General features: G+C 41.1%; 2 protein-coding genes across 2 annotated transcripts; one reads left to right on the top strand and one right to left on the bottom strand.

Annotated features, from left to right (window-relative positions):
• Window positions 1–3,763: 3,763 nt before the first annotated feature.
• Window positions 3,764–69,685, top strand: atrnl1b (attractin-like 1b). Its single transcript, XM_085762377.1, has 29 exons — window positions 3,764–5,182; window positions 8,498–8,581; window positions 9,890–10,003; window positions 10,119–10,247; window positions 10,550–10,758; window positions 12,027–12,201; window positions 13,047–13,134; window positions 14,073–14,334; window positions 15,054–15,237; window positions 15,330–15,484; window positions 15,782–15,866; window positions 16,828–17,042; window positions 17,156–17,274; window positions 17,538–17,670; window positions 18,608–18,795; window positions 20,133–20,346; window positions 21,300–21,491; window positions 28,307–28,537; window positions 29,970–30,107; window positions 32,095–32,188; window positions 38,628–38,680; window positions 40,374–40,468; window positions 40,801–40,879; window positions 42,955–43,112; window positions 46,135–46,196; window positions 50,912–50,990; window positions 60,747–60,854; window positions 67,281–67,395; window positions 67,727–69,685. The coding sequence occupies exons 1-29, from the start codon at window positions 4,929–4,931 to the stop codon at window positions 67,849–67,851; spliced, it is 4,137 nt and encodes a 1,378-aa protein (XP_085618503.1). The 5' UTR covers window positions 3,764–4,928; the 3' UTR covers window positions 67,852–69,685.
• Window positions 69,686–79,753: 10,068 nt separating this feature from the next.
• gfra1b (gdnf family receptor alpha 1b) lies at window positions 79,754–104,783 on the bottom strand. Its single transcript, XM_085761595.1, has 10 exons — window positions 104,548–104,783; window positions 103,939–104,247; window positions 102,928–103,011; window positions 88,108–88,286; window positions 87,484–87,656; window positions 87,062–87,171; window positions 85,443–85,577; window positions 84,242–84,441; window positions 81,678–81,725; window positions 79,754–81,271 (listed from the first exon to the last, which is right to left on the bottom strand). The coding sequence occupies exons 1-10, from the start codon at window positions 104,585–104,587 to the stop codon at window positions 81,128–81,130; spliced, it is 1,422 nt and encodes a 473-aa protein (XP_085617721.1). The 5' UTR covers window positions 104,588–104,783; the 3' UTR covers window positions 79,754–81,127.
• Window positions 104,784–106,225: the final 1,442 nt, after the last annotated feature.

Raw genomic sequence — 106,225 nt, 5'->3', positions numbered from 1 at the left:
TTATTCAGCTCTTGGCCTTGAGCATGTGTGTATTTGTCTGAATCTTTGCACAGACTTGGCCTCACCTCAAACAGGTCAGTGAAAATCAACAGATGATGTCTTTTTTTTCTTTCTCTCCACTCATCATCATATAGCCTTGAGTGAATGGAGAAAGTGTGAATGTGAGTCAGGCATGATGGCTCAGCATGAATTGAAAACAAGGGTGGTCTCGCCTCCAGTCTGTCCACGGTGAAAAAAGGGAACTGTCTTGTTAATCCAGCAGGGGAATTCCTATTGTGCAGCAGACCTTTTGGAAGTGCCTTGCAGTACGGGAGGTTTCAGGTCTTGCAATTTCAGATTTGGATAATTTAGGTTTATCATGCTTGTCCATGTGTGTGAGGAATTTGTATGTAGGTGTGGAACAAAGGTACTGAAACTTTCCAATGGGGTCAGGCAGACACTTGAACTTGAATAGACTGGATTTTTCAGTCAAAAGTAAGTAGAAAGTAGACCAGGCTTCTCTCCTCTTTCCTGCTGCTGATTGGAGCATAAAGACCATTCCTCAGCTGTGACTCAGAGGACAAAGGTCACTGACTCAACTCCAAATTAGCACTGGACCCTCTTTGATTCAGGGGCCTCTCCCATGTTTGCAAACGTACATACACAAGCACATAATGCAGTCCAAACCAGTCCCTTCCCCCTGAAAAGAGACCCCCCATTTATTTAGGTATTTCCATCTAATCTAGTCTAAACCATGTGCCCCCTCTTACTGTTGCGTCTGGGAATTTCCAAAGAAAGTTGAATCCTCTGACTCTGCTGTACCTCCCTGTTGTTTTAAGAACATTTAGAACCAAGAATGCAGAGGGCACTGGCTTAAGACACACTACACCTAGTAAAGATGGTGTCTATTTCCCCCGCACCACTGAGGTGAGTGCACCTGACTAAACGCCAACAGGCTCTCCCGTGGCTCGATAGAGGAGTGTTGTTAAGTCATAGCGCAATAATATTGTTTTTAGTTTGTGTGTGATCAGGTTCGAGGTAACCTCTGTGGAAAATAAACAGCAGCTCTTCAGATTTCAAAATGTGTGCAGATGACTCATGTGAAAACAGAGAAAATGTTGAGGTGATGCTTTTTTTCTTTTCTTTTTTGCAACAGCTTAAATCTTGCCTGCCAGGTAGGTTTTGTTTAGCGAACACTGAGAAAGATTTTTTTAGCAGTCAAACCTCCTCACAGTTAAGACCCAGCAGACAGCAGGCATTTTAATGAGCCACATAATGTATTATATTGTTGTTGTATGATTTTACAAGTGGGTACTAAACAAAAAATAAACACCAATCAGAACATACAAAAAACTCTTACCTGCCATCAAAGATTAGAGAAAGATTCTCCAGATGAAACTTTTTGAAGCTGACATGAATAAATAACAATAAAATAAATCTGACTTCCATTTAGCTACTTAGAACAGAAAGAACAGAGTCATTGTTGGTGTTATAAGTAACACATGTCCTGTAAAAAAAAAAAAAAAAAAGTCAGCTGTGGTTGTATAGCCTATGTGATGTGAAAATTGTTATCATTTCATAATCTGTTACAAAAATCAGCGATGGCCTTTCTGAGTTCATGGTTTCATATTAATACTAAGTGTGAAACCTCGAGAGTCAGAGCAGAAACTTCAGGTTAATTAGTCCTGCTCATCACTTCCACCCCTCTGTGTCCCATTGTCTTCTGTTGGTGCACCCCTTTTACAGTCTATGGTGCACCCATGTCTTAACGTTGCTGTGCAACATTGCCACCTACAGGTGTAGATGTAAAAGTGTGGACAGTTTGAGATGAACGAATCATAAGGCATAAACCAACAATTATTCATGTTATGATAAATAAAAACACAATCTAAAAAAGATCACAAATTAAAATACAGTGGAAAAATAAAAGCCAACACTGTGATTTTCTAAACACTGTCCTCCTGAGCTCCAGTACAATATAAAAGAGACTGCTAAAATGTAGATTATTACTGTGCTTGCCATCTCAGTTTGGCATCATGCACATTGCTGTTGCTCTTTGAAGGTGATTTCAGCAACATGCTTTACACAATGAGCAGGGAATTGTTTCAGATCCTCAGAACACAGCAGCCGAGCGGAGGATGCTGCGCTCCATCTGCCACTGAATCCCTTTATCTCGCGTTCAATGGCAGACACATCATCACCATCTGTATGATAGACACAAACAGAAACACGGCTCAGATTTCTCTTAGCCCTGCTTTATCATCCAGCTGCAAGCTTCACCAAAGCCCCGATCGATTCTCAAACAAAGGTTAGTGCCCTCTCAGAGAGATGTGCTGCATCTGATGTTAGAGCACAATTGAGCCTCCTCAAAAACATGAGAGATGAGAGACTTTATTAAAAAGGCGCCTGTAACCTCTCGGCCTTGACGCTGATGTTTTTCTCTCAACAATTAGTATCAGTTATTCAAATTTCCTGACATGTTGCAGAGCCTCAAGTACAATGAGGACATGCTTGACCCAGAAGCATACGCACTTCAAATGCAGATGCAAAAGTTCAGCCTCTCTGCATTGGTTTAGTTCAGCAGGCTGCGCTGAATGAAGCATCATTGACTGTTTTGTGACAGTGTTGTTGACAGCTTTTTACCACCCTCACTGTCTTAGAAATGTTCAATTATGTGCCATCAAGGGTAAAAGTACAAAATGTATGAATAGATCATAAATGTAAATTTTCAATTCAGTTGACCCATTATTTCACTGGATAAAACAGTTGAGGGGAAACTGAACTGATATGATGCTTGTTGTTGAGCCCTGACTTCACACAGAGACTCAGAGCTCAGTGTTTGAAACTGCAGAGCCCACGTTTAACAGAAATACTGCAGAACTGTAGTTTAGGGGAGCTAATATTTATTTAGAAGTATGAATGCTGCAAGGAGGCAAAACATATTGGCTGTATTGATTACCTCAGAGTGCAATACCCAAATCTCTGGAGCTGCAGTTGCAGCTGAGGTAGACTACTGAAGAACCATATTCTGTGTTTTGTACAGATCTGAGCAAATATGTCATTATCATCATTTGAGGTCATCATTTCCAGTGAAAATGACATTTTTAATGTGATGTTTTTTGTTTGTTTGTTTGTTTTTAATAATCCCATGAGCAAAATAAGCAGTGCCTGAGTGTTTCCACCTTGGCAGGGTTCCATTCATCATATACCTACAGAGCCAATCCTGTTTTCCTGTGGGGATGGGGGTGGGAAAAATAAACCTGCATGTTTGCGTTGCATGCAATGTTTCCTCCACTAGCTAATGGTGTTGATAATCTCACTGTGTTTCACCTGTCAACAGCATAGAGCAAGCAGCTGGGGTGGACAGGGCATGAAGCCTGATCCAGATTTTTAAATGAGAAGGCAAGAGTGATGTGTTTACACCCCCTATTTTTTTCTCTCATAAATATACGGTATATATTCTTGTTCACTTTTTATGTCAGACATTAAACAAAAAATATTAATAATAGCATAGGCTTGTGTTTTTTATACAGTTGATGAAACACGTCTTGAAAGGACCTTTAATTTAATTTGGAAATCTCCTATTATTTTTTATTATTTACTAATTGCAATGTAAATACATATGTATATTTATATGCTCTTCTTGTGAGTGTGTTGTTGTTGTGGATCCCTGAGGTGAAAGTTTTTAAATGCCGCATAGGACAACGCCGTCGCTTTTTCCCTTACTGCCCCTTTAAACAGAGCCAGCGAGCAGCGGCCCAGTGCGCATGCGCAGGTTGTGTTTAGTTTTCTCCAACCTGAGGAGCTGTCTAGTGTCGCTGCGCTAGGAAATCCATCGCTGCCAGTTCTTGTCATGTTTTGAGAGCAACAGCGCGGCTCGTGTGTGTGTGTGTGTTTGGTTTTATAATTTCCCCCCTCTCTCTCTTACACCACCACGCTGTTGTGTTGGCTACACGACAGTTTCGTCCGGAGGAGCTTTTTATTTGCTGTGTGTTGTTGTTTGGTGGTGGTAGTAGTCAGTAGTAGTGGGGGTAAAAGACCAGTGGATCCAACAAGAGTTCAAAGTGGTTGCTCAATGCCCCCCTATAGTCGGCAGGATCAGCCCTCCAGCTCCCACATCTCACCACATCCATGTTGACTGCGGCAGCCCCTCGCACTGACTGGGTCCAGGGCTCCAAACACCACCCGGCAGCAGCAGAAGCTCCAGCAGCTCAGCCCTTTTGTTCTTGTGAGTGGACGAGCTCCGGCTGCTGCGGTGTGACGGCGGCTCACGGACGGGACTGTCTATAAGTATGTTCCGGTGTCCATCCATCCCTGTTTGAGTCCGCCGAGGGATTGTTTACGCGTTTAAAATGGCTGCTGAAACGGCATTTGGACGAGAATGGTCTTGAATCAATGCAGTAACGTTACATTACATTGCATTGCATTACATTACATTACCCCAGCACCAGATGCCAAAAACTGCCCGTTAGCTAACGTTAACGCTAACGTTACAACACAGGGGCAAACAAATGACGGTTTTAGCTAAGCCCCGGTTAGCTGCGTTTATTAGCTTTAATAGATGATACGCCGCTTTTTTTCCTGCTCGGTTTCTTCCAACAAGAGGTTGAAGGGATTTCCTCCCACTCCAAGTCTATGCATGCGGTTGTAAACCGAGCAGCTTTTCAAGACAGTAACTAGCTAACACTGCAGTTTCTTTAGCCATTTTTTTCCTCCTGGAGCAGGCTCAGCTGGGACTTCAATTGAGTATGCACAGGACTCAACGAATATGCAGGACTTCTTTGTGAAAAGTACAATAATAACAGCCTGAGAAGCCAGGGCTTTCTCCCCCCAACACCCCCCCAAAAAGCAGACCCAAAGGCCCCGGTCTTCTTCTTTCACTCGGCTCGGTCGACCGACCTGGGGGTTGGGGGTGAAAGAAGGAAGGAGGGTGGTGGTGGAGGGCAAAAATGGATCCAGGGGGGAAATGTAAAACGAAACTCTTTCTTTTTGGACCCAAAGTAGCCGCCACCCACAGCGACCTGCGGGGTATCAACAGATACTTGGTGGTGTATGTTTTGTTTTACTTCGTGCTGTTCACTCACGCCTCACCGGCCAAACCGTGTGACAAGAACTGCCTCTCTGGAAAATGTGTAAACGGATCCTGCGTCTGTGACCGAGGATGGGTTGGAGACCAGTGCCAACACTGCCAGGGGAGGTTCAAGTAAGTGTGGCCCCGTGCACTTCAATCTTTAGCTCTTTACTAAAGCCAGCAGTCATTTGTTTGCACACTTCAAAATAGAAATAACAGTACAGCCACCAAAAGTAGGTTTGGATCCAATCCGATCCTGTTGCTGTAGAGATGATTGGTTGTCATAGACCTGCGTGCATCTCATTTCAGTGGGAGATGGGTGACAGTGAGGGGTCCCCACGATACAACACTGTCACTTTCTGATGTTATAGTAATTTTTAAACATTTACATATACTGCCTATGTGATTTAGTACCATTTTACCAACTGCTAGTTATGTCCTGAAAAGAAAACCGATCATGTTTGACTAATAAGCTAAAGTTTTCAGTCTGCTCATTCCACCTAAAATATTTTTTGTTTCTTGTAAAATGAGATAGTCAAACAGAAAGTACAGAAATAGTACTCCAGGGCCAAAAGCTTTGATTTGTATTTGCAATTTATGTGATATGAGATCAATAATAAGTGTCTGTGATTTGATGAGAAATGTCCACTCAAAATATCAGGACTCTATGCTGTATTGTTTTTGCCCACCCCTAGTTAAGACAAATCAAAACCCATTTACACCATTTGATTAGAGTGAATTTTAACCATATTGTTGAATCAACCTCAACAGTCCAGGTGTCAAGATGTCAGGCTGATCTCAGCTGAGAAAATGTGACAATTTCTACATGGGTTGAAAGCCAGTATTATGTGTATTATATTCAGTGTTTTCAGTTGCATATGATCATAAGCTTTCAAGTAAGGGTTGATCTCTTTATTGATGAATCTGCACAGTTATTGTATTAACTGGGTGGTCAGTAAAATGTCAAAAAAAAGTGCAACACAGTTTCTGACAACTTCAGGTAACTATTCAAAATGTTTGATTCATTTGGTCATTCAGTTATTCAACTAATTGTTTTTATTGGAAATGTCTCACTTTGCCTGTAGCCTTTCTCCCTCATCTAATTTCATCAGTTACAGTTTGCACAAGTGTTAACCACACACCTCATGCTTATTTTCACATTTATTTAGTTTCCATCATGTTATGTTTAGATTCATGTCAGGTTCAAACCCACATAAGAAAAGAAAGTGATTTTAAACAGTATGTCAACAAGATGAGAAGACTCCATTATGCACTGTGTATTGACTTAAGACTTGATTCACATTAATTCCAAGTAAAATCCTTTAATAAACACAGGCACAAAGGAAACATCTGATCTTGCATTTGATCTCAGGCCTGTGTGGTGAAAGAGTTAAAGGATGTTTTTCATATAAGTTGGTAGAATATGCCTGTTGATCAGCACAGATACTGTATACATGCCATGGACAGCGAAAGATGGAAGAAGCTAAAGGGAGAGTGAAAATCAGTGGTTGGTGGTGGGAAGAGAGAAAAAAAAAGTACCCAAAGAATGAATGTTCAAACATCTATGTAATAGTAATGATAATATTCACTTTGATTGTGAGTGTTGACAGGAGCGTCTGATGGCCTTTCAGGACACCTCAGGTGCACTTTGTGGTGCAGAAGCACCTTGATCACAGTAATTACCATTGCTCCTGATGTGTCTGAGGTTTTGTAGAGGTTGTCATCAGGCGTGTTGTCCAAGGGAATAACCTCCATCACAGAGAGACATACTGAAATGTGAGACTGTCACTGTCGGTGTCTCAGTGGAATAGAGACGTGCAGCCAGGTTAATACATGAACATCAGTGACATGGGTGACGGGAACACACGCACCGTCTTGACATGCCTTGCACAGGATAGTATTTCCCTGGGAAGTCCAAAGTGCAGCATGAAAAATTCATCATTCGTGGGTGTATAGGGAGCTCAAACTCACTCCTGGTTGTATTCATCTGGGTGTTTGAATCACAAGTGTGCACGAAAAGCAATATAAAACACGCCTTTGCAATGGTGTAGTCACATCATCGCATCTTCATGAGATATGTCAACCCATCTTTAAACCATTATCATGTCAAAACACGAGTTAAAAGTAATATTATGTCATGTAATTCATCCAGAATGACTTTTTAGGACATTAAAGGGAACTACCACTCAGTTCCTGTGTTGCTCAGACCACCCATTAGAGCTCAGAATGTGTTTGTGAACGCTTTCAAACTCAAAATGATGATAATAATAAAAAACTTCTGTCGTTCTGTGGTGTCATAAAAAAAAGTAATTTCCGAACGTCATCGTCTGTCGTGTGGATTCATAGATTATTTGCCTCAACTCTGACACTCAAATGAGTTTTTAATCAAAGCACAAGCTGTCGCAAAAACCAGAAAATGCATCGCTGTGTCGACAAAACGGGTTTGAGATAATCTGTCTCCTCGTCATTTTCAATTGATTCTGAGGCAGATCACAGCACAGTCCTGTGGGTGGGATGCGTACAACTCAGAAGTTTTCTTGTGATTATGAGGCGGTGATGAATCTCTATTTAAAAGTCATCTGTCTTTGTTACACATACCGCCGCGGCCTTTTGTGTGGAAGAATGCTCTGCTGGAAATTGTTTCCGGTGTGAGAGTGGGGGCACGGCGGCAGAGAGGAGGAGGCAGATGAGCCTTTTCAAGAGACAGCTGATTGAATCTTTTGGTTGGCTCGTGCTGACCCTGGGCTGGCTGCCAGCTTTTCTCCCCTCTTATCTTAGATTCTGGTAATTGAATGCAGCAAGTGACACTATAGTTGGACACCTGAGTCACTGGTGATTTTGCAGCAGGACAAGAGCTCAGTCTTTATTCTGCTATTAAAGTAAAAGTTTTCATCAGTTTTTTTTCTTTCTTCCAAAACCTATAGGCTCTCGTTTAAGAATCTGAAAAAGGTTTAAATCCAGGAATTAAATGGTACTTTTCAGTCTGGGAATCTGCAGTTTAGTTTGATCTACAGCTTTTACCACTTCACAGTCTGTTATGTAGGACGTCTGCTCCACCAGAAAGGATTCACTGTGTCTCTGCAACTAGAAAGCAATGCAACAAATAGGGTAATTACCGTGGTCATGGATGTTTTCCGGGTTTATGGTTTTATCTTGGAATGCTTCCTTCCTAACGGCAAACAAATTTCATCCACCAGCTGACCTTGTGTTGAAAGCAGTCTGCCCACACTTTACGGTGCGATAGATAAGCTGGTTAAACACTCAGAGGAGATAAAACTGAGTTATTTTTATGATGAATTATAAATCTTAGATAGTACACATACCAATGTACGAATGGACAGGCACAGGATTGTTTTTTTTGTTGTTGTTTTAATGCAGATCTCATTTATTTAACTTGAACTCATCTCAGGACATGTGTCAATGACTTTTTTTATTTCATTTTTTCAGGTTAATGGAGCCCTCAGGATACCTCACTGATGGTCCAATCAACTACAAGTACAAGACAAAGTGCACCTGGCTCATTGAGGGCTAGTAAGTACTTTTGGGTAATGTTTTACTGAAACTGAGCACGCAGGACCAATTTTAATTATACAGCGTGAAGACATTGATGCCATTAAATTAAGCTGATCAGCATTTCATTTTTTAAACTTTTACTTTTATCAACATTTCATGGAGGATAGAACATGAGCTCTTGCTGGGTATCAACAAACTTCAGAGAGAGACAGAGCGACTGGGTCAGTTCATTATGCAGGATTTCAGCATTAATGCCCAATTTAAGAGAGAAGGAGAAAGAGGGAGAGAAAAACTTTGTCAGTATCCGTTTCCTGTGAGTAACACTCCTTTTTCCTTCAGTATTTTCCTCCCTTGTCTTTCTGTAGACAAAGGCTTAGGTAATCTTTTCCATGGAGTGTATATAATTGACAATCCCTGTAAAATGGTCCACTGTAAGGGGATTTCTGCAGACAGCTTTTTTTTTTTTTTACATGAAACTAATAAAACCCCAAAAGAGCCAGAAATCATCTTTATATAAGCCTTCAGGGCTAACTCCCAGATAATGAGAGAGAAGTGACACATCATCGTTAAGGGTCCAGGAGCCCAGACATCCCATGTCATAACATAACAATATGTCATAAAGAGCTGAATCAAGTTCCATTGAGGTGGTGGAACATGGATGAAACCACACCACATCTTTCCACCCTCACACCTTTTCCCCAGTGCTATTTTAACATAGTCAAGTTAGTGTTTGTTTTTGGAGTTGAAGGCATTGTAAAGTTAACCTACAACCTCTTTGTTACTCCTCACTCTTATTAGCATTGGTGAAAATCTGAATTACTATCACTAGTAAGGGTATAATAAGTTCAAATAATCGGCATAGGTTCAGTTACTGTATGCCAATATAGATGTTGTACTTTTGTTACTCACACAATGTCATGTAAAAAAATCTCTCTGACATTTTGAGGTCGCAGAATGTTTTTTCTGATGAGTTGGGATTTTAATGAGCAATCTGAAAGATAGAGGAAGAATCCCAGGACCTATTGATGCATTTAATTGTCAATTCAATGGCAAATAAAAGTTGCCTGTGGCCACGCACAAAGCTATTAATGACACTTGGTGAATATAAATAAGGTAATTTGTTAGGTTTTTGTGCAGTTAGAGCAAGAGTGGAACACCAGGAGACAATGACAGTGAAACAAAATCACTCCATTAGTACCTCTCTCTATTAAAAACCACAGTTCAGGTTCAGCCTGCAGGGATCTAAAGACTGTGAGTAGCTTTATAGGTGTATGTCTTGGTCAAATGTTAAAACCTAAACCATTTCTTTTGTCCCTTCTCCTACAGTCCAAATGCAGTTCTTCGGTTAAGATTTAACCACTTTGCCACAGAATGTAGTTGGGATCATATGTACGTCTACGATGGAGACTCAATATATGCTCCACTGGTCGCTGTTTTCAGGTGAGTGGATGTTGTCCGAGCCCATCTGTTCAATGTGTTCATGTTTTATGATGCAGTTCATCAATATAAATCTAAGTTGTGATTCCTGATGGCAATGACACTTTTTTCCGTGCAGTGGCCTCATCGTGCCAGAGATACGAGGGAATGAGACGGTTCCTGAGGTGGAGACGACTTCAGGCTACGCACTACTACACTTTTTCAGTGATGCTGCCTACAACCTGACAGGATTTGAAATATTTTACTCGTGAGTATCAAGATGCTACTTTTGAACTTAAACTGGATGTAAAATATAACCTTACATTGTATTTGTGTCAGTAACAAAAAGACAAGCAGGAGAGGTTTTCTGCAGCACTCTTACCTACAGCAACAATCAGTGACCTCCTCAGTAGTTATTTTTCTGTGCCAAATCTTTTTTATCCCTTTTTATGCTTCTCAAATCTGCCAACCCCTAGAAGATACTCATTAAGCTCCCCCAGTTCCCAAATAAAGGCTCATGTGGCCTAAATAATGCAAACGGCAATTGAGTGAAAATGTCTCTTTGTCCAGGATCAACTCTTGTCCCAATAACTGCTCTGGCCATGGGAAGTGCACTCCCGGGAACTCTGTCGCCAGCAGAGTGTACTGTGAATGTGACAAGTACTGGAAAGGCGAGGCATGCGACATCCCTTACTGCAGGAACAACTGCGGCAGCCCCGACCACGGCTACTGCGACCTGACCGGGGAGAAGCTGTGTGTCTGCAACGACAGCTGGCAAGGTAAGAGTCGGCTTTTTGTCCTAATGCAACAGTTGGCTAGAAACGTCAGGATCATTTAGAATGACTGCACATGTACAGAAGAGCGTCGGAGATATAATTCTTAGTGATGAAATTATCCACCAAATAAAAATTCAGAGTGTAGCAGGCCAGCATGTAGCCATTAGCAAGATTTAAGCCCATAAATGGTATTACAGAGCACGACCAGATGTTATCTAACTCCGGAACCCAAAGGCAAATGTGGTCGAGGTTTGATAGCATCCAATTTCTTCTGAATCCAGCTTTATATCAGATAATTCAACTTGAAATAATTAATGGAATGAATCAGATAAGATAAAATTAGTCTTTTATTGCCTGGAAGTTGAGGAATTCGTAGTATTAGAGCAGAAAAGTGGGCTGGTGTCCACTCAGATACTATAAACAAAAGATAAATGGTAGATAAATAATATGATATACCTTATTAAATCTATTATGGCTCAGGTTTCAGCTGTTTGGAGTTATAACTGGTTAAAACTGGTTATTAAAGAATGGAAACTCCTAAGATTGAGAGTCAGAGAAACAGTAGAAAATACAGACAAAATGATTCAAGTTAATACTATGAATGAAGAGGAGTATCCCTCGGATAACAGTTCACCTTCTCTGCATTTCCCACAGTCAAATCACAGACTGATTGAATCATTCGTTGTGTTCAATCACAAATCGTTCCTCCCACGAGCAACGCAGCGATTGTGCAGCAGGACGCAGTGAAGAATGTTTCAGCAGACGAGCGCGAGCAGCTGTGTTGCTCTGCTGTGTCATAATGCCGCTCGGCAACGCGTCGATAAGACCCCGTGACAGTGCGTTATTATTGTGCGCCTCCAGCTGGAGGGGGAAGCAAATGCTTTAGCGTGATGAAACTTGACAGAATCATTAGCGGAGACATGCGCTTTTTCAGCGCGGCCTTCACTCGGTCAGTTTAACATATTCACAGCTCCCTGCCTGTCGTGTTTGCTTAAGGAGCGGCCATGCTTTTGTTTCGGTCCAAGAGTGGCATGTCTGCCCCTCATTGTTCCACTGATGAGGCATGAGAATATGCATCAGATGCTGCTGATACTTTACAATCCTGAAAGGGATTGAAAACACATATAACAACAATGTCTTTTATCCTAAAATAGTGCAGCTATGAGGAGAAACAGCATCTTTATTTTGGGAGAAGTGCACCTGTAATCATGAGGTGACATTGTTTATTTCCAACAGTGTCTTCAGCTGTCACTCCTCTCTTCTTCTCATAGGTCCCGACTGCTCTCTCACCGTTCCTTCAACCGAATCCTTCTGGGTCCTACCGAGCGTCAAGCCCTTCGGCACGTCACTCGCCAGGGCGTCCCATAAGGCCGTGGTGCAGGAAAAGGTCATGTGGGTGGTGGGCGGTTACACCTTCAACTACAGCTCCTTCCAGATGATTCTCAAGTAAGCAGCATGGCAACGGCATCGTCTTATTATTACGCTGTGTTTCAGTTTGTTCAGTCAGATCAACAAACACCGGCGCTCTCCCTTCAGACAAACACAGCTTTATTCCTGTTTGCATGTACATGGTCTTTATTGACCTTTCTTTACACTAACAAAAGCACCAGATGAAACGCTGACCCTGTCCTTATTTTCACTTCTCACATTCTGTATATGTCAAAGCAGTGATTGAATCAGGAGGAAGTGCTGTTGGCTTATCAATGTATCTGTTACGTAAGTCCCCTCAGAAAACCTCAACCCACTTTGTGCTAACTGTTTCCCTCTGTGTTGGGTGCAGTGCAAGCGCAGATACATGTTCGACATTCACTTAGTCGGACTGAGAACATAGCATGTAGTTGAGCTTGCTGCAGGTAGGACGCAGGCCTGACGTCTGTCCCCACTCGTGTCCTTCAAGCTCTCTCCATCTGCTCAGTGTTTGCTCATCACCAGGTGCTATTACCCCTGTGCTCGGAAAAAGCATCTTGTGTGAATCACCGGTGTGTGATGACCTGAGTAGGTGCCACTTTTTTTTTCCTTTTTATTTTTGTGAATGCCTGCAGACATGCACTTATCTGTGTTAATCAGTGTGCAAAACCTCAAGCTTATCAAAGGGACTTTTTGTGTGACCTCTAGACTAAATTGCTACCTTTGGCATGGAGGAAACCTCTATCTTGCGCACGACCTGATTTAATCAGCTGATCATACAGTACAAATACGTTTAAAGTCACAGAGGTGCAAACGTAACGTCCTCTGTGGTCTGTGCACATTTTCATATGCATTCGAGTGTGTAATGATCTGTTGCTCTGCAGCTACAACCTGGAGAGCGGCACCTGGAACACAGTCCCCACCAACAGCGGGCCCGTGCCAAGATACGGCCACTCACTGGCCACCCACCAGGTAAACACACATCCACGGATACCACTCCTCAAACTCTCAGGAAGACAGAGGGAATTTAGAGTCCTACAGCTGTTGGTATAAGGAAAGGAGAATTAGATGTGTCAAGTTAACACAATTTTATTTGTGTAGCACCAATTCATAACAGAAGTTATCTCAAGGCAGTGTTGAAATAGAGCTAGACCTTCTCTTTGTAATAGTGTTTACAGAGACCCACCAGTTCCCACCAGGAGCAAGTGAACAAGGCTATAGCGGTGTGGAACAACTTCCTTTTAAAGACAGAAACCTTGATCAGAACCAGCCACAGGCTACCAAAAAGCTATACAATTTGACTCTTGCAGAAGTTTTCAACTTGAAATAGCTTATTTTAAAGGGATAGTTCAACATTTTGGCAAATTGGCCATAATCCCTATAGTTTTAGGAGTGGCTTTGTTACCTTTAAGCAACTCCGTCTCATAACGTTCCATTATTATCTCATAGCATGGTGAATGTGCAGGTCACAACTTGTCCACCAGAGCGTTGTGGAGTTGTTGGATTGTGTGAGTTTGATGAGAGAAACCAAGAAATCCCATGAGCCTCCGTAGCGTAGCTCTGAACAGCTCACGGCTCTGCTCTGCCGTTTTAAAAATAGCTTGCACCAACAATTAAAGGTAACAAACCTACTGCTATGACTAAAGGGATTATGGCCATGGGACAATTTGCCAAAATGTTGAACTATCCCTTTAACTTGTTATCTAAATGACCAAAGGGACATTTTCAAACCCTCATGACTAAACTGCTTTTATTTTTAGAAAGAAGGCCAGTTCTAATATTAGAAGTCCGGTATACTTCCTCTTTAAGATGACTAAGCTGTACAGTGGTTGCAGCTCTGTCTATAAACAGAGCGCTGTGCTTGACATGGTTGCAAAGGCACTGACATCAGTCTGTCCTCCTCTTGTCAGGACGACATCTACATGTTCGGTGGGAAGCTGGAGGCCGGCTGGGGGAACGTGACAGACGAGCTGTGGGTGTTCAACATCCCCAGCCGGACGTGGCAGCGCAGGAACCCCGTGGTCGGCCCCCCGGCCCAGGCGCAGATCTACGCCGTGGAAGGCCACTCGGCCCACTGCGTCCTGCTGGAGAGCGGCGAGGCCATCATGCTGCTCATCTTTGGCTACTCCCCTATATACAGCTACATAAGCAACGTTCAGGAGTACAACCTGAGTGAGTCAAAGCAGTTGTAGCACATTTAAAATGCAAGACTCTTTATTTCACTCTGTCAGCTCAGATTTCTCTCCCATTTGACATTTGTTACATTGTTGGAATAAGTGTCCATTTGGAAATTAAACTCAACTTTCATCACAAAAAGAAGTAGGAGTGAGATAGATGAAAAAAATAATTAATTTCAGTTCTGAAGAGGATCCGACTTAAATTCTGAATGTTTCTACATAGAAATAATTTCACGCATAGCACATTTTTGAGGAGCAGTGCTGCCTCTTAGGGGTTTTAAAGTACCAAAAGACATTGCCAGTGTCTCCAGTTTGCAGTAATATTCAGTGCAAGTCTCCAAACAAGGGCTAACACAAGCATTTCTTTGTATTATATGTTGATGTAACACTGAGCTCAATTTCAAGTGCTTCCAGTTTTTTATTGAAAACCTGCCAGAACAACAGCAACAGCAGAAAGAAAGAACAACTCTCACAAGATATTAGAAGCTGAGAAGCACTGTGGCCTATTTTTCTGTGAGTCAATGAGATGTAACCAAGAAATCATTTAGTGCACACAATGAAACAGTGCTTCCCATTCCTGCCAATCTGTTACCATTAAGATTTTATGCATGGAGAGTCTAGCTGTCCCAGAGAGATGAAAATGCTTCCATCAAGTGATTCTTTTTAAAAAGACTATAATGTACTAAAAACTCCACATTCATGTGTTCTTGTCAGGATCCAACATATGGTTGGTGCCTGAGACCAAAGGTGCGATTCCCCAGGGCGGTTACGGCCACAGCAGCACGTACGACAGCTCCAGCGGCAGCGTGTACGTCCACGGGGGATACAAGGCTCTGCCAGCCAACAAATACGGCCTGGTCGACGACCTCTACCGCTACGACGTCAACACCCGCACATGGTAAACCAACACATACTCTGTCGCTTTATTCATTCATGTTGTTCTTGTTGGATGGTCCCTGACACACTTCATCATCACACACATGTTTTCAGGTTCATCCTGAGAGAGAGCAGCTTTCCACGCTACCTGCACTCAGCTGCGCTCCTCAGCGGCACCCTGCTCTTCTTCGGAGGCAACACACACAACGACACATCGCTCAGCAACGGGGCCAAGTGTTTCTCTGCTGACTTCCTCTCTTATGACATCGGTAGGACTCATATGATTCTTGACATCATGCCATCTGATTTGAGTGTGCTGATATCCAACTTAAAATGGACAAACTTGTATGTTATACATGAAGCCTTTTAATTAGTTCATTTTCAAGTGTCGTCTAGTAAGATTTAAGTATTGATGAAGTGATTTCGTACTAATGATATGCTAACTGCTTTTTAAAATAGTTTAAACAGCATTTGATTGAAGTTTGAAGGGTTGTAGTAATCAGAACAAGCCGGCACACACACAAACCAAACACTGTGTGACATGTTTGTTCTGCTGCTCTCCTCAGCCTGTGATGAGTGGAGGCTCCTGCCTAAACCAGACCTGCACAGGGACGTTAACCGCTTTGGTCACTCCGCTGTGGTCAGCAATGGGTGAGTCTCTTCTCAAAACACTCTGGACAGGTGTCGCATACAGAGAAATCCTCTGTTAAAGGGATAGTTCACTCAAAATTGAAATTTAATCTAACCCACTCATTATCTACTCCCCCTCATGTGGACTAAGGGCTGGGAGAAGTTTCAGAGTCCTCCGTGGCTTCTCTGAGTTACAGGGGGTCTCGGCGTAGCAGTGCATGTCAATATAACGGTTGCAAATGGATACCAACTGTCTTCGTAACAAAAAGACACACCAAAAAAACATCCAAATACCTCCATACTGCTCGTATGTAATGTCCGTCTTGTATTGAAGCCCCAAAATGCTTAAATTAAATGAGTCTATATTTCAAGCTTGTTTGTAACGGAAGCTTCTCGAAGCTCCTCTTCCTGGTCCGTCCAAATCTCGCGAGATATAGACTTATTTAATTTTTTTCGGGACAATTTTGCATTTCGGGGCTTCAATACAAGACGGACATTACATACGAGCAGCATGGAGGTATTTGGATGTTTTTTGGTGTGTCTTTTTGTTACGAAGACAGTTGGTATCCATTTGCAACCGTTATATGAACATGCACTGCTACGCCGAGACCCCCTGTAACTCAGAGAAGCCACGGAGGACTCTGAAACTTCTCCCAGCCCTTAGTCAACATGGGGGTGAGTAGATAATGAGTGCAATTTGATTTTTGGGTGAACTATTCTTTTAAATTCAGTTTTATGATTATCTTGTAATGACGATGTAAAAGGAAAACATTGCACAAAAAAAAGTAAGTGTGCATTCTTTGATTACATATCCATGTACTGGAATAAAATATTCATTGCACTGGAAATGTAATGCAGTACTTTATGAAGCGTTTTCATAAGCTAAACTCTACGATGTATCACAATACTGTACAGCTGTCAACATGATCTTTTTATTAAACCTCCTTATTCACCTTTTGCTCTGGTGTCTGCTCCTCACCAGGTCCATGTATGTGTTTGGGGGTTTCTCCGGCGTGCTGCTCAACGATGTTCTTGTTTACCGACCCCCGAGCTGCCAGGCCTTCTTGGCAGAGGAGGGCTGCATGGCGGCTGGGCCGGGGGTCCGCTGCGTCTGGAGTAGAGGCCGCTGTTTCCCCTGGGAGCCCAGCATGGCTAACGGCAGCCTCGCTCCTGCCCCATTCTGCCCCCCTAAACCCGGTGAGAATCACATCCAAGCCACCTTTTCTTGTTTTTGAGAAAAGACAAAAAAGTCTTTGGACCTAACACAAACTAAAACACTCAGTCTCGCTCTCTGTTGTGTCTCTTTTCAGTGACGGTGGACGAGCGCTGCTACCGGTTCTCAGACTGTGCCAGCTGTACAGCCAACACCAACGGGTGCCAGTGGTGTGATGACAAGAAGTGCATCTCCGCCTCCAGCAACTGCACATCTGTGAGTGAGCCAACAGGGGGCGGCAGAGCACTTCTGCTCTTTTGCTCAGCTCCTTGAAATGCTTTCGCTTAGAAAGACACACAAACAGCTACATTTTCACAATATTTTGGGAGCTGAGGAAATCAAAATCAAAATGTGATATTGTTATTAGCGATAGCAATGTCCCACACTCCTCCTGCAGCAGGACAAAGGTGACCCTTTTTCCTCACTATTTACATTGACAGAATAATGAACACTTCTTGTCCTCTCCTCTCCTGCCGTAGAACGTGAAGAACTTCACTGAGTGTCCAGTGCGGAACGAGCAGGTGTGCAGCAAGCTCGCCAACTGCAAGAGCTGCTCGCTGAATCCCAACTGTCAGTGGGACCAGAATCAGCCAGAGTGCCACGCTTTGCCTGGTGAGACAGAAAGACACCGGAGCCTGAAGCCCAGTTTTTCTAAACACACGAACGGCACACACCCTTTTATCAGAAGGCTTTGGATTCAGGTCTCGCGCGCACACACACACACAGAGGTTTTTAGTTTGAACGCTAGAAATTGATTGAGAGTGAGCACTTCTTAACACAAAACAGTCACCTAGGTTTAAATTATTTTTTCTGACGCCGCTGACGTTCGGACCTGAGGGGAATATTTAAACAAATATTCATTGATTTTTGCTTAACTCAACCAACTATGAGGCTTTTTATGAGGCTACAGTACATCTTATTTACACATAGCATCTTGTATTTGCAGGGATGTGCTTTCAAGATGTCATCCCGATGTTGTTTATCAAGTCTGGCAGTATATTTAGTTTACCTCTCATCCTCTCCACCACCCCCCGCCCCCTCCCTCTTCTCAAATGTTGACTCTGGCTCAATCCAAAGAAATGGTGCTGTCACTTTATCCATAATTTGCAGTTCATGAAGCCTTGTCGCCTAAGGGCTTGATGCAGCAGTGGGAGCTGCAAATCATATCTGTGTGTGTGTGTGTGTTTTCCTGATGCCTGAGAGGGAGTCGGTGCACGATTCTCACACATACAATGCATGCATCCAAATGAGCAAACAACATTTCATGACACATAGTAAGTCTGCCCCCGAAAATCTCGTCACTTCGTCTCTCTAAGGCAAGTAAGAGCAGATTACACTCCTGCTTAATCTCTGACATCCACACACACACACACACACACACACACACATAGAGTATCCACTAAATCTTTCATCCCCTGTGGTGTGCAATCTGATTTAATTTTTTCTCTCATGTTGTCTTTTTTTTTTGCGTGTGTGCGTGTTTTCAATAACGTCTAACTGATCTGGGCCCAGTGTCGTCATCTTGTCGTCACTCTGTCTTTCCCTCCAGCCCAACAGTGCAGTGAGGGTTGGAGCCAGGTGGGGGAGGCCTGCCTGAGGATCAACTCCAGCCGCGAGAGTTACGACAACGCCCAACACTACTGCAAGAACCTGAACGGAAACATCGCCTCGCTCACCACCTCCAAACAAGTGGACTTTGTGCTGGAGGAGCTGCAGAAGCTCCAGCAACAAGACAAGGTAAACATAAACAAATAAGTGAATGATTGAGACGGAGCTGCCGGGATCAGGTTCATCCTCACAACTTATGATTGTGTCTTGTTGTGTGGCTGGCAGCAGAAAACGGAGTGATTATCTACCGGTCGGTAAATCAGACTTATGAATTTCAAGGTGATTTTCCCCTGATCAGTTTTGTTCTCGTGTAGTGCTCTGTTTTGTCTGATTGCCTCCCTCATGTAATTTTTTTCCCCCTTTCAACTGTTTTTCATCAACTTGTTGTCGACCGGCGGTGCCACAAACGACGTGTTTTGTTTTTGACTGTGACGCAATTACAACTTAAATGCGTTCTTGTTTTTGAGATTCAGCACCTGATGAATCAGACTGTGATTACCGCACCGCACCTCGCCTTGCTTTTGTTTTGCTTGGAATTAGTTTTTACCCACAGTAACACTGCGTTTGTAGTCGTCTGCTTTATATAACAAACCACGGCCAAATGACTTAACGCGTCTACAAACAATCATAAGCACTTAAAAGTATCAAAAACACTTGCTGCTGATTGTGGTTTTGCCTTTAGAGTATAATGTCAAAATTGGCGTCTGCATCTGAAGTTTTCTAATCCACACTTAAAAAGTACACATTCAGCATATCGGCCCATTAATGGAAATCTGTGGTGCAAGTTTGAGATGTGTGTATCAGTTTGTGGCATCAGCTCAAGAGCTTCTAGTCTCCATTTTTTTTTTTTTAGACCCAGGCTTCATCAGCAGATGTCCAGACGTCCAGCACCATAATTGAGAACAGTTTATAAAATATAACCCACAAATTGTAATTTGCTCATAGAGAAAAACAACTAAAAACTCCCAACAGCATCATAATACAATCCTCTTCATCTTTAATGGAAATAATGAAATGCACTTTTTTTTGCCAAACATTCACTCTCTCATCTCGCCACAGCCTCATTGTCTCCATGTAGCGAAGGAAAATTATTGAGTCGACTGATGATTTTCGTTTGGTCATGCCTGCTGCTGTTCCTAAGGATTTCATTTGTTGTCAGTCTGCTGGGATGAAACCAGATTGTTTGCTCCAAACAGAACCTTGACACGCCTTTTCCCATCATTTTCCCATTACATTAAAAGTTGAAACCTGAAGGCAAATAAGTAATCATATCTGTGAAATTATTCTCAGTAGACTTTTAATGGCATCCTTGGTTCCGAGGTATAAATCCAGTAACTATTCATTACTTAAACAGCATGATGGAGCAGAGAGGGAGGCACAATTGAGTATTTTTCTCCCTTTTGAATACCTACTGTTTTTTGTTTTTTTTTGTACGGTATGTTTAGCCCTTTGCCGTGTCTCCACAGCGGCTGTCTCCCTGGGTTGGTCTGAGGAAGATCAACGTGTCATACTGGGGCTGGGAGGACATGAGCCCGTTCACCAACAGCAGCCTGCGCTGGCTGCCAGGCGAGCCCAACGACTCTGGTTTCTGCGCCTACCTGGAGGAGCCGCAGGTGTCAGGCCTGAGAGCCAACCCATGCACCGCCACCGCCCATGGCCTCATCTGCGAAAAAGCCACTGGTGAGAATACACCAGCATAAACTTAAAGGGATAGTTCAACATTTTGGCAAATAGGCCAATTGCCATAATCCCTATAGTCATAGCAGTAGGTTTGTTACCTTTAATTGTCGGTGCAAGCTATTTTTAGAACGGCCGCGGAGCAGAGCCTGGGCTGCTCAGAGCTACGCTACGGAGGCTAATGGGATTTCTTGGTTTCCCTCATCAAACTCATCAAATACACAATCCAACAACTCCAAAACGCTCTGGTGGACAAGTTGTGACCTGCACATTCACCACGCTATGAGATAATAACAGAACGTTACGAGACAAGGCAAGGCAAGGCAATTTTATTTGTATAGCCCGATCTTACAAACAGTTTGTCTCAAAGGGCTTTACATGGTATCGTAACAACATCCTCTGTCCTTAGACCCTCACATCGACTGAGGAAAAACTCCATAGAAAACCCTTTTAACAGGGAGAAATCGGAGAAACCTCAGGGTGAGCAACAGAGGAGGGATCCCTCACCCAGGACGGACAGACGTTCAATAGATGTTGTTACATACAAGACGGTTTACAGTTTATGTCACAGAATGTGCGAAATGTGGTCTCTGCATTTGCCTCGAAAACAACTCTGTTTCATAACGTTCCATTATTGTGCAGGTCACAACTTGTCCACCAGAGAGTTGTGGAGTTGTTGGATTGTGTATTTGATGAGTTTGATGAGGGAAACCAAGAAATCCCATGAGCCTCTGTGGTGTACTGTAGCTCTGAGCAGCTCGCGGCTCTGCACCACCTTTCTAAAAATAGCTTGCACCGACAATTAAAGGTAACGAACCTACTGCTATGACTATAGGGATTATGCCAATTTGCCAAAATGTTGAACTATCCCTTTAATACATGAATGTTACCTCATCTGTTTGGATTTTAATGCCATACAAAAATGATCCTTCTTTTCTATCTCTGCTCCTGTGCAGGAAACCCCAACCAGAGCAGCCGTCCGTCCTGTAAGAAGCCCTGCTCCCTGCACACTAACTGTGCTAACTGCACCAGCCAGGCTATGGAGTGTATGTGGTGCGGCAGTGCACAGCGCTGCGTGGACTCCACTGCCTATGTCATCTCTTTTCCCTATGGCCAGTGTTTGGAGTGGCAGACTGGAGATTGTGTGGGTAAGTGTCTTTTACCGAGCTTAATCTAGATGAGGCTTCTTTGAAGTCTATAGTCTGACATTAAGGTAGCCGGGCACTAAGCTTTCTCAAATTGGCTTCTGTAAGCAGTCAATATTCATCACGGAGAGAAGGAAGGTTAAGGGAGAAAAACAGCTTATAGTGGAAGGTGTTTGTGTCGGAGAGAAAATGGTATTAGTTTCCTGTGATTGGCTTTGGAAGCTGCTTTTGGTTTGTAATGGCCAATTACTCTCGCATATAGTTGACCCAACTGTTAGATTTCCCCACTGGCTGGGATGCAGCTGGACTCTTTACCATTAGCTGGCTTTAAGGCGTTTAAAAAACAGTCATGCATCAAGGCACGGTTTCAGAGGCGGCCACAAACGCTCCGACCGAGAGCAGAACATAATGGAAAAGCTGGAAGATACAGTGATGTAAATATAAATGTTTGAATAGACTCGACTGTTCACTTGAGCCCATTAGATGCTGTGGCAGAGCAACTCATTGACGGTGGCTTTTGTGCTGTATAATTAATTACCCACAGTGCAGTTCTGCAGTCAGTAGCAGTATGTAGGATGAATGTTTATCTCGCATCATGCCAATTTAGTCTATACATGATTAACTGAATAAACCAAAGCTTTCTTTAAATGAATACCAGAAATTAACCGAGTGCTTAAACACAATAAATCTAATGACCAACTTAAAGGAATAGTTCAACATTTTGGCAAATTGGCCCATTGCCATAATCGCTATAGTCATAGCAGTAGGTTCATTACCTTTAATTGTAGGTGTAAGCTATTTTCAGTACGGCGGAGCGCAGCAGCTGGCTGCTCAGAGCTACGCTATGGAGGCTAAGGGAATTTCTTGGTTTCCCTCATTAAACTCATCAAATTCAACATCCCAAAACTCCACAGCGCTTTTGTAGACAAATTGTGACCTGCACAACCACCACGCTATGAGATAATGACGGAACGATACGAAACGGAGCCGTTTTCGAGGTAAATACAGGGTAAATACGGAGACTGCTTGCTGAAAAACTGTCCCTGAACGCAACGCGCATCAGCGGTTTTGTATGAATTTACCTCGAAAACGGCTCCGTTTCGTATCGTTCCGTCATTATCTCATAGCGTGGTGGTTGTGCAGGTCACAACTTGTCTACAAAAGCGCTGTGGAGTTTTGGGATTTTGTATTTGATGAGTTTAATGAGGGAAACCAAGAAATTCCCTTAGCCTCCATAGCGTAGCTCTGAGCAGCCAGCTGCTGCGCTCCGCCGTACTGAAAATAGCTTACACCTACAATTAAAGGTAACAAACCTACTGCTATGACTATAGCAATTATGGCAATGGGCCAATTTGCCAAAATGTTAAACTATCCCTTTAAATGTGAAATATACTACACTATAAAGTTCATATTGGATTCAGAATGCTTTAAAATATTTGTGTACATTGGGTTCTCTGGTTCTCTAAAAAGTGGTTTTCAACCTGGTAGTAGGGCTGGGCGATATGGCCTAAAATCAATATCACGATATATTGTTCAGTTTGCCTCGATAACGATAAATGGACGATAACTACTCTATATATATATATATATATATTTTTTTTTTTGCTATAACTGCTGTATTTACAGAGGTGCCACTTTAAAACTATACACTGTCTGAAAATATGTTAAGAAAATACAAATAAAATACTTTTAGTTGTTTAGAGTTATTGAACAACTGATAAGCACACATTATTGCAGCACACATTAGGCTACAACATTTCTTTTTGGAACAAGCTGCTCTTCCTCCTCAACCAGATGACTACCTCAGCAGCCCCAGGCTTCAACTTTTGAACGTTTTCGCTACATTTAGTTGTGGCTGCCGCTGTTTCTTAATTATCACCGCCAATATTTCATAATGGGGTCGGAGCAGACGCACAGTAATAATCTACCGTCACTTTGTAAACTTCTTCAAGTGCCTCGACCCGCTGGACGGCGCTGATCTGTTTATCAATAAAGAACGTCAGCGTGGTTATTTCAGCACATACATTTAACGCCACATGTCCGTTTCTGTCTAATCTCTTGTCACTCCCTTCACGCTGGTCTGTTGACAAAATCACGTGACGGTGGTGACCGACGCTGCACGTTTTTAATCCGACATTTCAGCGAGGTGTTTTCTCATTGCTCTAGTGTGTGTGTGTCATTAACTCAGGTGAAAAAATAACAACAGTCTCAGTACAGATGAGCGCGCTCGCCGCGCTGCTGCCGGTGTCACCGGCTCTGTCCCTAGTGATGGTCCTTTGACACCGAGGCTCCGACACATGCGCCGTAGCTCATGAAGCAAATTGTATCGAACCACTGTGCCGAGGCGTGGTTTGGTCACGTGACTTGTGACGTATGAACCACTTGGATGACGTTTGAAGCAGTTGAGTGGTTCAGTCATTCATGAAGCACCGTCAATGTTTTGGTTGTCTCGGCTCTCTGTGAGAGCTGAGCTGAGCCTTCGGTTCGGAGCACATAGAAACTGAGGCGGCAGAGATTTGGTTGGAAAGTGTAGCATTCAGTACCAGGAATTCTATAACATGATATGTGGAGCAGAGGAAAAATAATTTATTTAAGCGTTGTAACACGCATATTTGTAACGATTGAAGCGTCAACGTCCGTATGGGCTTCAGAAATATTTAATACGTCCCGTAAGACACATCGTGAAACTGACGGTGGCGCACCGTGATTACATCGGGCTTTCCCCCCACAGGCGTGAGATCGAATCCTTTGCCGAATTTCCCATATTTCTTTTCTATTTTGAAATGAGATCACATTTGCCATCTACACCATTTCACATCGTATAAAGCCATAGACTGTTTAGACTTGTTTCAGAGGAGAATGTAATTCATAGCAGAGCCTAATAGCTATATCAGGCTAAGTCAATACCGAAGGCCTATCACAATCATATGCCAAATGAGAAACTTCATGTATATTTTATATTTTTATTTTTATTGTGTCAGCTTGAAACCATATAACCATGTAACGTTTGTTGAACAGGAGTGTGCATGGCAAATCAAATCTCAAACAATCAATGAACCGAATGACACGTCTCAATTGCACTTCATTTTATTGAACACTAGATGTCATACTCGAGCGACTGTGTCAGTGAAGCCTCGAGTAATGAACCATTACTCGAATAAGGTGTCGAAGCCTCAACAAAGCCTCGGTTGCCCATCACTATCTGTCCCCTCCTGTTACAGACTGGATGGGTGCAGTCACGTGACTACACACGCTGAACACGGAGTACGGCTCTTAAAGGGACATGCACACAGCCTACCTACACACACAGCCAAAAAAGACAAAAACGACTTTTATTTTGTTTCTTTTTTTCTTCTTCTTTTTTTAAAACCGAATTTACCGACCTGGGCAAAATGACGTCGGTTATCGTCGTAAATTTCGATATCGATACATTTTCGGTTTATCGCCCAGCCCTACCTGGTAGCCAGGACACTTCCAAGGCATCATAAAAAAAAAAATCTATTTCTCCTATGTGAAGCTGTTACATTCCTCCTGTCTTTGAGTTTTACCTCTGCAATTGAAGGTTGGTTGAACTTTTCTGGCTTCTAGAGAGTAAAGAAATAAAAAAAAAATGGAGAAGCTTTCTCTAGGAGTTGAGGCTTGGCAGTAAATTGAATTGCTTTTACGTGATGTGAAATATGGGTTAGTTTACACAAAAGGTTACTTGTGGTCAAAACACAACATAGCTGATCATATACATTAGCTCAGGTGCTCAGTCTCCATCTTGTAAACTGTGACCTGCCACAGTTTACGGCCGTGCTGTGACTTTAGATGTCCTCCTACTGCCGGTGTCTGGCTGCCTGTGGCTGTCTCATTAAAGTGGAGCACGCTGCTGTGTTTAGTTGAAGAAACCCACAGCTGTAATTTTCTCGACATGCATAATGATGACGGCTTCGTTAGCAGTTCATTGCAAAGCTGAAGTGAAGGTTAAAAAAAATCTGTTGAAATTGCAATTAAATATTCACACGTGTCATATAATGTAGAAGAATGCAGCCATAATGACTAGAGGGATAAAACACAGCGGCCCTGTTGTTTTTCCACTGATGATCATGTCTCATAGTGAACACGGGTTACCGTTAACAACGTTGTCTGTGTGCCGTGTTACGTTGATCAGAGAGCTCCTTTGTCTGAAGGTCAGTGTAGTTGTTGAGGTCGACGCCGCCGTTGCTGCGTGATGTGTGAATTATACCCGCAGTTGTGTCAGATCGTAAAAACATCTCTGATCAGTTTAGTGAGTAAAAAATTTAGGGAGCCCAAGGGTGCACACTTCAATTCTTTTTTGTGTGTGGCAACACAGAAGTGTTTCCGTACTCTGGATATTTGTCTCGCAGAATTTGTCCCTTCTTTTCCATGAAGGACGTTCTTCATAATCTCTCCGTACTTTCTTCTTTTACCTGTTTGTTCCGTGTGACTTTGCACCTTCGCGCTCACTTTTAAAGTCTCAATCACCACTTCTGTCTTGAATTATCTCACCTTCTTCAGTCCATCCCTCCTCATTTTCCGTGCATAGTGTCATGTGCTTTAGGCTGAGTGCACTGCATAAATGCACTTAAAACCACATTGGATAAAATACTCTGTAGCATCACCGCCTGCAGGGGCACCTTGAAAAGAACAGGCCGTCATATATTTGTTGCTCTTACTGGCCTAATTCTGCAGATCTGAGGTTGTTCCTTGTAAGATGTTATGGTAACTCCTTGGTAATAGTTTGTTGATTTACAGTAGGGAATACGATTCATCTAATAATTTATATCTGTCATGTAATTAATAATCCAAAAGACATCTTCAGCTTCTGTGCAGCCCTATGTGATCAGATCAAACAGCCAATGCAGCCCAGCCTGCATTTACTTCAGACAGAATTTTAAACGCACACGTTCAAGTCGAATTTCCCTTTTTCTCTGAGCATTTTCTTTGGTCCTTGGTTTAATCTTTTATGGCCTGTGTGCCCTCTGTGACAGTTTTCTATACAGAACGTAGGAGTAAAGTTATCTTTGGCTTTTGGACTGTTTACATAGCAAAAAAAAAGCTATTTGAATATGTCACCCTAGGCTTTAGAAATTTAGATTAGCAATTTTCACAATTTTCTGACATTGTATTGAAAAGAAAATTGATTAAGATGAATTGATACACTAAGGAAAAATAATTGTTAGATTAACCAAGTTTGAAATCTTGTCATAAGTTTACAGCCCTAGCCCAGAGACAGCTGTTAAACCAGGGCAGCCCATTGTTGATGATTGATTAGTTGCTCTCATGGTGTGTTTTTTTTTTATTGCAAATGAAGCCATTAGCACATACAGCAAGTAATCACACCAAGTCTCCTTCATCTAAATATTCAACAGTTGTGCTTTGGTCTTTCACAACTATGATTTCATCAGTATTTCAAAGGCCGGCCCTTCATGGCCAAAACACTAACACTGAAGAAACAAAAAGCAGTTCAGATAGAGTAAAAGCATTAAAGCTGCATTTGAAGATTAAATCCTTTGTGTATGAGCCTGCCAGTCAGGGATACTTGTTGATCTGACGGTTGGTGCATTAAGACAGGACACGGCACAGGAAGAAGTGATTTTGCATTAAACTCATTTAGATGTTAAAATGGCCTCAGAAGCTTCTTCAGACCTGTCATTGCTGCTGTCAGTGACCTGTGCCTGGAATAGGAAGTTACATTTCCTCGTTTGGTAAAAACTGCTAACGGTTGGATGTAAACAGACTTATTCAGCTGCAAAGACCCATTCATAATCACCAACCAATTCATGTTACAGCATCAGATTTAGTCGTTTGTGTTCACACTTGTGTCACCTGTCAAAATCCAATTCGGAAGATGTGGGTTTTTTGTTTTTGTGGCAGTTTTTTGTGTTTCAACATGTTTTTTTGTGTTGTGGCAAGACAAAAAGTCTTGATCCAGCGAAGGGCTTTCTTTTTTCCCCCCACAATAGGATGTTCCCAAGAAATGCACCACTTACATCCTGTCATCAAAACAAACTTAAATGGCCTTACTTTGTACTGATTGCTCTTGCGTTGTCATGGTTTCGCATCCATTAGCAGAATGGCTGGAGATTTTTTTTTCTTTTTTGACATAAACTGAGGTAAAAGCACTCACTGTTTGTCTCCTTAAAATAGTAGTGACATTTTCTCCCTTAAAGTGTCTGTCTGGCAGCCAAGTGGCAATACTGAAACTTGTCAAGCAATTTAGTGGCCGAAAAGTTTATCCCCATGCTGACACAACACCGTTGCTCCCTCGCTCCCGCTTGGGTTGGAGTTTAGAGCAAGGCGCCACCACGCACTTAACATTTAAGCCTTTTCATCGAACTTTGCCCAGACCACGCAGACTTTTCACTGGCTCCAGGTTTGCTGACAAATTCTCTGTCTCATTCTATGGCTCCCCCCCCCCATCACGTATTTAATGCTCAACACTTGTTTCTTATGCTCTTATCTGCTGTCAAATCTGTGGCCCTGGCAGCTCATAGGATAACCAGTTTGTGCTTCAGTACAAGGAGCGTTCATGCCTCTTAATATGAAGGGCCTGTAGAGGCAGAGACAGGAAATTATGTGTTTAAAAGGCTGAAATCCTACAAAATAAGGCCTTGGAAGGTTTTTTTTTCTTAACTGTTGCTGCTTCTTAATATTGTCTGCTGCTGTTGGTTTCAAGGTGACTTGTAAATAAACGCAGAAATGAAAAGAAAATGGCCAATGCAGATTTTGACTCCAAGGAGTTTGAATCATTTGAGGTTAAAACACAAATCGTGCTGGTTAGAAATCTAACACAAGTCTTCTCTCTCCTTCAGCCCAGAACTGTTCAGGCCTGCAGACCTGTTCCCAGTGCCTGGACCAACCAGAGTGCGGCTGGTGCGGAGATCCCAGCAGCACGGGGAAGGGTCTGTGCATAGAGGGCTCGTACCGGGGGCCCATGAAGAGAACAACCAAGCAGGGCCAGTCCCAACTCCAAGACATGAGCCTGGAGCCCGGCAGCTGCCCCAAAGACAAGGGCTACGAGTGGGCCTTCATCCACTGCCCCGGTAAGAGATCCACTTCCTGAAATGACCTCTCATGTGTCATCATAAGTGTACCCGTGCGATAAGTTGTTATTGCCCATTGACTGAACGTCTTAAGTTTAAAAAGACGTTGTTGTCATAGATTCCTGTTACAGTGTCCCAATGCAACTGATCCCTCCCTGCTGACTATGCAACCATATGCCAGTATGCCATTTAATACTTTCATCACGCCCTATGCAGCCACGGCATGTAAGATGATAATAGACCCACAGCTAGTGAAAATCTGAGAATGTGAGGAGTGCTCAGTGGCATCAATAATGTGTAAAAACCTTTCATTTCGTAAGATTTGTGTAATTCAGTAAGTCCCGACATCACATTAAAATGGATATCAGATATGTTTTTATTTTCAGTCTTTAGGCCTGAAGCTCAGTGTCTTTGATTTGATTTATTTTTCTCTTTGTTGTTTCTTTCTTTTCATTCTCAGAAACTACTAGTGGGCATTTTCCATCTCGAGATCTGTGAAGTTGATGCATAGCTCTTTTAGAAAATACAATTTTCACGGTGCAAAAAGCAGTAAACAAAGCAGGGGTGTGTTCTCGCAACACAAAGGTTTATATTTAATGCCCTGCCAGTGTGTAAATTTCAGTCGTATAGATGGAGCGTTGTATCCAACGTCAAAGATCATTAAGTCATTAAGTCCAGCAATGTCTGAAAGCAACATACTCAAAGCTAGCACATGATTCAGTCTTACATAAAATGAATGCTTCTATACTTTTTTCATTAGATGTCCAATTTGTAACTCCAAAAGAACAAATAGATGCATGGTCATTAAAAGTCGAAGCCATTAAAATATATATTTTAAAAAGGCCAGTCTGATTAGGTAATAATTAATTACAATATGATGTTGCAGACACAAGCTACTGACAGCTTTAATGGGTCTGTTGATTTCCTGGAAAGCAATAACAACAACCTGAGGTGGAAGTTGTGTCGGGCTGGTGTCAAATCGTTTCTGTTTATAAGCTACAGCGAGGATGATGAAAATGATTGTGCGACTTAGACACAAAATATAAAAAAAAAACACTCTGAGCTGATGTGACTGGCAGACAGATGAAGACTGTGACTGATGTTGGCAGAAATTCACTCCATCACCTTGTGTTATCCTGCTCTGTAATCCACATTAGAAATACAGCACCTATTGTGTTTAATTCATTTTCCTCAGTGGTTTTTTTTTTAGCAGAAAGTTAAAGGAATAGTTCACCAAAAAATGAAATTCAGTCATTATTGATTCATTCTCATGCTGATGAATATTCTGGAGTAGTTTTTTATTCTACTCCCGAGTATTCATCAGCATGAGGGTGAGTCAATAATGACTGAATTTCATTTTTTGGTGAACTATTCCTTTAAACGGTCCAACTAACCCTGACCCTGCAGTAAACCTCTCTCCTTCTCCCCACAGCGTGCCAGTGCAATGGCCACAGCACATGTGTGAACGGCAGCGTGTGCGAGCAGTGCCGTAACCTCACCACCGGCCCTCACTGCCAGACCTGCATGCCCGGTTACCACGGGGACCCGACCAATGGCGGCAAATGCCAGGGTGAGTGCGCCGCAGAAATTTCTTACCCTGCACGCAATGCGACCCAAACCTCTTTTCCCCCTTTTCCCTAATGGTCTGTATACATTTCACTTTAATTAACATCAGCATCAATACGTTTAAACAAATACCAACTCAAATTACCCTCTCCGTTTTCCTTTTATTTTGTACCAGACCTGCTGTGTGTAAGTGATAATTAAGCTTTTTAGAAGAAAAGCCTCCACTTATTGAATTCTAATTAGTCTGTAGTACAACATCATAACCAACAGAGGGCACTCTTGTGTATTGATAAAAATCACAAACAATTTGTCTGCCCTCTTTGATGAAAATCTTACTCATTACACTGGTTTTAACTATACAAGGTAAACTAGATGCCTAGTCTCTGCTGGTTCAGTTTTGCTTGTGCGACTGAAATGTCAAGGTTACCTGTGTTTTCTCGACGCCGAGTGGATGCAGAGCGGATGTGGTGCGCTGTGGGAACTGCAGGTGATGCTGAAGGTCGAAGACTCACCTCTCATGTTACTGTGGTCGTTCACCCATTAGGCGCAGCTTTTGTAGGAAAAAAAGAAACATGTACACGTCATGCATCTTGACTTTTGGAATATGGTGATATACACACAAAAAAGGCACGCACACACACAGCGCTGGAGGCTGGGTGAGGAAATGTCAACAAACTGACACAGATATCATTGAAATAACTTGATTTTCTTACTATTTTTCCAGCGTGCGGTATTCAGGGTATTACTTTTTGGATATTAAAATGTTTGGATTTGGGTTTTTGAATCACACATGAGGTAGATTTGTTTTTGATATGTCTCTCCTGCTTCTCTCGAGTGACTGCAACCTATAATTTATACATCATCCCCCTGTTTTCAAAGCAAAAAAAGAGCATAATGCTTTCTGAATATAATGTGGAGAGGGGGGGTGTAAATGCAGCAGAGGGACGGACATTAAGACAAATATAAAATGACTACTGCGTGTTTGATGACTGTCTTTCCCTGAAGTGAATCACAGATTGACTGGAGACTTTGGATGCAGCTTCCTTGTCAGCAGCAGATTTACCTACACTCCTTCCTTATGAGGCATGAATAGCATTCCTGAGAAATTACATGTAGCCTTTTGTCCAACACGGGAGACACACACACACACACACACACATACACGTCTGGGAGCTTTAAAGTCTCAGGTACCGTCTCTTTAAACATTAAGGCTATTGCTATGTAAAGTGAAACTACACAGGTGAGCTTCTATGAGGGGAATATTCTTTTCATTCTCTCGGAGCCTGGGGATGAAATGACTCAAAATCATTTTCTTGCATAAGTACATGCAAATGTATCCATACTGACATTGAATTCATATAATCTGTATTAGTTTGGGCATTTGGTGAAACCTATTTGGTGTAACTTACATGTAGTAAAAAATGAATCCCTGTAGCAGCGGCTGTCAATAAGAAGAAGTGTAGGAGAAAGTGCTAAGACGCACGGTTAAAAGCAGTCCTGTCACCTGAAATATTCATACGTACCGTCTTGGGAAATGCTCCAAGAAGAGGGAAGGAGGAGGAACTATAATACATCTTGTCAGTGCTTTAAGCTCAGAGGAGGATGCCATCGTTTTTTTTTTTTTTGGTCCCTCAAATCTAAACCTGAATGGATGCCACACATTTTTCTCCCATCATGTAACTAGAGATCTCTGAAGTTGAGCCAATCTTTTTAGGAAAATGCAGTTGTTTACCACGTCACCTGGCTCAGTATCAATGTCACCGCTGTGTTCAGTGCAGCAGAAGACATGGAGGTGGCTCAGCCAGAGAGAAACAACTGTTGTAGCCAAAGTTGTGGAAATTACAGGGTGATGCACAAACCTGACTGTTAACTTTGTGCACACATTTAAGCTATAGGTAAAGTTAATCTGTGACGACTCCTGTTCTCTCTTTCACGTGCTCCTCTTCTCTAACCCATCTTCTTCTCCATCTGTGCTTCTCTACCCCTTCCAGCCTGTAAGTGTAATGGTCACGCAAGTGTGTGCCAGGTGTTAACTGGCAAATGCTTCTGCACCACCAAGGGAATCAAAGGAGACCAGTGCCAGCTGTGAGTACTCGACCATATGCTCACACACAAACAGACACACACACAAACACACGTACCTTGAACCATGAGAACACAGTGTTACCTCGTAGGGTTTTTAAATGGTTTGTATATTCCATGAATTCTGCTTGAACTCTTACACATTTCATGCTGTAGCGTTGTTTCTGACAGTTCTGAGGTGCAACAGGCCAAATAAGAGATGTTGCCAATGTTATGAGTGAAATGCAAGTTACTACCAATCAAAAGTAAGTGGACTTCCTGTCACAGAGCATTAATGTCTTGGGGTGGAGCGCCGATAAAAGGCTGGAGACATTTTAAGGGAGATGCATTTTTGACCAGCAGAAAGGTGTTATGTGCTGTTAATATTCTGCATTAGTTGTGAACTGAAAGGACTTGAGTATTGGCTCTGTGATTTTAGCAGCTGCTCAGGTTTATGGATAGATGCAGATTAAAGAATGTTGAAACAAGTAAGCCTGCTTATAGTTTAATATAATTAAAAAAAAAAAAAAATACAATGCATCAATGTGTAAGATTTTAGAGATTTTAGAGTTAAAGGTGTACAGAAAAGAAAACTGAATTTGAGCCCACTCTGGATCATAAAATTAATGTGATAACTCATCTTTCAGACGATGTAGGCCAAACTTTGTGCAAAATTCTATTTTTGAGTAAATCCGGGATGAAAGTGTGTATTTTTTTTTTCGCATTGGATAACGCAGGCGCACGGATTATACGTCAGCCTGTACACGATTCACCAGCCACTGATATTGGATCTGTAATCCGTCATTCAAACGTCTGAGACACGCACACACACACGGAGCTCGGTCTCGCCCCAAGCTTTGAATATCCCGCCCGCTCGATAACGACCAATCAAATTCGTTTTCCTTACTCGGGTAAACTCGTGTTGCAGCTCGTGACAACTCGGCGCGACAAACAGGACAAACGGCCATTTCTGTACACCTTTAAGCTTTGTCCATCTTCTAGGAACAGCTCATGTCTTTGGTATTGGAGTGCTTTCATGGATAAAGCAGACAGATAAGACAATAAAACCAGTATATACACATAAAACAGACAGATTTAGAATCATGGCAAAGTCAATTTTCAAATCAAACAATTAAGATGACACTTCAGTGATTTATGATGAGGGAATAATTTCTGACCACTGACAGCCTCTTCCTTCTCCGGTGGAGACTTGGGTGTCATAATGATGGGAAAAAAAGAGATCAGTTGACTTTACTGGCCAGAAACTCCTCCTCCAGGATCATTTCTGCTGACTCTGTGGATTCCCCACGTGTGGGAGGACCAATCTGCACTTAGCTGTCTGCTTTCCCAGTTGTAAGCAGAATGGACACTGATTTTAATACCCTAATGCAGGAAGAGGTGTGTGGAGGGGTCACTGGCAACCATAAGCGCAAATGCAGCATACTCCCACTCACCACAACGCAGCTTTACCTCCCTCTCTGTCTATGTCTCTTAAATCACCGTTCCTCAATATATCTTTAACACTGTCATCAGGTTTTCTCATGTCAAACTTGTTCAAGTCACATATTTGCCACATTTTGACAAATTACCATTTTAAGTTTTATAGTCTTTTTTTCTGTATCTTAGGGATTCAGTTGAAACCATTTTAAGACTAAAGGTAACATGCAATGGTCATGTTAATTTTCTTGACTGGAGTTGTAGTTCCCTACTTCCTGTTTTAATCATCACTTTAAATAGTGTTTTTGTACAACCCAACTTCAGTGCTTGAAAGTGAATTTCAATAAAGGGCAGACCAAGTCATGAAAGGTAAAATGAAGAAGTGTGAAAATAACAATGATTTCCCAGCACTTCAAATTGGTACACTGGCAAGATAAATGGTCTTTATCGTCCCAGGGGAGGAGTATGTTTTCACAGTCTGCTCATGTACAGGTCTTACATGGAAAACACACAGATTCAATAAACACACAACCATGCAGAACCATGTGTTTACAGTAACTGATGTGCAGAAGTAAATTATTATTGTCTGCGATTAGAAAAACCCGATTGACATTAAATTACAACCTGACTATTCAGATACTAACGTGTGTAATTATAGTTTAAAAAATAACAACAACAACAACAAAAAAGACAGAATAAATACCGGTGACACATTTTGTGTGTGCAGCAAATGATTGATTGGAGCCAGGGGAACAAAAACCTGGTACTGATGCTGAGCAGTGACAATCAGCATGTTGGCAAAGACGGGGCCTCACCTGCTGGGACTTAGCATTCCTAATATACAACGAGACTCATTGAGTGAAAGTGCTCAGAATAAGACCTCTTCAAAAAAAAAAACCCACTGTGCTCCACGTTGACTTTGACAATAAGTGAATGACACTTGAGACAAATGACAAAAAATGTCACATTAATTTCTGCTAGCAGATGGAGAGCAGCGCAGTGAGCGACACCCAGATAGCAGGTGGCTAACCGTGGATTCAAACGACTCATGTTCCACCCTACAAAAACCAGAGGCCAGGCACCAGCCGGGGCCAATCATCATCAGCCATTTATAGGGAGGCAGAGGGAGGAGGGAGGGGGGAGGGGGGCAGTGGTGTTCCCATAAAGCTGTGGAGCCAGCTTTGGGAAGGTTCCGGCAACGCATTACTGATTATCATCTTCAATATTAAAGCCAGGAAACATAAACCACCAGAATATGTTGTAAATGTACAAACTCTAATGAGGTTACTGTTGTTATTATCACAACCACCATTATTCTAGTGGTGTTTTTAAACCTAAAACCAAGATCCATTTTCACATTAAAACACATCAGTGATTAAGTAATCACTTTTTTCCAGGTGTAATCTAATTAGTGTGTATGTACTGACTAACAGTCGGGGTGGGGTATTTACTGGTGTCTTTTTTGTAATGTAATTTCTGGTATCTCATTACATGTAATCAGTGTCTCCCTCAGCCACACACTTGCTCCGTCCCCGGCAATAACCTTTTGAAAACAAAGACCTCTGCACAAGGGCGCCGTGTCTGCTTCATGCACCGTACGCAAAAGCAAGCAGCACACACATGTCGGCTTTCACACACGCATGCACCGCAGCCACCGATGCCATTAGGACCTCCGAATAATAGCCGCGGTAATGAAGTGAAGGGTGCATCGGTGCAGAATAGAATTGTTTTTGAAAACAATTGATGAGGTCCACGCTGCGTTACAGTGATGAGTCAAACAAGAGCGAGTGAGGGAAAATATTTCTTATTATAGCGCTCATTTGTATACATACATTATTCAGGGTTTTTCTTCATGTGCTGGAGGTAACAGGGGTTAGCTCCGGGAGCGTGTACAAGTGCGCCTCCTCCAGCCTTCGTATGCGTGAAGGGCGTTGTGTAGGTTCACATTTCTTCCTCTGTGTGTGTGTGTGTATGTGTGGTTTTGTGTGTGTGTGTTTTGCCTGTTAAATCACAGCGTGCGCACAAGCGGAGACATAAGGTTCAAGTTGAGTGTTGATCAAATTAAGATACAGTGCCGGGGTTTTGCCTCGAGTTCAGATGAGTGCACACATGCATGTAGGTGTAGATTAAATTAAGATACAGGAGTAGAGGAGTTGCATTATACACTTCATGATGAGCATGTGTGTGTGTGTGTGTGTGTGTGTGTGTGTATTCTGCCTTCTGTAAATGCCAGGCGGCTGAAAGGCCCCAGGCGTGATGTTCTGTAAGGTTCAGAAGCCTGTGGCGCCGTTTGTCTTCTGTTCCTTTTTGTAGCGTAGTAAAAGATCCTCCACTGTTTAACCTCAACACAGAGAGCAGCTCTGTGTCCACCACCCATTACACTGATACTTGTCCTTCAGGATTTTCTGCTTAGATGTAGGTTCCAAATCCTTTCTGATCATGTTACTTAAAGGGATAGTTCAACATTTTGGCAAATTGGCCCATTGCCATAATCCCTATAGTCACAGCAGTAGGTTCATTACCTTTAATTGTCAGTGCAAGCTATTTTTAGAACAGTGGAGCAGAGCCATGAGCTGCTCAGAGCAACGCTACGGAGGCTCATGGGATTTCTTGGTTTCCATCAAACTCATCAAATACACAATCCAACAACTCCACAACGCTCTGGTGGACAAGTTGTGACCTCCACATTCACCACACTATGAGATAATAACACAACGTTACCAGACAGAGTTGTTTTCGAGGGAAATTCATGCAAAACTGCTGTTGCGTGTCTGTGGTTTCTGCATTTGTCCAACTTGTCCACCAGAGCGTTGTGGAGTTGTTGGATTGTGTATTTGATGAGTTTGATGAGGGAAACCAAGAAATCCCATGAGCCTCCGTAGTGTAGCTCTGAGCAGCTCGCGGCTCTGCTCTGCCGTTCTAAAAATAGCTTGCACCAACAATTAAAGGTAACAAACCTACTGCTATTACTATAGGGATTATGGCAATGGGTCAGTTTGCTAAAATGTTGAACTATCCCTTTAACCCCAGCTAAAGCATGCATTTACTGTGTCAGTACTAGAGTAACTGGGAGTACCGAGCACCTCCAGCTCCAGCATAGTAAGATATTGTAACATATTAAGTTACAGGTTTACACCTCTGCTGATATTTAAGGTGTTGAAACACATCAGATGTGTTGCCGCCATGCTCATCTGACAGACGTGTTCTTCTGTAGTAACGTCAGTGGTGATCATCACGTCTGTCTCGTGAATCCAGACTGCTGCAACAACAACCAATGATGCATTATTTTTAGAGGCACAGTCACCCTCCCTCCATGTAACATCACTAACTGCCACCTCCTCCTCAGTGGCGTTTGTGTCTCCTGTTCCCTCCTTCGCTCAGTGTCCTCTCTGACTCCTTGACAAGTTTTCCAAACGCAACAGTGGGTATGAAACATAGATCTCTCCCTTGGTGCAGTCTCTACTCCACATGTTTGATTTTTTACTCACCCTGTTTATCAGGTGAAGTGCAACAGAATGATGATCAACCAGCTCAGAGTGAATGGTAGACAGTTAAAATGCATCAAAGAGCGAGAGGCAGAGCAGAGAGATGCATTAAAAAAAGGAGACAAGGAGCACTGCTCTCCAATGAGCACTGCCATATGTTCCTCCTCATTACAGGCCTTTGGAAAGCCATGAGCCCGATAAAACACACTCATGCGCGCACACAGGCGATGTTAACAAATTATTTTGTTTGGCAGCACTTCATTTAAAAGTCGGAGCGTTTTTGGCTGTTACGCCACAGCATCACTGATGTGTGAAAATCAGGGTGTGCTGTCGAACTGCGGTGGTTTGGAGCAAACTGTACGACCTGACAGCACCTAAGAAACCCATTTAGAGCTTTCTGTCTAACAAGGGCTCACAGGGGAAAAAAACTAATCACAGGGTCTTACCAGGGTATTAATGTGAATTATCTGTTTTTTAGACTTACAGACTAAAGCAAAAATATACCTTTTTTTCCATTTTCAACAGTGGGTGTCTTTCTATTTAACTTTTGTGAAGACATGACTGGCATTCAAGACTGAAAAAACACTTTCATTTCTTTTATTTTGAAGTTTGTAGTTTGAACTCTTGTCTAACTTGTTGTTTTGTAACATCCATCCATCCATGAGCAACACCACTTATCCATGAAGGCTCGCATGGGGCTGAAGCCCATCCAGCTGACATAGTGGGAGGGTGGGTGGGTGCACCCTGGACAGGTCTACAGTCTATCACAGAGCCTCACACACTCACACCATCGAGCAATTTAACCCATCTTCCATGTCTTTGGACTGTGGGACAGAGATCCCACACAGCCCCAGGGAGAACATGCAAAGAAATATCATATATTACTGTTTTATTATGTTATTGTTTCACTTCCCAATAGTTTTAAGAGATCTTCCTTATTTACTGAACTCTGCTTTTGGGTGGTCCTCCCTGATCCCTGATCTTTTTGGGCCATTTCCAAAAATCACAGACTAAAGGGAATCAAAAATAAAAGCCCAAACATTTTCCAGTCAAAAGAGAACCAGTTGTATGAGAACACATTCACCCTGAGCTCCGATTATCAGGACTGAATACTAAATGTCTGAGTTAGTAAATATGAGTGTGGAAACTACTTTTTGTACTTTGTGGTTATTCTTGATTTGGCTTCGACGTCTCACTTTAGGATTATATTTCTTTACAAGTTGTGTTGTCTGCTCCAAGGATTTTAAGGGATTAAATTTCCTCCTGTGCTCAGTGATCAGGTGGTACGTAAAGTTTGTCTCAACGTCACTGTGTTGCTTCGATAAACAAAACTCAAAAAAAAAAAAAAAATCTAATTAACTTTTAGAAACTATCAGATTATTTCCTCTTTGTCAGAAGTAGGAGATTTGATGAGGCGCCAACAGCAGGAGCTAATGCGCTGGCACTTGGCATCCACTGCTCCTGATAAGAGGCATTCTTGCTCTCAATCTGTTAGCACTCATCTTCATCTTGTTCTCTCCTCTCTGTTTTCTTCACTGCAGATGTGACTCAGAAAACCGTTACCTTGGCAATCCACTCAGAGGAACCTGTTACTGTGAGTAATTCTCCACTGGACAGCTCATATACACACACACACACACACACACACACACACACACACACACACACACACACACACACACACACACACACACACACACACCGCCTTGATTATTCTTGGCTTTTCTCTCTGCTTTTCTTCCTCCCTCTCTCCGCTTCTCCACTTCCACTCTTCCGCTCAGGGCAGATGGAGCATTTTAGCACTTTGGCACCAGGGGCGCTTGTTCGGTGACAGAATGACTTGTCGTGAAAATGTCAAGTGCATCAGAAGGAGTGAGTGATTGAGCTAATCAAGGAGACGGAGGAGTATAAAACTCTCCACTTGTCTGCTCGCTCACTCAATCACCCACCTACTCATTCATTCATTTAGAGAGTTGACTAAATGTTAGCTTAAGTAAAGGGGAAAAAAACCCATTTAAGTAAAGTGATGCAAAAAGCTGCATTATGAAATAGAGAGGGAAAAAAAAGAAAAGGAAAAGTTGACAACCAGTGGCGAGTGGTGGCACATCTGTGCCCGTGCTGCCGTGTGTACCGTACATGCCGGTGTTTGTGCTCGGGAGTGTTTGTTTGCATGATGTGGCGTCCTTCACGGTGCTGCAGTACTTAGTGATTTGTTATCTGCCTTTCAACACTCTGCTACTGACAACAGAGCCTCTGCCAAGGTTTTGTCCCTTTTTTTTGAAATGCCATAGCCTGACACCAGGCTCAATGAGAGAAAAAGACAGGCAACTAAAAAGCCCCGAGCTCGTTTTAACCTCTGCACACTGCCGAGACTTGCTCTTGAGCTCTGTCACGCACTATTGTAAACATGACACTCGTCACACCACCTAAAAGGCCACTGACCATGGATTAACATGCTGCACTCATTGTGACGTTCTCTTCTACTGTCTGCTCTCTCTCCTTCTTTGAAAACAAAATGGATGAAAAAACAAACCAAAATAGTGTATATAATCAATCTACATCATCTCAACTTTTTTGTTTATAATTTGTGGAAAATATTTAATTTAAAAATCTTCTTTGAGTTAAAGCAGAAGTAAGCGATCCGGTGGTTTTGGCTAACTTCTTGTCAGCTGATGGAGTTAGCAGTCCCCACCCTCGTCCCTACGTCACCACATTCACGCGCATCCCTTGGCTGCACACACAGAGAGGACCGCCCCTTTATGCCGTTCTCTCTCTCCTCATTGGATAAAGGTTGTAGGATACAAGGAAAGTTTTCTCCTCGGCTTAGAGCAGAGCAGAGTGACTGACAGACCCGTGTTTCAGACCAAACACTCTATATAAGTGATTGCTGTCTGAAGATATAACTATTTAAGACTTATATTAACACAAATATTCCGCTTGCTTCTGCTTTAATGATCAAAAACTTCATCAGTGGCTGCGGGGGAGTGGTCTGAGCTGGTCGCGGTCAGGGTCGGCTATTCCAGCTCTTTCCCTGCTCCAAATCTAAGTCGTTTTGATTTCACTTGTCTCCCTTAGTCAAAATATTGTTTGGAAGTTTTTTCATCTGATCACATAGCATCCACGTCTTTGTCTTTGCACTGCCACAGTGGTCTTTAAGAGTGTGAGCCACAGCTGGCAGCTCAGTGTGTGTGTTCCTCACAAGGTTGCGGCCTTCTGTTATGTAAGATTCACCATGGAATAAAAAAAAATTGTAAGAGCTCTGTTTTCCTCTTTGGTTTTCTTAACAGACAATCTCCTGATCGACTACCAGTTCACCTTCAGTCTCATCCAGGAAGATGACAATCACTACACCGCCATCAACTTCATGGCCTCACCAGAGCAGGTACCCGTTTCACAAATCAGAGCTCTCTGTCTGGTAATGGAGGCAGTGACACCGTAAATTGTCACCACCTTTTATTTCATTTTTTTGAGGAGGTGGCCTGAGTGCAGCACTGGGTTAAATTTAGACTGCCATGATCACTGGCTGGTCAATTTTCTATCAAGATGTTATAACGTTAAACCAGGAGTCTGGAGCTGACCATAAAAAAAGTTGAAGACTTCCCGAACTATCCCAAAACCTCTTATAGTATCTCTGCTGTGTCTCTTTGTGTGATCATTTCACTTTACTTGAATTTTTACTGAATTTTTCATCATGTCTTTTTTTATTTTCTAAAGCCAAACAAGAACTTGGACATGTCCATTAACGCATCCAACAACTTCAATCTCAATATTACCTGGTCGGTGGGATCAACAGGTAATTTTACTTGGATTTTTTTACAGTAAGAATTCATTCTGTGTAGAAATGCTTTGCTTTGGTTTTGCCTTTCTTTTAGACGGTAGACAAAAACATTGAGTTTTAAACCAATTTTATGTATTTTCCTAAACCCAAGACAGAGTTTTCTCTCCATAAAAATCCAGCCATTACACTATGATATTGCAAACAGTTCCCAGTTCAAATTTAGTCAGAAATGATTCTGCAATAAATAAAATGTTTTATTCTGAATCTTATAAAATGGCCCGGGTCACGAATGCTATTAAGGATTCAAGTCAAAAAGGGTCAGTTTGTAAAATTGAGGATCTCGCCTCGAGGGTGAAGTCATTTTGGAACAATTACACACTATTATTTTTTTGGCATTGGAAGGTCAGGGAAGCAGACATTAAAAATCTCAGAGGATGTTCAGACTCGCCACCCACACTGCATAATGAGCCACTCCCACGCACAACGACATGCACCCCATTTAGCCCAGGCATCGTTAACAAGTCATTTTCATCCACACAGGCTGATTTCTACAGACAGGTCAAACACACACTGGATCATTACAGTAGATACACACATCAGAATTTACTGTCATGTCAATGCCAAGGTTGTAAATGTAACCACCTCCTTCCTACATGGACATATTTTGTAATTCAGGTAAAAAGAAAATGCTTTTAGTTTTTCAGATTTTTCCCCCCTTTTTTCAAGTAACCATCGACTCAGTAGGTCTTACAGATAAAACAGGAACAATAATGCACCCTCTCTGGGTTGTGAGCACTGTGTCACTGTTGAGTGGATATTATAGGTCCCCTGAGGAAAGACACCCAAGGACACTGCAGTCGTCCAGCGCCACTGTTTATCTCACGCCCTCCCCTCCTCTCAAGTCATCTGCCACTTTTCTCCAATCCACCACAACACTGACATTTTCCAACCACTAAGACACGTTCAGCCTCCCCTGCTTCGCCCGTCGCCCACCTTAACCTTTTCTGTTGCGCCACCATTAATATTTGAAGCCGGGTCCTCCCCACTAGAAGACGAGGAGGAAGCAAAAAAAAAAAAGGAGAGATATTGTGTCTCAGAAGGAGCCGGAGCCTCTTCACAATCGACAAGAGCGTGAAGCGCTTTTTTGGGGGGAGGGAGGAGGAGAGGGGGAGAGTGTGTGTGTGTGGGGTTGGGGATGATTTCAATTAAGATAAACGTGCTCACGTAGCCACACTCAAGCTGTCATTTTCAGTTCTTTTGTTTCAGAGTTGTGGGTTGGAATGTCAATGTTGAGGAGTCACTGACATGGGGAAGAATAAGAAATGATTTGGAACATTAAGATAGATGGAAAGTAGACTTTTCTTTTGAAAGGGCTTTGCTTGGAATTGCACTATTTTTTTTTATTTTAGGGTTGATTATTAGGAAGTGTAAATTTACAAGATGCTCTTAAATTTAACCGTATTGAATTTTTATTGAAAGAAAATCCCATCATCCTCTCATCAAACTGCCAGTTGTAGGCTGTTGCAACATTTCACCAAGAAATAACACAAAAAACACTCCACTCATGAATAGCGGTCATAAATGGACACAAACAAACACTATAATAAACAGTTGATTTTGCAGACATTCGTTGCCCTCATGCAGACTGCATCGGCCCCAAGGTCAGAAAACGCTCAATTCTAGGTGTCAAATATACTAAATGCATTAGCAGATGGTGCTGATCTGAATTCAAATGATGAATATGTGCTAGAATGACTCAGTTATGACCTATGAGCAGCACTGCTTCAGTCCCTCTTTTAAGCTCCGCTTTTCTCCCACGTCTATGTCCATTTAACAATAAAATACGGACGACGTGTATAATTACACAATAAAACTCCACTCTGGTTTAGGTCAACCAAAAAGATATAATGCACTTCAGACATAATAATAATTGGTCATGAGAGCTTTGCTGTTGTCCTAAATGGCTTGATAAACCCATTAATGGATTGGTAATAATGTGTTGCGGCCGCTCCTGCGTCATCTGTCTATGAAGGTGAGCTCAGTGAGCGCCAAATAGCAGTGTGCTGAACATGAACTCTGTGCCCCAACAGCTGGAACCATCTCCGGGGAGGAGGTGCCCATCGTGTCCAAAACCAACATCAAGGAATACAGAGATAGTTTCTCCTGCGAGAAGTTCACCTTCAGAAGCAACCCCAACATCACCTTTTACGTCTACGTCAGTAACTTCTCATGGCCCATCAAGATCCAGGTAAGGACGTGTGTGTGTCTGCGACCGTGTTATCAGACTCACATGAAGCAGATAACACAGCAATCTAATCTAATCTAATATAATCTAATCTAATCTAATCTTCTCTCTTGTGTGTAACATCCCAGATTTCTCACTACTTGTACAATGTGTGTGTAGTCATCTAAAAAGATCCTCTTTACCAACAATAGGCCCCATTCATATGAGCATAAGGAGAGCAGCAGTGGGAGCAGCAGTCATCTCTGCAGATGCAGAGCTCCATTGTTGCCCAGGGTGATTTCAAGTGCACTTTATTCTAATTACAGGTTTAATGGCCAATGGTTAGCGAGCATAGGTGCACACCTGTTTTTAAGCGCGCCCTGTTTAACCTCTTCTAGACCTTCCTCTGAGCGGAGGGGATGGAGACGTCCGTGCAGCGGGCAGGCCGTGAATGTAATGCAATGAAAAATGAAGATAGATGCCATTCGTTTGTTATTTTCAGTTTTTCTAAGAGAACAACAATTAAGACTCGCGCTTTAGTCGTACATGCAATTACAACAAATGGAGCCTGAGGCCACATGGTGTAAATGTGGCTGCAAAATGATAAAAACAAGGAGTGATGTGCAGTGATTTGACTGTAATGGAAAACTTGAGGCAGGCTTCTACTCTTTCAGATGCAGTCACGTGTTTGACGAAGCAAAGTTGATGTGTTCTCATTCTCTCCCCAGTGGTGACTAATGACTATAACTGGCTGCAACTAAGTCAACTTCACTTTACTTCATATTCAGTCAAAAGTTAAATAATAATGATTGTCTCCAAATGTTTAAGGATGTGAAATTATGCCTCTTTAACTTTGACAAATTCCTTTGGATACGCTCCAGAATGTATTTGAATCCAATCAATTTCTCCGTCTAGCAACGTGAGGTGAATTGTGAATTAATGTTTCCGCTAAGTGTTGTAGGTATTTAATGCTTTGTGAAATTATCAGTCCAAAGTAATGCACTAACTTTAATTTACACCATATTCCCGGGGATGTATTTAAAAAAAAAAAAAAAACAAGCTCCAGTGTTAATTTGTGTTGCTGATTTTTGCATGTTCTGTATTTTTTATAAAGCTTAACATTCAAGTGGAAAGCGAAAACCTTTAACTCAGAAAACGTTCATCATTTCTAACAATAGCTCACATTCCCCTCTTTGCTAATTAGCCCGCTCCTATTTATTGATTTTTCTTATTTGCGCACTCCCTCCCTTTCACGTGGTGGATGAGTGGACCACAGTGGGGGTAATAACGTCTTAGGGGTCAGTCCATCTATGGAGGTGGCCCGGTAATAGTTTTCTATTAGGTTTGCTGGCCAACAGTCACTTATTTATTATGGACTGCCGTGAGCTGTTAAAGGAAACAGCCTCTGTAACAGGATAAGGTCTCTGTTTCCCCGCTCGCCTGCATCATGCAGGGGAGAGAGTGTTTACACAGATGAGATAAAGCAGAAGGCTCTTTACAAGCCTCAGTCTTAAATGTGCCCCTAGAATAAACCTTCAAATGTGGATAACGATGGTTAGGTGCCATGTGACATCCAGTATTATCCAAGAAATTCAACGTAATAAAAGTCCAACAATAGTCCAACATTCTCCAGTGATGCCATTGATCGGCTGAGATTGATGAATTGAAATTAAATTGACCCCAGCGGTATTGCCTTGACCCCCCTCTGCACTATGTGAAAAAAGCAGGAGTGCTGGCACTTAATAGAACTGTCCCACATATTATAACAGCAGCAAAACATCTGTGCAATGTGCGCTTTCTGAGCCATGTTAGCCATGTCAGCGAGCATTTCCTTTCAGATCAGCGGCTCTTGCTCCGCTGCTTGAGAAAGTGGACGGCGGCGGCGGCAGAAGTTGGTGAAGTTAATGGGAGTTGTCCATAAAGATCAGTCCAGCTCAGACTGGGTCCAGCTGCATAACCTTGAGCGTGCGCTCTCATGCCATCACCACTAAAGTCCAAAACTCATCTATATGTAGCCTGTCAGGAATGCCTTTTTATTACCATATCTGCATAATAAATCAGTGACTCTGCTTCGTGATAGGCCGAATCTCCGCTGTTTAAAACCTGCGTCTCATCAGCATTCGAAGCAACAAAGAATGATGCAAACAATCCACCTCCAAGAAAGCACAGTTTGTGCCCTGTTACCCAACCCTATGTGATATCAACCAGAGGAGACTCGATCCTTACCACCGATGACGTCGTTGTTTGTGTGTGGAAACGCTCTCGGGGCCGAATGCCTTCAAAGCTTCCACGGCAGATAATGACATGTCACTATGATGTGGCCTATCAGATGTGATTTCATGTGTATTCCTTTTTTTAATGAAGGTAAAACATACTCACAAAGCCCTGTTGTGTTTTTAGACTCTGAATCATTCAGTCTCACACTATGAATCAGCTGTTAGAACCTGTGTATGACAACATTTAAGCTAAGCAGTGGTACCTTGCTATTGAATCTCAATGGAAGTGTGTAGTTTGATCACTATTTTAAAATAATATTGCACTTTCAGCCATTTGTTTTTATCTTTTTTTTTTACTCTGAATTCAGGTTCATTTAGGAAAGTCTAAAGCTGTGATTCAGAAAAAGAAAGATACACTTTAACTTGTGTATTGTCTAACTAACAGAAAGCTTTCTGCCACGTCGGCCCCTCTCCTGTTTCACCGCATTCAAACTTTTTTTTCCTCCGACCGGTAGAAGCTCTAATGGACGATCCTCCAGAGAATCTTGTCAGTGACCTTTCAGCACGTCTACTGGGCTCTTAGTGCAGACTTGACCTGTCGACAGCGTCTGGTATTAACCCTGCCACGCCGTCACGGAGCTCAGTCAGAATGAAGTGAAAGTTCACAGAGCTCGAAATGAAATGATTGTTAATTGCATATAATATGTTTTTATGCTTTAAAAGCCTCACTTGTTCACATCATGTCGGCTGTGACGTTGTTACATTCACATTAATGCGGCTCTCCTGGTATGTGACTGATTGTAAGTCTTTCTCCTCTTTCTCTTTAATAGATTGCCTTCTCCCAACACAACAGCATCATGGACCTTGTCCAATTCTTTGTGACATTTTTCAGGTAAGCGAGTAAAATATTTACACCACTGACATACACACACTCAGTCGTTTGTTTTAGCTGCTCTAAGTGTTCAGCAGTCAAGAAGCATTATCCTGAAATTGAGCCACCACCTCTTCAGTCTCCTCTCTAGTCTCTCAGGGCTTATTGACTTTCTTACTTGAGCCTGTTGGACCAGTTCTGTTAACTAGAGTACATGTAAATGCTTCTTGTGTCTTCAAGGCAGTGATTTCCCTCTCACTCTTTTTTTTTCTTCTCTCAAGTGGCAAATGAACTGCCAGTAACCGTTTAAATAGGTGCACATTGCTTTGCAAATACCATCTAAAGAGAAGGCGTGGGCGATCAAGATATGAGGACTTTTAATGATTTTTTTTTCTTCATCTGGCGAGCACTGATGGAAATCTTTTCTCATTGAAATGTTTCAAGTGAGTCACTTGAGTTGTCTCAAAAGCACAGCAAAACCTGAGTAAATTAAGAGGATGTGAGTATAATTGCTAAAGTTTATGCTTTAACATAGATATTAGCGCAGTTGAAAAGCTTCAAAAGGTTGCCAAGCCTCTGAAAGGAGCCGCCTCACAAAGCTGGAGATAGTGTAGTTGTGCCCGCTCGGCTGTTAGCATCTCTGATCCATAGCAGTGTGATGGACTGCAGGCTGGAGTTTAAAAATGCCTGATTCTTTATTTTCTGTCTGTTCTTTATTCTCACATCGAAAAGAAATAACCCCCAAAAATGAGAAATTAACAATTTGGCATCATTATAATTGAATGATGAATGAATAGGACTGTGATGTATGAGTAGGACTGTAATGAAGTAGCAGTGTTTATATATAATGCTAAAGTTAAGCTGAGCTGACTTTTCAGATTCAGGAAGGAGACACATGAACACACCATTTTTTTGTCTCTGAGTTGTTTATAATCATTAAGTCGGTGGTGGAGACAATCATTTTCAGACATAAGCTGTGTGTGTGTGTGTGTGTGTGTGTGTGTGTGTGTGTGTGTGTGTTCGTCTCATTTCAAGGTGTGCTGCCCAGAGTAGCTGATGGACTAACATATTATCTGTGTAGGTGTCAGGGAGGGAATTGAAGACAGCGTTTGCCCAAGGCACCTGCCCATCATTGCCCAGTCCACAATAACTTTTACAGAGAAGCTGTCACACAATCGGTTATCGTCTGCCTCCATCGGATCAAATTACAGTTGAATAGCCAAATTCAGGAATTCTTGGACGGAAAGGGGAGAAGGACGGGGCTTATTTTATCTAAAATGTGCTCACATCTGTTTGCACAGGGTCACAACACAGGCACAGGAAAACCCAAGAGAAAATGTTTGTTTTTCTCTTGGTAATTGTATGAATGACATTTGCCAAACACTGCTTCCTTCAGTGTATTTGATTTAATACTTTCTAAATCCAAAGGAAATGAATCCTATCTTTTTGTAACATACCTCTTATACAGTATTATTATATTTTTTCTCCTTCCCACCTGATTTTGTGCATCTGTTTCCATTAGTATGCATTGTTTAGTTTTTTTCCTTTGTAATAATACAGGTTATACAAGTCTTTGTCGAGTCTTTGTCTGCATCCTTGTTGTCCGGTTCTCACTGACCCATAAACTCTGGCCCTGGTGCAGTTGTGTGTGTATGTGTGTGTGTGTGTGTGTGTGTGTGTGTGTGTGTGTGTTTGAAGAGGGATGAACCTGCAGGAAACATAATCAGCCTGATGATGAAATGTCAAATCACCCCACAGGGTCTCTGGACCTCCTTGTATGAGAGAGAAGGGGGGGGGGGTTAAGAAATGACGACATGACTGAACACACTCTGTTTTCTCTCTGGAGCTCGTTCAAATATCAGTTCACCTTTTTCACTGGAAGCCTTTCAGTGCTTTTCCTCACTCTCCACACTGCTTCTTCATCTTAGTGACTTCATAAACACTATGTAATTGCACAGCTCTGCTGCCTAAATCATAATCTAGTTAGATTATGATTGTCTCGTGCGTTCTAATAAGATACTGTAGAAACTCTTTAATGGGAAACTGTGCTATACTTGCAGACAAACCCCAGGGTCTAATTTATACAAATTACCAAAATCAGTTTCATTCCAGTCATGACTACGATTATGTCTGTTTCTATGTGTTTGTGTGAGTGTGTGCATGTATCACTATGTGTTTACACCACTTACTGTATATTTTGCATAAGCTTTTAGGAGTCATCCATGCACACTGTATTTATTTAGCTCCACTTTTTAATCATACAGTTAGTTCATACAGAGCTTTTGTGTATAAAATGCATCAATGATTCTTTCTCCATTTACAAGTCTAAATACTTAAAGCAGAAGTAAGCAATATTTTTGTGTTAATCTAAGTCTCAAATAGTTGTATCTTCCGACAGCAATCACTTACATAGAGTGTTTGGACCGAAACACGGGTCTGTCAGTCACTCTGCTCTGCTCTGAGCCGAGGAGAAAACTTTTCTCGTATCCTACAAGTTTTATCCAATGAGGAGAGAGAACGGCATGAAGGGCTGTGTGTGTGCAGTCCGGTGCAGCCAAGGGATGCGCCTGAATGTCCAATAGATCCATGACGAGGGCGGGGGCTGCTAACTTCATCGGCTGACAAGACGTTATGGTGCGTTCAAGGCAACTCGTAACTCGTGTTTTTCTGACCTGTGAAGTCGTACCAGTTCGATCTGGTACGAGTTCACGGGTCGGAAGTTACGAGTGGCCGTTATAGTGCACTTTCACAGGTAAAACAGGTCGGAAAAACACGAGTGGGTTGCCTGGAACGCTACAAAGCGACCGGATCGCTTACTTCTGCTTTAAAATGGGTTCAGGCTTCTGTTTCCACAATTTCCTTTATTGTTGATCCTCTAATTAGTAGTTAGCACACTGTCCTTCCTTTCTATTACTTCTCCTATAATAACAAGGAGGATGATTTGAGATTTGAAGCTTCTTGCAGCATGTTTTCTTCTTTTTAGCAGCCTGTGAAATATGCAGAGTGTTCGCAGAGAGTGTTGTTTTCCCTGGTGGTAACTGTGGCATTTTGATCGCAGAAATGAGTATGTAAATACAAGATAGTGCAGTTTCCAGTTTGTCAAAGGCCAATTTCCTTATATCTAAACACAGTAATAATAATGTAACTGCATGAAAAAGAGAAGTGACGCTTGTCTGAGATCAGTAAAGTCAGGAAATTAATTAGAATGTGTAGCAACTTCATGTAAGATTTCCACATGACTACTTTCACTTTCTTAAAGTGACAGTACGCTGTTTGGTTGTCAAAAAGTTTTTACCCTTCCTACAGATCTCATATTTTTAACTTCTCGTAGAAAAGTTGATAGCATTTATACGATGTTATGTTTATTTTTGTCCTTCACCCCCTGCAGAGCTTCTTTTATTAACAGGAGAAGCAGAAGGAACAGCAAAGGGGGATTTAAGCCTCTTTACTTTCCAAAATACACATGATGAAAGCCAAACATCTGTCTAGGGATTTTTGTCTCTTCTGTCACATGAAAATCACATTCAGAAAAAAAGGGTTTCCCTGCTTCTGCCTCTGCACCTCTTCAGTAAATTGTCATTTGAAGTACAGGAGGTTCCCATCCCTCAACGTTTTAATCTCACTTTATGTCTTATATTTTCTCCCTTTTTTTTGCCTTCTCACCTCCATTTTGCTTCAATCATATATGAGAAGCTTTATTTTCTAGCTGTTATCACCTTCCTCACAGGCGTTATCACACTCCTCTTAGATCCCAGCCAATGGATCTACCAGGTGTGGCAGGCGAACTGAAAGCCTGCTCGAGTTTAAATAGATCAAAAACAACTGGGCACATGAAATCAGAGCCAGTCATGTGTCCCTGGTGAAATGTGCTTATTGGCCCAGACTGCCCATTTTAGAGCGGGACACGTCCCAAAGGACAAGGGCTCATTGGTCACGTTACAGTGTGAGTTACAGATCCAAGACTGTGTTCCTGCACATCATGAGTCATGTTGCCTTCTGAATACATCGAGGAGGGACAATAAGAGCCAAAAGATGAAATGTATTATTACTGATGATTCTTCCTCTTTGCATCTTGTTTCCTGCTTGTTTTAAACTATTATTTGAGATCAAGCTTAATCAACTGAATTGCGAAGTTTTGATTTTGAGTCACTAACAATACAGCCGATGTCTAAAGTAAGAATTTATACGCTTTTTTTTTTCTCATACTGCACAGAGGAAACATCAGCCTTTTTCACTTCCCACATGTTTTTCTGACAAGCTTTTAAAAATTACAGAATGTCTCTGAATAATAATCTTTACATTATCATCTGTCACCAGGATAATGAAGTGGAAGCTCTCAATCAGTCATAGTTTTCTATCCCAGTAGCGCTCAGGCCTTGCTGAATTTCCCTTGACTAATGCTTTTGCTGTCGGGTTATTAATTGAAGTAATCGGCCAACATATTCAGTCTGCTGATAAATGAATGTGCTACCTCTTAATATCAAGTCCCTGTTTTTGTCTATTTTTTTTTTTTAGTTGGAAGGAAACTTTGAATATTTCGGTCTACTCTGTTTCAGCTAGTGGTTTTGATAAGTGATAGAGTTTGAACCACAGTTATTGAGCTGCAGCTGTTGCAGGATCAATGTAAAGGTCGGGCTCTGTCCTAGAGGATCAACCGGTCGCTGCAGCTTTCAGTGATGTCTGTCACCTGCTAACATCATCTTTTGCTTGATGTTGCTCTTTGTCTTTCATTTCAGTTGCTTTCTGTCGCTGCTCCTGGTGGCAGCAGTGGTGTGGAAGATCAAACAGACCTGCTGGGCGTCACGACGGAGAGAAGTAAGTCCATGTATTTACACACGAGATGTTTAAAAACAGTTTTTTTTTCTTTCCTTGCTGAACACTTATTAAACTTGAACTGTTGTGTATTCTTCCCCCAAAACTTCATTCAAAATCAGTGCTTACGATATGTCGCACCATCCCCCTCGGTTCATGTTGTGCTCTGACTGCTTGATTCAGGAGGCGTGGGTCATGAATTAGGTCTTAAAATTTCTGACACTGCCAGATTTCTGCCGCGGGCTGTCTGTGGTCGCCAAAGCTCTAACTCATCAGGCGATGGGCACGTCTCACAGATCTAGGAGCTCTGCCTTTTACCACGTTTCTCTCACGCTCGCCACGCTTGTCAGCTCACATCTCAGACCGACGCTGCACAGTGTAAACACAAGCCTCAAAGCAAGCTGCTTTTGAATATTTGAATATCCTCATCCCATCTTCATCACAAGCACAAGTGCCACAAGGAAGAAGGAAATATTGATAGATGAGTGGAAATACATCATATGAATTCTCTATAAGAGGGGCATCACATCATAGAGATGGACTTGAAGTTTCAGCCCTTTCATTCAACTTTATAATTGAAAAACATCATCATAATGAACATCAGGTATGCCAGCTGATTACTCAGAGACATCAATTAGGCTGTTGATGTCACAGTCCCAAAATAGAAGCCAGGACATAAATACACATCAGCCAATGTTCCCTGCGCTGTGTAAACAACTCAACGTTTTCAGAAGCTTTTAGACCACTCTTCAGAGAAGAGGCTGGATCTGCCTCTCCTCAGTAGCATGACGTCTCAAGGCTCCAATCACTCATTTCATTTGACAGACAGCGAATAAGGATAAAAGTAATGATGGCAATTCAGATAAATTGTGGATTTAAGCTAAGTGGACAGGTGGAAAAGGTTTGATGGAAGCAGGTAGAGTTACGGTGAATAGGTTAAGGAAAAGGGAGATAGAAAGAAATGTTAATATTCAGCGTTGGTGTGAAAAATGGGGATGAAAAGGGGCGAAAGATGAGAAGATTGGCAGTAGAAATTAAAGAGGAGGGTGAGAAAGATGCCGCACAAGGGGATTGAGGAGGGGAGGTGAATGTATGCAAATTCAAGTCTCTGCCCTCAGCCTTGACGGTTCAGGGTGGTCACTGGTTTCTCTAAGAGTCGCCATCATTTCCATGTCTTCAGAGTGAATCCTATATTCTGGTAGATGCTGTGTGATACTCAATGGCAGGAAGTTTTATTTGGTGCACATCCAGCCTCATGACCCGCAGTTTTACTAATAATGCTCTCAGAATGTATCCCCCCCCCCCCACCCCTCTCCCACACCCCCCCTGACCCTTGGGAATGACATTGATAATCATAGGATCTGAATTTTATATCCACTAATTGATATATGAAAATAAACAAGAGTGATAGCTACCGTGACTTCGAATCATGCCTATCCAAAGAATTAAAGTCAATAAAAATTAATGCAGACAGATGGGCTCACGTCATTAACATTCTGCTCACTTTTTTCCGTCTGCTCTTGGCGTTGCCGTCATCTGTTTGTTGCTGCCCTTCAGCCACAGGATGAAAGATAAATAAATAGTAAAATGATAAATCTTCATTTCTTAATTTTAGGTGAAACTTTCGTCATCCCATGAGAAGCATGACTTTTTTTTTTTACAAGTCATGAAAAGTTTTACTTTGCAGATCAATGCTTATGTAAAATATATGAATCATTGATGCTCTCAGTTAGTTTAAACACAGGTCGGCCACAAAACTAGCGATCTGTTTCATTGTTGTGGCTGATTGGTGTGTTCATCTGCTGTGTATTTATATTGCTGTGTGATAATTATTTCTGGTGTGGAGTTAAGTGGAAGTCAGAGCTGTAAGTAACTTCTTTTTCTTTTCTTTTTTTATAATAGTATTAGGTTTTGTCTTAGAAACTTGATACTACACATAAGTGGATTTTATATTCCACACTGAATTTAAATCAAAGTAAAAACCAAGACCACTGAGAAATTATTTTGTAATGATATGAATCTGTTTGTATTGGTTTAATAATGATAAAAACTTGGTGAAACAGATTGAAACAGTTAAACCCTGTTGATACAATGTATTGTTGTGCACTCTGCTCATCATCTTTTACTCTTCGTGTTTCATGGCCTTCTATTAACTCCACCAATTTAAGATAAAACACATACAATCCTCAGGGAAAAAAAAGAAAAGAAAATCAAACCTTTAGGTTCCTGTTGTGCCATTTTCAGGCGCCCTACTTTTGAAGAAAGATTGTAAAGAGAAGCTGTGTGTTGGTAACCTTTTCCTGAAAGCTGTAACTGCCTGGAGGGTGCAAGTCGACTTTCAGTGGAATTATTTGTAGAGATTATTACTGAGGTAGTTAAGGTCTGTTTTTATTTCCTGTCAGAGTAAAGGGGTTTTATGTATGCTAGTGGGAATGCAGTGCACCACTTAGGTAAGTACTGAAGTGATGTGTTTTTTGTAGTTTTACAGTAGAACAACTGCAACGAACAACTAAGTCAGAGCTTTTTGCACCAACCCAGACCTGTTATCTCCTCCTGTTTGCACTTTATATTGTGATATATATTTATATATTTTACCTATTTAGGATTAGACACATGTAGTGTAGTGTAGTATATAATTTAATTTCTTATTACACATACTCGAAGGGTCAAAAGTACAGCTGCGGAAAGGTATTTAAAAATCCTTTTAGCAACTTTTAACTTGCATCCTCTCATTGCTCTCATTTAATGAGCATATTCAATTATCAAGAAGACCCTGTGTATTGTATTGTTAGTCTCCATTTTAGAGTAGGCGCTAATGTTTACATACATACGTCGCTGTATATTTAGCATTTGATTAGATGCTGTTATTGTTCTGTTGCTCATATATCATTTTCCCTGTTTAAATTACTGAAGTTTAACGGTTTTATGTAGTTACTGTATATAGTAACTAATGTGAAGTTAGAAATCCATTATTGCTTTCTTGTGGCTGAGACAGGATCAAGTCTTCTATGACATTAGATAAACTGATTCACTTCATGTCTCATTGGTGAGCTGATTGGCTCTTCACTGAAACCCCATGTCCATTTAATTTGAAAGAGCTTGTCAATAGGCCTGCACTTAGGAAGGATTTGGGCTGGGGTCCATCTAATGCTCACAAGCCCCCATCTGACATAAGGACACGGGGTTGAATGGCTCTTAATGAGGCTTACAATTATGAGTCACTGATCCAGCCAAGTGGCATATGGATGTCTGATACTGATTGAACTTTTGAATTTTTTTTATTTTTTTTATTGGCTTTCTGAGTTGGAACTTCTGGATTGTGTTAGAGAGCAAGCAGTGTGTCTGTATGGGCTTCATGATGTAGAGTTTTTAATAGAAACTGGAACAATAATCACAAACAGCAATAATTGGATCAGGGCTTTCTTCTGAGGCAATGTGGTGAAAGGAAGTGCGTTTCAAAGTGGAGCTGTTGTATGTGAATCATTCCAGATGAGGACAGGTGACGAGGTTTGGTTTCCGAGTGAGGGGCGGGGGTGGGAGTGGGGGGTGTAGCAGTGAAAAGACAACGGCTGTAAATGCCACAGAGGAGGACGGAGGTTGACCTCTTTGAAGCTACCTATGGGGGGAACAGGAGGGAGGGGGCAGTGACATTTCACACAACTGCAGCATGAAGATGTTTTGCTCACAAACATGTGTCTGTGTGTTATTCTCTCTTTATCTCTCTCGCACACTCGCACAAACACACCCCTCATACATACTGGGGAGGTATACACTGACCGTTGTGTGGAGCCGTAATGTTTTACTGGCGCTCTTAAAGCACTTAAAACTGTTAGTGAGCAGTGGTAACCATAAAAAGCACCATTATGTTTTTCCAGCATGTTTAAGTGTACCATTTATGAAGTCCACCAGTAACTAATTAGCATGTGTTTATTAAAAGCCATCATCAGCTCGTTGACCATGACACCGTTAATAGCTGTGAGCAGTTTGTAACTGATGCCTTAAACCTGCCTGCTGTGTCAACTCAGGACAAGATAGTGATGGAAATGCTCAGTGTCTGATTGGTCCACCACTTCGGTCCAGACTAAAGCATCCCAACAACTATTGGATCACCGTGATATTTAGACATTCATGGTTTCCAGAAAGTGAATCCCATTTACTTTGGTGACCGTTTTTCTAGCCAAATATTGCAACATCTACTAGATTTATCGCTTTAAAGTTTTGTATAAATATTCATGGTTTCCAGAGGATGCATTCTACTTTGGTGACATTTCCTCTACCACCACAAAGAGATGAAAAACATCTAGTGGTTTCCTCTATAGAAAATATCGCTGCTGGGAAGCTGGTCGGTAAGCAACAGCGTCAACTTGGTGAGCTGTTCAACACCGCAGTTGTCAGGATGGCCAGACAGATAGTATCTGAGGATGTTACACATCCCTTAACTCAGACTTCCAACTGCTCCCATCCGGCCGAAGATTCAGAGTTCCCAGGATGAGCCGGGAAATTTTTAAGAAATCCTTTATTCCACAGGCCATTCTCGAATCTTACTAATTTCAGTGATCCTGTAATTTAGCTTTAGTTCCACTAACAGATCTGAAAAGCAAAAATATTGCACCATTAAATGTGTTCACTCACGGTTCTTGGTGATGTATCCTAATAAGTAACACTCGAAACTTAGATTGTTAACATGGTTAACACTTCATCAGTATGTTAGCCTTTTCTTTTGAGCATGGTAGGATTTTGCTACAAGCATAGCTCAAAGATTGACAGTGTGAGTATAGACTCACAGAGCTGCTAGCGTGGCAGATAGCAGCAAGGGGCAGCTGTGGTCAGGGCAAACTGCTAGAGGATATTTACCATAGTTATGAGTGTGGTTGAGGAAGTGCACACCAAAAAGGCTTCATGTTTGGGATTGTTGCTGTAATTGTAAAAGTAAAAAAAAACAAAACAACAACTGTCATTTAGACTTTACTTGTGAAAGTCATAGGTTCTGCTCGCGTTACAGTGTCATTTACAGGGATTGTGTGTTTCCAGGTGTCTGATTGAGCAGTGCAGCAGGTGTTTGCTGGATCACGTTGTGTTAGTGTCAGTTTCACATTGTGCCAGCTGTTTTCTGGAAAACCTATGTTTCTATTTTATTTCTCGTCAGAGTCCTCTGTATTTTGTCTCCGTCCTGCTTTGCCAGACTGACCCCATTTAAATGAATTAGAGGGTCACTTTGCCTAAGTCCCTCTGACTGCAGCCTTAATTCTTATTTACTGTCAAAGATGCTATTTGTATTTTCTGGCAGCATGAGCCTTTACGGAAAAGCTCAGCCATCAACCACTGTAAACACGCGTTGTGATTAAGGCAACTGTTGTTTGCGCTGACAGAGTTTGAAGAGAACACATTACTAACCACATAACTCTCACATGTCCTCTGCAGGCTTGGCTCAGCCTCACACTCTGCTCTTCCCTTGAAGAGCTCAATCAGCAGTCATCGATTGCTATAATAAGATTATCCTACTCCAAAGCCCCTGGTCACCTTGATTGTCCCGCGTTCTGTTGAAAGTTTGGACTCTAATAATTTCCTCTAAAGCTACAGATGACAGAGTGTAACAGTGATTAGGAGTTCAGGTCAGGTTGTAGCTTACCCTTGGAAGGTGTCCCGCTAATGAGTAAAAGAGAATTTTTGAAATCTGACAAGGTGATATTTAATGAATATTTTATGTCAGAATTTAACCTTATTACTTTACACAATCAAAAATAATAGCTATTGTTCAAATTCTGTAATGAGTTCTTGGTACTTGAGCCTACGCACAAGCACTCAGCCACACAGACATCATATCACTGTGCTGCTGTATGTATTCACTGGCAGTCTACCAGACGGGTTATCTTCATTCGGTGGTCCATTAATCACAGTATGTGTGCATATTGTGAAAGCAATGTAAAATTGAAACTGTCCAAAAAAAAGAGAGAGAGAAACTGATACTAAAACATTTCTTACTCCTGTTCCTGTTTGAATCCGCAGTTCAATATTTTATTGTTCATCTGGTTTTGTGTTTATTTATTTCTGTAGAATGTGCTGGATGGTGCCTTCAGGTAGAGCCAGTGATCTTTGAAAAGGACAAAGTGACCTGCTTAGGTGTAGGTATGCTCAGAGGCGGGATGACACCTGCCCTTTCATAGAACCCAATGAAGGGAACAAAATGCTGTATTCACAGGACAGAGTATTCACGCACTCACTTGCAAAATTAATCAAGTTGCAAAGCAACGCGCCCCATGCCCACCCTTATCATCACCGTGAATGGCTCCAGCTTGTATTCTTGACAAAATCAGTCTGTCATTGCACAAACGTTAATTGGTTTTACAGAGTTCACTCTTGCCTTTTGTCATTAACTAGGTATTCATTTCTAGAATCTCTCTGGTATTGTGCCAGTGCTTTGATGATTGTATTCCCAGCACATTTTAGATGCTGGACACAGAACAAAACACAGAGCATTCCCCGTCTATGCTTTTTGCTCTCCCCCTATGCTTTTTTTGCTTTAAATGAATTCTGCAACATGATAAATAACATTACTGCTATCTGACATTTAGGATGTATGGTGTTGGATTTGAAGCTGTTGTGGTGGAAACCGTAATAAGCCGTGAGCTGTTTTCTTGTTTTGCAACAACCCCACCAGGCCCTCCATTCGGCTTTTATCTTTTCGAAAAGGGCAAAACTTCTCGTTTTGACCTGTGGTGGCCCGGCAGCTCAGAGTTTATAGGTTCTGGTGCCGGTTTGATGTTTAATAGAAAAGATGTACAACAATCTGACATGGTCCCTCAGATTTAAAGTTTAAAAATCTTAGCCACAAAAAGAAAAAAATCAATCGGTTGATCAATCTCAATTTTGTATGGCTGTTGTTGTTGGTTTTTTTCCTCCCCCAGGGAATGTTTTCAGAGTGATTCAACAGAGCGCCACTTACACAGGACTGAACTTTCCTCTCAGTCACTCTCCATCAGCGCGTCTGCACAACGGTGAAGGCTTGTCAGTAAAGTAACACTACAGAGTGGGCTGCGTCAACACAAATGACATATTATTTATATCACAGAGCCTATAAAATGCCCTGATGTTATTTCACAATGTGTTGTATTTTTAACCTTTTTTGTTGTTGTTGTTGCTTTTATCTGATTCTGACACATTAGAGAGGGGGAAGACATGGACATTTGGTGTATTGAATATGTTATACAATCTATGCAAATTGTTTGCATATGACCAACCCAAAGTCACAATCAATAAGGAATGAATGAAGTTTATAATCAGCATATTAAATATCACACTTTTCACATTAACGATTAAAAGAAGATTCATTTTATGACGTTAATATTTACTTTCTCAGGTTCTCGAACTGGTTAGAAAACATCAGTATGAAAAAAATGTTTCATATTGACACAATGTTTGTGTTTTTTCAACCTCTAAACAATTCCAAGAAGATTAAGACTTTGGCTGAAGAACTGCCTGTTCCAGTCTTAATGAGTCTCTGTTGGCTTCCAAATATCGAACAAAGGTTTTTTTGACATGAATACCACCATTTCCATCAGTCTTGATTGTTTCCTGTGTACACACTTCAGCGTACAGTGCTCTGATGTACTTTTCTATACCTGTCCCACAGAGAAGGTCCAAAGATGTTGATTAAAAACATTTTTACAGATTTTTTTTCTCCCCTCTTGTTCGTTTTCACAATGCTATCAACCTCTCCAGACCTCATCTGAATTTTGCCAATTAATAGCCAGACTAATGAATATTAATTATATTCAGAGGGAGTTAGTGTGGGGGGGCGGAGGGGTCTGGATACAAGCATTTCAGGGTTCATTGCTACACCAAGGACAAATTCCTATTCAGGAAGAAACCAACAGAAAATTCAATGATGTCATATAGTTGACCCAAACAGGCACAGAGTTTTATTAAAGGGATAATGGGAGATAATTGGAAAGTCAAGTATAACAGTCAAGTAGGCTTGAAAACACCTTTTGCTAGAAGAGCTAAGGAGTGTTTTTGTCTGAACTTTACTTTCTACTATTATATAATTTAACTGAACTTGTTGTAGGCTATTTGAGCTTTGTTGTTTTCTGAACAGCTGGCCATTTGCAAAGCTGTAATCTCCTTAGTTACTGTTGCCAGGGGGAATATGACTAGGAACATTTTTTAATATTATTTCATTAGGATATTTCAATCAGAATTCTGCCCGCAAGTAAGCAGACATGCTAATATTAGCAACTTCTGTGTGAGCACACAAACAGTGTTTAGGGCAGTTCTCCCCCGTTTGTTCTTGTGTTTGTTTTAGGAAAGGCTTAGAAAAAGATGCCACCCTCACTCTTACTCACTCTGACTGGGACACCCATAGACTTCATGTGGAGGAATCTGTGTCTCTACATGCCGGCTATATGTACAGTAGTCATGGATGGACGTAATGCATGTTCAGTTCATTTCAAGTATTACTGTTTCGCTGTTTGAATTTACAAGTGTTTGTAAAGCTCTTACGTTTGCATTGTGTGGGGTAATATTTATTGAAGTTCAGAGAGGCACAGAGACAAAGGGCAGGTTATGGGGCCGATCATCACGCCCGCATGATGTGCTTAGTAATCTCAAGTACAATTAGATCGTAATGCAGCGCACTTAAGCTCATCACAAATCCAATAACAATCAGTGATGTCCTTGGCGCTAAAATGGCGGCTGGTTTAAGATATTGATCAGACGCTGCGTTGCTGATGAAAGTGTGGCGCAAGTTGTTTTACAATATTGATTAGAGGGGGAACAAGGGAAGCTTTTTTTTTTCCCTGCACAAATGGTGTCACTCTGAACGTAAGCACATCATTTCTGCATGAGACGTAGCAACAAGGTGCCATGGAAACCAAATGACAGCACATGCTGTTTATAAGAATGTGAGGAATATTTTGATGGATGAGATATTTTACATTGCATAAAGCACATTAAAGTTTTCAGAAATTCCTTCTATTGTACTTTATCAAAAATCAAAATGAGAACAAAAATCCTCACATGATGCTGGGCTGCAGTGAGTACTGTGGACACAGACTGCTTCCCCAGGTCCACAGGGCATGGATGTTTATAGATAGTCTCTCACTGTTTCCTCTTTGATATCTGCTATTGATTTTTAGCATCATACTATAATAGCTGTGGGGGTGTAGATTACTGTGCATGAACACTGTTTTTTCTATCGTTCATTCTTTCTCACTGAAGTAGATCATAGGATTGTTCACGGCATCTTCTAACAAACACAAGCTCCCGCTACAGTTCTAGTATTGTCTAACAAACACAAAGATGTATACTTGAGCACTGATTACTAAGGGAGCAATGGCGGCTCTTTTTTTTTTTTATTAATCTATTTTCTGTTGGATTACAACTGCTACGACATCTACATATTTCTAGCCATAATAAGTTTATTTTACAGGGTTGTTTTTCATGTAATGACCCACTGTCAGTCAGTGTTTTGTTGTGTTTGTGTGCATTAATGGGAAGCTTTGAATGATGGTGACTTCCATTAGGTTCTTCATTATTAACTGCTGATATTCAAAATGTGTTTTTTGTTTGTTTATTTTTTCCTGCAGTGTCAGAAATGTGATGTGTTTTTGTCTATGGTGCACATTAGACCAAATGTGTTTGTATTTCTACATTCTAATTGCTGTAGAACATATTTCCCAAACTCCTTTCTATATTTATCTATTATTCGATTAGAACGCGTCCAATATTTCACTCGTCTGTCATCTGTGTTTGATTTTACAGCAACTGATGAGGGAGCGTCAGCAGATGGCCAGTCGTCCGTTTGCCTCCGTTGCTGTTGCACTGGATGCCAGGGGAGAACAAACAGAACTGTTGCAGCCTGTGGTGGATGTGAGTGTCGCCTGCTTGCTTACATACACATGCACATACACAGATTATTTATTATATCATATTCATGGAATCACAGTTGTATGAAATAAAAGGAAGTTGCTGCATCCTGCAGAGTCTTCCTCGCTGATGCACAGGAACATTAATATATACACGCCTTTCATTTTGGTCGCTGTGATGTTGTGTTTCCAAAGTCCATCATCAAAGCACTGAAGTGCTGTGACCATCTAACCCCCATCATGAAATCTTTGTGCTGCCATCTGATACCAGCTACTGATGTGCACAATATCACATAGTTTTGTAGTGCAACATAATTAAGCCTTAGCCTCTTATCCACTCCACACATTATTAAGAAGTAGGGCTGGGACGATATGCTTTTCTCTCGATTAGATTCTTCTACGATTTTTTGGATGGCGATTCGATTTAAATTGCGATTCTACGATATTGCCGATTCTCTCGATTTTTAGTCTGCATTTTTAACATTTATCTGCACACAAATACTGTAGGAGCCTATAAATTAACATACTCCATTATAAAGTGAACTTAAACCCCTTTCAAAACCTGTACTCTCTGTATGTTAAAAAGTCTAACAAATGCACATTGCACAATATTTCAAAAAATTCAACAAAAAAAAAATCGTCAAAAAAGATATTGCGATATTTATGTGAATCGATTTTTTTCTCCCACCCCTATTAAGAAGGGTCTGGTTTATATGAATCCGCCTCTCTGATACCTCTCAGTGACTGTTGAGAAAAATATATTTTATGTGAATCTGTGTCTTGATGTCAAGACTCATTTGATTTAAAAAAAAATGTTTTCATCTAGGATTTTTTTTTATCATGTGTTTTAGTGTTATTCCTAAAATGTGAAAGCCTCCCACGTAAACAGAAAGTAGGGAAGAGGATTGGCAATAATTACAGTCTGGAGCTCAGTGCCGCATGGGATAAAAGCCTGGTTTAAACCCGTGTGGAGAGCCACATCCTCAAATTGACATCGGACAACCAGCGGTGTTTTCTCAGCCAGGGCCATCTCTTAGTTCACCTGCAGCTGAGGAAAATAAAATCACTGTAGCAACCAGCAGAGAGGCACTACATTAGCTATTAGTGTTGTGCTGAGTGGTACTCACTGTACATTATGGTATTGTGAAGGGCAATGTAAAGAGCAACGTAAAGAGAGGAAAAACAACGTTTCTTAGCCATCTGAGTGCACTTGATTTGGTGTACCTTTAAAGCACTGAGGTGTAGCCTGCACCTAAATAGAGCTGGGAACAACAGCTTTGCCTTGATTAAAGGAAACTGTTAATTACATACTTGTCAGTGGGAGACGTCTTATTTAATTATTTTTCCCAGTCCTCCCTTTCCTGCACAAAAAAAAAAAAAAAAAAAGCAGACGGTGTTCTCTTTATTTAAGTGTATTAAGGGAGTGACTTTGCAACCACTAGAGTTTATTGCTTTGAAAAATCTCCCAAGCTGTTTTGGAAATGATAACTGAAGTAAAAAAAACAACAAAAAAACAACAACACACTCATCATCAGCCTGCTGTTTCTCGACCCTTTCAAGATGCAGAGTGAACCTTGGTGTGCTCAACTTTTCAGTTTCCCTTAGATGTCTATACAACCTTTAAAGAAAGAGTTACTAACTATGTACAGTATACAAGTATATTTGCAGAAAGCACCTGAGAATTTAGGAAATAGTTTACATACCTGTGTCCTTTCACTTCACACATGTTGACATGCAGGCAGTTAACATGAATTGTTGTAAGTGGTGCAAGCAACTTTCCTGTTGAATTCATCGCTTTAGTATATTTCACCACACATATAGTAATCATAAATCTATCCTTTATCTAAGCCACTTGGTAAACCCACAGAGGCCTACCTACTGTATAACTAATATATTTTGATATATGGAAGCACATTATCATATTATATTCTGCCATAGCACACTTTAAAACATGCCAGTTTATTTTGGGCTCATTCCTTAAGGGAAAAAAAGCCAAATCTACATGGTTTCAAATGTGCAAATGCATATCTTGGACCAAATACAGCTCCATCACATGCCCTACTACCAGCTGAAGGTGAACCATATGATACAAGCGCAATTTCCTTTTATAGGGGTTAATTGGTCGGCATCTGGCACCACTTAGCTGCTGGAAGTATTTGTTGATGTCAAAGAGGACACTGATGCCATACAAGCATCGATGGTTTCCTGTTTGTCTCATCAGCTCTGTTTGTACTGTTCTGAAGTCAGACCCAGCTCATTCACTGATTTAACACATGCAGTGCAAGTCGGTTTCAAAAATCGGAGGTTTGCTTCAGTGTGTGACGCAGCCTGTGCAGAAAACCAGATACAGAGGGGCTACGGTGCCAGATTTACCCCTCGTGCCCTCTCTGACACATGAAAAACATTTCAGATCAAATTTTCTGACTGTACTGTCAACACTGCATTGGTTAGTACCAGCTTGCCGTCACTCGATCTTTGCAGAAACTCCAGCTGGTCTGAGGGAAGATTATGACAGCCTTTGTGCCCGTTCCTGCCATTTTCCTGGTTTGTTTTTTTGGGGTTTGTTTAAAGCCCCCAGGAGATGGACATTGCTTTTAGTGACCAACATGTCAGCAGCTGTTGGACAGAGAGCCAGCCGGGCCCCAGCACAGCGGGCCTAGGCCTCCATGTCACAGATGTCTCTATTCACTGTGGCCGGCGTTCAACATATGGAACCACTAACAGACAGCCAGTATGATGGATGACACCTGTCAGCAGAGGGAAAGGAAAGGAGATGTGCTGTGTGTGTATGTGTGCATGCGTGTCATTGTATGTGTGTGTATACGCTTGGATGGTTATGAATGACCATAATACAGTCCTCACGCTTGATTAATGCATAGTAGAAATGCAGGCCGAAGAAACCTTCTTTGGGAGATATGAAAATGGACACACTGGTTCCTAGAAAGCCTTGACAGAGAAAAGCAACAGCATGATTGAAATGAAATGGAATGAGTTATTAATGTTTTTATTTCCCTCCGCATATTCGGAATAGTTCTGTGATGCCAGACTAATAAAAGCATTTCACAGAGAAAATGAGAGAGAGCTGGAAGAAAGGACGGGGTTTATCTTTGTTATTATTACTGCCTTTCACACAACCAAAAACATGTTATTTATGCTATTATCACAAAGAAAATCACAGCAGTATTGTGACAGCGCTTATATAGTCCTATGCACAACAAACAATGTAATGTGATATAATTGTGTGCCCGAAGGTCACGTCTTTTGGACATGTTGTCGAAAGTCAGCAATACAACCAAATAACTTGAAATAACACTATATGATACCAGTGAATAAAAATGTGTAGTTAGGCAGTGTAAAGAACCCAACAGGAGCATACAACAATATAATTTAAAGGAGGATTTAGCAGGTTTTGCAATAGCTACATAGCCAGGGTTAGCGTTAATAGCTGTTTAATTTATGAGACAAGAAGTGACTGACTCGGTATCGGAAAATGATGAGATCGGCCAACCAGAGAGGGACTAGCTAGTTAGCCAGGGTTAGCTGATAGTAGAAGCTCCTGGCAGCTAAGCAGCTGTTGGTGCTAACATTGGCTATATACTGTAGCAATCACAAAAGTTACAAATAATCCCCTTTTTATTAGGGCTGGGATTCGATTCTTCTACGATTTTTTGGGTGGCGATTCGATTTAAATTGCAATTCTACGATATTGCAGATTCTCTCGATTTTTTGTCTGCATTTTTAACATTTATCTGCACACAAATACTGTAGGAGCCTATAAATTAACATACTTCATTATAAAGTGAACTTAAACCCTTTTCAAAAGTTGTACTCTCTGTATGTAAAAAAGGCTAACAAATGCACATTGCACAATATTTTAAAAAATTCAAAAAAAAATCAAAAAAAAAATCAAAAAAAAAATCAAAAAAAAGATATTGCGATATTTATGTGAATCGATTTTTTCTCCCACCCCTACTTATTATACATGGCTAATATGGTACAGTAGTTGTATTTGGATTGGTAGTGCAAACAGAATGGTAAAGGGTATTTTAATGTAAAACCGTTTGGGATATTGCACAGGATGTGTTTTTGGCAGTACACGAAGAATCTGAGTGGAAAAGCCAATGGTGTAGGATTAGTCCTGGGCACTGTGAATTTAGTCTCAAACTGTTCCATAGTTGTCGAGATATTTCAGTCTGGAAATGTAGACAGGTGGACCAGTAAACCAACATTATGCCCTTCGTGACGACCTAATGTAAAGACCGAGTCAGTTTCCACATTATAGCATACAGCAGTGCTGCAACTTCTGCCTTACAAAACACAGTTTTGCCTCAGCGTCACTAATTTGCTGGGAACAGCTGTAATGATGTTTCACCCAGTGATCCATGCGAGTATGGCATACGCTGGAATCTGCTTTAGTCAGAGTTGAGCTCGGGTTAAATTAACTCCCCTTTGCACGAATGTGGCTCGTGTAAGCTGCTCATTAGGAGAATCACTTGAATGGTCATGAAATCGCTGTGAATTTAATTGCCCTGGTATGTCGACTGTAGATATTGTATGTCCCCCTGGATCCTGAGTCTACCTGGGCAGATGCGTGAGAATGTGTTGTGATCACATGGTACTAATTGGCTTTGGTAAAAGCATGGAGTATAGAAATATGGTTATCATGTTTGAAACCTCCTTACATTAACTTTAACTAACTTTTAGCTGTAGTTTTTTAACTACACCCTCCTTTTTTAATGAAACACAGAGAAAGGACGCTGGAATCAGTGATTAAGCATCAGAGTTTGTCTCGGCCACATTTAGGAGACCTTCTGTTTTGTACTTTGGTCTCCCCACTCCATTTTCATTTTTTAATTTCCTCACCTTTGTCCAGCTCTCCAGTCTCCTCATCTTTCTGTCCCTCCATATTAGTTCCAGCTGATTAATACTACAGACAAATGGGAAAGAGGCTGGGCCAATGTTGACAGCATTCATAACCTGAGGAAATGATATGAATCCTGTGAAGAGGAAAGGAACAAATCCTCCACCTCTCAGAATCAACCTTTCAATGGCATGTGTGTCAAGCTTCGCCACTTTTGTTCATCAAAAGGTGACACATAGAGTTGTTTATAAATGCCTTTGACTTTGCATTACAAGAATTCAGACACAGTAAGTGATACATGTATAATTACCTGTGACATTTGTCTGTATGATGAGGGTCATTGTGTTGAAAAGTTTTGTGCTTTTCGGTCACCACTACATACCGGCGTTAAAGCCTGATGCATATGACAACACCCTCAATGTCACTGAGTAACCAAGGAGCTCCCTTCAGTTGTTAACTATGGCATTTGAAATGGCAAAGTTAATGGGCAGTTGCATTGGAAATCACACTGCATGCTGCACAGGTATCAGGATTGTCCTTGCTTTTGATTAAAGGACCGCAACACCCAAAAAGTGCCAGACAGTCCTTTGACGTTTATTTATATCTGAGTTTTATATCATTTTTCATTTGACAGTTGAAACAAATCCAGATCTAACATGCTCGCTGTATCTTCAGTTCACATTCAAGTTCACGCTGTGTATATATATTCAGTACATCAAGGCTTTTAGAGGCAGCACTCATTCAAAAAACACAAGTGAGCATCAGTGTGTTTTGCTGTTTTCACAGGGTGAAATATACAACAAATTCCAGTGGAACTTGTTAATACAAATGACTACATCCCGCTCCTGATTCTCTCATGTTTTAATGCATGTGCTTGTGCATCCCCATTTTTCTCCCATTTCACTGCCTCCTTCATCTCCATTTTAGATTCAGCAGACACAAAGGGAGGGAAAAAAAGTCACTTCTATTCAGACATTTTATTATTCCCCAATTTCTATCCCCTCATCCAAGCCATGCTGTGAAACCCTTGACATTCATTATCAGGATGACATGTTTTTCACGCTTGAGACGAGCAGTTTTGGCCATTAACTCGGAGGGTAGGTCATTGCGTCAACACGTGGACCGTCTGACAGGGACACACTCAAGTGTTTTTGTTGTGTGACCAATCAAACCATTTGTCTCAGGAGGAGGGCGTCTGGTCTTAAATGCAGCAACTCCAGCAGCTAATACTGGTCTGCTGGTCTGCCCCCCCCCCCCTCTAACCCCCCCCCCCCACACACACACACACACACACAAACAGAAAAAAAAGGCTAATTCAACATCGCATTGACATTACAGAAAACAACTATCAGGAATTTAGAAGTGTGACTGTCACATCACGTCTATTTAAGCTTGATTGGAAAAACAAAGTTATGAATACTAAAAGGTCCTGGGTTCTCGTACCAACTGACACAATTAAGTACTTTTTAATGCATTCTGTCTTGAACATTCACTCATGACTCATTATTAGGGGTAATTTTTTATGATAATGGACGAAAAAAAAAAAAAAAAACTGCTGTCTCTTCTCAGGGTGTCCCGAAACCTGTTGCCATGGAGCCGTGTTCAGGAGGGAAAGCTGCTGTGTTGACAGTCCTGGTGCGTCTGCCCTCTGGGCCCCTCGGCTTACCTCCACCAGGACAGTCAGGTACAATAACAGCACATACTACAACCATTTCTCTTGTTATGGTGAAAAGAAAAATCCATCATAAATGTGAAGAGTGAAACACTTATTTCAATTATTATCCAGACACATTGAGTCTTTTCATGCTAGCACAAAGATGTCTATGCAACATCTGGATTTTTATTGGAGAGATTTGAATTTGCAATTTTTTGACATTTAAATCTGACGTCTGTAATCTCCTCTTTTAACTAATATATATACTGTCTGTGTCTGTATCTATCATAAGCAGTTTATGGAAGTTGCCTGTTTTTTTCACACTCTTTTTTCTCTTGTTTTTTCATTCCCTCTTCTTCAGGACTCATCGTTGCCAGTGCACTGATAGACATTTCACAGCAGAAACCAACAGATTTTAAGGACAAGTCCCAGGCTTTAAAGAACCGAAAAGCTCTTCCTCCCGCACACCAGGGCACGTGCGTCTGAGTCTCAACCCCTCAATCCCATTGGGTCCTTTTTTTTTTTATTTGCACCGCCTGAGGTCGCGTGAAGGTCCCAGTCGGAAACCTTTCCAGAGACGAGAGATGGCTACATGTAGGAGATTTCATTTGGCTGCTACCACTGAAGTTCAAACGTCCCAAGAGCACAACCCTCGTTACCTTCCTGTCCTCCACTTTCCTCTCCTCTGCACCTCTTCCCTTCAGCTTGGACAGTCGTCATAGCAAAAGAAAACTCTGTGTCTGCAAAAAACTGCCTGATCAGCCACATCAGAGACAAATTAATTATTAAGATCTGCAGCTTCTGTCATAAGTATCTTTTTGACACCTCATCATCATTTGCTCAGCATGAGGAATAAAGCAAAGGTGTCTGTACATTAGGTTATATCAAAGATGAACTGATTTCTCTCATGTTGCTGTGTTGGAAATACATACAGACTGAACTGAGAATGACTGGTAGACATCCAGCACATGCTGCCTATGAGGTTTTTCTTTTTCTTTTTGCTTGCCAACAAGTGGTATTCTATGGTGCTAAAGCCTTTTCATTCACATCTGATAAGCCTGAGTCAGCATTTGCTGTATTGACTGAATTCATTCTGCCTTCTTTGTATTTTATTTTGTGAAGGAAGCTACCTGCCTGTTAGACCAAGACTCCTTCCGATGCCACATGATAGTGTTCTGACAGCTCCAGTATTTTCTCACACCACTTCCACCGACTCCCATTGACGAGCTCTTTTAGCATTTCCTGTACATAATGTATCATCCACCCAGCTGAAGCTAAAGTCTGTATTTTGTGTTGAGTACATGTAAAAATGCTGCAGAGACATGAGACCGGTATCTACTACCGCCGGCAACGTGGGAGAAGAGGCGCGAACAAATGATCAGCCGTCAAAGTAAAGCATGGGAACTTTAAGAAAAAGTAAATGCGATTTATTAGAAAACTGGAACGTTTCGTTACATTTTTCCCCCCAGTGTGTGTTGGAGAAGTTACATAACACACAGAAACACTGAAGTTTTTGGTAAATCCTTTACTGTGGGTTGTAAGTGTATCATTTTGCTGTGCAACTTGGTCATAAGGCTTTTGAACTTGGATGCCCTTGGATTGATGTGGTGGGCGGATGTCATTTTGAGAGGACGACGTCTGCTGAACAGAATTAGACCGGGGACGTCGTGCTCCTCTGGCTGTTTACTAGTTTGTTTTGTAAGGTTTTTTTAAGAGTCCTCTGAAGCTACAACTTTATTTCCATTTTGAGTACAAGGAGTTACATTACCTTTTATAATGCCTTGGCTTTCCATGAACTCTGACGGAGGGAGGGGGGGCTTGTTGATCTGCAGAATTGTTTTTGTTTTTTTTGCCCTGACTCCATCCTGAGCTGTACAGTGTCTTGTTGGAACAAATGTGAGTCTTTGTCACTCTTATCTCTTGAGATTTCATGTGTGTCAGGTTTTTATGACTGAATGGCAGGAGATTATCATTTATTTTAGGCCTTGTCACCTGTTACTATTATATCTATGAGTCTTTTTGCTACATTTGTGAAAAAGAGCATTTTTGTTGATATGTTTTGTTTTGATATTTAACAGATTCCTGTGTAATAGCGCATTTAACTTGATTCTTATTCTTGATTTAAATCTGTTGTTTTATTGTCAACTCTTTTTGAATTGTGCATCCTTGAGGACTTTATGGGCATTGTCTTGCTTTTCCGTTGCAAAGTGGTCACTTTGATGCATTTCATAAGGATAGTAAGCCAGCTAATGTGTTTTTATTTTGTGTTTGTAGAGTAATCCTATAACAGTGTCATTACACAGGAATCAGGGTCTCACTGTACCGTGAAAAAAAAAAAAAAAAGATGAGAAACTGCATATCAGTAATCTTCAGTGTATTTTAAAGATGGACAACATGCCAGAAAATAAAAAAAACAGATCTGAAAATGATTGGTGCACTTGAGTCTTTTCACACGCAGTATTTATAGTACAAACACAGAATTCCACAGGACGTTTTTTGTCTTCTCTGCTGCTTCTTTTGTCTCTTTCTGCTGCTCACTGCCTCTGAAGCTTAAACATCCAATTTGTAATTGCGGTCTGGTGCCCACTGTTGAACAGTGGTTGATTGCCTCAGCTATAGATAATTATTCCCTCTGAAAGTGACTGAGAGAGAGAGAAAAACAAAACAGACATGAATTTTGGCGCATTTTGTGTCTGTACAGTAAACACAAGCAATTGATAGTGAAAAGCATTTGCTTTCAGCTGTGTTTTGAAGAGGTCAAATGGAAATGGAAGCAAGAGTCACACAAATTAGTTTTTGGATTAGATATTTGTATATTTTTTTTATAAATACATTCCCAGATTTTCCTTTATTTTCACAGAAATTACACTATAGTGACTTAGTGCGTAGGAACTATAATGTGCAACATAATAATGATAAAACAAACATAAAGCTGACTAACATTTTATTTTATCTCAAGCTAACCTCCTCACAACTAAGAATTAGCATCAGCCTGAAATGAAAAGGTTTGTTGTGTCGCCTGTCAGGATGCAGTTGAAGTGAAGTTCTTTCACATCAGTGGTTTGAACAAGGATGTAAAGAAAAGGAATGCCATGCCAAAGTGCTACTCTGGATAATCCTCACTTATACTATAACAGTATATTTATTAGCTGTAGGCGCTTGTGGGTAAAAGCCATTAGTACTTTGAAGGAGTACTCAACTATGTGGGTTATTATGATGCTGTTGATAGTAAGAAACCTGACAGGATAAACCCATTTTGTAGCCCTAAATGTGAAGGGCACATTTATAATGTACTTTCTCTTCATATTTCTGATTTTACACTATGTCTCTCTCAGACTGTTATTTTGAAAGGGATTTCACACTGCCTAGTCAATAAAAGGTGCTGCTTTTACTCTCCAATACCTACTGTACCCTTTGAAAACAGTGCTTTTTGACCTGTACTCAACCCCTGTCTGAGAGAAGAGAATATGTGCTCTGTGTTAACAGGGGGGGTTGACAGCTCTTAGGTGACGGGTGGTCTTAGAGCATCATTGTGCTTTGCAATTTTGCAGTGTTTGTGACAGTCAGTTGAACACGTAAAGTTCTGTATGACTCCCATAAATCCTCTCCTGCTGTTTCAATGATGCTGACAACAAACACTGTGAAATGTTTTTGAAATAGTGCAATTTTTCTGCCTTTTGTGATCGTCACAAAGTAACTAATGCATGATAAATAAGTGAAACATTGTACAATGAAATTGCTAGAAGTGTTGAAGAGAAGATCACACTGAAATATTCAGGCAAGAGAAAATGAATCCTCTACTATAATTGTATGGAGATGGAACATGAGTGAAGATATTTTTTTGCCAGGCTGACATGTAGCTCATACACTTTTTAAATACACAAAGGAAACAGGCTGCCAAACTGTCAGTCAATATTAACAATATTGGTTATGGGTGGTAGTCTCTCTCAAATGGTGCTTTTTCTTAATATGGAATTGGGAATCTACTTCCTATTTGTATTTCCTTATTTTGTTTTCTGTGTCATCTTTTGTCCTTTGAACAGCAACATAAAATGCGAGACATATCATGCATTACTAGTCCGTCCATTCCCCTCCCAACAAAAAAAAAAAAAAAAATGTTTTGGAAAAGGTGGAATATGTTATATTCCGACGGTGGCTGTGGGACTCAGTGGGGTTTTATTGATCTCCTCTCAGAGTGAGGAGGGAGTTTTCCAGCAGTTGCAAGAGTGCCTAGCTCTACTTATGAAGAACGTACTCTACAGATATTCAGTGCAACACACACTGGAAAACTTTAAAGTTGTTTATATACATTTTCTGGACACATCATTTATAGCTAGTCAGTGAGAATAATGGTCAGGTTTGATGCAGTGGCATTGTCCAGGGAGCCACGGGAATCTGAGGCCCTTTGACCAAACAGGCTGTCGGATGCTCCAAGGTGTGACTGGCTGTTATTTTTCAAAATGACAGTCAGAAAACAGAGGTCACTGCTAAGCACTGGAGAGGCATGTGCTGAAAATATTCAGAGTGACGGCTGTGCTGAACCCGAGTCACTGCTGGTCCACTGATGTCTGGTCTGGTCCAACCATAACTGTCAAGTTATTACACAAATGCTACACATTGCATTGTTTTTAAAAAATTGTGTTTGGGCATTTAGCCAAATTAATCAAGATATTTATGAATGGAACATGCTTTTTTCATTTCAGCTTCCTGTCCAGTTGCAGTAGCTACAGTATAGGATAAAAATATTACCCCCATTGCATTGTTATGAATAGCTTCATACAGAAACCACAGTTGTGACAGTAGCCTAACACTAATCCTTTTGTACCAGTGTTTTTAGGGTTTGGACCTTATAGTTGGTGCTGAACAACAAAACAAATCAGCCAATGTTTCCTTCAATTTCACTGGAATCATCACAGATGCAACCACTCTCCTCAAAAACATGTTTGTCAAATCACTGTGAATCCATGTCGGTGTGTGCTCTGTCTTTACAAACACTGACCTCTTCATTTTGCTCTCTTGTTGGTGTGTTAGATGGCACTAAACAGATGACACACATAAATAAAATATTACCAGTTTGATGAATGATTTTGGTATAGGCTGCACTGCACATCAGGTTAATAGTTCACAAACACAAAGAAATTACGCCTCCCGAGTCTCTTGACTCACTTATGATGTGGAGGTATGGATTTTTATGCCCATTTGTCTTGCTGTGACTCCAGTCTGACCAAGTGATGGTGATTAATCTGTGGCTCTCAGACATAAATTATGAGGGTGTGTCAGAAGGCAAATCTGCCAAACCATCCAATATGATCCTATTGGATCATCCCCCTAGCCGGAAGAATTTTGGATTTCAGTGCACATTGTAAATTAACCTGTCCAGACCTTAAAGTTCAGAAGCTATTAATGTTATAGTGCACTTCACATTGGGGTAAAACAAATGAACTGTAGCCTATGATCCTGTCAGGCACTGTGATGTTATTGGCGACCATCACCTCATCTTGAAGCAGAAGTAAGCGATCCGGTCGTTTTGGCTAATGCTGCGTTCCAGGCAGGCTTTTGAAACCGTAAATTACAGCTTTAAGTCACGACTTACGACTTTGTAGCGTTCCAGGCAACCCACTCGTGTTTTTCCGACCTGTTTTACCTGTGAAAGTCACTTTAACGGCCACTCGTAACTTCCGACCCGTGAACTCGTACAAGATCGAACTGGTACGACTTCACAGGTCGGAAAAACACGAGTTGCCTTGAACGCACCATAACGTCCTCGTCCCTACGTCACACAGCCCTGCATCCCGTTCTCTCTCCTCATTGGATAAAACTTGTAGGATACGAGAAAAGTTTTCTCCTCGGCTCAGAGCAGAGCAGAGTGACTGAGAGACCCGTGTTTCAGACCAAACACTCTATGTAAGTGATTGCTGTCGGAAGATATAACTATTTGAGACTTATATTAACACAAAAATATCGCTTACTTCTGCTTTAACTAGATACTGAACTTCACATTTCTAGGAGGAATAGAGCTCTATGTGTTTTTGCCTAAAGCTTCTTTTTGAAGGTAAGAATCTGCCTATTTGTTTATGTCACTGCAAACAAACAAACGAAAATTAAAGCAGAAGTAAGCGGTCCGGTCGTTTTGGCTAATGCTGCGTTCCAGGCAGGCTTTTGAAACCGTAAATTACAGCTTCAAGTCGCGACTTACGACTTTGTAGCGTTCCAGGCAACCCACTCGTGTTTTTCTGACCTGTTGCCTGTGAAAGTATAACTATAACGGCCACTCGTAACTTCCGACCCCTGAACTCGTACCAGATCGAACTGGTACGACTTCAGACTTCAAAACACGAGTTACGCGTTGCCTTGAACGCACCATAACGTCTTGTCAGCCGATGGAGTTGGCAGCCCCCGCCCTCGTCATGGATCTATTGGTCCTTGTCCCTACGTCACCACATTCACGCGCATCCCTTGGCTGCACACACAGCCCTTCATGCTGTTCTCTCTCCTCATTGGATAAAACTTGTAGGATACGAGAAAAATTTTCTCCTCGGCTCAGAGCAGATAGTGACTGACAGACCCGTGTTTCGGTCCAAACACTCTATGTAAGTGATTGCTGTCGGAAGATATAACTATTTAAGACTTATATTAACACAAAAATATTGCTTAGGCTACTTCTGCTTTTATAAGTCTTAAAGGGACAACGAGGAGTTTCTATTCGGTTATAAAAAAGTCTCAAGTTAATGTGGATGAATCTCCGCTACCCACACTTGTTAATGGCTTCATTTTCGATAAATATATCGTTCTGTCTCTTTCATTATTTTGTTATTATTAGTGGTGGCGGAAATGCTGGTCGAGCCGACCAGCGTTTCCTTCGTGGCGAGTCATGAGAATAACGCTGCTGAATCGGAACTACGACGGTATGTGAACCTTTTTGAACTTCTGACTTTAATTATTGATGAATGAAAACATGAGTCCGTCTTGCGCCGGTCAAAGAATTTTACGGTGCGCACGGAGGCTCATAAATGTAGTGTGAAAACGCTTCGCTTTTCCAAAACTCCTCGTTGTCCCTTTATATAGTTCTATCTTCCGACAGCAATCACTTCTATAGAGTGTTTGGTCTGTCAGTCACTCTGCTCTGCTGTAAGCCGAGGAGAAAACTTGTATCCTACAACCTTTATCCAATGAGGAGAGAGAATGGCATAAAGGGTCCTCTCTGTGTGTGCAGCCAAGGGATGCGGTGAATGTGGTGACGTAGGGACGAGGGCGGGGACTGCTAACTCCATCGGCTAACAAAGTTAGCCAAAACCACCGGATCGCTTTTCTGCTTTAAGGTTAACATTGGTAAATTCTTATTGTAGTAGGCTACTTGTAGTGAATGAATCTATTATAATTATTATAATAAGAATTATTAATAACAGTAGGTTCAGATAGGACGAAACTGGCTGTGGCTAAAAAAAAAACTAAAAAAAAACGTGTTGATTGCAGATGACGACCAGCTGTGAAGTAGCCACGTTATCTCTAGGCCACATCTGAGCGGCTCACCTGTTGCTAGCATGAAGAAAAACAAACCCTAAACCGGCTAAAGTGGATTTTTTTCTTTACCAGGACGTCACGTAAAAAACGTGTAGGCCTCTACATAAGAATAACACACCTGCGATACGGCGGGCTTTTTTTTTTTACTAGCCTACTTTTGGCTCTTGTGTAGGCTATGTTTGCCGTTTGAAGTGTTGCCAACGTTTGACATGTAGCATGTAAGCACGTGAAGCTTTCATGCCACCCTGTTTTCGTCGCTCGCGGACAACTTGGTGAAGGAATAAACTTATAAACTGCGCTGCAAGTTTTAGCTCCTTAAAAAAACTTTCCTTTAAACCCAGCAGCAACAGTTGAGTCTGGGACTGTGGACGTCTGGACGTCTGGACTGTCCTGCTGAGATGTGGAGGGTCGTTGTGTTCTTCTCTTCAGTAAGGTAAGACGTTGTTGATTTTATTGGCAGTCTGCTCTTCAAGTTGTGTTGGCTGCAAAAATTAATTAATTAATTATTTTATGTTGGCACCTAGATGAAAGGGTTAGCCTATGTTATGTGCAGTATTTGGTTGGTATTCTTCTTTGGTTGTCAGGCAGTGTCTTGTGTTATTTTGTTTTGCATGAGTGCTGTGGTTGTTGGTCTGTTTGTCGGCCTGCTGGCTTCATGGTAAACCCCAACACTGCTATTGTCTCATCAGGTTGTCATCAGTTTGCCCACTCACTGTTACTGCTGAGCATGAACTTAAATCAGTGTCCTTCTATGACAACTTGCTCTTTCTGTCTGATATCATAATTAGGCTACATCAATAATGCTGAGCTCGTGTTCTGTGGATTATGTCCCTGCTGCACTCATTTGCACTCAATGCCATTCCTACGCTTTATCGGTGTACTGATGGTCATCTGCTGCTTATCACTGCTACATAACACTTCAGAAGAGACTGCTCCAAACAGTGTGTAGCCTATGTGTCTGTTTTGTTGGCTGAATATGTTGGAGTTAAGAGTAATCGCTTGCTTCATATCTGACATTTCAAGCTTTAACAGCACAGCTGGATTTGGATTTCATTTCAGTGAACTAAACAGAAGCCTATATCTTGCTTGTTGTCTGATTTGCTTAGGCAGGAGATGAGCCACGTGGCTGGTGTCTGGCTCAGAGTCTAATTTGGCTTTGAGAAGGATACTTTTTATTACCACCCCCTAATTCTGCACTGCTGATATTGGTGTGTGTGCTTGCAGAAGAGGACAAGATCAGAGCATAGTTGCAAAATATCAACACTGCAGGTGGTATTTTGTTTTCAGATAAATGATCAGCCCCATGGGATTTGACTATCTGAACTAGCTTGCTGATATCAACTAGCCTGAAACAAAGTTTTCTCAACTAGAGCAGTTCATGATATATTTCTATTTCTCTGACTATTAGCTCACACTCACTTTAACCACCTCAAGGTCTCAGAGGTACAGTAACTGATTTTAATAATACGACTTTGCTACTTAACACAGAACATTACCAACATAACCATTTTCAGAAGGAACAAATAAAAGGTCAAATATAGTTGCACAATTAGAAAGCCATTTACCGTTTTTCTTTTTTTTCTTTTGACTAAATGGATGTTGATGAGTAGACGAAGAAGAAAACCATTGCAGGATACATGTGGATAGGAGGTCAGTTACACTGGCCAGAAGGAGACCCTGCAGAGTTTGAAAATGAAGGGACTTGAGCAATTTAAAAGGAAGCAGGAACAAATTCTCATGGGGAGAGTCATTACTTTGATTGAGAACAGCTGGTGTCGTACTCTCAGTCTCACCCCAGGCTGCCCTTAGTGGAAATGGCGCTCTCCGTGGTGCTGATCCACCGGCTAAGTGGCACCACAGTCCACTGTTTCTTAGCCAGACTGAGACCCAGGTTCCTCAAAGGGGGCTTTGATTTTGAAAAGTTTAGAGGCCACTTCTTCATCACAGGCCAAGAACAATTGTACATCTGCAAGTCTTAGCATAGACCTGTTTGTTTTTGATCTCGACAGAGGCTCACTTGCAGACATGTACAACCACTGGAATAACCATAGGCATATGTAGTGCCAAGCAACTGCTACTGCAAAATTAAGAGCAATCTTTTATAGGGCCATTAACAAGTACAGTGGGTGATTTGTTCAGTTAGAAAATTGTAATAGATGTTTCTTAGCATCTTCAATTGAACCTTAGGTAAGTTAGTTAATGAAGAAAATAATAGGAAATTAGTGGGCCTGCTTAAAGTTCCCATTAGCAAACAGTTAATAATAAGAACAATTACAATCTCGCTATTTACTCAGCTCATTTGTTGCAAATGGCAGCAATAAAAGTCCTACCTTATGATGTAGCCATAACCTCAAATGATAGGCTAAGTCATTAGTTTGCTGTTCCACGAAGTCTGAATACATCAAACTTAAATAATGCCAGGGACGGCTTGATTTCATCACCTGGAATACTTCTGCAAATCTGGTTCATGCTTGCTTACTGTGTAGAAGTCCTCAAATGATTGAGTGTATGGGCTAAGAAAATGCAGTACAGGCTGAGACTAATGAGTTATTTAAACAAAGTAGGAAACCTGCTGACAAATAAAGGTCATCCTCTTCAGCTCTGTCATATTTACTCTAGGCTGTTTTCTTCATCCATCCAGGAATTTAAAAAGTGTTCCATCTTTTCAGTTGCATAGAGCTTATGGTTTTGGCTCCGGGGTGCAATCAAGGACCTGCATTATTATCTCTTATCTTTGCCCCTGCACTGCTCTGGAGAAGATGTGACGGGAAGCATCTCAAAGTAACTGATGCCATGGAGTGTTTACTGTGAAAACTCAGGCACACCCACTGCCTGACATTTGAGCACAACAAAAAAAAGAGAAAGTAATAAAATGGAATTGCTGCTTCTCTCCTGGTTAATGGAAAAGGTGAAATCGACATTGTAGTTTCAAAGTGGTGAAACAATGTTGCAGGAGAGGTCAAAGTTGTAGTAATTAGATGTGATCCCTACCAGGCAGTGCTGCTGTGATTGCACCGTTTTTATCAGTATTCTCTTTTATCTATGCCAAGGGTGAACATTTGGATTGAGTAGAGCTGCTGTGGTTTTATAGTTGTGGGAGGGGGAGTCTCTAAACACTATCTCCTAGGCCTGGGGGCTTTATGGCAGGGGAACGGTAAACTTGGCGAGCAATAATATTTATCATAGGTTTAATGACAACTATTCTTTTTTTTTTTTTTTTTTTTTTTTTTTTTTTTAAAGTATATATTTTTTGGCTTTTCATGCCTTTATTCGATAGGACAGTTGAGAGTGTGACAGGAAATGGGAGGCAGAGATGGGGGGAATGACATGCAGGATAGGGCCGTCCGACGCGGGACTCGAACCGGGGCCGCCCGCAGCGAGGACTACAGCCTCAACACATGGGGCGGGCGCTCTACCAACTGAGCTAAACACCGCCCCAATGACAACTATTCTTGTTTCCAAGCTTCAGTCAACTATGTGTTTGGCATTTTGAGCAGTTTAATGTAATGTCATTCACACCCTCCAATCAGATGCCAGGTACAAGACTTTTGACATTGACAAGCACAAGGACACTGAACAAACAAGAAAAAAATGGCTCATTAAACATTATTTTTGTGATAGCTAATACAGTATTCAATAAATGATCACATGGACTTTTATTTCCGAGAAGTGTCAAATGTAAAATTGTGACTATATCCCTTTTTTTATTTATTTTTTTTATAAAAGAGTAAGGCTGGTGATACATAGTCAGCGTATGTGTTACTTTTGTATATGTCTGTCTCTCTGTACTTTGACTTCCCCATTGCTTTTGGAGATTCTATTCTTTAAATACTGTTTGTCATTGACACCCAATAATAATAATGATGATGATAATATGTCATATTGTCTGCACATGCAGTAGGAAATGAAATTTGTTGACAAGACAATAGAAGAATAGCTCATGATCCATAGATATGGATTCATAACATCCATCCTTTAAGTAGCCCAGCTCTTGTCTTTAAGTCTCCACCACACTGAGAATAAAGACCATTTCCCAAAATGTCAAACAATTCCTTTGAAATGACCACTTTCCATGTTTTATATTGCTACAAGTTATGATAATCTGTTAGACCCAACATGTGTTAGAATACCTCCATTCATTCACTATAGTATCCTCTTATATCAGTGAGACTGGGCACTTGTCATTTCCATTTAATGCATAACACGAGGAGGATATTTTGGCCCTTTTGGTTCTGTGACACGTCTAATAAATCTTAGGCTCTGTGTCTAGGTCAAGTATTCCATCACTGTGCCAAAACAGTCTGTCCTCTGTAGGCTGCGTCCTTGTCTGCCTGTGTCACTCCGCACCGGGACTGATGTGATCTGACTGACAATGGCCGTCTGTCTGGCAGGTGCTATCTTCTAATCCTGCTTTACAGGAATCTTTCCCAGTTGCTAAAACACCAGATAAACTAGCATTGTGAAGAAGGAATGATATGAGCCAAAAACAGAATATATCATTTGCTACTGATTGAAACCAGCATGAGTCAATGTTCACTATTTTTATTTCAGCTCTTTGGCAAACACTGAACAGATAAGCCAAAATTTAAAATTTTCTTCATGGCTACTTGTACATGAACGTGTCCACCTACAGATGTCTTAAGTTAATGCTGGTAATATCAATAAGTCAAATGAGATGAACAGTGTAGTATGTACTGTAACTGTAGTATTTCTTTGTTTTACCAAAACTTCTTTTGACCCTTTTCAAAAATTGACAAAACAATGTTAGACAATCTATAAAAAGTTCATTATAACCAGCTTTAGTCAAGATGCCAACAGGATCATACATGGGACTGATATTAACAGACAATTTTGACATTTTTTTTTTAATAGAAATGATGAGGATGTTTAAAAACAAGTCTTTGTAGTTCATTGTCCTTATGTTGTACATTCTTTGAATGGCTTCAATAATTAGCTGTCATTAAATATATAATAACTATGTAAGTGTTTTCATCTTTTCACCATTTGCATCAGCAATAATTGCTAGCAATTAATGTTCACTGGCTTTTGTCTTTTGGCATTTGCTCTCCATGTGGGTATATACACATTCCTTATTCACCATCCTGTCCTCCAGCTCTATGCCATGACGACAAGTGAAAAAATCTAACAAAATCATGGCAGTACGAAGAATGTTGATCAAACTAACAAAACATTTGTCTTTTTATCCATGAAAGACACTTTTGTAAATTCTTTATGTTCTCATTGCTGTTGCAGATAGTTTGATATTCCTCCAAGAAAAATACTGTTTAAGATAACATTATGCACTTTACCATCAAAACATAATTACACAATGAAGTCATATCTGCAGCCACATGAGGCAAGAACCATACCCCATCACATTTTCTAAATCATATCTACACTAGATGAAGCTGAGGCCTCAATCACCAAAAACTAACATACACTCTCAAAAACATTACAACAATATGTTACAAGCTAACAGCAGCAAACTGTAACAGAGTGCACATTTCATGTATCATATGTACAAAATGTTCTTTTGAGAGGTGAACCACTATACACCATAACAACCAAATCAATCAACAAAACTGATCTATACCTAGTACTGAACATGGAGCAGAGAAAATGTCCAGGTTGATATGTCTTGTGTCCTTTGAGGATACTCCAACAAATTGTGATGGGCTTGAATGTGGTTTAGTTGTCCATAGTAACATATAACAGATCAACACCTAGTTTTCCTTTTTGTTCAACTAAAGCAAGTTTATTAACAGAATGACTCAAAGCACAGTTATGCAGAGACTGATCCATTTTATCGTCAAAACACTGTTCAGCACGTTGGCAGTCCATTCGGTGAGATGTGCAGCAATTGCACACATTCCAGACAGGTGAATTTATTCACATGGTTATCAGATCACAGGGTTTAACTCCCAAAAAAATTTGTGTCTCTATGTGTGGATCTGATTTTTGAAGTCACCAAATTGCCCCCACAAGGCATGGGAGGCAAATGAGCTGATATCTCAGCGCCAGCTTCACGTCTGTTTTTAACACAGCAACAGTAAACATGGATTCCTCAGATATAATCCGCTGTTGTTTATGATCTCAGAGCTTCTACCACACTGCGCTGCTCTCTTCCACTTTAAGAAAAATGTAGGTGTCACACTCTGGCAAATGTCTAAATTAAAGTACATGACTTGAATCACTTCCGGGGATAAGAGCGTTGATCCATAGGCCTTGCATCCTACAAAAGCTAGAAACCTTGTAGTGGTGATACTGTGGGTGTGAAACCAATGACTAGTGCAAGAAGAAGACTTGAGGGGAGTAAGCAGGTGCGTTCAGCTGGTGAGCTTCTAGCAATCGCATTCGAATCACTGGACTCGTCCAGTTGATGGTTCTGGGGGAAAAGACCACAGAGTGTTATATTGAGTGGAAAGAAATGCTTTGAAATGGATCATTTATTTTTTTCTGTGGGCTTAGCCATTAATCTGAGATTGGGACAAGTGATGTATATATTGGCTGGCTTTACTTCTTTGTCCGTATTTAAATCCATTTCTCATCTATTTTCATTTTCATTCTGGTCAGTTTCCTTTTGTGACTATTTTTTAAAACTGGATATTAAATTGGATTGGTAAAGGTAAAATATTCTTATTGAATTACACCAGTTTAATGATGTTCTCTGTATTGACACAGACTTATTGCACATATTTTTCTTTCTTTGATTCTGAAATGTCAGTACAAATACTATTGTTTGAGCTTCAGTAGAAACCTTGTAAGGAATGTATAGAATACCTGGTACTTACCACACATGCAGTTGTATCCACAGTTTGGTTTGACACCAGCTTTTGGGCCTGGAAGGAAGAAAAAGAGAAAGATGACAATGAATCATTAACTGTTATTGTTTTTCAATTTGGTTTCCCTGTATTTCAAGATCTCACACTGGCTCATGGTAGTGTCAGGATTCTATGAAATATACAAATCTGACCACCACTTCTTTGACCCTATCAGTCATTAGCTAATCCCAGTGTAATCGGATGAAGAAATTGTCTTGACCTGGAAGTTCAACTGTTGTTAAAATAAGGATGGAGTCTTTTAAGTATGATGAGGTCAAGCGTAATCATTATTGCATTACTGTAACTCCCAACTCACGATTGTGAGGCCAAAACAATCCCACTACAGTAATTGAATTTTTGAATAGGCTTCCAGTTCCCACCTATTCCCTCAGTCTAGACCTACAGAAAGCCTTTTGTAGAATCATCCCCAATGAACTGGTTGAAGGTTCAAGTGCATCTGTTTGTCTCTGTGAGATCTTCTGTTTGTGCAGGCAGAGAACTTTTCTCAGACCGCTCCAAACCTCTTGAGCCACACAAAAAAATCCCCACATACATTTTCACACACACAGCCACACAAACAAATACACACTCACAGATACAGAGATGGCGTACAGAAAATGATAAAGTGACTCTACAGTGGTTTGGGAACATAATAAACACTCCATGCATTGGTTCTTAAGTAGAAAGAATTGTATGAGGCAGGTTTCTGAGAAGAATGATTAATTGCTCTATAGGAGGTCTTTCCTCCTGGAGGATGTTTTCACAGGTGATAAATCATATTATCGCTATTAAAAGCCAATATGATAGATCGTCTTGCTTAAAGTAACGTGATATGATCTCATTTGAAAATATAGCCCTATAGTATTTATCAGTGGGGAATAGCACAGGTTTGAAGTGTGTGTTGGTGAGGCCAAAAAACACCAAAGCAGCTGCAGGATCTAAAAGCACATTTAAAAAAAACATGCAATTTATGATGTGAATTTCCAAATCAGCAAAATGAACAGATGCCCTACAACTGCATTTGATTTTTCAAAACTCATCTCCATTTGCGTATCATCTGTCACTACTTTTTTAAAGTCAGATGGTAGAATATTTTACAGGTGGACAAATGTTGAATTAAATGAGCTGGTTCACAGAAATGACCTCACCTTCAGTGAGTTTTTATCAATGGTTTATAATATATAGTCTACAATGAACTTTTGACATCTTCTAGTTTTCAAATGCTTCAGTTAGAGCAGCTGAGTTTGCAGGTACTTTAAGTAAGTTACTTTTTTAAAGTAGTGAATTATGTTCAGTACAAATGCAGGAGGTGGATATTAAAGTTGGTGTCTCACACCGGTAATCAGGATTTCTACATTTATTATTTAAAGGGACAACGAGGAGTTTTGGAAAAGCGAAGCGTTTTCACACTACATTTATGAGCCTCCGTGCGCACCGTATAATTCTTTGACCGGCGCAAGACAGACTCATGTTTTCATTCATCAAGAATTAAAGTCAGAGGTTCGAAGACGATCACATACCGTCATAGTTCCGACCATAAACGGCGATTCGGCGGCGTTATTCTCATGACTCGCCGCGAAACCGAAAGTAAGGAAACGCTGGTCGGCACTAATAATAACAAAATAACGATAGAGACAAAACGACTTATTTATCGAAAATGGGCCCATTAACAAGTTACGTAGATTCATCCACATTCATATGAGACTTTTTTATTGTCACGGAATTTTTCGTTCTGCCGATGGAGAAACTCCTCGTTGTCCCTTTAACAATCAGCAGCAATATTAGTTGGAGGGTAAACCTTAACCTCAGTCTTTCCTCAGAAATGCGGTTTTGCCACATCAGGATGGACTTTGGTCCTCATACAATCTACTGATCTCGACAAGATCTATGATTTTTATCGGAAAAGGTTGCAAAGTGCTAACAAAAACACTTTCAGGCACACTCGCACACAGACACACACACACACACACCAACCCTGTGGGCCATCTCTGATGTTACTGTGACAACCAATTAGCTTTGACATGACAGCTTTGGAGACTCTGACTCCACACTGACGTCTCATCTTTCTGCCCAGGAGGGGGGATTCTGCGCATGCCATCATAAAACCATCTCTGATTCATCAAGGTGACAGAGCCAGACGTCTGAATCTCTGGATCTCTACCTGATGTTTACATCTCAGTCTGGATTCAGACTCCTTGTTTGCTGAGGTTTGAGGGGAAATTAGGGCCACAAAGCAGCATTGTGCATAATGATTTCATATTTGTTATTTTATTTTACCTTTAAATGGCTTCAGTAAAATTGCCTCAAATGTACTCAGGTAAATATCCATTATGAAAATTTGGATTCAGAGTAGTTTTTTTCCAAGACACATTTAGTGGGTGACATTTTAACTTTATCAAAAATTATGCAGTAATTTCATATCCACTTCCCTTTCTACTATTTTGGAATATAACCTATTTTGACAAGTCAAGAGAAAATGCAGCTTGTAGCCACAGAAAGCCAACTTTTAAAACACTTTACATTTATAACTTCACCTGTAAGGTCCCACAGACGTGATATAGTGAATCTCCATCAAGATCCAGTTTGGTCATGTGTGTCAGAGCATCCAGAGCATTACTGGTTCGCTCTTTGCCCCTCCGGGTGATGCTGGGCTCAGCTGCAGTCGGCTGAATTGGGGGTTGAGGTTGCCAAACTCCAACATCAGTACCATTGCCAAATGCCTGGATGGCATTACCTATATGAAAAAAGTCTAGTTCAATGGAATGTAACAGGAGGAATGACGTGGAAAACATACTGTACAGATGTATTGGACAATATAGATCCAATATCATGACACAGTGTAATTGTAAAATGTTATAAATTCATGTAAGAAGCATTATTCACCTCTAATGTCCCCTAAGTCCTGTTTAAAAAAAAATGTAGTCAGCATTGGTTAGTATGGTTCTTCCCTCCTTGTATTGCTTTTAGTTGGACATTTTGTTAATGTCCAACTAAAAGCTTCTCATAATTGATACTTGAGATAATTGGGTAGGAAAAAAATGACATGACCTTTCTCAAGCGCCTTTAAAAAAAAAAAAAGCCGTCTGCCTTTTAATAGCTATGAGAAAGCTGTTTTAAACGAGCTTCTTAACTGCCTGAAACAAGGAAACTTTAAGAATAACTTAATTTTCCTCCTTCTGAATATATCTTTAATTGAAGAAAACGTTTCTTTAGTAACGTACAACATGGGGCGGTGTTTAGCTCAGTTGGTAGAGCACCCGCCCCATGTGTTGAGGCTATAGTCCCCGGCCCCGGTTCGAATCCCGTGTCAAGCAGCTCTATCCTGCGTGTCATCCCCCCCCCCCCCTCTCCTGTCTCTCTCTGAACTATCCTGTCCATTAAAGGCAAAAAAGCCCCCCAAAGATATATATATTACTAAAAAAATACGTGGGAAAAAACAATTCTTTGTTCTGACAAATGTACACCAAAAAGCCCTAAGTACAGTCAAAGCAATTGAGGAGGTCTAGACTTTGAGTGAGTACTTTAGACTGTTGAAATGCTAGTGAATGCCACTCGTACTCATGAGACTGTTGCTTATCCAACATTTGATAGGAGAACATGTCAAAACCTGATGCTATTCTTTATTCTTTTATCTTCCAATTTCTAGTCTAGACAGAACAACTGGTCAATCTGACCTCAGGTGGTGAAGAACAGTAGAAATTCATTTCTGCAGAATGCCTGAATATGGGAACTCACGTAGGCATCGATTGTTGGTGAAAAACTCTGCAAATTTCTCACAGTCTGGCTTGCTGTTCCCGCTGCTGCTGCAGTCACACCACGGTGACAGGCTAATACCCAGAGATCGCACATAATTGGGAGTCATCACCGTACCTGCAGCATAAAAGAGAAGAAAACCACTGTGAGGCTTTGTAAGTGTAATCCCATTATCATAGTTAAAGCCCTCCAACAGGACGCTCTGCACACTGAAATTTGAATGTTCAGGTCAGCCAATCAGGGTAAGTTTATTCACTATTGTAGGAAGCCATTACCCCTTTTACAAAGCCTATAGACCTTGCAGGCTATTGCAGGCCAGCTCAATGAAGAGCTGTGCTACTATCATACTATTTCACAAATGCTCTAATGTTTAATAAGGCTTCACTGACGCTTATTGACTCTACCCTCTCCCTTGACAGTGACACAACAACCTACTGATTATAATCCTCACTGACTTGTACAGCTTCCCTCTAATTATGTGGCATTGCCAGTGGTCATGTCTGTTCCACTATATACACATTATTCAAAGAAGTGCTAATGTCAACAAAGGTGGCACACCACAGCTCCACAGTGTGTTCAAAGTGTTGTCAGGGCTGCTGCTGCTTACCACCCACTGGGAGTCAGCGTGATGAAGAAGCTGGGGGCACGTTGTACTTGATCAGCACAGAGTCCAGTAAGGCGTGGCTATTGTGTCATCCTGATGTAACTAAACAAAGCTGTTGCCTTTCTGAAGGGAGCATGTAGGCCCATACTTATTAGCCATGCAAGTACATGCAGTTTATTGTGTGCAGAGTCGGAGATGAGTGGTAAACCCAGGGGGGGGGGGGGGCCCATTAGGGTGTAACCTGTGTGAAGTAGAATATGAATGGTGTCGATTAAAATGTCTGCCTGTTGAGTTTGAAATTGGTCAGCGTTGCCCCGCGCTTAAATCTCATTACGAGAGCTCAGTGGGACATCATCTTTCCTTTCTACAAAATGAAACCTGCTGATGGGGGAAAGGCTGATCAAAAGGAAATGAGCACAGCACTGTGATCTCTGAACTGTGATGGCATGTACAGATTAGCAGTTTATTGACTGTGAGCTCAGTTGCCTGGCTGCCAAGTTGATCAGATGCCCTAACCTCTGACTTGTAATGCATGACTGAAGAGCTACATGGCTGTATAGTGGACATACGTATAACTCAACACTCTACTTGTTGTCTCAGGCAATTAGCTTCGGTGTGCAGCTGCTCCAACCCTTTGAATGGGTGTCTCTTTGCTTTTAGGATCAGAAAAAACAAAATGTAAAACTTTATCACGTCTAATCAAGCTGACAAAAGCTTCATGCACCTTCTCTATAAATGGAAAAGATTACAAAACAATACAATCAAAGTTTGATAGCTTAAAGACTGGCTGACAAATAATGCTATTGATTTGAATAAATTCCATTTTTATGCTGCAAGCTCATGTGAATAGATTTCATTGATTTGTTCAGCAAAAAACACAGCGACAGAGCAAATCAAAAGAAGCACTATTAGAATTGCAGTAATGGTTATGAGTCTAGTCACATCACAAATCGGGCAAATTTTAAAGCTATTAATATATTTTGAGAGAACAACTTACCAATAAGACCTGAATAAGACAGAAGGCAATCAGCGTAGTTCTCTCTGAGACAGCCGGATATGGATCGAGCTTCTGGCTGACAGTTGCTGATGAAGTCGGCCAACCTCGACCTACAAGCAAAGGAGAAATTAGAAGTTAGTGCTGCTGATTTTTCTGATGCCTTTATTGGATATAAAGCCGACTGGGACCAAAGTGCTTTGTCATGTTTAAACAACGGTTAGGTGATTGAGAACCAAGGACTATAGTAACTATTCCCTTTTCTTTACTCCTCTCAGCTTCATTTCCATTATCTGCATGATAGTAAAATGAATAGTCCTGTTAGCATCACTCCTTCACTGACTTCTTTTTTCTACCTATTCAGCATACTAAGCTATTAGACTATGACAAGTACCACTGCAGGTGATGGCTCTGTGCATTCTTACCTGCAGATGTAGTTGGTCTTGCATGCGTTCTGAAGGGACAGGCAGTTTGGTTTGTCCTTATCCTCGTAGGAGCAAATGGGTACAATAGTCTGTCGCCTGCGTTCTGCACATGCTGTCTGATCCCCCGTTGGACAGGAGCAGAACAGCATCCCATAGCTGTATTTAGCTGGAACCTTCATTTTGTGGAACAAAAGAAAGGACACATGTTGACCCAGGTGGTGTGTGAAAGCCATGAGGGAAAGAAAAAACCTCCACTTTCTCCCAGGTATCCAGTGATATGCAGAGTGGCTGAATAACTTATCTTTACCCAGTTTATAATATATACTGCAGACAAAATGTGACGATAGAGGGCACGTATCAAATTTAGCTGCCGCCCCAGTGTGACTAGCCTTTTGTGATGTATTATAATACACTGAGTTAAGTGCTATGCTTTGGGTAAATGAGAGCACTAGATAGAAATTGGATAGAAAAAACAATGTTAACTTAATGTTACAACTCCACTGAAAATAATATTTTTCCTTTTTGACATTTGACACATGGTAGGGTGTTAGGTGGAGTGCCAAAACAACAAAATCAAATACAAGAAATATGCAAATATCTCTGAGAACAAACATATTTAATTACCTTGTCAAAGAACTGTCTTAGAGCTTTGTGGCATTTGCGCTTGTTGCACACCTCGGAGGCAGATACCCTGCTAGTGCAGGGGTTGATGTAAGCTGAGCGGTATTTCTTGCAGGTGTCATTCAGGTTGCAGGCTTTGGCAGCATTCAGACAGTTATTCTCCTTTGTTGATGGAGGCTCAACTAAGAGAGAGGGGAGAAGCACAATTTCATACTTCGTAATAAAAGGATTATTGCTTTCTTGTGCAGGTTATATTGTTGTTGGAGCATCATAATTCAGTAATGTTTGAGCTGGTTTTTATTTTATTATTAAAGGATGGCAACATTGAGAAGTGTTGTCTAGCATTGCACTTCCTAATTCCCATTGTCTCACACAGTTCCATTACCTCTGAATGTTATTTTGATTAATATAATTATTTGTAAAATATCTGACTCCATCACACCTGAGAAATCTCACAACTCCACTTTACACAAAGTAAAATTGGGGAAAAAAAGAAGCTATTGTGCCAATATGGACATGGACTTTCTAAATGATGAGTCATGGTCAGGAGAAAACTTAACTCCTAATTGTCCCCTGGGTATCTTTGGTTGTCATTGTATTTAAAACTAATTTCTCACTGCATTATACATGAATTCCATCATTTACTGCATCTGAAACACCAAAAAATCAACCGAATGAGAGATCTGAGCTCTGCTGAATACAGTCATGCTTTGCAAACACAATGCAAAAATCTTTCACAGTGGATTCATCATAAAGTATTGCACCAATCTGTCGCCCTTGTTGCTCCATTTGTTGCAATAGCTTGGTTACACATTTGAACTCTAAATTCTCTGGCTGAACGTTGTACTTGAGGTTCTTATCAGATTCCTCTCAGACCTCATTAGGTCTGGCCTCTCTGATCAAACCCCTGAAGGTGACTCATCTCTTTGATTCAGACAAAAGCTCAAACTAATATTCAGAGAATTCCCCCAAAATATTCATGTCATATCAGGATGTCCTGGTGTGTTTGCACCTGCTCAGACAGTGAATTTTCCTTTGCATGAACCAAGCCCACCCATCTTTGCTTCCAACCCAGTATGCCTTTCCTCCCATCACAGAAAAATCACTCTGTGGCCAACATAATGACTCTCACATCTCATTTTTCTCATTTGTTGTAGTTAAAGTCCTTCCTGCTCCACTGACTCCTGCACAGAAACACAAACTGAGTCCTCAGTCTCGGCATGGAAGAATGAATTCTGTAATTCTGTCTTTTGAGGTGGAATTGAAGTTCAGTGCACTCTTTCATGCACCACAGAATGAGCCATGATTAAATCTGAATACATTCTTGAACCTTAGGTTAATCACATATTACAAAACCCATTACTTACATCTGACAAGTGCCCAGAGATGTGGGCTGTGATCCTGTAGTGGCCATTTGTGGCTCTTGGACCATACAGTAGGTGTGACAGTTTTCACATTCAAAATATTTACCCTAAAAGCAAACTTAGAAAAATGAAAATATTACTTTCAGGAGTTGGGTTAAAACATGACAGTGTGTGTGTATGTGTGTCTGCGTGTAGCTAAGTGAGTTAGGAGGTTATAGGTCACAGTATGACTTCATAAAGATGTAACACCCCACGGCGGTGAAAAACCTTTTCTATCAAGAGCACTTCTGCATTTAATAAGCTCATTCTGGGGTCATATATTGTCGCTTTCAGGAACAATTTCAGGACAAACCATTTTTCCAAGACTACATTCAAATTAAAAGGAGAATCATGACATTAGGTTCAACAATTACTTCACTCGTGTCTCCCCTAGAGTACCTCATCATGTCATAAAACAGCGTTGTTATTCAGAAACATGATTCTGTTTCTTAATTAGTTTTTACAGCCACAGTTTTATGAAGCTATTTTAACATCTCTGTAGTGAGGATCATTGGTAATAGTTGTTTGTGCTTTGTTCTGTGCTGCTTCATTTTTGTGTGCTGCACAACAATGGTAATCATCTGAAAACAATCTTTGCTTGTTTCTGTAATCCTCTTAATGTCTGATTCTCTCTAAAATACTGTGAAATGTCTTATTCCATTCGATTCGCAGACCAAGCCCACAAGGTACACAAATGTGATTTGTGAATCATAACATCATATTTTGTTAAAAGGACATCTTAAGAAAAACAAATCTCACTTAGCCTTCTTAATTTTCACCCCCTGAGCAAGGCCACCATGTTGACATTGTTGCAGAACCAACGTAGAAGACGCTGGAATCCGACCCTGTGACCTCTAACAGGCTGATACAAAAGACCTTCAGAAGGAGCGGCTGCCAGGTTGGCTTCAATAGGAATCTCATAGGAGGTCAGTTGTGTGTCCTGGGGGGCTGCTACACTCACAGTGGAGGCACAAGTTTTGTGCAAAGTCTAATTTATGGGTTAGTTCTGGTAAAAGACTAGTCCTACATGACGTCTATCTGTGTTGGAGATGTGGCTGAAGTATTGTCTGCTAAGCTTTGCATAAATTAAAACAACATGTCATATTATCCATCACAATTTCCCAAAAATTACACTTAAGACACACATTTAAGAAGCTGGAATCAGTGAAGCAGTTGGTGTTTTTTTTTTTTAGAAATGATTATTGATGATTGAGCATCAGTTTGGTTGCAGATTACATGAATAGTTAATCATCAGAATAGTGACTATTTAATTTTCTTGTCAACCAGCCAATTAATTAATTCAATTGTTCTGGTCTCTGATGTCACCATAGAAGGCAATACTGACGATGTGGGGCGGGCTGTGTTAGGTTGTGGCAATATGGATGCACTAGTATCCAAGAGAAGAACCTCATGCTTCAGATTCTGCAGTCCCAGACATAGACAAATTAATCATCTCTTTCTACAAGACACATGGATTACAGTAAATAAAAACCTCTAAAATTTCCTGGACTGGTGCCACCAGTCAACACAGGGGCAGTGAGGTCAGAATCAGTGGCGCTGGTTGCAAAGAACGCGTGGTTAGTGTAGCAGTGCTGGATAACAATGTTCTGCCGGAAATGGCTCAACCTGCTCTTTTTGTTGTATTTCAACTGTAGGGGCATGAACATGTAGGCCTAGTTATGTAATTGACCTTTTGTCTATATGACATGAAAATGTCCAAGACATGCAGATTGTATGGCTTCAAAGTATCAGAGTGACCTCAAACAGCTGGCTGTATAGAATTTGAGATACACTTACATTGAAGTGCATCCAAACGTGTGTATAATGAATATTCAGCATCATGTTTCATCAATTTTTCTTGCTAACATCTCTCTAGCCCCAAAAACTCCAAGCCATAAGATAATTACATTACAGAGTCTCCATTTGCTGTCTACATAATGATCCCAAATCAACGTTCTTCACAATGCATCACTGCTTTATTTACAGCAATCCTTCTAAACATATCCCTCCACTTAGTGGCCTCTTTGTCATCTCCTATAATGGAAAGAAAACAGCAGTGGTCAGAGCGCTCTCCTTCATGGCACCCTGCCGCCTATCAGCCTTTCTTCCAGCATCAATAAATCCACGCCAGTGTCTTGGTATTTATGGCCAGACCCAAGAACCATTTATTAAGTGCACCCATGTAATTAGCAAAATCTCACTTAGCTCCCACTGTGCCAGCCATCCCATTCCTCCATTTTAATCCTCTAGAAAGACATTCATCCTGCATTGATTTAAAAAGGAGCAGAGCATTGCTGGTGGTTGCCAGCATTATTCTGATATAAACTCACGAGGATGCTAATGTAGAACCCTGAGACTTTGTGGACCATAAAACCTCAATCATGGTGCCAAATTTTCTGCGTAGAATGGAAATCCCTACAGATGAGGTAATGATGATGGAGATTACAAGATGTTGAGAAAGTTACTTAAAAATTCTAATGAAATATTCATCCTCATGGTGACAAACAAACAACACCCCGTGGAAGCCAAACTATCCTAAAAAGTTTTGTGGGCACATCTTGCTATGTGACATCTCCAGCTCTGACTCACTGGTTGTGAAGATGAGGTAAAGTAAGATGAGTGGACATATGGTGCTACTGTGAGTGCAGGATATGGGAGAGAGAGCAGGAGAAGAGGGTGCAAATCTCTGTGGTTGCACCTGTCAGTGCAGTGCGGGAGTCAGATATGTGGATGCCCAGGGGCACTTGTGCTTTCTGTTTTTCAAAAAGTCAGCTATCCACTCAGATCAAAGGAGATTCCACTTGGCCAATCAATCAGAAATATAGGTTTCACATAAGATGCAAATTTGCTGTCTCATGATAAGCACTTCAGTGTAGTCACTGTTGAAGACTTTCTTATTTGTTGTTCCTTCTAGCTTCCTACTTTCAAACATTAGCAAGTAAAACCATGATCTATATATCTATGCACCTGTGTATCAGTTGTTGAGGTGTAGGGAAAAGCCTGAGGCACTCAGATATTTTTGAATTTTGAAGATGTGTACGTCACTGCCACAGTATGGGAATGTGTGCTGCTGATTTGTATGTAGATGTGGGTCTCCATTCAGCAGTGATGCGCACGAGTCACATCACATTTTGCGTGACTACAAGTCAATGCGTACATATGTTTGTTTGCATATTTGAGTGCAGGATGTGGTTAACTTGCATCAAATAATTTAATTCCCGACCAAAAACATTATCCTGTGTCACCTGCAGCCTACAGCGTTTTATTTGCTTATCTCAAAGCCACGATTAGCCATTGCCTGCATCACTCATGGTCGCATATCCACTTGGCTCCCTGCACACAACGTGCCATGGCTAAGCCATCAGGTACACTCATCTTGGCGAAGAATTTCTACTCCCCAAGCTGCTTTACTGAGCCTTCGTCTTAGAGTAACATTTGTGTCAGAGTGGCAGAAAATGCTGGGAGTGGTTTAGACAGTATGTGGATTGACTGTGACTGTGTGTGTTTGGCCTTGTTAAACTATATTCTTGAGGTCTGAAAACTGTGAGCCCACTGTGCTTGTGGAGTCTAAAAGCTTTACGCGGACCAAAATGATGCACCCCTGAAGTTTAAATGGCTATTTGTGGGTTAAGATTTGGTTTAAGCCAGGGTCTGGAATTCAGTTGTGAAGGTTAAGGTTAGGGGAAATATAGGGAATGCATTATTCCAATGCTGGGTCTCCATGAATATAGTAAAAAGATGGTGTGTTTGTGCCACTGATTCTGTGTGTCTGATAGTATTTACTTAATGAGATTCTGGGCATGATTCATCATATTTATGATTTGCATGATGTGGCTAATTCAAAGTGTCAGAGCGCTGTAGCAAAGTAAATAAGCCTTTTTCCACTTAGTTTCCACTTTCCGTGTAGACTCAACATAAAGCTGGACTTTATTCAAATCATAGATTGTTCTGACCATATAGATTTAATGCTGTGGCACACTATTTGGCCATACAGCAAAACAGATTCAGATCAGATTTCTCCCTTTTTTTAAATAGATTTTTAGAAACTTTAGAGTCCCTGTTGAAAAGTATCATTGGCTTCCAATTTTAATGCAGTCCAGCATGGGCGTGAGCTATTTACTTGAGATTATCAGAGGTAAACAAGTTTCATGTTGCATGTTAATATCAGGAAAAGGACTTCTCATTCATTAAAGTGATTTTGCTGCTGTGTTCCACAGGGACTAGACACACCTGAGCCCTCACATAGTAACACTGCAAATGTACACCACATATAACTGTGTGAGTAATGTGTAAATGCTGGTTTTATTGTGTCAATCCCTGTAGTTTCCCCTGTGTACACAACTATAAGTGCTTTATGCTGTTCAGAAATCTCATGTTATATGAAACAAACCTATTATGCATTCTTTTATGAAAATGGCCAAACTCTGAAATACGGTATGCTCGCTAATAAACATAGTTACATTTTGTTTGCTTCACTTCATGCCACTGAATGCCTATGTTTTGATATTTGATTACTCAGCATATTTCAAATTTATACAGTCCACAATTGTGTTTATTATTGAGTTTTAAACTCCCTCTGGTTAACTCATTTGGAATAAATTGTATTATTCTGCGGTTACAGAGGGGCAGAAAGAAAACAAAGGAAAAGCGTGTGAAAGGAAACGCCGTCAGATGATTCGCTGATATGGCCGAAAGCACTCTTGTGTGTAGGAAGGATCAGCAGAGTTCAAGTGTTTTGTCTGCTGATGGCTACTCTGATGTTCAGATGGAGCAGTCTGCTCATGTATTAAGTTTACAGGATGGCTGGGCCGGCGGCAGACGACAAAGACTACTGAGGATTCATCTGTTGCTTCAGGCACTGAGACCCACTGAATTATTCTTGAGATCTTTGCAATGGAAAATCATCATGCCAAGGCTCATGTCTTGTTGACTGACTCAGTTCTCTGTTTGACTACTGATGAGTTAGACTGGGAAGAGAAACCAAAAATACTGGGCTCAGTGGTGAGACCAGTACTAGTGAGCCATTTCCTTTGAGAATATGGCTGCTGAGGTGTAAACTGAGTAAGTGGCTGGAGGGTTTTCACCTTGAAACTGAAAGTGTATATGCAGTTCAGAGCATGTGCCCCGAGTTATAGTGGTTATTGCATGGAAACATGAGAGGTATAGGAGTTTATTGATTAAACTTAAGTTACCGCATGCTTCCACCACTCAGACTGGTCTCAGGTTACATCAGCATCATATAAGATATTAACCATTTGTGTGAGATTTTGTCAAAATTGCGAGTGAAATCTTGAAGAATGGCTAAAAAGTGTTATTTTTTTCCAAGATTGCTGTTATCTTGATCTTTGACTACCAAAATTGAGTCCAAGTCAATGTTTGTACCGAAACTGAAGAAATTTCCAAAGGCCACCATGATTGTGACCTTGAACCACCAAAGTCTAATCTGTTAAACATTAAATCCAAGCTCCCTCAAGGTGTCAATAAGATATCACGTCCACAAGATGGACAGGTAAAAACAGTACATCTCCAGCTCTGGCCTTTTCTGTGGTACAGGCATAAAGATGCAAAGTGCTGTATCTGCAAAGAAGCATCACTGATTCCCACTGACACATTCCTAACTTTCAAACAAGGATTAAATGCAAATGTATATACGAATTGATTTTGGCTGTTTTCTTTTTCAAAGGTAAGTATTGAGAACATAGTGAAGGGCAGAATGAAGTAGCTGAATTCATTCTCTTACTCATTCTTATGTACAGTATGTGCTGCTTCAATAATCCTCTTGGAATCTAATCATTTCTTATACCAGTGGTGTCAGAGTTGCTTTGGATAAGGAGAATCGGTACATCTTTCCTCTAAAAAGAATCTTACTTGTAATGAGTTGAGAATGTGATTGTACAAGCAGATAGACTGCAACACCCTGCTATCTGAACTGCAGCAGTGGGATTGCAAAGACGTAGAAGCAAGAAGCTGCAAATATATGAAGCTAAAACACTGCCATCAAGCAAAACTGAAATAAAAAATGTTGAAAGCTTGAAACCCCGCGTGTTTGAAAGCGTACAAAAGATTTGTAGGTGTAAATAGTGTTTTGAAAGGTTGAAATAAAAATTCAAATCTCTGAAAACATTATTTTGTATTTGAATTTTCATTTCAAAACTCTGCAGCGTTTCTTTGTTTTTTTCTTTCACTTCTTTACAACTACAGCACTGTTTTTACAGTGTTTCAACAACACACTTTCAGAGTTCAAAATTTGGCACTATTCTCCCACAGTATAATTTTGTTATCCAGTTTTGAAACCTTGTAAATGTAGATTTGAAAACTGGTGTGAATATATTTAGAAAAAAGTGTTGACATGTTGAAACCTGAGTTTTGAAAGAGCGAAATAAAAATTCAGATCTCTCAAAACATTATTTTGTATTTGAAAATTCATTCCAAATCTGTCTTTTTCTTTTACTTCTTTACAACTACAGCTCTGTTTTTACAGTGTTTCAACAACACACTTTCAGAGTTTCAAATTTGGCAGTGTTCTCACTGCAACTTTTGAAACTCCGTAAAAAAGTTTTGAAACTCTGAAGACAGAATGCGGGATTTGGTAACAACCTTCTCAGCCTATTGGTTGCTGAATAAGCTTATAGTCCAATGACCTATCGTCCTGTCGATCGGCCACACGAGACTGACAGACTGCTCCACCAATGCGGTGACAGAGCAGAAACGCACTCGCTCATGTCACCCGCTGTCGTGAAGCCAGTGTACTGATTGCTGCGGTAGTACAGTAGGTACAGCAGTTGCCCTCCACGCAGGTGACGTGGGATCGAATCCAGGAAGGGGTGCACACTGACAGTTTTTTGTCTTGTATATCAGCCCACTGTACACCGGCCGGCTAATAATGTGTCCGTGTCCGCCACGGAGAAGCCCCCCTCTGTAGCGGTAGGCGGTGGGCGGCAGAGGCAGACTGTTTCAGGCTCTCACCCACACTTAAGTTAACGGTTAACGCACACTGTACCGCCCACGGTACGGCTCCAGAAGGTGGCGCTAGCATCAATTACTCCCGAACATTTTTAACAGCAGCCCTTAAGCATATATATTCATGTTATACATTGTTAGAAAGCTTAGATCGCCCCGATCAATTCAAGACCACCCATGATTTTTTTGGTTGCTCACAGCCCCAACAGGATTAGCAGTTAGGTCGGCTAGCCGCTAAGCTAACGTATGATGCGTACATACCTTTCAAGTCTTCCCTTTATCCACAGCTGATCTACAGCGACCATCTTATGACACAAGACCGTTTGTACAGCTAGCCAAGTATCCATGCTTGTGAAATATGAAATTCCTTTCCTTCTAACCGAAGTATTTTCCTCAATATGTCCATGTGTTTAATCCAATGCGTAACGTAATACACGCGGATCAAAACAAAAACCGGCCCCTTTACCGCATTTTACGAGTCCCACGGCGATCTGTGACTACATGTGACTGAATGTTTACATCCGTGAGGTCTTCCTGCTTCAAACGACACCACGCAGTAGCCAATCGGTGGCGAGGATGGGCCGGGACATGTCTCGAAAGCCAATGAGGACACGTGATGATGAGACTGACAACGTGACTTTGATTGACAGCTGCTTGAGCCAATAGAAATTGTCCGTGAAATGAAGCAGATAACCTTTTAGCCAATAGTCTGAGGTTTTCAACGGTGTATGACACTACGCCATCACGTTTGGTTGCTGATAAACAAACCCCCGTGTATCCAACGTGCGCGCCACCCGCTCCACAGCATAGAAATACACAATGCAGATAGGCATATAGTTCTATAATCCACTGCTTTTAGGGGTGCGCCCTCTACTGCGCGCCAGGAGTTTAGCGGTTGTATTTTTTTTGTTTCTTTTGGTCTTTTGACTTGAAATTTGGACTGCAGGAAGCCAAGACCTGTGGCTGTGGCCTAATTGTGTCTATAGCCTGCTGAGAGGTCCCTGAATGTCTGTACCCATGTCATTCTATAGGCAAACCTATGGGCGGGGAAACAATTTAATCATTCTAACCTTTGCCATTTTTGTCAGTAAAGTCACAGAATCAAAAAAACACCTTAACAGTAATCCTGAGAGTGTTACCTTTACAATGATACCAGGCACATCTCTGAATCTTAAACTATGTGGGATCTGTGCTGCTCACAACTTGGGCATGGCGTTATGGCAAAAAACATGAAAAATAGGGGCGTGCATTAAGAGGTTAACACCATGGGCTACACAGTGTTGGCTCGGGCCGCTCCGCCATCCTGTTTTAAATTAGGCTACTACTACTTTATTTCTTAAGTATTTAGTTACCGTACGTTGCCCATGGGTGCTGAAGTCTGTCAGTCTCGTGTGGCTGATCGACAGGACGATAGGTCATTGGACTATAAGCTTTTTCAGCAACCAATAGGCTGAGAAGGTTGTAACCAAATCCTGCCTTCTGTCTTCAGAGTTTCAAAACTTTTTTACGGAGTTTCAAAACTTAGTTGCAGTGAGAACACTGCCAAATTTGAAACTCTGAAAGTGTGTTGTTGAAACACTGTAAAAACAGTGCTGTAGTTGTAAAGAAGTGAAAGGAAAAAAAAAAAAGAAACGCTGCAGAGATTTGAAATGAAAATTAATTTAAATTTTTTTTTAGTTAATTACTTTATATATAAAAATGGGGTGTGGTGCAGAACCTCAGTTTTTTTCCTTGTTAAGAGCAATCCTGTTGTCGAATCATTATTGCTATCTGCACAACAGCATTGTGTTACATCTTTAAAAGGCATGTGTTCATTGATTTTTTTTATAAATTGTGTAGCATTTAATTTCAGCTGTTTCTAGCAACTATTATAGTAGTTATTTGCTCGCCATGTTGTTTAAATTGATATTGTTATAAAAACAGATTGCTTTAGCTTTACTGTAGCCACAAATTGGAAAAGCCAATTAATGAAGTCCTCAAAACAGAGACGTCTCCAGCAGGAGGAATAGGAAACCGGTCCATAACAATATCACTCTGATGGACATTTATTTGTCTCTTAGGATGAATTTGTAATCGCTGTAGTGATCCCCTGCTTTATCATCTTATTCTGTTTCCAAGCAAACCAATTAACGTGTCCAATACTTGCAAATGTGAGAATAATTAAGACTTTCAACATAAGAAATATTTAAAAAAATTTAAACATCCCCATATTAGCATTGTCAATGTGAGCAGGTTGCTGACATCGCTAACACTGCTACAGTCTCAACACTACTAACATACAGTAGCAGATGCTGATTGATTTCTTGTTGCTAGATTTATTTTTTAGTTTAGTTTTTTATTTTAGTCATGAGAAAGCCTCATTATTTTAAAAATATGATGAGCTAAAAACTCATTTTGATTAAATGTACATAACAATGTAATTGTTTTCAGCTAATCAGTAGTGAGCAGCCTTATAGCAGCTGACCTATGGGATACATTATGGAGTGTTCCATTCTGACTCACTCACATGCGCATTATTTTACACAGTAGATTGCCTCAGGCCTGGCTTAGTTGCAGACAGGAATGAGGTCACTTATGGCAAATGGATTACTGATATCTAACCCATTAAAGCAGAAGTAAGCAATATTTTTGTGTTAATATAAGTCTTAAATAGTTATATCTTCCGACAGCAATCACTTATATAGAGTGTTTGGACCGAAACACGGGTCTCTCAGTCACTCTGCTCTGCTCTGAGCCGAGGAGAAAACTTTTCTCGTATCCTACAAGTTTTATCCAATGAGGAGAGAGAACGGCATTAAGGGCCGTGTAGCCAGAACCAGTCTGGTGCAGCCAAGGGATGCGCCTGAATGTGGTGACGTAGGGACGAGGGCTGCTAACTCCATCGGCTGACAAGACGTTATGGTGCGTTCAAGGCAACCCGTAACTCGTGTTTTTCCGACCTGTGAAGTCGTACCAGTTCGATCTGGTACGAGTTCACGGGTCGGAAGTTACGAGTGGCCGTTATAGTGCACTTTCACAGGTAAAACAGGTCGGAAAAACACGAGTGGGTTGCCTGGAACGCTACAAAGTCGTAAGTCGTGACTTGAAGCTGTAATTTACGGTTTCAAAAGCCTGCCTGGAACGCAGCATTAGCCAAAACGACCGGATCGCTTACTTCTGCTTTAAGTGGATTTTTTTTTACATGCCCCTTTGGCTGTTTACACACTACTATACATTAAACTGGCTACTCAGCTCCAGCTCCATCTATGCACCCAATTTATTTTCCTTGCCTAATCTAAGTGATTTCTTGTAGTAATAGCACCTAATAATAATGATTAAAAAAAAGAAGACATGATTTAAGCTGCCAGGTCTCTGATTTTGATGGAAGAGGACATTATCAGCAGATGCCATTTTTATTATATCTTAATCATCATTTCCCATTTGTTTGGTGGGATTCCTTTTCCAGGGGTCTGATGCCTCAAAAATACATTTGAGGATTTTTTTTTCCCTTTTAATATGGTCTATTTTGTTTTACTGGAAGTCCCAATATCTGGAAGTGCCATGAAACCTTAACCACTTTTTTTTTTAAAGCAAGAACCAACAAGGTCTCAAGAGCCATCAATCTTAAATGAAGTGCCAATCGGCAGTCGGGGCTACAAGGTGCAGCAACCAGTCCTGGCCAGAACCTCTTCATGTGCCATACTGGTGCTGTCAGCACAAGACAAGATGGACCAGATCCAGCACTCATCTCCACTTTTATGTGGACCAAGTTCCAGGCAGCATAGACTCACCAATTTAAAGGACAATTCCGGGCAAATTCAACCAGGGGTTATAGTGTCCTAATATTTTACGTCTAAAAGAAGGATTCTGAAGATTTTATTTTTAATTATTTTAATTATTATAATAATTTTTTTTTTTTGAATGCTCCTGTTTTGCAGTAGTTCTGTCTGTCCCCACATCACCATGCCAGCGATGAATGGGAGTGGACTGATCTTACGCTGTTTAGGCTGTTTACATCCCTCATAACCGCAATTTTTCTCCACAGACAGCGTCAGATGGCTAAACACACACCAAGGGATTTGTTTACTTCAAGCAAGCGGACATGTTTGTAGACAGAGCTGTAATAAAGAGTCAAGTTGATGGTTAACTACGTTTACAGGTCATCAGTGCTCCTGTTTGTTTCATCAACAAAGGAATATCAACTCAGAGCCACAATGTCTGCTTCGTAGCAGTAAGAGTAAGTCTGGATATTGTTTATTCTGCCTGTAAACATACTGAGCGTGTCTACTTGACTCTCGCGACTGGTAGAAAGTAACCTTATATTAACTCAGTAATGTACAAAAATCCATATAAGTCACTTAAAGCTTTTACTTTTTGAGTTGACTGTTGTGTTAGCTCTTACTTCTTTTTAGGTTTTCCAACAAAACAAGTTAATAAAATAATCTATAAAGCTTTACCATCTAAACTACTAAAATAGCTCCACCTTGACCAACTATGACATGAAAATGCTGCTTAATGCACATTCATGGGTCAGTAATAATCTGTCTACAAAATATGCGTTTTAAGAAAACACATGCAAAATCCCACTACACAACCTTGGGTGTGGGCAGTCTAACCAGTGGCCCTTTGTGCTCTCTTTCTCTCATAGCGAGTTTGCGCGAGACTTTGTATTACAGCTCAGTTTCTAAACGTGGGCTTTCTTGAAGTAAACAAACCCCTCGGTGTGTGTTTGAAGAGCCATCTGACGTTGTCTGTGGGGGGAAAATGTGGTTTTGTGGGATGTAAACAGCCTACACAGCGTAAGATCGGTCTGCTCCCATTATAGGCTGTGGCGATGTGGGGACAGATAGAACTACTACAAAACAGGAGCAATTAAAAAGAAAATCTAAAATTCATTCTTTTAGACCTAAAATATTAGGAAACTATAGCTCCAGGTTGAATTTGCCTGGAATTTTCCTTTAAGATGTGAAATGCTCAAGCACATAAAGATTTACTTTCCAGAAACCCCAGCAGAGGAGGCATCACTGGTGCCATTAACATTTTAAGAAAGTCACTGCTCAAACTATTAACAAAGGGAGATAACATGGCATGGCCACTTTTGCACTTAGCTGCAACTTTGTCAGAGCTTTAAGAAATTACACCTTGTACTATAAGAAACCTTCAGGAATCCTCAGCAAAAGACTTGAAATGGCTGTGTCCCTCGGTTTCCTGCAGCACATCACCTACAGTGTAGAACACCATCCTCCATTTTAACATGGTTGTCTGGTTAAACTCCACCAAGCAGGCCATCCTATTGAAGCTGCTGGTGCTGTGGAGGGAAATCCACAATGCTCATGGGAGAGCAGGGCAAGTATGAACAACTTCTCGGCTAGCTGTTGCCAGCAAGACACAAGCAGGGACTGATCAGCCTCTGCCGGGCTGCCTGGGAGCCAGAGGACTGTATGATGGAGCAAGATCTGAAACTCTTGATGACCTCAGAAACATCAGACGACCTCACGTTGCAAAACCTATCTTTGCGTTACATTTGCACCATTCCGGCGTAGGATGGAAAATCCAAATTTTTCTTTACTTTCTATTTGAAATACAGTTCACCATTATGTCATCGCATATGGAGCAGAGCCACGGTGGTACGCTAAGTGGATTCAATCACAGCAAAAGCCAGAGAGAGAGAGGGAGAGAGAGAGGGCCAAGGAAAGAGAGATGAGAGAGAATCAAATAACCATTTTTTTACTGAAGTGGTAGCTGGCCAGCACAGGAGACGCCCTCCTCCAGCCAGAAAGCTCAGCACTGAAGAATGCCAATGCGAGTGCTGCGCTTGACACACACACACGCGCACGCGCGTACACACACATGCGGCTCTTGTTTTATCAGTGCCATTGAACACAGACAGATGGTTAATTGCTCCTCTGTGGATGTGTGTCTGATCCCAGCAAAGCTAAATATGGGTTTGTCTAGGTGTTTGCTCCCAAGTCCAACTGCTCTCCATTGACATTTAGGACGATGTGTGGGCATTTATGTTAACAACGGACTGTTAATGTTTTTCTTTTCTTTCTCTCCTCGGCGTCAGAAAGCCACTGGATCTCAAACAAGACAGACCCCACTCTAAAAGGATGATTTATTCAAAACTAGCACATAAATGCTACTTCCAGCATTAGTACTGTGACAGTGGAAAAAAACAAGCAGACCACTCGTCGCTTTGAGAGCTGAAATATACTAAATTACTCTGCTTTGTGTATGGTGGGGCACAGTGGCAAATAAAAGCTTTTGTGATGGATAATGGGCGTTGAAAGCTGCAGCCTGAAACCAGACAGCAGTAGAAAAGAGTGGTTGTTAAATAGTGACAGAACTGTAGTGGTGGAGTGACTTCAACTGGGTTCAAAGCATAACAGAGCGCTAATGGTCGTATCTACAGTGATTTAACTTTGCACAATGTCCAAACTTAAACCCGAGGAATGTCAGAAATACAAAGGCTGCTTCTTACCAGCTATGATGGGGGCCAGGCGGAAGATATCTGACAGCCGGCTGTTGACTGGTTCATATGGAGAGTATTCCAGCAAATCATTTCCTGCATGGGAAAAACAATGATTTTTCATGAAAAGTACATATGAATGAGTAATGCCTTTTTACTTTTATTGATAGTATGAGCACTAATCTTGCAGATATTGATATGTTATGCATAGAACTTGTGAAAAGGGTTGACCACTGGTTCACGTAAAAGATACTATTATCTCTGCTGCGTGGGTTTAACACACCTGAGAATAGGTATCATGGCATCTGTCAGTATAATGAATCTGAGGCACGACAATGACAAATTTTGTGGAGCTTGAGTTTCAAACTCGGCTCTGTAAAGTACACTTGTTTATTGCAATGTGACTTAGATTTGCAATAATATAGATGTGTTCAGGTTTAAAACAGTAGAAAGTAACAATGTACAAAAAAATCATATTTGATGTCCTTTCCTTGACTATTTCCCCTCTTTTCCCCTTATTTCACTTTAAGCTTTTACTTCCTGAGTTCACTGTTGTAATAATAATCTGTCCACATTTTTTATTTTTATTTTTATTTTACCACACAATGTATTTTAAGAAAACACATGCAAAATCCTACCACACAACCCTGGGTGTGGGCAGTCTCACCATTGGCCCTTCTCTGTCTGTCTGTCTGTCTGTCTGTCTGTCTGTCTGTCTGTCTGTCTCTCTCGGGAGAAAAGATAAACCATCTGGAACACAGTTGTTAGTCAATACTTTTAACTTCTAAAATCACAGTTAAGACCATTGAACAATAAGTTGCAGACCGCTTCATGCTTTTAGTGTCCCCAAAACACAAGTTGTGTTGTGTAATTTTTGCATCCCGTGTGTTGTCAAACTGGTGAAGATTGCTGAATTTGCAGCGTGTTTGCATATCTGCATGTGTTGTCTCAAGTTGCAGTGACCACAGCATCTGAAGTCGCATAATGAGCAGTAGTTTACTTTGCTCTGGGGTGGCTGCGTACCCTGCAAGCTCTGAAATATGCTCCAGAAGATCCGCAGACAGTTCTTCTCCTTCTTCATGCCTCTCCTACACCTGCAGTAGTACAGCGGGCTCTGCTTCATGGCGTCTATGGCGTTGCGGCACTCGCCCTGCGCCTCCGGACCGGTGACCGCGGTGAAGTTGCTCTCCCTCCCCGCCACACACTGCCTCATGGTCCGGTACTTGGTGCTGCAGGAATACTCCTTTAGACACTGTTCACTGGCTTTTACGCAGTCGAGGCGCGCGGACCGGGAGGCTGCGCCGCTGTCACCCTTCAAGGTGAACACTGAGTCTGGGAGTCACAACAAGTTAGTCAGGAAACATTTGTCTTCACCATCACCACTCATTTGTAGACAACATAACCCTGAACACACAAGACCTCCGATCTCTCAACAGTCAACATGTCGTTTTTCTTCCTCGCAAATAAACAAAGAAGCGCTGATCATTGGACAAACTTTCTCAATCCTGCATGTTCAAACATCTGCTTTTCCATATGCACCCACTGCCTGTATTAAAGTGAACTCTTAGGGAGCAGATTTAACATTTTACAGCCTCAAACTACAAAAATTCAACAGATGAATTGGTCACTTACCCGGGAAGGTCAGTATAATGACTAAAGTTGTTAAAAGCATTGCGCTTGTGTATGAGGCTCCAAACAGATGCGTCTAAGATTAAAATAAAATGTCAAGAGAACTTGTCAGACAGATCCACTTTTCTTCTGGTTGCACATAATGTGGTTTCAAGTGATGGTGCATCCTGTAGATCCAACAGCGAGAATCCCAACTCTTGGGCTGAGTCCAGCTAAAACCACATCAGGAGAACCTGCCGGACTTCTCTCGGACGTTTTGAAAAACCACAAGTGACACACGAAGAAGCGCCGATGGAGCTTTTCCCACTCCAACTCCGCTGTTCGCCCGCTGCCAAGTCACACACACACGCGCGCGCGCGGGCACTCTCTGACACACACTTAAAACACACAGACAGCGCGGTGTGTTTGATCTGACACAGGAGCTGTCAGGAGAAAACTTTAAGAGCGGAAAGACTCAGTAGAAATCAGAGTCCAGCTTTGCACCATTCTGTTCAACTTAAAAAAAAGAAAAAGGAAATGACTTTAATTGTCCATCACAGACCAGACAAACTGGCAGCGTGTTGGAATTAAACTGTACATCCCAAAAGAAAGAAAAAAGCTGGACACAAAAAAGTATAGACTCCGTTTTAGCTGGTGCAAAGACACAACAACGTCGTTTGATCCGGACTCTCCACTCTGATGAAAAACTGAGGCAGGGGGATGCAGCGCGTGAGGGCGTGACGTCATGCGACTATGCGCACAATAAGCTTAATAAAGTCATTAACATCCTCACTTTCCCATCTCACTGCTAAGACAGTCGGAACAAATAGATGGCCAGCGGCGAGCAGGTTACATCTGTAAGAACATTTCAGCTCTCATTAACTATGAAGAAAATCAACATTTATAATAGCTCATTATGTATTTATGTAACCTGCAGGCCCAGCGGAACATGAGAGCCGAGCAGATTAAAATGTCCTATATGGAAAAGCTAAATGAGACCATTTTTAAGTGTCCTAACATCTCACTCAAGGCTGTTTAAGTCCTCACTTGTCCTCTCAGCTCTTCAGCTGCTTCAGCCAACAGTCATTTCTAACTCTTAACTTTAAAGCAGTAGGTAGCCTTAACAGTGTTTTCTTTTCTTTGTTTTTCTAGGATGTTTAGACGTTTCATGGTATTTCAGTCCCTGAAATTGAATAGCACAAATGTTGAGTGGAATGTGGTGGGACAAAAATCATATTGCTTCTTTATCTGAAATTGCAGTTACCATATAAAGTGTGATAACTCAACAGAGCTTTTTCTATCAAAGTTTGTTTTTCTACAGTGGAAAGAAAACATTAGATTTAGAGAATGAGTGAAAAATGAGGCGGTGGCACTCACAGGATTTTACTGGTAGACAGCTTTTGGATCTTGCTGCTTGATTGGCAGTTCCCAGATTGCACACAGTGGAATATATATTGTTTGATTGCTACATTGAAATGTTACATACAAGATAATCTAAATGAGTGCTTTGTCCACTTTGGAATATCTTGTGTTCCTTGGGTCCATTAAATCTATAGGAAAATGTAGGAAAAGATTTGCAAGAAACAATGCAAACTCATTACTGTAATAGAAATCCCATTAATGCATGGACAAAATCAAGTGAAGAGGGACATGTAGGCTGAGTCCATCTGTGAGACTGTAGCCTGCACGCTCCAGATGCCGC

This window comes from Trachurus japonicus, chromosome 19 (genome assembly GCF_045865225.1).
Source record: "Trachurus japonicus isolate A0001 chromosome 19, Traja_1.0".
NCBI classification, from domain to species: Eukaryota; Metazoa; Chordata; class Actinopteri; order Carangiformes; family Carangidae; genus Trachurus; species Trachurus japonicus.
The sequence above is the reverse complement of the archived record's forward strand: the minus strand, read 5'-3'. Positions and strand labels throughout refer to the sequence as shown.

Bases quoted from the DNA above. Each gene is read 5' to 3' on its own strand.
- atrnl1b (XM_085762377.1), top strand. From the start codon at position 4,929: ATGGATCCAGGGGGGAAATGTAAAACGAAACTCTTTCTTTTTGGACCC. The intron at 14,335-15,053 runs GTGAGTCAAAGC...TGTTCTTGTCAG, and splicing joins CGTTCAGGAGTACAACCTGA to GATCCAACATATGGTTGGTG. The intron at 28,538-29,969 runs GTAAGAGATCCA...TTCTCCCCACAG, and splicing joins GGCCTTCATCCACTGCCCCG to CGTGCCAGTGCAATGGCCAC.
- gfra1b (XM_085761595.1), bottom strand. From the start codon at position 104,587: ATGCTTTTAACAACTTTAGTCATTATACTGACCTTCCCGG. The intron at 104,248-104,547 runs GTAAGTGACCAA...TGTGACTCCCAG, and splicing joins CATTATACTGACCTTCCCGG to ACTCAGTGTTCACCTTGAAG. The intron at 103,012-103,938 runs GTACGCAGCCAC...TTTCCCATGCAG, and splicing joins CATATTTCAGAGCTTGCAGG to GAAATGATTTGCTGGAATAC.